The following is a 121,896-nucleotide window of genomic DNA, read 5'->3' as shown; positions in this document are numbered from 1 at the left end:
ATATTTGATTTTTTTCTCCTACATACATATTCTTGATTTGTAATTTAAGTGATATTTTGGATAATATTGGATTAAGTCTACTATTATCTGACCCTGGCAAAATCATAGCATCTCCAGAATACAATCACACACACAATGTCCTTGTTGGTAAAACAAAGCAGGCAGAGAATGAGAATAATAGTTATTAAAAAAATCACCTTCTAGCAGGATTTCTCCATTGAAACAAAGGCCTTCTGCGGATAGATCAAACATTTCCACTTACTGGCAGCAAAATACAGATCACACCTACAATTAATGTAACTGCATTTATGAACTTGAAAAAGTCCAGCAGATGCCCTTTTAGGCAATTCTGCTGCATGAAAGCTTTCTAACTTTTGCCCACATTAGCCCAGCTGCACAAAATCCACTTTAAGACAATTTCATACCACCGATTTTACACTCCATATACTGTAATCCATGTTTGCCGCACAGTTAGTGGGGCACAATGTTTTGAAGTCTTACGAACCTTTGTTGTGTGTGGAAAAAGTCTTATTCTTCTGCACAAAACTAACATTTTATGCTATATTAAAAAAAAAATAATACAATTCACTGCCATTAAGATACATTTGGAAGCAAACCTGGCTTGAATTATAGAGAAGACAAATACTTCAAACTTTAGTAAAAGTAAAATGTCTGCATTTCAGCCAGCAGTGAATGTTGTATAGCACTGCAATATATTTTTTTACCAGTTTAAAATAAAGTCCTACAGAACTGGATTTCAATATTTAGTTTTAACGTGAAATTCTTTTCTGAAGAAAATCCACATCTCATATTATGAATTTCTTCTTTGCTTTATGTTTAGGTCGATTGAAAAAGGAATATATGAATAGCAAAAAAAAAAAAAAAAAAAAAAAACCTGATGCAAAGTTTTTAAATGCTGGCACTAGGGTTGCCAATACAATGCCAGCAGGAGCAGGCTTTTTCTGAGGCCTGTCATGCCCCTGCCTCACTTTATTTCTTTCATTTAAAACAATCTTTTTTATTTTAAACTAAATAAAATAAAAAAGGGAATTGGTGAATGTGAGAGATTGGGAGCCACAAAAGCATAACTTAAACTATTTCTATTGACTAGATTTATGGCTTAATTCCTAGCATAACAGAAACAGAGGTTGCAATTGCCTTAATGTAATAATTTTTTAAAAAAAACATGTTTTATTTCCATGGTTGCTTTTATTAAAAAGAATATTTTAACATTTGAATATATATTCAAAACTTGATCATGCCTCTAGAGATTTTTAAAATATTCTTATTTTGAACAGAATTATTTTTAACCAAGTTAAACTTACATACAGAAATGTCATCCTAAATCTCCGTATGATCTAATATGCTCCCAGGTTTTCTAAGTTTTATATTAATAATAAAAATTAGTCACTAATTTTTATCAAATCTTCTATTCATATGTATTAGATCATGCTGTTTGATCTAATTTAAATAGCAAAAGGAACTAATGAAAGTATAAACGTTTCCCATTTCTATGTTGTAAATTTCCAGTAGAGTTATGAGAGGAAAAAACCCTTAAGCACAAGAGAGGGAAAGATGAGAGATAATTTATATAAAGACCAATAAATTATATCCCTTTTAGTATTGAATTAAAGTTATGTGTAGGAATAAAAGGCGCTTTGTAATGATACATCACTGAAAGATGGCAAGGAAAGTATGAAAAGGAGAAGAACATAGAATATAGAATCATGGACCTGGAAGGACCTTAGAGCTCTTCTAGTCCAATCTCCTGCTCAAGGCAGGAGCCTTATATCATCCCATTCAAACAGATGTCCTGTCTATTCTTCCAAACCTGAGGAAGCAAGCTATTCCATTGATTAATTGCTCTTGCTGTCAGAAAATACCTTATTTCTCCTAGGTTGGTTTTCTCTTTAACAAGTTTCCACCCATTAGTTCTTATCCTGACCTCTAGAAATGAGAAAGTCTTACAGTTATTTTGGGGGGAGGGCACAGGAACATCAAAAGCTGTCATCAACTGTTAGGGTTTGGGTAGGGAAGCACAAGGGATGTGGTGGCTCAGTGGCTAAGTCACTGAGCTTGTCAATTGAAAGGTCGGCAGTTCAGCGGTTCGAATCCTTAGTGCCGTGTAACCGGGTGAGCTCTCGTTTCTTGTCCCAGCTTCTGCCAACCTAGCAGTTTGAAAGCACATAAAAAATGCAAGAAGAAAAATAGGGACCACCTTTGGTGGTAAGGTAACAGTGTTCCGTGCGCCTTTGGCGTTTAGTTATGCCGGAGATGTCTTCAGACAGGGCTGGCTGTTTGGCTTTGAAATGGAGATGAGCACCTCCCCCTAGAGTTGGGAACGACTAGTACATATATGTGAGGGGAACCTTTAGAGTCTCTAGTTCAGAAACAGCACCCCTCACCATCATGACATGGAATGTTCCACTGAATATTTGGGTCAGACATTCATTTCCCATCAATCAAAAAGGAATATGAACACTGGAGTTTTAGGAACTATAGCACAGTATGCAGAAGCAATTATAGTGTGGACACAATCACAGAAGAAATTGTAGAGCCAATTGAAACACACTACCAAATTTCTTAGAGAACATACATCTCTTCCTCACAATACTGCAACATGAGTTTACACAGATCTGATACAATTGTGTTCCTCCTCTTTACACATCAAGAGGTGAGCGCTATCCCTTGTGCAATCAAAATAGTATTACAGAGAGGGATGATAAAAATTGGAGGAACGTCATGATGTGCACAAGCAGAAAAAGCTGTAGAAACAAAGTCAAACCATGGTTGAATCCTGCCCTCCCCACTCAATAACCCACTGAAGCTGATGTTCAGTAGTTATAGAATGTGCACTGTTGGTAAAACAAGAAACTTATATCCAGCAGAAATAGAATAATTCATGAAGATGTCTGGCTGATTAGAACAAAAACTGGACATAGTTCACATTCTTATATTTTCTTGAAGATCTATTTGTTTTCCTATAGTTGCTTTAGCCTATGACCAAGAAGCAATGTGAAGAGTTTTGTAACATATATTTATTCATAAATATTACTGACAAATTTAGACAGTAAATGGAAGTATATACATTATTTTTTTCTTACGTTTCCCTGATAATTAACCTTTCTACACATTTTAAAAAGCTCAATTATCACACCATTCGCTGTAAAGTACCTGTAAATGGTTTACTTAAGGCAGAAAATTATTGGCACCAACATTAGTATTTGATTTTCTCCTTATATTGCATTAATCTTTACATTTTGGCAGAACTCTGAAAATTGTATCTGTGGGGCTCCCTGTACCACTGGCACCTCTTCTAATGTAGAACAGGCTTCCTGTACACACTGGACTTCTGACAGGTTTAAGTTGGTTACTTCTTACATGCTAGTGAATATGGTAGGAAATATTATTCAGCCCGTGTAACTGGTTGGAATTAGAACAGCATTTACGTATATTTGAATGAAGGAAGCTCAGAGAATCCATTTGATGTTCTTTTTACTAGATTTTACCAACTGGTTGCTCAGTTGATGCAGAGCCCAAGTACGCACTCAGTGCGTGGATACAATGCAGAAAAAGTGCCACTGGTTTATTTATTTACTCTCTATGGACTCTTCATTATTAGAACAGCCATGTCCTGGTTCCTATGGCAACGGCTACTCAGTGGCAGATTCCATCAAAATACAAGAGCAGGCTAAGAAAAGGGAAACAAAAGAATGTTAAGAGTTTGAATACAAAAAAAAGAGGGTCTCTTTTTTTCTTTCATTCTCTCTCTTTCATTTCTTTAAAAAAAACTTTCATTTTTAAAAAAAAATGATGAATTTTTATGAATTTTAAGAGAGAAATAATGCAGAACCCTGACAATAATTTCATTAGCCCAAAGTTCTGTTGGCTTCCAGCTCAAGTATGTAATTTTGTTTATCTTATTGGTTGTACTGGCACTTTAGTCTCTCTGAGCCTGGCTCAGAGTGCAAATATACAGTTTGGGGGAGTAATGTGGCCACATAGCCTTTCTTTTAATAGATGTGTAAGATATGGAACTAAATATATAGGCCAATTTAGAGTGTTTGGACTTTTTTGTTATGATGGAAAAGGGGAAGAGACAGTTTGGTCTAGTGGTTAAGGTACCAGCCTAAAAACTGGGTGACCATGAGTTAAAATCCCACCTTAGCCTAGAATTACCTTGGGCCAGTCACTCTCTCTTGACCCAACCCAACTCACAAGATTTTTGTGAAGAAAATAGGAGGAGGAGGAAGAATATTACCTCGAGCTATTTGTAAAAATAATAGAAGTGGGATGTAAGTCAATAAATAAAACATATACTTTGCCTGGACCTCCTGAAATAAAGGTGGAATATAAATCCAACAAACTAATAGTTGTGTATTATCTCAATGATTCAAATTGTGGGCTTAGTGTTTACATTCTGAATTACAATTGATGTTTTAGTTCATGTACGGTATCTACTTTTGTCACATAGGATCTGAAAATGGGAAATTAAGTTTGCATTGAAGCTGTTAACTTGTTGTGGCCCGCCAGCAGCCTGCGCGGATCATGGCTGATCCCGACGAGAAGGAGGCTGGTGTGGGGTTGCGCCAGCAGCCTGCGCAGCCAGCGCTTGCATCGGACAGCGAGGAGGCTGAAGAGGATGTGGTGCCAGAGGCAGAGACTCAGCCAGGGCCTTCAGAATCTCCTTCAAGTGGAGAGAGCTAAGTGGAGGAGCCTCTCCTCAATGCTCGAGCATGCAAGGCTGCCAAAAGGCAGGAGTGGCTACTCAGGAGGAGGAGGTCTCCTTGAGAGTAAGGTTTGAGGATAATTGGCCACTACCTTAGCCTATTTAAGTCGCATGCAGTTAGTAATTTCTTGCTGGAAACAATGTGTAATTATTAAAGAGCAGTTTGGATAGTGAGTGTCTTATCATATCTTGTTTTCTGGGCTGGTTGCCAACCTTTGCTGGACTTTGTTTATTCTTGGTACATTATAACTTTGATAAGGACTATTGGCGTGTGTCACAATCCTTGGGAATCAGGAGCTGGGGCAGAACATAACTGTGGAAGAAAGAATGGCAGAACCTGGGGGTGGAGTGAAAAGAAGGACCAGCCTGGAATCCCTAGGTAGCTACAAATGAATTAATTCCATGTTGAGAGCTGTTGACCCTTACTTAACTCTAACCTGGGGATGTCCATTATCTGAGAAGATTCCTCTGCATAGACTTTTAGCAATAAATCAGCTTCACATGTGGACTTGGTGCGTCACACCTGACATTAACTTTCCTGTTTTTCTTTTTAAAAAGGAGAGAGGAGAAGCTAAAAATCCCAGTCCTGCTTCCTCTAGAACAGGGATGGTTAACCTTTTTGTTGTTGTGTGCCAAAAGTGCACACACGCATGACAGCACATGTGTGTGCCTGCACCCATAATGCAATGCGTTGTCGATCCCCGTGTGTAGCCCACCTCCCTGTGCATGTCCATGTGAGCCCTCTGTGCTCCTCCTGCATCCTGTTTTGGGCCTAGTAGGCCTCCTTGCAGCCTCCTGGGAGCAAAAACGGGCCACGGGGGGGGGCGCACCCTGTTTTGGGCCTAGTAGGCCTCCCTGCGCTTATAACCCATAATGCAATGCATGCATGACCCCCCTGCACCCCCCACCCATGCACACATGTGTGTGCGACCCCCCACACTGCCCCTGCCCCCCACTCATGCACGTGCATCTCACACATGCGCCTCTCCCATGCACAGCAGAGACCCGAAAATCAGCTGACTGGTGGGAGACGCACACGCATGTGCGGTGGAGCTGAGCTGGGGCTTACATGCCCGCAGAGAGGGCTCTGCGTGCCACTTGTGGCATGCATACCATAGGTTCGCCATCACGGCTCTAGAACTTATATACTAAGTTCATTGCTTAGTGGCCAAAAGATTGCTCACTTCTGGAGACATAGTTCTATGGCAGTTTGTCTCTATAAAGGCAAGGTTGGATCTGTACATTAGCATGAGGGTGGATCTGCAGGGCAGGATAAAGAAAAGTCCAAATGGCATATATGCGATCGAAACACCATCTGTTTGGGGTGTGTATGTGTGAGAGAGAGAGAGAGAGATATGTGTGACACATAAGAAATAACAGCACTTTGATCCCAGCATTACAGCTGTCATCTTAACTTTTTTTTTATGTAGCCCCCTCCTCATTAGTTTCTATCAAAAAGAGATCCAGGCAGATTTTTCTATCAAGAGAAACGAGGATAATTCTTCAGCTCTCCTTTGTGTTGTCCATATTTAACAGATACTGTTTCTGCTTTCAGGCAATATATTACTTACATACTGTAATAAGTAGCAGCTTCTTAAAACATTCCCCGATGCACAATTAAAATCCAGCCAGAAGTCTTTGAAAGAGAGAGGTGTATTTTTTTTTAAAAAACAAAAAACACCATTGCATCACACTGCTTTTCAAAATAATGGTGTTCTACTCATTTCCCCACCCTTCTCCAGCAGAGCTTTACATTATGGTAAATAATTTTGAAGTTCAGAGAATTGGATGTTTAATATCTTTGAGACAAAATGTGTACAGCTTCCTCTTTTCCCCACCACTCAAAGTTATGCATCAAAATCAGTGTTGTGCTTTCCTGATGCTCTGTGTGGAACTGCACAGGTCAATGTGACCTTGTGTGTTATCCAGAGTTGTCTCCCTCGATTGTCATGGACACAACATTACTTGGCTGGCTGAGCAATAGATTTTTTTTCAGCTTAGTTCACCAAAACAGAACACGAGCAAATCTTCCTTGCTCAGGATTTCCAGCAACTGAATCCATCACATTCAGCAAGTTCCTTACATATTTCTGGAACATCTGTCACCAGCCTAGAGGTTGCTCTTTTTCCACAAACAATTTTTTTAGCAATAAGAATCAGCTGGCCTGCTGTGCCTTTAGTTGTATAACCAACTCCTTGGACTTTGTAGTAAGTACAACCCTTAATTCATAGATAGATTGGCAGATGACTAAGATGGCAGGGATCAAACCCACTTTATTTTCTATGTAAAAACAAACTAGACAAAAGTCAGGATTGGGTAGGTCAGTTCCATCCAACTTGAGGTGGTGGTGATATAAGTAAATTCATTTTCAAACTTTGTAAACTGGTAACCTAAGTTAATATTTCAAATATTTGAAGAATATGATGCAGGTTTTCCTTTACGGGAAAGCCACTTTACATAACATATTTTTTGGAGTATAAGACGCATTTCCCCCCCCCCAAAAGAGGGTGAAAATTTGGGTGGGTCTTATACACCGAAAGTAGCCCCGCCCACCCGCCGGCCCCCACCCTTTGGCTTCTGCCTCCCAGCAATTTGCCTCCTTGCAGCAAACAGCAAACAGCCCATTTCAGTTTCAGCTTCAGCACAGCCTTATTAGCACAAACAGCTGATTGTTGGTTGGATCAGCCTCCCAACCATCAGCTGTTTCAGGCTGCAGGGATTGTCATTGCCTATTGCCGCCTTAGCGCATTTTCGGCCCTCCACTGTTTGCTGCAAGGAGGCAAATTGCTGGGAGGCAGAGGCAGATTTTTTTTCTTGTTTTCCTCCCCAAAAAAGGTAGGTGCGTCTTATAGTCTGGAGCATCTTATACTCCGAAAAATACAGTAAGTCACATAAAGTACCCAGAAACTATTTGTGTACATCAACATGAGTTCCAAACTTTGTGACATCCCATCACAGAGTAGCTGCCCAACATCTGACCAGCATGCTGCAAGACCAGTCTTTTGCTAAGATGGCGGGGACAGTAGAAAAGTGAGTTTGTCAGACTGTTATATCATTGAGAGCGAATGGGTGGGTGTGCTAGCTGTGCAGTGTCTTTTGCTGTTGTCATGCAAAATCCATCATTCTATTGTTTCCACTGTCCTCTCCTTAGTTTCCAAAATTTAATATGCAACTGAAAAGGACATTAGCATCAATAAAGCCAATTCATGTTCTGAAACAAAATTGATATATGAAATCCCAAAAGGAGCTATTATACCAATAAAGGAGAATATTTGCAGCTTCAGGGTTGAAATGAGGGGCCCTTGGCGCTCTCTGAGCTTGCTTGTTTTCTTGTAGATGTTTCATTACCCTAACTAGGTAACATTCATCAGAACTAGCACTGAGAAAACAAGCAAGCTCAGAGAGCACCAAGGAGCTATTATAGCACATCATATGAAACATCTTGACATTATGTTTTCCATTAAACCTCAACTACCATGATCATTTTTGCTTCATTGTCCAATAGATGTAAAACAACAACAAAAATAATAAGTAGCTGCAAAAGGCAGCTTTACTTGGAACATCTTACATCTTGTGACAATGCCTTTAACACTATCAAACAACAATATTTGCCTGTTCCAGATCCTTGGGAAGGACTCAATAGATGAAAGTGACAAATCCAGTCTAAATATCTGGCCAACCATCATCACTTGAAATCATCAAAATAGGACAAAGGCATCCATTGTCAAACTGGGCATCCGTTAATAGTTCTATGCTTAGTTTATAGTTCTATTTCTTAGTTTATGCCTTCCAACATTTGGAATACATTTACTCTGGATTTTAAACTGTTGTGTTTTCCTTGGTCATCTAGGGATTCTTCTATGTCAGGGTAGTCAAACTCAAGGCCGGGGGGCCAGATGCGGCCCGTGGGGTGCTTAGATGTGGCCAACAGGGCCACCCTGGAAACAGCAAAGGACTGGCCCGCAGTGCCTCTGCCAGTGAAAACGGAGCTCCGTTTTCGCTAGCAGAGGATTGCAGAAGGCTGTTGCAACCAAAAACAGAGCTCACGAAGGCTGCAGGAGGTCCTCCCGAGCTCCGTTTTCACTGGCAGAGGGTTGCAGGAAGCTGTCGCAGTCAAAAACAGAGCTTGGGAGCCCATTTTTGTTGGCAGAGCGCTCAGGCCGCCATAGGCACCCCTGACATGAGTGATGTTGAGGTAGCCATGCCTACCCTGGACACACCCATCCTGCCCCCCCAAGGTCAAGCACAACCCTGATGCGGCCCTCAATGAAATCGAGTTTACCCCTCTTCTATGTGATTCATTCTTTTCTTCCAAGATTATGTGACAATTCAATACAGTACCCATTTCTTAAACCCAAACTGCAACAAGTGGTTTATCCCTACGTTTCTTATCTTCCGAATAACTATATGAAAACCAAATTTGAGCTTAACTTTTAAATATGCAAAAATTGGGGACATGGTGCAGTTCAACATTAGTACCATCTAGGACCGTAATGGCGAACCTATGACACGTGTGCCAGAAGTGGCATGCAGAGCCATGTCTCCGGGCATGCCAGCCGTCGTTTGTTGCTATTCCGGCTTCTGGGCTGGTCTTCGCATGCACAGGCACTCTAGAAACTGGAAGACCAGGTGACAGGCACACATGCACAGGCCGGAAACTGGAAGCTCAGCTCCTCAGCTCATGCATGCATGCCGGGGAATTGCTCTTCCGGTTTCTGGTGCTCCCACTCATGCATGTGTGTGCTCCCGTTTTGGCACTTAATGCCGAAATGGTTCGCCAACACTGATCTAGGATATTTCACACTGGAAATGCTGGTACTGTTATGGGAAAATCTGAGTTTATACTACTTTCTTTTGATTCAGAGTACAGGCTGGAAGTACAGATGCTACCCACACCCACATCAAACAGCACCAGTTCAATTGGAGCAACCCAAAAATAATCAGCCATGCTACCACCCAGCATGCTTGTGAGTTCATCGAAGCCTGGCATTCCAAAAGCAATTCCATCAACAGACACCTGGACCTCCAACCAGCCTACGAAACCCTCAGAATCCAAATCAACCGCACAGCTAACCAAAGACAGTACCAACCCTCAACCAAACCATGCACACACCACTAGCTGTTCACCTCCCAATGACCATGACCTGATGTAATTTCCTTATCACAAGACCTATCAGAAGACTCACTGATGACTCACACCTGACCATCACAAGAACTTCACTTGACACACCCACTCCTGAAGGCCTTATAAACAAAAGAACACTGACAATGGCATCCCCTAAACTCTGCTGAAGGTATTATCTAGCCTGGTAATGAAATGTTCAGAAACCAGCCGACAAGCTCGGAGAACAAACCCTCATGCATCATTTTTTCTGGTTATCCCATTTCCTCCCTTGCTCAATTCTCCAGCCATCTGCTGTGACCTGCTGTCCTCCTAGCAAATGTTAATCAAGTTTAGGATGGAAGCTCATAAACAGAAGCCCATAAGAAACTTTATCTTCCCTTCATGAAGACGTATCATTTTGCCCAAGAGAATACAAGTTCTAATCACTCTCAATTATTCTTCTTTCCTTGACTTGTGTTATATTAAACATTCAAAAGTTGGTAAAATGCCGACTAAGGAACCATTTCTTAATCTTTGAGCCTCAGTAGACGAGAGAGAGAGAGAGAGAGAGAGAGAGAGAGAGAGAGAGAGAGAGAGAGAGAGAGAGAGAGAGAGAGAGAGATCCAAAATGTGATTCCCTCCCCCAGAAAATAATTTCTTTCAGCTGCAACAAAAAGTGAGAACCATATTTTTAATCCTACATATTAACCTCCCATTTCCCAAGCTGACACCTGCCATATGTATAGGACTACAATACCTGTACATGGAGGCTATGGAAACCTTATCCTGGCCATGGAGGATGGCAGGATAGGAAACATCATCTTAGAATGAAATTTGTCCAGTAAATGTTTACTCCCAAACTGGAAGCGTTGGAAGATCTGTCTTGTCCCCTCTCCTCATCTCTGCTATGAATGAATGAATTTGTTTGAATCTGCTGGAATCCAAGACAATGTTTTTTGGTAGTACCAGTGGCCAAGAATAGCTTGATTGTAGCCTGTTATATTTTCAAACTGATGCAGGTAATCCTTGATATACAATCATTTTTAATGACCATTCGAAATTACAATGGTACTGAAAAAAGAGCCTTATGACCATCAGAATTCAGATGCTTGGCAGCTGTCTTATATGATCATGTGATCAGGGATGGGTTCTAAATTTTTTTACTATCAGTTCTGTGAGTGTGGCTTATTTTGTGGGCATGGCTTGGTGTGGGGGGTTAATGTGACTGGGTGGACGTGGCCAACTTTTTTTTTTTTTTTTTTTTTACTTTTAAAAGCATTTTTTTCTACAACCTTGCAGAAAAAAATGCTTTTAGAAGCCTCTGACGATCAGGCAACTCAGCTGGGATCACCAGAGGCTTTTGAAGGCATTTTTTTCTACAACCTCTTTGGCCAAAGAGGTTGAAGAAAAAAAATGCTTTAAAAAGCCTCTGATGATCAGGCAACTCAGCTGGGATCGTCAGAGGCTTTTTTTTTTTTTTTTTTACTTTTAAAAGCATTTTTTCGGCTGAAGAGGTTGTAGAAAAAATGCTTTTAAAAGTTAAAAAAAGCCTCTTATGAGGTGGGCGGGGTAAGTGAGCTGTGATTGGGCTGGGGACCAGTTCGGGGGCGTGGCCAGCCAATGTTATTACCGGTTCTCTGAACTACTACAAATTTTTACTACCGGTTCTTGTGAACCGGTGCGAACCGGGAGCAACCCACCACTGCATGTGATTACCTTTTATAACCTTCTGATCAGCAAAGTCAATGTGGACAAGCCAGATTCACTTAACAACTGTGCTACTAATTTAGCAACTGCAGTGATTCACTTAACAGCTGTGGCAATAAAGATTGTAAAATGGGGCAAAACTCACTTAATTGTCTTGCTTAGCAACAGAAATTTTAGGCTCAATTGTGGTTGCGGTTGCAGATTGCAACCATACCTGAACATAAAAAAGAAGAGGCAGATTGCATTTGACTTCACAATTTGTACTTAGTGCAGATTAGGTTAAACCTGGCTCAATAGTAGTAATTGTGAGAGGGATCTTGGAGTCCTAGTGGACAATCACTTAAATATAAGTCAGCAGTGTGCTGCAGCTGCCAAAAAAGTCGATGCAATCCTAAATTGCATTAACAGAGGGATAGAATCAAAATCATATGAAGTGTTAGTATCACTTTATAATGCCTTAGTAAGACCACATTTGAATACTACATCTATTTTTGGTTACCATATCATAATAAAGATGTAGAGACTCTGGAAAGAATGGGGAAATTAGGGGGCTGGAGGCTAAAACATATGAAAAACAGTTGCAGGAGTTGACTTATCTAGTGAAAAGAAGGACTAGGGGTGACACAATAGAAATCTTCCAACATTTGACCTATTTTCCAAAGCACCTGAAGGCAAGACAAGAAGCAATGGATGGAAACTAATCAAGCAATCTAAAACTAAGGAAAAATGACTGAGAGCATTTGACCATGGAAAGGGTTGTCTTCAAAAGTTGTGGGTGCTCCATCGCTGGAGGCTTTTAAGAAGAGACTGGACAGCCACTTGTCTGCAATGGTATAGGGCAGTGGTCGGCAAACCACGGCTCGCGAGCCACATGCGGCTCTTTGGCCCCTTGAGTGTGGCTCTTCCACACTCGTGATGCCCTGGCCAGCTGTGGCTGAGCCGGGAGCGTGCGCACTTGCAGGGAGACCCTCCTCAAGCGAGCGCCGAAGCTCAGGAAAGGTGCGCGCAGGGTGGGCAGCGGCTTGCTTAAGGAGGGTCTCCCCACATGTGCGCATGCTCCCGGCTCAGCCACAGCTGGCCAGGGCATCACGAGTGCAGGAGAGAAGCTGCCCTGTACCTACCTTCGCGCCACATTTGCACGTAAGGCAGCCTTTGCTTCCTGCCGCTTCAGGCTGGAGTTCGCACTCACCCGAAAAGCTGCTGGGGGTGGGGGATGAAACAGCAAGGCGATGGCCAGAGCATTAGTGCAGGAAAGAAGCCCCATCCTGTTAAGACCCTCCCAATCGAGCAGCTGCTCCCCCACGGGTGCCTTTGCTGTGCTTTGGTGCTCATGTGGGGAGGGTCCTCCCCACCCATGCACACGCTCCTGGCTCAGCCACAGCCGTCCAGGACATCACAAGAGGAGGGGGAGGAGGAGGACGGTCACCCAAAGGGAGAGGGAGAGATACACAGAGAGAGAGATGGGGGAGAGAGAGAGAGAGACATAGAGACACATACAGAGTGATACATAGAGAGGGGTGAGAGAGGGGAAGAGAGGGAGAGATACAGAGGGAGAGAGACATGGGGGGGAAGAGAGGGGGAGATAGGAAGAGGGGGAGAGAGACAGAATGGTTTTGTGGCTGGGTAGGCATGGCTAGGGGGGGGGTCATGTGACTGGGTGAGTGAGTGACATCGAGTTGGCCACGCCCACCCAGGTTTTGTGGCTCCGGTGTGTTTTTTTTTCTGTGGGAAACGGGTCCAAGTGGCTCTTTGAATGTTTAAGTTTGCCGACCCCTGGTATAGGGTCTCCTGCTTGAGCAGGGGGTTGGATTAGAAGACCTTCGAGGCCCCTTCTAAGTCTGCTAGGGTTCGGTTATACTCTTCTGCACTGAATAAAACATAAAGGAGTAATGTGCATATATAACGTAGCTGTGCATTTCTTCAGTTTCAAAAGGAAAATGGTGCTTTGGATTCCATGGGGGTATTGATGTAGCTGTCAGAAACTCTTTAGAGCAGCTGGGATCATGCAGCTGTCCTCTGCAGCTGCCGTACATTTTCCAATCCAGGAAAAAAGACAGAATTGAAGGATGGCCTTACATGCCCAACCCCATGTGTTCCATTGCAACTTTTTGCCTTGGAACTCAAAATACTGCACAATGCTAATGCATAGCTAAAAGGCACACTTTATGTATCCATGATCAGGGGGTCTCCTTACTGCAGGAATTTCAATTATATTGAAAGACGACGTGTCTCTTTAAGTGTAGAATTGTAGATCTCCGTTTACACAACTTCTACCGAATGAAGGGAAATGGAGTTGCCATTTTAGCTGCTATTCCATTTCATCTGTGAAATATTCTGTTCGCCTGTTGCTTTTAATAAATGAAAACCCCAGAGAATTCTCCATTTAACTAGGCAATAAGGGCTGGCTTCAATAAGAAAGGAAAGTACAACAACAGTACAACTTATGACAGTAATTGGGACTGGAATTTCAGTTGTGAGTGAAGCAGTTGTTAAGCGAGGCACCCGCATGACTGCTTTGCTCAATGATCGCAATCCCAGCTCTCCTAGTTGTAGGTCATTAAGCAATCACATGACTCATGAACACCAGAAGCTGAGGGAAGCCCTGGGAGATGTATCTTCATCTACTTCTCCTCTGGATCCTTCCAGGGGTGCTATTCAGCAGGTTCTAACAGGTTCCGGAGAACCGGTGGCGGAAATTTTGAGTAGTTCGGACCAACCGGCAAATACTACCTTTGGCTGGTACCAGAGTGTGGTGGGAATGGAGATTTTGCAATATCCTTCCCCCAGGAGTGGGGAGGGAATGGGGATTTTGCAGTATCCTTCCCCTGCCACACCCACCAAGCCACACCACGCCCACCAAGCCACACCATGCCCACCAAGCCACGCCCACAGAACCAGTAGTAAAAAAAATTTGAATTTCACCACTGGATCCTTCCCTTTTACTCCAACAGCAACGTCAGATCATATTTATTTTCCCAACTCCTTCTCCCTTTTATTATTTATTGATTGATTTTTATGCCATCCATCTCAGTAATATAGCACCTCTGGGCAGCTTACAATATAATGAAAGTTAAAATGAAACAAAAAGTTAAAAATAAAAATTAAAAACCAAGTTGATGGATAGCCTGGAGTAAGAATCTTCTCTATCTTGTCAGCCAACCCCAATGTCGGGTGTCTCTGTCAGGGCCCCAGGCCAAGGGGCAGAAACAAATTTTTGGACTCTTCCTGAAGGCCAGGTGGATCTCACCTCTGGTGGGAGAATATTCCAGAAGATGGAGGCCACAGCAGGAAAGATTCATCTTGTAGATCCCACCAGCCTAAATTCTTTGGCCAATGGGATTTGTAGAAGGTTTCTTTCTGTTGGAATGGATGGGGCGGGTTAGTCTCATTAGTGTAAGGCAGTTCCTTAAATACCTTCCTTTTATTTAAGGAGTAAGTTTATTACAAAACTAAAGAGCAGCTATGTAGATGTTGTATTGATTTGTACACAGCCTACAGAAATATTCTAACATTTGGCAAAAATGTAATTTCCACTTAAGACGGTAACACCAAAGAGAACATGCATCACCCAAAAAGTGGGGTGGGGGAAGAAAACCTATTGTAGCAGCTAACAGTAGGAAGCAATATTTCCTTGAAGAGTAAAAAAAAAATATGTATGTGTTCTGCCCCTGCTACGGACCCCAAAGAACGCAGCACACACAAAGTCTGTACAAACCTTACTTTACTAAATTAAATCAGTCTTTTTCAAACAAAGGCTGTTAATTAACTTTCTTAACAGCCTACAAGAATCCAAAGAATAAATAATCGTAATCTTACTATGGTTGGCAGAAAGCCCAGAAGCAATTTGCAGAGAACTAAGTTCCAGACGCGAAGGAGAGTGAACGAAGTTGTTCCCTGCAAATTGCCTCAGGCATTGTCCTTCCTTAAATAGGCTAAGGGAGTGGCCAATTAGCCTCAAGCCTTACTCTCAAGGAGACGTCCTCCTGAGGAGCCACTCCTGCCTTTTGGCATGTCTGCGCACCCGTGCATCGAGAAGAGGCTCCTCCTCTTCTTCCTCTTCACTTAAGGGAGCTTCTGGAGGTTCTGAAGGCCTTGGCTGAATCCCCGCCTCTGGCACCACATCTTCTCCAGCCTCCTCATTGTCTGACTCGAGTGCCAGCTGCACAGGCTGCTGGTGCAGCACCACACCAGCCTCCTCGCTGTTGGAATCAGCTACTAGCTGCACAGGCCGCTGACGGGCCACAACACTATGAAATAGATAGATAGATAGATAGATAGATAGATAGATAGATAGATGGATGGATGGATGGATGGATGGATGGATGGATAGATAGATAGATAGATAGATAGATAGATAGATAGATAGATAGATAGATAGATGAAAGATACATAGATAGACAGACAGAGATAGAGAGATAGATGATAGATGATAGAGATGATAGAGATGATAGATGATAGGTGATAGATGATATATATAGAGCTCTCTCTCTCTCTCTCTCTCTCTCTCTCTCTCTCTATATATATATATATATATATATATATATATATATATATAGAGAGAGAGAGAGAGAGAGAGAGAGAGAGAGAGAGAGAGAGAGAGAGATGCAAATATAGAAATTTAATTGCCAATTGAGAACTGCCCTCTGTAAACCAGAAGACATGGTTACCCAATGTTTTCTAACTACTCGGAACCATTAATCTCCATTTACTCCTTTGCTGGTCGGGTGGAATTCCATAACCGAGTATAAAGGAAAAGCAGGAAAAGGAAGTCAACATCCTCCTGGTGTTTTTCTTTACGGACAGGAACATGCAAGTGTGCACACTGTAGGAATTATTTGGCAACCCTAGATGGAAAATACGTTCATTACAGGCAGCTGTGCATGTAACTCAGTTCCTGTAGGGAGCCAATGATTCATACTCCAGAAAGGGCTTTTGCTGATACAGTTTTGTTTTCAGAGGAAACATACGCTGTGAGGTGACAGTGGTGATAATGGCAATGTCTCTGCTTCCATACTAAGGCCATTTCGATGAAGCAAAAGCAGATCATTTGTATCCAGGAAACTATGGCTTCACACTGTCTTCCAGTACCAAATTAACAGAATAACAGAACAGAATAGCAGAGTTGAAAGGGGCCTTGGAGGTCTTCTAGTCCAGCCCCCTGCTGAAGCAGGAAACCCTGTAACATTTCAGACAAATGGTTATCCAAACTTTTCTTTTAAACCTCCAGTGTTGGAGAACCCATAACTTCTGGAGACAAGTAGTTCCACTGACTAATTGTTCTGTCAAGAAATTTCTCCTTAGTTCTAGGTTGCTTCTCTCCTTGATTTGTTTCCATCCATTGCTTCTTGTCCTGTCTTCAGGGACTTTGGAGAATAGCTTGACCGCCCTCTTCTTTGTGGCAACCCCTGAGATATTGGAAGACTGCTATCATGTCACCCCATGTCCTTCTTTTTATACAACTAGACATACCCAATTTCTGCCACCATTCTTCGTATGTTTTAACCTCCAGTCCCCTAATCATCTTTGCTGTTCTTCTCTGCAGTCTTTCTAGAATCTCACATCAAATACAATCACATCGTCCACCTTAGCTTGTTTCATCTTTTAAGACATTTCTTGGAAACAGTAGGCAAAGGCATCAATTTAAAAATATGACGTCAAGGAGTTATGTGCATCCACCTGCAAGTTATGTCAAGCTGCCAAGTGCAAGGGGTTATATTGATTTATGTACAATGCAAAGGAAATGCATTTCGCTTTTCAAAATGGAAAATGACCAGGGAGGTGGGGATAGCGGTGGTACTTAAAGGTCTTGCATGAAATATAGGAGAGATTAAAGAAATATAGAATTTTAAAATAAATAAGAGTTGGAAATCAAGTATAGTGGCCAATTTTATAGGGTGATTTGAGTATAACTTTTCTGGCTTCATCTACAGAAAACCTTTTAAAATAAACTCGGCAGCCAATGTATTTGGCTGATCTTGAGCACAAAGGTAGGATAGAGAAAGAATTATTTTGCTGAAACAAAAAAAGACACACATATGCCAGATGTTGTATTTCTAATAGAAGATCAGCCACAAAGGAACTTGAAAGGTAACTCCCCTCCCATTTTTTATTACCAAGATTAATACTCCAGGATCTGAAAAGGTATTTAATAATGCAATAGACTCAGTTCGGAGTTTTGAATGGAAGGTGATTCAATCTCTGAACTGAATGTCTAAATCAGATTTTCGGTTCAGATCAAATTATTCAATATTTCCAAATCAGTCTGTCAATTTAATGGCCTTTTTCCTATGCACCATAAGTCTTTTTTTTAAAACTGGAGTTACTTTCTGATCGAATTCCAGTCAAATGGCAATCTGAATCAAATTAATATGGAGATCCAAACTTAATTAAGCAATATGAATTGGATCACTCTGCCAATTCAAATCAATCTATACAATCATATTATTTAGGGATAAACAGATGTTAAACATCCTTCTAACTTCATTTTTAGTTTCAAAGGCTATTAAATCTTCTTGCCATTCTATTATGAAGCTTTCCATTTCTTGTTTATTTGCTGTGTGAAGAACATTTCCTTTTGTTTCAAAAATATTATTCGAATATTCTATTGGAGGAAATCCCATTTTAATAAATATGAGAAGAAAATTCATTCTCCACCAAGTCTTCTTCCAACTGCATTTTGATTAATTATATCCAAATTGCTGTCCAAAAGAAATAAAGTAAATCTGGCATTCTGTATAAAATTAATAAATATTAATAAAATGATAAAATGACTGAAGTAGATTAATGAGACATTTTTCTTCTAAAAATGGCAAATCTTGGGAACTTTTAGTACCTAATTTCAGAATCCAGCAAGTCACAAAATATTCAGCTAAAACATAGTTGAAAGAAATATGCTAATTATCCATATATTTAAGTTTTAACGCCAGAAGAGATAGGATGCAGGGAAAGCAAGAGGCACTGAATGCAGGAATGAGCAACAGAGAACCATTTTTTTAAAAAGAAATAAAAATAAGATATTGGTATCAAATTTATTTCTGTCATATACATTGAGAAATAGATTTCATGTAGTCCTCGACTTACAACAGTTCATTTAGTGACCGTTTGAAGTTACAACAGCACTGAAAAAAGTGATTTATGACCATTTTTCACACTTATGACCATTCCCATGGTCACATGATTTACATTTGGATGCTTGACAACTGGTTCATACTTATGACAGTTGCAGTGTCCCAAGGTCATGTGACCTTGCTACTAATTTAACAACTGCAGCGGTTCGCTTAACAAATGTGGCAAGAAAAGTCGCAAAATGGGGCAAAACTCACTTAACAAATTGCTCACTTAGCAACATAAATTCTGGACTTGAGGACTACCTGTACTTTTTCAGAGGCAGTTGTTATTTATTTGTCTTATTTATTAATCAAGTGTATACGGCTACCCATCTCACCAAAAGCGACTCTTAGCGGTGCACGATGAGATAAAATAACAATTTGCTACCATTCTCATGAAAAGCACACTTTTAGCATTCTTCTTTGCTGAAATTCATTGAACCATTTGCCTTTTGATCGTTTGCTCAAGAAGAACTGAGCTACAAAATGCGTTGGGCAGCAATAAATTGTAATGTATATAAATGACTGGTTAACAGAAGGTTCTTATCAGCTACTTCTCTATAGAAAGAGATTTTTTTAATCTCCCAAGAACTCCGCAATTCTCAGGCTGTTTCACTGAATGTAGAATTATTCAGCATTAGGACCAGGCATTACTATTTCTCTTGGGAATTAATTTACTTTTACTGTACCATTGATTAAGCAAATTAAGTGGGGAAGAGGGAAGCACACATGCACGACAACTGTAGTATGTACTGAGTATTGTAGTACTCAGACAAGGTATTGGAATGCCTTTGTGGATCTCAGCACAAGAAGCACTTTATAGAAAAGAATCAGTCAAGAGAAACGGTTGACTTATCGGAAGTTGTCTGAACAAGAACATGGAGAATATAAGATGGAAGTCTAAATATCAATTGATTGCAGAGGGATTTAGTTTCCAATGGTTTTCCTATATACAGCTAAGAAAAAGATTTTAATTAGGCAAAAGAACTGAACAATACAAGACGAAATTTGAAATGGAATTATGTGCAAATGGTGAACATATAATTGTTTAAATATATAAGCTTTTACTGAAATTTGAAACAGAAGAAGAATTTAAAGAGTGCATGAAAAAAATGGGCTAAGAACTTTGGTTACAATATACAGATGGATCAATAGGAAAATATAGCAATAGCACTTAGATTTATATACCGTTTCATAGTGTTTTACAGAACTCTCCAAGCGGTTTAGAGAGTCAGCATATTGACCCCAACAATCTGGGTCCTCACTTTACCGACCTCAGAAAGATGTAAGGCTGAGTCAACCTTGAGCCGGTGAGAATCGAACTGCTGGAAGTTGGCAGAATTAGCCTGCAATACTGCATAATAACCACTGCGCCATTATGGCTCCTATGGGGCTAAAAGGACTGAAATTCACATTATGTTATAATTTAAAAGAGAATTTTTATAAAATGATATACTTTTGCTGTATGTGATACCAGAAAAACTTCATAGAATCTATAAAGGTATTTCAAATTTATGTTGGAAATGTGGATAACATGTGAAGGGTCATTTTATCATGCGTATTAAAAACAGTAGAAAATTTTGGATTCAAATATATACAGTGATAAAAAGAATTTTATAGATTAATGTCTATGGAGATTCTCAGTCATTCAGGTCATGGTTGTCCCAAAGGTGCTTTTTCAAGAGGCAACTGGACATTCTGGTTTTTCTTTGAAGATGTTTCGCTTCTCATCCAAGGAGCTTCTTCTGCTAAAGATGCTTCTTGGATGAGAAGCAAAATGTCTTCAAAGAAAAACCAGAAAGTCCAATTGCTTCTTTAAAATTTAATACTCAACTGAAACCAAAACTTTTCTTGCTCGGATTAATGGAACAGCAACTAGAAAAGACTTAAGGACAATTGGTCTTTTTACATTGTAACTGGGGCAAAATTATTATATGCACAAAAGTGGAAAATTCTAAAATACCCATAGTGGAAAAATTATTAGAAAGTATAGACCAGGAGTGTCAAACTCGCGGCCCGTGGACCAGATGCATCATGCGCTGGCCACGCCCACCCCTGGTTTAGCGAAGGGGGGAAAAGTCACGATATATCATGTGACAACAACGCGACGTTGCAAGTTTGACACCCCTGGTATAGACCATAAAGAAGAAAATTACACAGTAAACTTAGAGAGGAAGAGTAAAATATAAATGTTTTTAACTGCTGTAAAGAAGATCAGAACAGCCTTATATATAACTTTTCTTTTCCTGTCTTTCTCTTCTCTGGTTCTTTCTTTATATCTTTCTCTCTCTTTACTTTCATTCCTGTTCTACTTATTACTTTTCTTTTTTGTTTGCTCTTTACATTTGTATTGTTTTTACTTTGCAAATAGCTTCTTTAATCTAAATTAATTTAAAAGAAAAAGTGTTGGATTCTGAAGAATAATATTTTACACTTTTTCTCCCAAATCTCATTTTAAAAAAAGTCTCCTTCCAGTCAATCCCATCTTCAAGACATCCTTATTAGTGGTGAGTTTCTACCGGTTCGTCCCAGTTCTGGCGAATCAGTAGTGGCAGCGGCGAGAGGCTCCGCCCACCCACTGAGACATCATCACGGACGTTCTGCGCATGCACAGAAGTTTCTGCGTACATGCGCACTCCCAATTCCGAACCGGTAGCGAAGGTAAGTGGAACCCACTACTGATCCTTATGTTGTTTTCTTGATAGTAAAACAGAGGTGATTGGTCATTAAATTATTCTAATATAGAGCACAAATATTCCCTGGAGGCATTCTATTAGAGTAGCAACCAGAGCTAGGCTCTTCTTAGCTTCTGGACAAGGCCTCTTATGTCTTGTCTAAGTTCCATCATAGGTAGAGTAGAAAGAAATAAGCAATAGTTCTTAATCAACTAAAAGGGTTTATGACATGATTTTAAGTTCTTAGCTGCATATGTAGAAGTATTTATCTTGACTTTTGAAAGGAAGGCTAATATAAATATGCCCTGAATTCATTTTAGGGTTCATAACTCAGTTCCATTTTCCACATTTCTACTGAAATGCGTAAGTTAAAGGACTGAGAAAAAGTCTACATCCTGTGACAATCACAATAGAAGAATACTAGAATACCTGTGTCAATTTTGTGCTCCCAGGTGGAATTGGATTACAATCCCAACAATCCCAGACCTCTAGAGAAGATGAGATTTACAGACAACAGTATCCAAAACTGAAACTGTATTTAAAAAAGGCCAACTGGCGAGCTTCTTTTGTGCAATTTTTCAAAAAAACGATATTCAATTGCAAATGTGACATTGAAGATGAGTAATACTTTTATTTCATTAAAATATAATGGAAACATATTTTGTAAAAGAGTTAGGGTTTTCAATAACTTATTAATATTTACAATTGCAAATGTTGCTTTACAGTTATTATACAAAAGATTCTGAAAAGCTTTAGCGATGGGGAAGATGTACCATATCCTTCCCAGCCAAGAGGGGGGGCAACAGAATTAATTTATAGAATGTACTGATTTCCATTACATTATGGACAATAATCTACATTACAAGCATGTGTTGGTTTAATACTGCCTTCATTGTCATTTCTCAATCCTTGTGAACTACAGTTTGGCATCAATAATTCACCGTGCCGTAACTCTAAAATACAGAACAATGGTTCCAGAACATCTTGACAAAGGAAGCAATGACTGAAACACCTGCACATGGGCCTCTTGTAAATAATTCAGTCACTATATGGTTGACTGCTACCCTGTGGGCTCTATCTCAAATCAATGTTAAGGCAACAACACTCAGCAGTTTAAGCCCTGTTTTGGCTGTTGTGTTTTCATGGGAGAATCAGTTCTCTTTCTCCATCCATGTCTCATTCGTGGCCTTAGCTCTATGGATTTTACTTCTGCCATACCTCTTTCATGGAAAGCAAGAGTTGTGTATTTTTTTTCTTCTGGCTTATGGCCACCGGAAAGGAAGGTCTAAGAACTACAAGGATCACTCTTTGCGGGAGTGATTGTATTCTTAACAAATGAGTACAGAAGTTCAATAAAGGCTGCGTGTCAATGTGTTGGTGCGCTAGGCCCTCAATCTCCTATGCTATTATTAAAGGAAAAGGAGTTCTTGTTCAGTTATCACACAAGATTATGTTACTTTCCCATTGAGGTGATACCTATTTATCTACTCACATTTGCATGCTTTCAAACTGCTAGGCTGGCAAGAACTGGGGTAAGAATGGGAGCTCACCCCGTCATGCAGCACTTGGGTCTTTCCAGTCAACAAGCCCAATGTCTTGACTGCTCAGCAATACATGATGTCGTGCTGGCCACATGACCACGGATACATCTTTGGACAGCGCTGACTCAATGGCCTCGGAACAGAGATGAGCACCACTCCCTATCGTCGGCAACAACTAGCAAAGTAAAAAGGGGCTCCTTTACTTTTACCACATCACACAAGATAAGCTGGGGAGGAAGGTTGATGCTTAAACAGAGCAGTGGGGTAACTTTCAAATAACGATAGCTGTAATAAGCTTATTGCTGAGTGAGTGGTATGCTAACAGGTAACAGTAACAGAGTTGGAAGGGACCTTGGAGGTCATCTAATCCAACCCCCTGCTCACGCAGGAGACCTATACTAGGGATTCGAACCGCTGAACCGCCGACCTTTCTGATTGACAAGCTCCGTGTCTTAGCCATGGAGCCACCTAGCCAGGTGTATGAACCACAGCTTGCATTCCTATTATTAATGGAAGAAGATATTCTCTCCTTTCACAAATATTAAAGTTTTGCCACTATAAAATCACCTAATGCAAGGTCAGATTTTTCTCTGGGTTGAAGCTCATATAGCACACGCCAGTGATGTGCCACAGAAAGCAGGGTTTTTTTGTGGCACATAATTCATAACGTCAAAGCGATTTGATAACATGAATCCACCCCACCAAACTGTGAACTTCACTCCATATTCCTTTGTTGTTATTTATATTTAAGGGAGCAGTGCTGAAGATTACTCACCACGGATATCATACTTTTGGCAAGTTACTTGTTCTAGTCCTTGGAAAGTTAAGTGACAGGAAGAAATGTACCCCACCTGTGTAAACATTAATACTGAGAATTGCAAAGTGTTCCTATTGTGGAAGAAAAAAAATCATGGAGAATTCCTGGGGGAAAAAGGTTTGGATGGACCATTTAAAACTCATCAGCATTTCCCTTTCTCTTAGAGTTTGTTCGTTTCACTATTATTATTTATTTCAGGAGAAAATGATAGTTGCTCAAAAGATTAAAATCCTTGGTTTCAACTTAAGTTAAACTAAACAATCAATTCATGAGCTTATTTCTTGTAGGCACACATTGCATAAGGCATCACTTACTCTGGAATACTTCCCTGTAAACGAACTACTAGACATTTCTTGCAAGCCGTCATGAGAAATAATAATTTAAAAAATCCTCTAGTGTCTGATCATAATGAATCTTTCAATTAAAAAGAGGTTCAAAATGTTGGGTGGGATTAGAGACCACTTGACAGAGGAGGAACATGAAGTTTATTTTCAAATGTCACTGTAGCTGTCGGTACCGCTGATGCCTTGTTTCCATTTTGGTATTATCAAAGTTTTATCAGTACATCACTTATTCTTTGAATCAATGTAGCTTTTGACGTCCTTGTTTCATTCTTATTGGCCATATAAAAACTTCTTTGTCCATTAGAGGAGAAAAGCATCCTTGCAAGTTGACCCAGGCTCAGTGAAGACTCCAACAATGATATCAGCTTCAAGGTTTACCTTTTGTAGGAATCCTTTTCTGTCTTGCATCATATACTTGTAGCAGGCATGATCAGTGCAAAGCTAGGGAGGGCACTGAATGCCCCAAGAAAAGACAATTGCCTGATGTCAGCCGTGAAGTCTGTTTGACAGTCTTAGTCCAAAATATCCGTTTCAAATGGAACCAGATGATAGTATGACAAGTTGGTGACATAAGCTGTTGGGTCATCAGTGTCCTGCAACTCAGAGGTAAATTCACTAACATTTTCAAACCTAAAAATGGACAAAGCAAAGAACTGTCATTCATACTACATACATACAATAAAGGAGATACTGACACAAAAGGAGATACTGGTTTATGTTTTCTATGTTGTAACACCACCAAGATAATACCGTGTTTCCCTGAAAATATAATTATATTAATTTTTGCTCCAAAAGATGCATTAGGGCTTATTTTCTGGTTAGCTCTTGTTTTGGGGGAAATATGGTCCTAAATGCAACCATCTGGCTAACAATCTTAACTGGGGCTTATTTTTTGGGGGGGGTGGTAGGGCTTATATTACAAGAATCCTGAAAAACCATGCTAGGACTTATTTTCCGGTTGGGTCTTATTTTCAGGGAAACAGGGTAGCCAGAGGTGGATACTATATAAGTCATTAGCCCAGCTAGAATTTGGGGAATCCACATGACTGGTCAAATTTAAATGTCTTTTCAAAAAGATTCTCCCGTCTGAACAATCTACAAGAAAGCCTGTATAGATACCGCTGGCCTGTGGAATTTGAACACCTTAACCTTGAAAGCAAATAAACCTCCCTGACCTTTGCTGTCTGCTCTGGATCTTGTTTCCTGCCTGATTGGAATGATGCCATTCTTTCTGTCTCTTTCAAAAGATTTATGTGTAAGGATTCCAAGTGGCAGAGTGGGCTCTTCCTTAAAGGAGACTAACTGGATCTATGAAATGATCATAGATCCGTGATGGCGAACATATGGCACGTGTGCCAGAGGTGGCATGCAGAGCCCTCTCTGCTGGCACGCGCGCCGTCGCCCCAGGTCAAATCTCCATGGCGTTTCTTTCGTGAGCTTCTGTTTCCCTGCAAACGATGAAAGAAGCTCATGAAAGAAAAAGATCTTACCTCATGCCGCACTGCCGGTGTTGGGATGCCCCGCCTCCCGCCAGCCAGCTGGTCTTCAGGTCTCTGCAGCGCATGCGCGCATGTCCACGCATGCACACATTCATGCATGTTCATGCATGCGTGTGGGCGTGCGGGCGCAGGCACCTTTCAGTTTGGGCATGTGCACGCATGTAGTTTGGGCACTCCGTGTCTAAAACGTTCACCATCACTGACATAGATCCAATCAACAAACAGCTACAAGAACATAACTAAATCTATGGCATGACTGAGGTCCATTTAATCAGAGATTCCTTAAACGTGTTCTTCCAAATCAAGATTTGGCACCTGTAATTACCATTCCAGAAAAAAACATAAAACCCTGATTCCCCTTCCCATGGCACGAACACCAAACCCCCTGTCAACTGGCAAAATCCTAGAATAAATAATTGAAAAGCAATAAGAGTGATACGTTTGAAACCAAAAGGCTTCCTCTTTAAAACTCCATTCTTCAAGGAAGAGATGCAGCCCAATAAAGGACTCTCATCAAAGCCGTTGCTATATGCTTACCATTCATCATTGGTCATTTGCAGCCATCATCCTCTGAAAACTGTGTTTATGTATCAACTGCCTTGGAATGTTGCTCATATTTTTTCATCATGGTAACTCACTATTTTTAAGTCGCTCACAAATGGGCGGGCACAAGCCATAATTTTGCAATCTGCAAGGGCTTTTTCAAATGATGCAATGGATGAATCACAAAGATTCATCTTCTACCCTGATTACATGCATTTTAATTTACAGATCATTATGACAAAGGGCTTTATCTATACATCAGGAGGCTCCCATTTTATTTTATTATGAACTTGAGTGAAGAATGAAGGAAAGAAGTTAGCTAGAAAGCACTTGAGCAATGAGTGATAGATCTGAAGCCCAGATGTTCCCATTTCACTCTAAAAAGCTTTTGGCAGCTGCTTTGAAAACCTTTATGCTTGGCAAAATGCAATGAAATTTGTAATTTTTTTTTACCTCTGAAAGTAAAGATGGCATTTCTTTGATCATTGACTTTTTCAGCACTGAAATATAAATACTGCACTAACGATGAGATTTTATTCCAGGGTAAATTTATCCAAATACAGAGCTTCTTGACAATGGTACATCAGCCATACTAACATCTTGGTTAACTTGTTCTGAATGGATCAAGTTTTGCAAATGGCCAGATTGGTATCACAAACTGGTTACAAAATAGCCTGTTGACCTGGACCTGTGGCAGAAGCCCTCCACAACCAGTTTCTCAGGAAACTTGGATATTTTTGAACATGGGTTGTTGCATTTTTATAGAATGGTATTTAAAATATTTTCCAAATAAAAACATGTCAGAGAGAACATGGGGAACAGTAAACTGGTCTCCATTTCAGTCATGGACGACTGAGGTTTAGACCGTAGATAAAAAGGATATAAATTTGTCCCAATCTGCCCCAAATCTCTTTTTTGAACGCTTTCCATAAGATTCATGATTCACGTATTTTAGAGTAGGTTGTTTACTGGATAATGGTTCATCTGCACATTTTCTGACTCACGATGTTTACTATGGGCTGATCATAACCTGAATTTTTTATGTACAAGTGGATCATTTCGAACGGTCATAACTGCAGCAACAATACTCTGTACAGATAAAGACACAAAGGGGAGAGACTGCCACCTGCTGAATTAAAATAATCTCTTTTGGAAGGACTCGTGCTGAGTTTATCTGCTTCTTCTTTAATCCAAATCCAAATCACTATCCTTTCACAAGACTGAAAGTTCATCCGTGTGGAGAAATATAGTCAGTATCCTGTCTTTAGATTAAATGCACAGAAGTAGAAACGGCACTATTATAGTTTGGGATATGTAAAATGATTGAACAAATTGACACAGGATCTATTAAAATAACCACACACACACACACTCAGACAGACAGACAGACAGATAGATATAAACACACACACACCCACACACCCACCCACACACACACACACACACAGGTACACAGATTTGTGAGCCTAGTACATACAACATATCTAACATAATAACATACCTTAGTAACGTTGTTTTGTGATTAGTATTTTTTCTTATTCTGCCATCCTGTTCAAGACTCACTTTTTTACACTCCAGATGTCTGTAGAGATTCTCAGCCATCCTGGTCATGGCTGTCCCAAAGGTGCTTTTTTCAGGAGGCCACTGGACTTTCTTGTTTTTTTTCTTTTGAAGACGTTTTGCTTCTCATCCAAGAAGCTTTTTCAGCTCTGACATGATGGTGGGGAATGGAAGGATTTATATTCCTTGCAGACAGCTGGTCATTTGCATCCTTTTAGAGGATCCTTAAGTCACTTGGAGGTTTATCTGTGTCCTCAGGATCACCTGAGTAATAGAAGGAATGGATTTCCAGAGGAAAAATTGCAGACTACAGGAACCCGGAGGACTACTCAGGTGACCCTGAGGACACAGATAAACTCCAAGTGCTTCAACGACCCCCTAAAAGGATGCATATGACCAGCTGTTTGCAAGGAATATAAATCCTTCCATTCCCCACCATCATGTCAGAGCTGAAGAAGCTTGTTGGATGAGAAGCGAAACGTCTTCAAAAGAAAAAATAAGAAAGTCCAGTGGCCTCCTGAAAAAAGCACCTTTGGTGCACTCCAAATATTTAAACTCTTGTAAAATTCTGGCAGGGATACATTCATCACCTGCCACAATAGAATTACCCAGGACTCTTCTGTGAAACAACTCAGACTGCCATCATGTTATCCATAAAGATTTGTATCTAGCTAATCTAGCTACTAACCTATAAAACCAGCTCTAGGCATGATAAAGACAATCTAGAAACAGAAAAGAACATAACTGCAGGCAACTGCAGCCCAATTCTGCATTGGTAACACGGTCTCTAATTCCCCTGTACAGGAATCTGGTGGGGAAGGAAGAGCCAAATCATCTTTGCTTTTAAAACTAGTGCAATATTTAATGCAGAGCAACTAAGGAAAAATGCGTAATTTAGAAATTTTTTTTGGAGAAAAAGGAAACAAGTCTTGAAATGGAGGCCTGTAAGGGTGGAAGGAGGATTCACTGATACAGGTAGCCCTCGACTTACGACCACAATGGAGCCCAACGTTTATGTTGTTAAGCAAGACATTTATGTTTTGCTTAAATGAGTTTTGCCCCATTTTATGGCTTTTCTTGCCACAGTTGCAAAGTGAATCGCTGCAACTGTTCAGTTAGTGACACTGCTGTTAAGTGAATCTGGCTTCCCCATTAACTTTGCTTGTCAGAAAGTCACAAAAGGTGGATCCCAGGACTGTTATAAATACGAATCAATGGCCAAGCCTCTGCATTTTGATCATGGGACCATGGGGATACTGCAATGGCCGTAAGTGAGAAAAACGGCCATAAGTCTCCTTTTCCAGTGCTGTCGTAACTTTGAGTGGTTGCTAAGTGAACTGTTGTAAGTCGAGGACTACCTGTGTTCACCAGGTTTATAAAGACTACTTTGAGCTGCAATGGATGAGCCCCCTGACTGGAAAAGGACGGGAGACTTAGAATGTATCTGAGCTGCAAGAAATGCATTGGCCTCTGATCCTATCTGGACTACAATACAAGGAAGTGGCAATATGCTATCTTCCTCCTCCCTAACAGGAGTTCAATATTTTGTTTTTCGATTACACTCAATGTGGAGGAGAAAAAAGAGGAGGTGGTGAAGGTGCATATCCAGGGATCAGGATTACTTACAAGTGTTCTGCTGAATCGGTGTCCAAGTGTCTTTCTTTGCCGTTCGGTATACTGTGATCGATCACTATCGTTTCAGTATTCGCTAAACAAAACCCATTCGAACGCATGATTTCTGAAGAAAAAGAAAAGCGAAAGATTACAAACCTGAACCATATTTCTAAAAGGTACATGCTTAAAGGTAAGTAGAATATCATATTTCAGGATGTACGGTCTGGGGAATTTACAGGATCGCTTTAAAAACGATCAGGAAATCCCAATTTCCTGATGCTTACTCAGAAGTTAAATTCCATTGATATAGAACTGCAGCTCAACTTCTAAGGAAGACAACAATAATGTGGCTTTTCTTTACAATTTAAAAAAACAACACACATAATCCTTGAAAATACAATCATAATACAGACATTCTTTAATGAAGGATGACAGAGAGAGAGAGAGAAAAGGAGGAGGAGGAGGGGGAGGAGGAGGAGAAGGAGGAAGAAGAAGAAGAAACTACTGTATTTCTAAACCCTGTTTATACAGTTTGATGGCAAGCAGCAATGGAGCTGGCAGTGTTCCTGAAGCCTGGAAGCTACTCAATAGTATGTCCCTTGGGTTGGCAGGCGCTTTTCTTACTATTTGCAAGAAGATATTAAATTGATCTCTTCTGGCAGTGGTAAGATTTCACGACAATGGAAAACAATAGCAGGGATGCATAAGGCTGCTTGGAAGGCCCCACGTAGCCTACAAGACAAATATTGTGCAGATCTGTTCTGCAGTAACTTGTACCACTCTTTGGGAGTGAGATAATGTCTGAAACACTGAGGGGAGTTGGCCAGAGTTTCTTTTAACAGGAGCTGGATTATCAAGGTTGAGAGCAAAAAAATATTCGTACCTCCAAGAGTCAAGAGATCGCCCTCTGCAATTTCGATATGCGTTTGAATTATTCATTAAATAAATTTTAAAACAACACTTTATTTTATTAGAGTTTGGGGCATACACAGAACAGCGGGTTATTTTCCCATGATCAGTCTGAAATGTTATAGAGCAGGGGGTCTCCAACCTTGGCAACTTTAAGACTTGTGGACTTCAACTCCCAGAATTCCACAGCCAGCAAAGCTGGTTGTGGAATTCTGGGAGTTGAAGTCCACAAGTCTTAAAGTTGCCAAGGTTGGAGGCCTCTGTTATAGAGTATTAATCTCCATCTTGAATTCGTTTTTGTATTCCTTAATAATTTCCCAATCCCATTATACACACAACACAGTTCACATGCGTACGTGAGCACAAACACACACTCATGGTCTTTTTTGGGGGGGAAATTGGAGCCAGGTGCCCCACCAAACCTTTTCCATTCTATAGCTTTTTCTGTGGTTCTCTAGGATCTCTATGACTTTTTAATTTTAATGGTTTCGTCTTGGGCAGCAACGATTGGGGCATGAACAGTTTCAGCCTTCAATTGGTGTGAGAGGCTGAAGTTCTCTTGAACTGAACAAAATTTTGCCAAGTAATCTCTGCCTTTAGGAACTGTTTTCCAATGGGAAAAGAACACAAGAAAGGGCTCTTGTATCTTACATGTAAGGGTTTTGTACTAAAACAATAGAGATTTTTCTCTAAGCATAGAAAAACTTTCATAATCAGAAATGCTTATCTGTGAATCCCGAAGTTTTTGCTCACTGTTTTTAGGGGATGTGAATATGTAAGGCATAACTAAACTTTCTTTACGTATTCTTCCTATCTAATGCTTAAACATATAGATGATTCTTGTATCAATTCCAACTTTGTTTCCTCTATTCCCCGCACTAGGAAATGCAGTTAAACATGATTTATTGCAAGAAGGAAAGAAAAGCAAAGTCTTAGCCTTGTTCTTCTCCTTCCTTTTCAGGCTGGAGAGGGACTGTTTGTTTATGTTCTGTTTTTAACAGAACATAAAATTATGTCCTTTTCACTCTTTTGATGATGCAAGCAAACAAGCTAAACAGACGCAAAGTGAATTGTGACCGGAAGGCCTTTTTCTCCGGTTCTCCCAAACCCTTCTTTTGTCAAATTAAATATTATCTTGTTGCATACCATCTGTTCTGGCAAACCTACCAGATACGTTTGCTCTGCGAGATTCTGAATTTAACAGCATATCAAGAGAGGCCAAAGGAATTTGTTTGATTTCTCCATTCATTTCCAAAAAATAAATAAATAAATAGGAAAAATCTTACTTGTGTGTATGCCTTAAATAGTACACAAAGCGTGCCGTGAATAGTTATAATGAATATATTTATATTTTATCCTTTCTGTTCTGCCATAACCAAGGACACATTCTTTTCCTTTATGCCCAGACCTAAAAAACACCATACAATATTATGTTTCAGCTCAGAGTGCTTCATATTAAGCCAGCCTTCCCAACCTAGTAATCCTTCAAATAGGAGGAATTTATTTCTCAGAAGTCTCGACAATGTTCACAACTGCTAAGAATTCTAGATGTTGAATTCAACCAGGAGTGGGCTGCTGGGGGTTCGCAGGGGTTCGGGAGAACCTCTAGCTAAGATTCTGTGCAGTTTGGAGAACCCCCAAATCCCATTCCTGGCTGGCCCCACTCACCCCGCCCCACCCCTCTCCGGAGTCCCCATGCGGCCTGTTTTGGATGCAGGTAAGTGCAGGGCACGTGTGGAGGCTTGGAGAGGTCAAAAAATGGGCCTACCGGAAGTTCGGGAACGCTGGAAACAGGCCCATTTCTGGCCTCCAGTGGGTTCCGGAGCCTGGGGAGGCTGTTTTCATCCTCCCGGAGGCTCAAGAAAAGCCTCTGGAGCCCAGGGAGGGCAAAAACACCCCCCCACTGTGATGCAGGAGGCCGACTAGGCCACGCCCACCATGGCCACGCCCACCCAGCAACTGGACAGAAAACCCCTTGCTAAAATTTTTGAAGCCCACCCCTGAACTCAACATACAACTGGAGGCTGCCCAAGTCAGGAATGTTGCATTAGGCTGGTGACTCTTGTGGTGATGGTAATCAAGTATTCAGTCACTTCCAACTTTTCATAACTTCAAAAGATTGTCAGGAACTGCTTGCGTTTTCTTACTTTTTATTTATTTTATAGATATTTGAAAGAAAGTGTAACAAGGGGGGGGAAGAATCAAGAAGAATAAAATAGCAGGCAAGTAATAGAAAAGAGATTTGCAAGCTGTATAAAACTGAGTAAGAGTTAACATTAGACTGGTACTGTATATAAAGGTGACTTTTAAAATCAATTTAGCACTTTAAAAACCATTCTGAAAATCAAATCGATATTCAGTAGTAAAATAAGGCCATCAATAGGATAAATATCATTGCCCGAATAAATAATTAATGGGAATTAATGTGTAATCTGAAAAAGCCTGCCCGTATTATAATGAATAAAGCTTTATGTTAAGAGAAATCCAGCCTTAGGATGTGGTAGAAGTGTATATGCACAATTATACTCTATAAATAGTTTCCAGTTTAACTTAAATCCAATACCCTGGATTATTAACTGCTTTTATGAGTTCTTGCAAAACTCATGCTTGTGTCATTAGTGATAGAATCTAACCATCTTATCTTCTATCAACCATTTCTTCATTTGTCTTTGATTTTCCAAACATTGGTGTCTTGCAAGATTTTATATTGTTTGGCTGGCATTTCAGAAACTCCTGCAGCTTTGCTATTAACATCATTTTTGAGAGCGCATTGGTCTTTACTTTCACAAACATCTAGCTATAGTTCTGCGAACAAACCTTTGTGTCGATACATAGATGCATCTCCTTGTCTCTTCTTTCTCTTTTCTGGAACTTAGCAATTAGGTAGGCATATTTTTCTGTGTTTGAATTGCCTTATGGGTGCAACCATACAGATAATGAATTCTATGGGCATTTATTCCTAAGAACACAAGTGTAAAACTGCAGCCTAAGTGTGATATGATTGATTCGACCTCACTCAGGGAAGGGTTTACCTAAGCAAAAATCTGAATCAGGTTTCACCTGTACAAAACTGTCAATTTCTTCAAACTGGAAGACCAACAATAACAAAATGTAACATCATTTCGGCTTCCAAGATGTTGATATGTGTAGTTTAGTTTCTTACATTTTAACAACCGGTATCTATAATTAAGGCTGTAGTGGTAAAAAAAACTGTTCAGAGAGGGAACAAGTCTAAAGTGAATAACTGTAGTTGGTTCTCCTAATGAATAATCCAAAGTCTATTCTGGGCATTCTCATCCTTCTTTTTTATGCAGATCACTTGCCATCAAAACCTTTTGCAGACAAAAATGTAATCCAGCAGTTACCATTGCAGTGGTACCTGCTGCACAAATAACATCCCACTAATAATGTCCATAGGACTCCAAAATGAAATACAAATTGATTTTTTTTTTGGGTGGGGGGCAATGTAAGCATGAAAACAGTTAAATTTTCTGAGATCATTAAATCTCATGAGATTGAACATAAAAAACACCATGAAGTATTCTATACTCCACCAGTTCATACTGAGTTTGTATTGAGATGAATCACAATTCCTAATATTATCTAATGCAGCTTAAAGCATACCACTTAAACCTTACCAGATATTTTAACTGGACTCTGGAAACTTGGTTGGATTTTATGAACGTTGTCGTTTTTTAACACTTGATCTAAAGGAGACCTTTCGAAAAAGGTGAGGACAACTTCAGATCTGGAATACTGAAATAAAATTAACAGAGACAATTATAATCATGGGAGAAGGTAAAATAACATTTGAGGCATATTTTATGCGCCAAACTAGATGTTCAATTCTTAGCACTTGCAGATAGGACCAAGAAAGATTTCTGCCTGAAATTCTAGAGGTTGCAGACCTGGGAATGCTGCAAGTTGTAGTTCCAACAAATATAAAGATTGTGGAAATTCGAAGTGGGTAATGAGCTTGACAGAAAGTAGACCATCTATAGATCTTCATACTGTACTATACCTAACAGTTATACTGTTCTGCTAAAATTCAGCAGTAAGCTATTAATAAGTGGCTTTTTGTTTATTTTTAGTTTCGGCAGAAAACAAACAAAAAAGTCCCTTAAGTGTTTATTTAGGTTTTACTTACTTAGAATATCTACATTCATAAATCACAAACAGCCAAGAATATTAAAATTCTCAACCAACCCATATCAGCGACATCTGTTCCTGATTACCCTAATACAGGCCTTGGAAATTCCCTTAAAACCGTGATGACGAACCTATGGCACACATGCCAGAGGTGGCACGCATACCCCTCTCTGTGGGAACATGTGCTGTTGCCAGCTACTCTTCCGGGTTCCGTTGCACGCATATGCAATGGCCAGCTGCTTTCTTCCGGGTTCCAGCCCACGCTCCACTTTTGGCACTCAATGCCAAAAAAGTTAACCATCACTGCCTTAAAAAGTACAATCCTTGGTCTCTCCCAAAGGAAGGCTACCTGCTTCTCAGCTATACAACCTAATGGTCTAGTTCAGTGATGGCTAACCTTTTTGCCATCGCGTGCCAAAAGCGGGGGGAGCGGGGGTGGGTCGCACACATACATGCCCACACCCATAATTCTATGTGCCCCGTCCCCACACCTGCGCGCATGCCCCTCCCTGCTTTTGGCACGCAATGGCATGGTGGGCCCGGTAGGCCTGATTTTTGCTCTCCCCAGGGTCCAGAGCCTCTCTGGGAGCCTGGGGAGGGCAAAAACGGCCTTCCCCAACCCCCATGGAGGCCCTCCGGAGGCAGGAAACAGCCAGTTTCCCTACTTCTGGGTGGCCCAGAAGGCCCGAAAATCAGCTGGCCGGCACACACATGTGTGCCACAGCTGAGCTCGCGTGCACACCAATATGGCTCCGTGTGCCACTTGTGGCACGCGTGCCATAGGTTCGCCATCACAGGTCTAGATTTTGTATCAGGAGGACTTTCACCTACAACAAATTTACTCTACAGTTTATCCTTGTTTAATTATCATTAATTCAGCAATTGTTTGAAGTTGTAACAGCACTGAATGAGTGGTAATTACAACCAGTCTCCAAACTTACAACCCGCTGTAGCATCCTCACAGTCATGTGATTGCAATTCGGATGCTTGGCAACCGGCATGCATTTACAATGTTTGCAGCATCCTAAAGTCACACGACTCTGATCTGCAACCTTCTTTGCCAGTTTCCCACCAGCAAAGTCAATGGGAAAATTGGCAAGAAATTGGCAGTCACAGTCACAAGAAGTCCTTGCTTAATGTTTGCAACTGGCACCGTGGGACTGTTGTTGCTGAATGGCCCAGTCACATGGTTTTCAACTTACGACCATATCACTTAACAACAGGTTTCTGGTCCCAATTAGCATTGCTATGTGACCTGTATTGAATTATGCCTTGCATGTGAAGCAGCCCCAATTCTTGAAAATAATATGAGAAATATAAACCCTGAAAAACACATGCAGGGTTTCTGTAATTGGCTCATAATAGAGTTTCTTTGGTTTCTTCTTTCTAGTAGTTCATGTACTAAAAAGGTGTCATAGTCCAAGAAGTTATTCCTTTTAGTCTACAGCTATATGGAAGATTCATTCCCAGGGGTATTGCCTAGCCCACTTGTGCTTTTAAAAAAAAACACAAAATGGCAGTGGCAAAATAGTTAGATTGATAACATTCAATAGCCAAGGCAGGGGAAATAAGTTGGGAAAGACAGGCCTTAGGGCACACCGATTCCGAAGAAGAAGAGTAACATTTGCATTTCCCCAAATCAACCACAACACCTTGGGAAGTGCTCAGTTCTAAAGCCCTTAAAGATACAACAAGGGAGTGGTTTCCCTTTCCCTCAAGGCTAGGGTGTTAGCTGGCCTTCAGATGGGAAGCTGGAAACATCTTGTGATGTTCCCTTGCCCTACCTCTTTGCTCTGAGGAACAGGGGCATGTTCGTTGGAACTGGTCCTCTGTGGACCTTCTGGGTTGGGAGAGAATGAGAATTGCAGGTATAGCTGTGAGGTGGGAGAAGGTAAAGTCAGTCCTGTAGGGATAATGCAGAAAAGAGAAAAAAAAGGAGGAGGGGAGAGAAGGGCTGGATACTAAAATATCCAGTTGAGGAAGAATTGGGCAACTGTTGCCCTCTAGAATGGACGATGATCCTATCTATCTTTTCCTAAGAGTAAATCCCATGAAACCACTTGTTTTCTAATTTAGACAACAAATCTGTGCCTGCCACAGATATTAATCATTTAGCAGTAATTAACTACGGTACTCTTTTCCTCATTCAGGATGAAAAAAAATCCTCAAATGTTACCCTAAACAGAAATGTTTCTGCTATAAGCTTCTCTACATCCCTCATAGGAAAAATGTTATACATGGGATGTTCAAGGCTATGATCTAATCAAAGCTTCCTTGGAGAAACTTCATTAAACTCAAGGACACTCAATGCCCAACGCTTACATTGAATGAATTGCTCACAGCCTCACTATCTGATATTTTTTATAGGTGCAGAGTGGGTTTTTTGGAGGTGGGATGACATAATATGCAGGAAGGGAAGTTTATCTCTCTCAGCCAGGCCCCCACACTAATAAACTATCTCACTAACGCAGCTAGAAACATTATTTTAAAATGGAATGAATGGGATTTTCTCTGTAATTATCCTTGTTTAGGGGGAAATTCTGGTTCCTTCCAAAATTACCCATTGAATTCAAAGAATAAGTAAGTGAAAAGTAGAACTGGGATGTGCAGCTTAGTCCTTACTTCAACATAGATGTTTTGTACAACACAAACTAGGATCTCCTGTGTACCTTCAACTCAAAGGGATGGAGTGAAGTGATATTGCTCATGAAAAATAAAGCACCTTATTTCAATACCTGCAACTAAAGCTTTACCTCAACCACTTCATTTTGATGGAAATGGCTTCTCTGAAAGTGTAAAAGAATGCTGATGGAAGGTAGCTGTTCTCCTATTACACAGGTGTCAAACTCAGTCACGTCACGTGATGTATCGTGACTTACCACAATGTTTTTTGCCTTTGCAGAGCTGGGGTGGGCGTGGCCTTCGTGTGACGCATCTGGTCCGTGGGCCACATAGGACTCCTATTACATCTAGAAATGGGACATCTATCTGCTTTACAGGGCTGTATCAAGAGCCGTTTGTCTCTCACGTGGAAAGGAATTAGAGCTGAATCCTCTAGCCACACAACTTGACACTATAGGTCATGAAGTAGTGCTAGAGAAATCATTTCACTTTCCTTTGTGATATTTTCATCCCTGGAAAGGCACAACAGAGGGAAGATGCCAAGTGAGGCTCCTTTAGGAAGACAGAGAGGAAGATCAAGATGTAAAAATCTTCTGAGAGAAAAGGTTTGAGATCTCCATCCTTGTACCACAAGGTCTCAGCAGGTTTCCTATAACCCATAAGGCCCACTTTAAGGTTTAAACTATGGTTTTAGTGCTAGCTTGTAATCTAGGCCAAAATTCAGCCATTTGTCGTTTTCTTCCAACCGTAATTCTTAAGACTAACTTAGTGGACATTTTAAAATTTCACTGGTTTTTCATGTCTCCCAGGTAATAAAAATCGAACAATTGAAAAATCAACATTGCCTAAACTTTCACTGAAGTTTATCATTCCTCTTACTTACCTTCCAAGGCATATTTATAATATTCTTTAGGAGCTTCTCTACCTCGTTCAGCCTGGCTTCTATTTCATGAGACTCTTTAATTGTAATTAAGCCTAGAAAAAAAGGAGAAGAAAATCTTTAAGGAAGTATTCTGAGGGAAAGCTACATTTTTATTCTTGATTATACACATTTCAACCTGTATTTTATGTTCTCAATATATGAGAATATAACTTCAGTATGTAAGAATGAATAAAACAAAATAATCCCCACTTACACATATAAAAGATGTATGAATAACAAAACTTATTCATATGCTTTAACCCTTTTCACCATTGCTCCTAACAATAACAGTTTAAAGAGAAAACACCTTCAGGTTTTTAATGCCTTCTTATCTCATACCTTGTAATGTGAATATAAGGCACATCATTGGCCAGAATATTCGTCTATGTTTTAAAAAGCAGCAAGAAGGAGAATTTAAAACTATCTGAAGCCTGAGCTTTATAGACCAAAATACCAGAAATAACACACAATTGATCCTGAAGGTTAACCTTTTCCAGATGTTCATCTGGATCTCCCTGGATTACACCTTCACCTTGAACGAAAAGACCTCCTTCTGTAAATCCCCAGTGCTGATCTACCAGAAGAAAAGAATAATTTAAGACTTTCCATCAGCATGGATCCCCAGAATATGCATGCCTGTATTTCATGCTTTTATTAATGAATGATTGTGTGGAAAGCACATTGCCTCCCCCTTGTTAATGAGGAAGCAAATGAATCAGATGCCTTGTCCTTTACTGCAACTGATTACAAAACTGTTATATCCTGACAAACTCAATCTTAATAACTGATTTTTGTTTGTTTGTTCTTAATTTGTTAATTTCCTTGTGTCTGACATCTCAGCAGAAGGTGGCACCGGATGACCTTGAATTATCTCAGAGGGTAAGTTGGTTGGGCCTGGTTGGTACTTGGACAGAAGCCTACCAAGAAATATCAGAATTGTAGGCCAGAATGGGAAGTTGAAAAAAAAAGAGAGTGGCATGTCCAATTCATATTCTCGCCCAAAAAGCAACACAAATGTGTTGTGTCAAGGAGTCAAGGCTGACTTTATAAAAACTTTGCACATATGTTTGTCAGTTCAAATCGTTTACATTCCTTCCCCAGAAGTAAGAGGACTGGTTGTACAACAAGTAATTAGTTTTGGTTTTCTGGTTCTACAGGATCTATCTAACAGGGTACACAATCATGGTAACGTCTGTCTTCTCAATTCTGATTCTACCTCTGCCTTTGGTATCTCCCTACATATTTCTTGCTTTTACATCATTTTAATTTGGGAATGCCAAAATGGAGTATGAGAGAGGACAAACAAACTAGTCTAGAAAAACCTCAGGTAAAGCCTGGAATTCAATCTCCTAGATTCATGCTACATTGCCCAGGAGTGAAATCTACTTATCTTCCCTACCGGTTCAGAAATGCGTGTGCCCTGCTTGCTTTGCGCACACGCCAACGTCACATCCAATTTTTGACCCTCTACGCATGTGCAAAGCCTTCTACGTGTGCACAGTGGGTCAAAAATGGGTTACAAGGAGTAACTCTGATGTACTCTATTGCAGGGGTTACCAACCTTTTGGACCTCAGGGACCACTAAATTCATAATTTTAAATCCTGCGGACCATTAATATGATCTGCCTAATGACAGGCTGCATGGCGTGGCTAGGTGGTCATGTGACGGGGTGGGTGTGGCCAACTCTGTCACTCACATCGAGGGGTGCCTCGCTGACCTCCACTCACCCCTTCCCTCCGAGCCACTCCTCGCCTGCCCACCCAGGTTCCTTAGGGCCCCAACAGGAAGCAGTTGCTGAAGCTAAGCAGCCACCATGAGAAAGAGTTGGCAAAACAGCTCAGTTCAAATTTGATCTGACCATGAAGGAGGCTCAGCAGAAGCACCTCATTGAGGACTACAAGCATAGGCTTTCCGAGCAGAGGGAAGACCTGTGGGAGTGCAAGGCTAGGTATCAGTGCCTGGAGGCTCAGTGGGCTGAGATGGTCAGCCAGTTCCAAGCCATGAGGCAGTCCCACTGGAAAAAGGTCCTCTGGCTCTTCACCACCAGCGGCACTTCCCTCCAGCCTTCGCCCAAACCCCAGCACCAGGAGGCCAAAGCAGACCTCCAGTCAGAATTTCTGCCCCCCTCTGACCCACAAAAAAAGACCCCAAAGGGGGAGACTCTGCAGCAACACAAACATTCATTGCACATTCATCCGGCCAAGGGGCCATAGTTTGAGGACCCCTGATTTAGTGCAATATAAAAAATGCAAATAATTTTTCTGCAGACCACCAAAATTTTCTCGCGGACCACCAGTGCTCCAAGGACCACCAGTTGGTGACCACTGTATAAAGTTAGTATAACTTTCTAACTTTAGAAAATCTCTCAACATGAGGTCTTTCCACTGCAATTTGGACAGTATCCAATAGAGGGAGCCATACCTCCACACATTGCTACTTCTAAAATCTATGGAACCTATCTGAACACACTTCTGTTAAATTCAGCTATTTTGTCCAATTGCATGTCCTCACATGTCTGGATAAATTACACAGATGGAGGTTTATACCTAAACTAGTAGACCATCTCTTAGTTAAATGCCTCTCCACTTAACTGAAGTGCATTCAGCAGAGAATCAACCATCTAGCAATGCAAGATACTTTTTTTTTAATAGTAAGTTTATTTCCATTTTTAAAAAACCAATTCTTTACATATATACATACAAAGTTATTGCAACGAACGTACACAAATATGCGCCTATACAATTTAGATCACTGATAAGATCCATTTCATTTCCCTCTCTTTTCTTTCACCCAAATATACCATAGGTTCCAACATTCATAATAATCAGAATCTTTTTGGTTCCTAAGTAATTTCGTTAACCGATCTGCCGCTGCGCATTCTGAAATTTTCCTAATCAATTTATTCTCTGTGGGTATTAATTCATTTTTCCACTCTTGCGCGTATAATATCCTAGCTGCAGTAGTGATGTGGAGGATCAAGTACCATTTTTCCTTAGTTATTTTATCTTTCATTCTTATTTCATTCCCAATAAGAAAACCTCTGGTTTCAGCTCTATATTATAACTTGTAATTTCCACTATCCAGTTCTGGACCTTGAACCAATATTTGCCTGCTTTAGGGCAGGTCCACCATTGGTGGTTGTATGTCCCATTACTGTTCCCACACTTCCAACATGCCAGAGAAGCTCCCGGGAACATTCTTGCAATTCTTGTCGGGGGGATATGCCAACGATAGACCATTTTATAAATATTTTCCTTGTAGGGGGTTGTCAAAGTAAGTTTCATATTCCTGTTCCATATCGCCTCCCATTTATCCAGATCTAGGGAAGATCCGAGGTTCCTCCCCCAGGCAATCATGGTGTCTTTAATCACCTCCTCACCAATCCATTGTGATACCAAGAATTGGTAGCATCTTGAAAGTAATTTCTTTTCGATTCCGAGTAAAATTTTATCTAACTCCTGTAATGACCTATAGATTCCCTCCTTTCCTTTGTCTCTACTGACTCTCGACTGTATTTGGGCATAAGCCCACCAATCTACCTTCTTGCCCTGGTTCATAAGCTCCTCACGGGCCTTCAGCTCCCCTTGGGGATCGAGCAAGTCCTGATATGTCAATGATATTTCCTTATTATACAGTGTGGAGTGTGTTACTTCCTCTAGTGGGGCAAACCAAACTGGGATCATTGAATAATACCTATTCCTAACCCCTTCCCAGGATTCTAATAAGATTCTCCGAAGGTAGTGTCTCTTAAAGAATCCACATTTCTTACCCCTCTCTCTCCATAGAAAATGGTGCCAACCTTGACACAAATCATAACCCTCCAGTGTAAGAATCCTCTTCCTATTTAAAAGCATCCAATCTCTAATCCAAGTTAAATTAGCCGCTTGGTAGTAGAACTCCCATTTTGGTAAACCAAATCTCCCTCTACATGGTGCCTCTTGAAGCATTTTAAGTTTTATCCGGGGCTTCTTCTTCTGCAAAACAAATTTCCTCACATAGCTATCTAACCGTTTAAAAAAAAATGCTATCCAATCTCGCAGGAGCAGTCTGGAATAAATAGTTCCGTTTCGGGAGCACATGGGTTTTAATCGTAGCTATCCTACCGAGTAAGGAGAGTTGCAGGTGTTCCCACTTCTCTAAGTCTGTCTTTGTTTGGGCTAGCAGGGAGATATGAGGAGAGGATGATCCTGCACAGAGTAACCTAATTGTTCAGCAAATATTAGGTAGTATTTTATCTCTTTTCACAGTGCAAGCAAAAGTGTAGGGGACTTTATGCTAGTTAGGGGCTGCACTTAATACTGAGGGGAGGCAGAAATGCCTTGATGACACTCTCTGTATTAACCACTCTCTCTTTATTAACCTGAATCACTCTTTCTCTGCTCTTTCTTTTCTATAAAAGAAAACAAGCGTTGAGCTTGTTGGTTTGACACTTGGCTGAAGTTTTTTGTCCCTTTAGCGCAGGGATGTCGAAGTCGCGTCATCATGGCATCCTCATGTGATTTTTCCCCCTTCGCCAAACTGGACATGCGCTTGGCCAGTGCGCGACACATCCGGCCCGCGGGCCGCAAGTTTAACAGCCCTGCTTTTCCGTGTATGCAAGTATAGTGTATACAGGTAGTCCTCAACTTACAACCCCAACTGAGCTCCAAGTTGCTAAGGGAAACATTTGTTAAGTGAATTTTGCCCCATTTTACGACTTTTCATGCCATAGTTATTAAGTGAATCACAGCAGTTCTGAAATTAGTAATATGATTGTTAAATGAATCTGGCTTCTCCATTAACCTTGCTTGTAATAAGGTCACAAAAAGTGATCATATGACCCCGGAACATTGCAACCGTCATAAATATGAACCAGTTGCCAAGCATCCAAATTCTGATCATGTGGCCATGGGGAGGCTGCAACGGTCATAAGTGTGAAAAACAGTTGTAAGTCACTTTTTTCAGTCCGGTTGTAACTTTGAATGGTCATTAAACGAACTGTTGTAAGTTGAGGACTACCTGTAATTAAGTACTGTGTTGCTGAGCAAGTATGTCCATATGATTTAGAATTATTCTTTTCTAAATGCTAGCAGTCAAGCAAGATCTGTTTGCATGTGCTTATTTAGTTCCTTCCTAATCATTCAACAAGGAAAAAAAAACTATAGTTCCTATTTTTTTTTTTATTTATTTATTTTGACATCCAGCCAGGAAAAGACCAAATTTGCAGATGAAGCTTTAAATATTGGGATGGATGCTGATAGTTTAATATTCCTGCCTGCAAGATTGGCTTTAAGCATGGACAGCACAGACTTAGAAGGTGGTTATTTTTAAAAAAGAAATCTCCTTAATGACTTGTCTGGAATTAATGTAATGGTTTCAGCCAGAATGCTCTCCTGCCCTGGAGGAGGTAATTGGTCAAAAGAATTCTACTGTGGGGAAAAATTGAAAACGCAGAGCCTGTTTTATTTTTCCTACATTCTGCTTAATTAAAATGTCTCTACATCCAAGCAAATTGCTGCTCAATGTCCAAGAAAGACTAGGGCTGGGTGCAAAAATCTAATCTAAAATGTGGTTAATTCCTCCCCCTCCCTCCGAAAATAGTAATTTCGTTTAGGTGCAACAAAAAGTGAGAACTATATTTTAATACTGTGGCATATTAACCCATTTCCCAAGCTGGCACATGTATAGGACTACAATACCTCCTGTAGATGGAGGTTATGAAAAACTTATCCCTTTCTCCCTCCCTCCCCCCTCCCGCCCTCCCTTCCCCCTGATCACATAGTCAACTGCTTCCAAACTGACTTTTTCAATCACTCCCTGTCCCCATCTGTGATAAGCATGAGGACAGCCTACGGACAGCATAGCTTTAAAAAACATAAAAAAACAGAAATTCCCCAAAATGGCTTTGTTGAAATTTGGCAGCAAAACCCCAAAAATAGGTGTCATGATTGCTCATGAATTTTCCCTATTTTACTTTAAAATCTCACTCTCCAATTGCCTCCAAATTCCCTTTTTTTCCCCCTTGGAAAGAAATAGAACCAAGCAACTAGGGACACAGACTGTGAAAAAACTGTATTAATTTTTCAAGATGCTGTTGGATTTGATGTTTCCTAAAATTGGGTTTTATTTTTATCTTTAGAAATATTTATTAAATTCGACTTTGGAACTTCGTTTACTAAAGCTTACAAGCACACACACACACACACACACACACACACACACAAAAACCTCATTGGGATTTATGCCATGACCTTTGGACCAAACAGCCATGGATGCATTCTGAAACTAACCACAAGTTATTCTGAAATACATTAGTATGATCGTTGACACACAATATGGAAATGAGGGCTATTTCCTCTCTCTTTAAACACCATCTGAAAAATCAGTGCATCCTGCCACTTACTCATAGTTTGACAAACATCTGTTCCTCTACACACTGAGTATGCTTATTCTTAAAAGTGCTTTCAACAAAATTCCATTTATCTCCCTGCTATGAAAAAACAGATGAATTTTCTGGAATTGTGATGATTGCATCTGTGTTCAGTCTTTTGAGCAGAATTTTATATAATGTTGTCCTGAGTAGCTGACTTGAGAAACAGCAAACTAGCAAGAGCAGTAGCATTTAGACTTATATATCGCTTCACAGTGCTTTACAGCCCTAAGCAGTATACAGAGTCAGCATGTTGCCCCCAACAAACTGGGTCCTCATTTTACCGAGCTCGGAAGGTTGGAAGGCTGAATCAACCTTGAGCCGGTCAGAATCGAACTGCTGAATTGCTGGCAGCCGACAGTCAGCAGAATTAGGCGGCAATACTGCATTCTAACCACTGCACCACCACGGCTCATATGAAGCCAATAGAAAAAATATGTGGCATTAATTGTAATAATTAAATTACTCATACATATGCACAATGTGTCGGATCGTCTTCATGGGTTATGGAAAACACCTCTCTTGCTTTACATTACAATTACTATGGTAACCAGAAACATTTTTGGATACTTTGCCCAGTGATTGAAATAGGCTGCATTCCCAAAATATATTTTAACCTTTAGAAACATTTTTCTGTGCAGATACAACAAAGTTGGTTTTGTTGATTTCTTCAAGGGTTGCCACCAGATATCATTTTAGAGTGGTAACTGTACATTGTATCCATACCAGCAATATACTGTGCTATCTCATACAAGCTCACCTTACATGAACAAGGAAAATGATTGTATCTAATGTGAAGAACACCAAGAGTCCTCTGGTTAAATTTGATTATAGGTAGCCAGTGGTGGGTTGCCCCCAGTTCGGACCGGTTCTATAGAACTGGTAGTAAAACCGGTGGGAGGCTCCGCCCACTGACCCTGACGTCATCAGAAGCGATATGCGCATGCGCAGAAGCCGTTCCCATTGCGAACCAGTAGTAAAGGTAAGTAGAACCCACCCCTGTAGATAGCCCTTGACTTATGACCATTTGTTCAGCAACTATTTGCAGCACTGAATAAATGATGGTTAGGACTGGTCCTTGGATTTCTGGCTGACCTAACACCTCCGCAGTCATGTGATTGTGATCTGAGCACTTGGCAACAGATTTGCACTTGTGGCCAGTTACAATGCTCTGTGGTCACATGATTATCATTTGCAACCTTCTCTGCCAGCCTCCCCAGTCAGTGACTGGGGAAGACAGCAGGGAAGATTGCCGGTCTCTTGGGTATGTCTCCACCCATCCATGCAACCCCTAGATTCTGTGTTTGCACCATGCCAGCCGCTGGCATATGCACACTCCCCAACCCATGCTACACCTCTCACAAACTCCCTTGCACACCCTCACTGACACCCACACCCTCCTCAACCCTCCTCACACCTCTAAGCACCCCCATACCTCCTCTCCTAACTTGCAGGTTCCATTTAGCTGCCTACCACTCTGGAGTTTGCAATTTCCTGCCAGCTTCCCCACTGACTTTGGTCCCTTAACAACTGTGGGATTTGGTTAACAGCAATTGGGATAGCAGGGATTTCCATTACTAAGCAATGTGACCAGGCTTTATGACTGCATCACTTAGCAATAGCAATTTCAGTCCCAACTGCCATTGTAAATCAAGGACTACGTACTTATAAAGAGCTGTCTAGTGTAGCTTTTGCTGCTATCTAGTAGTAATCTGGATGTTTGCATGCTATGTATGGTAACACTGTCTTAAGATTCACTTTTCAGTCAGATGCCTCTAAGTCTAAGGAATTGCATAATTGGGCAACAATCTTTTGTTGTTTGGGGAATAACAATATAAAATCTATGTATTTACTTTATATAACATTAACCATCCAAAAGAATTTTTTAAAAAAGCCTTTCCTCTCCATTCAAGCAACATCTGGTTATACAGCATATAATCAATTGAATCCAGTCTTAGTAATACGTGTGAATTAATTGAAACCTACGGGGCTTAAATTGGTTCTGATTGCCTTAAGTACCACAAATGGCCATAGATTTATTCTAGATACTGCTATGTTTGCAGAGGTAAGTACAGTAAAGTTATTACTGATGGAGAGCAGTATTTGCACTGATATTTTACGATGTAGAAGTAAATTAGCTATTTCCACAGACAGTAGCTGCTGTTGCTATGCTGCAGCGATAAAGATTAGTTTCACAACAGATAAATCGCATCAACTGTGACACATTTTATTGTGCCAATGTCAAGAGTCCATTAAAAGAAAGCCCTGCCTGGTAAACAAGGGATCGGACTCTTTAATTATCTGACTGAAAGTAAGTTTTTAGCTGTATTATTCTCCTGTAATTGCTGTTGTTTTTAATGGTGGTGGTGGTGGGTGTTGAACATCGTGAGGCGCAGTACACAGAATCAGAAGCTTGTTTGCATTTTTTGGTAAGAATCACCAATGCTGCATATATTTTAGCCATTCCTAGGATCGTTTTTAAGGAATACAGGTAGCCATGATTTAGTAACTACAATTGGGACCAGCAATTCAGTCATTAAGAAAAGCGGTCGCTTATCTTATAAATCTTATAAGATTATGGCATTCTTCTCTTTTAGATCTCACAAAAACATCGAACAAAATAAATAAAATTTGACAAGTCTAGGAGGATTGTTGGATGTCATCCTTATTTTATACGAATTTGTTATCATCTGAACTTTGGCTTAGCGTCCTATAGTCTTTTGCAACTGTTGATTTCATCAATAATATTTAACTGAAGGGGAGGGGATACAATACAGAGGAAAATATACCATGTTTCCCCGAAAATAAGACCCTGTCTTATATTTTGTTGAACCCTGAAATAAGCGCTTGGCCTTACTGCCATGCGCTCAAAAGCCCGATTGGGCTTATTATCAGGGGATGTCTTATTTTGGGGAAAACAGGGTATATTTTATAAGGCTATTATAAAGGGCTCTGCCAAATGGATGAAAGTTTTATGCTTGTAAAACAAGCCTTTGCTATTCAAATTCCTACAGATTCCTACATATACAAACAGCCATGATGGTGCAGTGGTTTGCAGGCTAATTCTGCCAACTGCCAGGAGTTCGATTCTCACCGGCTTAAGGTTGACTCAGCCTTCCATCCTTCCGAAGTTGGTAAAATGAGGACCCAGACTGTTGAGGGCAATATGCTGACTCTGTAGACAGCTTAGAGAGGGCTGTCAAGCACTGTGAATCAGAATATAAGTCTGAGTGCTATTACTATTGCTGTATTGTCTTTTCAAAGGAACTAAATTATCTTTTCACCTATCCTGCAACTTCCATCTCAAATCCTGCAAAGTAATACACAAGATTCACCAGGTGCCTGGCACAAGCAACTTTGTCAAAATATTTCCATTAAGCTATCTTTAAATCTACTGTAAAGTATTAATATTGAGTGTCTATGGAGATTCTCCATCATCCAAGTTGTCCCCAAGGCACTTTTTCAAGAGGCAACTTGCCTCTTGAAAAACCACCTTTGGGATATTTTAATATCGAGACTGAAGAATTGCATTTTTGTTGGTTGGTAGGTTTCCATAGCAGTATCGCAGATTTGACTGCAGATGGCATCTTAGGACGGTGAGTCTCTCCAAAATTCTTTCAGCTTCTTGCTTCCAACTGAGGAGAAACAAATTTGGGAATAACTTCACATTCCCAAGATCAGAGAAATGGAAGAAGAGCCCAAACAATATAATGAAGATTACGTGGCAGAAGTAGAGGAAAGTGAAACTATCTGAATCCCCGAGAAACAAACTGCAATACTGCAGGTTACCAGAAACACCTGAAATTTAATTGAAGATAACAGGCCTAATACTGCTAAAACAGGTAACTCTTTCTCTGTCTAACAAATATAAGAACCTCAAGGGAACTAATCCTCTGGCTGGGAACTTTCTCAGTAAACTAATTTTCTCTCTGTCATCAAGTAGTCCTATGTAAATGCAGAAATGCTTGTTGCCCAACTCATTCACCAGAGTCCACTGGTGTCTGCAAGAATACAGGTAGTCTTCGATTTACAACAGTTCGCTTAGTGACCATTCAAAGTTACACTGAAAAAAGTGACTTATGACCATTTTTCACACTTACGACTGTTGCAGCATCCCCAGGGTCACATGATTTACATTTGGAGGCTTGGCAACTGACTCACATTTATGACGGTTGCAGGTCCTGGGGTCATATGAACCAGTGGTGAAATCCAAATTTTTTTTACTACCAGTTCTGTGGGCGTGGCTTGGTGGGTGTGGCAGGGGAAGGATACTGTATAATCTCCATTCCCACCTCACTCCAGGGGAAGGATATTGCAAAATCCCCATTCCCACCCCATTCTGGGGCCAGCCAGAGGTGGTATTTGCCGGTTCTCTGAACTACTCAAAATTTCCGCTACCGGTTCTCCAGAACCTGACAGAACCTGCTGGATTTCACCCCTGATATGAACCCCTTTTTCAACCTTCTGACGAGCCAAGTCAATGGAGAAACCAGAGTCACTTAACAATTGAGTCACCTATTTAACAGCTGCCGTGATTCATTTAACAAATGTGGCAAGAAAAAAGTCGTAAAATAGGGCAAAACTTGCTGAACAAATTTCCCACATAACAACATGTAGTTTGGGCTCAATTTTGGTCCTAAGTCGAAGAATACCTGTACTGTAAGAAGTTCATGATGTAGAATTATTTTTTCTTCCTAGTGCTTTCCTCCAAGTGTAAGGTATTTTGTGGGGGGGAGGGAGATCAACTGAGTATCGATTGATTGCTTGTGTCAGGAATTGACTGACCAGGTTATCACCTATGCTTGATTTCATGGGCTGTGAGGCACCCAGACAGCTTTCATCCCTAAGGTGGAACTAGAACTCACAGGTTTCCTGCCTAATCTCGTGCCTTAACCACTAGACAAAAGTGGTTCGCAAAAAATGAAATAAAAGCTAAATCTTGCAAAATTTCCCCCGTTCATTTGAAATCTTGTGTTCTTGGTCAATCCTATGCGTCATTGCCAACTCAGATTCTGACAAGGAAATCAAAAAAGAGAAGCCAGTTCCTGAATTGCTGGACAAAACCCTGCCTGAGGAGGAGAAGATTGGACAGAGGAGATTGTGCCAAAGTGGCCGCAGTAACCAAGAGACCCAGCTGTCCCCAATCTATAATGATGAGTTGAAGCTGCCACTCCCTCTCAGCACAAGGGATCATTGTGAGGTGAGCAGAGCAAAGGTGCTCTCCAAGGCTCTTTGCTAGAAAGAAACCTCAATCTTCCAAATGACCAACATGGGGTTGCTTCTATTTAAGAAGAGCAGGGAGCTCAAGCCTTTCTCAATGGTGACAACCATTTCTTGACCTACAACTTCAACGTTCATGTTTATGACTGGCTGATGACCCTATCTGGTTCTTGTGCCTGCTGTTTTTGATTTGGACCCTTTCTCAAGGCAAGCTTCCTGGACTTTGGGGGACTTGATTTTTCTTGTCTGTGCATGCTTGGCTGCTTGTTTATTTACTTAAAAACTTTCTAGTAAAATTTGCAAACCTCTCTAGGGGTTGCATGTGTGTGGCCTGAGACATAATACTTCTATCTTTTTTTTTTTTTGGTTACATAAGCTTAAAAATGAAACAATGCATTTTGGGGATACCGTCTGGAAAGAGTCATGATGCCAGGAAGTGTCACATAATTATCATTATGTGATAATGCTGATTTATGCGCTGGTCTTTAAAAGCCTTTGATGATGCTATAAGGGCATGCACAAAGAAAAATGATGGGAAATGCTATTGCATACCCGGCTGATTTCTGATAAATACTTAGTACATAAGGCTAGCTCATTCTCCCAGTGGCCTCATTGGAAAATCAAATGTTCTTGGAAATCTTCTGATGAGGCCACCAAAAGCATGATCTTCTAGCCTTATGTACTTAATCTTCTATTGAGAAGAACTGTAGTTCCGAACAGTGCAATTCAGAACCTCAATCTGACAATGATGACATAAATGAGTATCCGGATGATATGAATTAGTTCCTTACCTATACAATATCTCCCTTTCCCCTCCCTTCATCCCAAAAGTCCCAAAAGTCAGGAGCTTATGCATAGTATGCTAAGCTTGATTAGCTTTAACCCTGGTTTATTTATGATCATAACATTATGAAGTTCACCCATTTGCTTAGTAACTGTACTCTATAGATTGCGTGATTAAAGGAATTCTGAGGGAAGATCAATTTCTAAATTGTTACCATACATAATAAGCTTGACAGTGACACCATTCAAATATATTGTGGTCAACTGGTTTCTAATTTTACTGACCAAAGGAAGCTCAAAGGGTGTTCTATTGACCAAAGGAAGTACAGTGTGTGAATTCTGCCCTTAGCTAATTTAATCCTTTAATAAACTGTGATCATCAACCAACTAGAGAAGATGTGATATACTTGTAAGTTATATCTTCTGGCCATCATATAGTTGCCAACTCAAAAGGCTTTGCAACATTCAGCAAGCTATTATTTGGGCTGCTATCCAGACTTCCAAATCTGAGACCACTTCTCCAACCAGAAAAAGAAAAACGTATGAATCCAGTCACATCACAAGTGCTTTACTTAGTGGCCTGAGAAATATTACTTTAACTATCTATATCAGTATGAAATCAGTGTTGTAAAGATGCTTTATTCCTTATGAGGATTACGATGCATTTACAGCTTGACCACAAATGCTCAAATTTCACTAAGGATGGTAGCCCAGAGCAGAGAACTAGCTACGAGGCTCTCAGCTGTGATTTTATGCTACCTAGCCAGGAGATCAGTCCACAGAGTTGCTGAAACAGAAGACTTCATCCATTTTTCTCCCTCTGTATCTATCTATTCAGCGGTTTCAGCAGCAACTATGTACTGTCTGTGTACATAGAGCCTGAGTACCCCGTTCAGTTTCCCAGCAATCAGAGCCAAAGTACAACCACAGAATTAACAACAAAACTGCCTGCCAAGGATTTTAACGTGACTTGACTGCACTGCTTGTTCTTACGGCCATCCACTTGCCATCTTATACATGACCCCATGCAAAGCTACACAAGGAAAAAGCAAGGCCTTCCACAACGTAGCATTTCATTCTTCTTCTTAAAAACAAGTATCATAAAACACAAGTGTAACTGAGGCTACAATTTGGGAGGAACAATGAAATGGAGAGAAAACGTTGCAAAAAGGGGTCTATATTTAAGTTTAATTTTACATCAACAATGCATATTATACATGTTTTCTCTATTTTTTGTCAGTTAGCCTTTTTTCTTCTTTTTGTCACATTTAGATAAATATAGGATTTTTTTCTTTACTGTATACCACTATCATTTTTCTTTTCTTGAGTTTCTTTGCATTTCATTATTAAAAGCAAACTACATCTTTTGGAAAAATCCTTAATCCTTTTTTCTTTAATTATGTTTCTTTTATTTCAGTTAAAATCAACTCCAAAATGAATAAAAAAGAGTTTTTTAAAATATACCTTGGGCTGGGAATATCATCCAATGAAGAGAAGTGTTATGATAACAGGAATAAATACATATATATATATATATATATATATATATAATATAGGATGCTTACATTTTCAAAGTGTTTTAAATGCATTTAAACATTTGACTCTTACAAATGTTACCAAATAGCTGGGAATCAAAAGCTCTTTGTTAGAACATATTTTACACATCAAATTAAATGTGAGAAACACATATTTGACTTGAATAGATGCATACATGGTGGATGGAGAAATGGATGAATCATATGAATATCAAATGTAAAACTTGCCAATGTGGTGATTACATCTGTATTACAGAGTCAGGAATACAAAACTGTAGCCCTTAATTGCCCTTTGTGACAAGTGTTTTTCGGGGATTATCTTTGATAATTACCTAGATGATTATTCGATTTCGAACAGAGAATCAGTTTATCACAAGGATAAGTTGGTTCTGAGGATCTGCTCTGTCATTCCACCTGAGTCATTTTTGTTTCAAGTTTTGTTTCTTATAATGAATGAAGGGTATTCCTGGGAGCTGCATTATAATTATAGGATTCCCTTTGCAGACCCAGGTAAATTCAGTCCCTGCAACACTTATAATCTTGAAACAGCATGGAAAATCTGGGTGGTAACAGCAAATTTCTTACAAACTGTACTATTTTAAAGCATCTACCGTGTTTTCCCCAAAATAAGACCCTTTCTTATATTTTTTTGAACCCTGAAATAAGTACTTGGCCTTATTGCCATGCGCTCAAAAGCCCGATTGGCTAATTATCAGGGGATGTCTTGTTTTGGAGGAAACAGTGTATTTTAATGTATGTTTCAAGGTGTCCAATAAGTGATTTGAGTCAATGTAGTAATTTAAAAATCTGAAGGAGCAGACTAAGGCTGGAAGGGATAAAAAGTTCATTTTCTATATTTATTAAATTTATATGCTGCCCAGCTCACTGTTCAAGCAACCTGGCTGGTTCAGGGCAACTCTGGGAGGCTGAGAAGGATCATCTGTCCTTTCACTTTGCTATCATGGATTCCTGGATTAATATCACTTAATTTGAGTATCATAGTTTGCTTCACTTATTCTGCTGCAATAACTATTTATCTACTTGTATAGGTAAACATTTGACCTATTAGGATGTCCAGCACTCATACCAGCTACACACAGAGGTTATTACTGAGAGTCCAAAGAACAAACACAACTCACTTGTATCAACAACCAGTAATTGGTATCCATAAAACAAAATGTGTTATGAGGCTATTTCTTTGCTGTTTTCCTGTTATCAGCATCCCTACCAGTTATGAGGTTGAAATTTAAGGTGCATTGATAAAAGGTGGGAACCCCATGCCAAAAGTCAGAAAATCCAAATAAATGCACATTACATCACAACTCCCCATACAACAGCAACCATAACTATAGTAAAGTTTCATTTTAGGAATGTATCTGTACAATCCTCAGAATTAAAGGGCAGTGCAACAGGCCAACCATTTTCAACACCCACAGAAGCCTCCATTCAGAAAGACCCACACAAGACTTCTCTGTCTCAAGAGCTGAACTCAAGGAGGTCTCGGGTGGAGCTGACCAGCCACGTGGCTCTCTGCCCCCCTCTATTCCTACAGTCCTCCTTCACGGCTAAGGAAAAAAAATATTATGGCCCCATTCATTCCCATCCTCTCTCTTCTCACTCCCGGTCATTAGCAGGAAAAGAATTATCATAAGTATTTCAAATTCCCATTTTTGTGGCAAAGCCTTGGGGGGAGGCGCTTTTAGTATGCCCAGAGACATTCTTTTCATCATGAAGGTCAAGGACTGACTGAGACCAGGACCAGTTCTGAGTGTATGTTTGAAATGGTATAGTATAGGGCTTCCTGCCTGAGCAGGGGGTTGGTCTAGATGACCTCCTAGGTCCTTTCCAAATCTTCTGTTCTGTTCTGTCTGTTCTGTTAGAAACCTGCTTATAGACACTCTGCCCTATCCTGGTTGCCTTCCTCTACTACAAGGAAGGATTCAGAGAAAACGTCGGGTCTATTTAGGCTTCGGCAGCAAACAGGTTTAATAGGAGGCGAAAAGTTCCCCCACACCCCACCCCAATCCTTCAACTGTGGCGGGAAGGAAGCGCAGCTCCTTCTCAGGAAACTTCCTCTCGCCTTAGCGACGATTCGCCAAGTGGGCAGAGGATGGAGGGGGGCAGGGGGGGAAAGAAAGTCAGAAAACGAGGCGGCCGGCAAACCTTGGAGGAAGGGGGACTGTGACAGCTCTGGGCGATCCTCCGGGAAAGAGTCCAGCAGGCGCTTGAAGAGGCGGCCCAAGTCCGAGTAGCTGCGGTGCAAGTAAAGGACGTTCCGGTCCGACCACTCGGTTCGGATCTCAAAGAACTCCTCCTCGTCCCCGCGTCGGTTGACGATCAGCCTCCGGATGCCGTTCACCCAGCAGCCCCGCACGTACATGTTCACCAGCGAGGTGCCCTCAAACACAGCCGAGGCCATCCCGCCGCTGCCCGCGCATACCAGCCCGCTGCGAGGGGGACGGCGGAAAGCCTCCTCCGTCCTTCGCCAAAAAGCCGCTCGGCGTCAGGAAAAGGGAGCCACCATGGTCGAAGCTGGGCGTCGACGGCACAAGGCGCTGCCTTCAAGCTCCGCGCAGGGCGGCCACAGGCGCCTCCGGCATTTTTCGCCCAGGCAAAAAACGGGGAGGGGAGGGCTCAGCCGTCTTCCTCCTCCTCCTCCGCCGCCGCCGCCTCCTCTCCCTGACTACAGTCGCTTTTTTTGCCGCCACCGCTTACTAGTCACAAGCGCGGGCTGGGGCAGAGGAGCTGTCGGGCAAACCAGACGGGCTTCTGCTTTTCAGGCCGAAGGGGACAGGCTTTTTGCTCGCAGGGTGGCGTTGCGTTGCATCTTGTGGCTTTGACGCTTCTTCCTCTCTCTCTCTCTCTCTCTCTCTCTCTCTCTTTTCTTTTGGGATCTTCCTGAATGTTTGGGAGGCAGAGCGAAGAATTGGCGCTGAATTTATATATATTATATATAATATATATATTTTATATACATACATACATACATACATACATACATACATACATCTCACAAGAAAAGGGGCGGGGGGTTTGGACTCCAAGCTTCTTTCTTTTTTCGCCCCCTATCCGAGGTTTTCAACACGTGGAAAAAATAAGAAAAGTGAGGGGGAATGTGGGGGGCAGAGAAGCGAACGCGTCCCGCTCCCTGGACTCTGTAGTCCGTCCGATTCTCGTGGCAGGGGAGGTGCTAGACGGGGAGTTTTCTCGATCAGATGTTGGCAGGCTATCGATTTTGGCAGAGGCAGGCTTTAAAAATAAAAAAAAAGGCCGTGACGCAACCGGCCGAGAAAAAAATAATAGATTAGTTTGCTCGCTTTACTGGAGAAAGAGGGTGTGGGCGGAAAAGACCGCCGGGATGCTGGCTTTTTTCTCCCCTCAGTCGTAGGTTTCCCGCGAAACTGGGGGAGCTTAAAGTTAACTTCTCCCAGTTTCTTTGCAAGAAAACTCAACGAAGTGGTTTTCCGGAGGAAACCAGGCGATCTTTCCCGCTTCGGAGACACCCAGTCCCGTCTCCTAGTCGAGCAACTGGCGCGTCTCCCAATTCGCTCGCCTTTTTTCTTTCCGCCGAGAGCGGGTCAAACCGAAGCGTAGCGTGGCGCGGATACGACGCGCGACTCCCACCCCTTGCGAGGGTTATTATTCGGAAACGGGAGTCCTAAGCTCTGCGTGCAACAGCTGGAAGGGGGCAGATCGGATCTGCCTCTTAATCGATCCAGACTCAAAAGCCACAGCTGAAAAGACCAAGTAGTAGACTTACAACGGTTCCTTTAGTGAACCATTCAAAGTTACAACAGCGGTAAAAAAAAAGTGACTTTTGTGACCGTTTTTCACAGTAAAACAACTTTTGCCGCATCCCAGTGGTCACATGATCAAAATTCAGACGCTCGGCAGCTGGTTCATGTTTACGACGATTGCTGTGTCCCCGGGGTCATGTGATCACCTTTTGCGACCTTCTGACAAGCAAAGTCAATGAGAAACCCATATTCACTCAACAGCCAGGTTACTAACTTCACAATGGCAGAGATTCACTTAATAACAACTGTGGCAAGAAATGTCATAAAATGGGGCAAAATTTAAATGTCTCACTTAATAACAGAAATTTGGAGCTCAATTGTGATCGTAGGTCAAAGACTACCGGTACCAATTATAAGAACCGGCTTCTGCTAAACCACGTATGCCATGGTTAGCTTCAGGTTGGCTAGACTTGGGGCCAGTAGATCCCCATGGTGACCTTACTTAAGATTGGAAGATGGCACAGTGTACAGTACAACATGTGTCTTCAAGTCATGGATAACTCCTGGCCACTGCCTAGTCCGTCTAGTTTTCTGACAAGATTTTCAGAAACTTTGCCATTGCCTGCTTCCTAGGGTTGAGAAGCAGCGACTGGCCCAAGATTATTTAGCTGGCTTCGTGAGGGACTAGAATTCTTGGTCTCCTGGTTTTTAATCTGGTGCCTTAACCACAACACTAAACTGACTGTCTACGCTTAGGACTACCCCCAAAACACTGGTTGCCTGAGTTGAAACAGTGTCCTCCCTGCTGGCCTGGCATAACATCCAACACAGTTATTTTGGGGCCCTGAGACCTAATCCCACAGCAGTTCTCCTACCAGTTAAAAAGCAGTAACAATAATTACCAATTAGCTGCTCTTTCAGGACATCCAACATCTGCTGACTGCTACAGATACCACACTGTCTAATGGTAGGGTCGGTGTTGTGCCTTGCTACCACTTTAAATTCCTATTGTGGCCTGATTAAATAGAAGCTATGCCTAGTCATCCAGCAGTGTTTGGAAGAGAGGATGGAAAAATGGTATCAAAGCCTATTCTTAGGTCCAAACACTGGGCTTTTCAGTGCCTGGTGATGAGGCAACTCCTACCATCTTCACATCATTGTAGAATTTGCCTTCAGTTTACACAGATGCCTGTGCTGGACAATCTTTTTTCTTCTTTCCCTCAACAGAAGGTCATGTCCAGAAAAAGGGTAGTTGATAACCACTAGTCTGGAACCATTGGTCCATCCTGAAAATGAGTCCTAAAAAGCAGTGGATGATGTAGCTATATCGTTCAAAGCAATACTTAAATAACTCTTTAAGTAGCCTAAAGTACAACAAGTGCCAGAATCAGTGGCGGAATTCAAATTTTTTTACTACCGGTTCTATGGACGTGGCTTGGTGGGCGTGGCAGGGGAAGGATACTGCAAAATCTCCATTCCCACCCCACTCGGGGGCCAGCCAGAGGTATTTTCCAGTTCTCCGAACTACTAAAAATTTCCGCTACTGGTTCTACAGAACCTGTCAGAACCTGCTGAATTTCATCCCTGGCCAGAATCCCATTTGGGATTATCCATTCTAAGGTTCCACTAATATTAGCTGGCGTGGGACTACTTCCTGGTGGATTTCAGCCAATATTATTATTGGAAAAGCTTATCAACAGGATTTTCTTATTTAGGTATTAAGCTATAAGTCAGCTCTAATGAAGCCACTTTTTCATCCTTCTGTTCTTTATGGTTCCTTACATATCAAGAGGAAACACCATAAAAACTCTTAGAGAAGTTTACCAATTGTTTTTTAAACACATGTTCTCCTTGAAATTAAAATATGTGAACAGGAAAAGTTTCAAAGCTGGGAAAGACTTTTGCCTTTGCTCTTGCTTAGTGCCACTGACCCACCACAGACATAATTAATGGAGGAAGTAAAGTTTTTCCCTCCTCCGCCTCAGGCTGGATTGAAGGAGATGCCTCATCAAACACAAGCACAGATGTCTGGTCTTGGCTCTGGCTTTCAGGAGAGAGACAGATTTTACTTTTTTAAAGATTATGTGGAGGAAAATCTGACGTGGGAAGCCGGGGCTGCAGAGCAAAACCTCTTGAGGGAAGACTAGGCTGACAATGAGGACACGGTGAATAGAGGCCTTGCATCAGCTTCTCCAGAAAGCAGCCTTGGACCAAAGCCCAGGGTGATGCAATGTTGCTGGAGCGACAAAAGTTTTGGCTGCGAATGCCAGTGTTTGACAACACTGGTAACGAGGGAGAAGAGGAAGTCAAAGAGTTTTACTTTTGAGAAAAGAAAGCCACATTGGAGAGTGGAATGGGGATGTGGCGGGGGAGAGGGGGAAGGCTTGGTTACCTTTCTTAGAATTGAGTGGGATGGTTTTAGGTCTGCCTGGAAAGAGTGGGGTGGCATTTCAAGGGGTTTGGATTGTTCCCAGTTGATTTTAAATCTGATGCCGAGAAGGCACTTCCTTTCTACAAGCAGATTGTTCCAGCAGGGTGCAATTATATTACATTCCATAAAAGATAAAGGATGGCAGCCATTACATTGTTGTTCAGTTTCATGAATAAACTTAAAGTTACAGTAATTATGGATATTTGTCAATTATGTAAAGTTGAAAAATAAGCCAGGAATATTCAGACTGGCCAAAGATATTTCTAAAAATTGACTGTTGTGAAGCAGATGAGTCGTGGAAAATCATAATCCTCTTTCACACATTTCATTTTTTAAAATACACTTTTACTGCAGCTGCCGGGAACTCATTTTAATGTGCACTACAGTGTTTGAAAAGCGATTAAAACCCTTCTGAACTCTATTTTTCTCTGCAGAAATTCAGTTTAAAAACCTACCCCTGTGTGCACTTAATCAGGGTATAAAGATGGCTTATTAGCCAAAATAGCCTCCCCCCCAACCTCTGTAAAATCGTTTCATATCTTGTCCTCATCCCATAAATGAGGAATACTTAAATCATCATTAACTGTACTTGGTATCGAAGTAACATTTGCCTCTTTATTCCAGTTCTAACAATGATGTAAAAAGATGTAAAAAAATCTGCCAACTGTTGTTTTGGAGACAAAATCAGGTGACCAGTAATAAATTTGGCTTCTTTGACCTCTGTGAGGGGTCAAAGCACACTGTTGTAAGCACACTCTGTCCTTTGGTCACTGCTCCTTTTCCAAATTTTGCTTGTTTCCCAAGTTCCTTTCTTGTCTGTCATTTCCACTCTGTTCTCTTTTTTGTATCAGCTTCTCCACAGGTTTCCCTTGGGATAAAATAGCTTAATGTAAAGAAAAAGAGGACATGTATTTGTGATTCTCACTATTCATCGGTTTTGATCATTCCCTTCACCCATTGTATGAGAGATGGTTGCCTACCAGCTAGAAAAAACTTTTTTTCTCTTATTTTGTTGGACACAGCTAGTTGCAGACTATGGTCTCGTCTCGCATGTTTCTGCACTTCACATTTATTATAATTTGGGCGATGCCCAGATCGGGTGTGGAAGTCCAAGCAGCCTGGAGAAACTGGGAGAAACCTTGAAGTCAGACCTTCCCATTCATTCTGACTGGTAGATGTTATCTCTGCTGACTGGTAACATGTTGGCAGGGGAGGCAGCATAATCAAGGGAAAATCAATCATTTTTTCAACAGCAAGTGGAGAATACCATTCATCAATGACTCAGAAGAGATAAATAAAGGCACAAAATGAGTTAGCAACTGGCAGCATAGCTCATGTTGGCACTGGGGGCCAGCAAACTTTATGCCTTGTGCTGAGCTTAGTTTGGGTGCCTAGCAAGGGAGAACGATCCTTTGCACTGCACTATTTGTGTGAATGTAACATGGGAGCTGTGAATTTTCCTGGTGAATTGCTATGGATAGGGAGACCACAATAGTGCTTGAGAGGGCTACTCCCTCAACCTCTCTTGCTAAGATGGTGCAGGGATGCTTCTTGGTTTACTGAAGCACTCCAAGAAATCAAGTGCATGAGGAAATACTTGGAGTGGTGGAAGATCAGAAATGAAAATGGTCCAATATGTAGGTGGACTGAAATGTAAATGTACAAGCAGAGAAACACCAGTGTGTCTGCACATTTATTGAGTCTTTGGGATGCCAATCAGCTTTGGGATGCCAATCAGCTCTGTTATTAGGATGACTCAGTTCCTCTTAAGAATTCTGGTCTAAATGTCTTCCTGTTGTTCACTGTGGGCAGTTTACAGGCACAATCACTCCCAGCCACTTTGAGGTAGACACCATATTGGTGGGTTCTCATGATATGACAAGGCAACAATTTATGACATTGTTTGGAATTCTTATGAGCTTGTGATATCTGAGGAAGTGAATAGGATCTCCAGTGGAATGAATTCAACCACTTGCAAATTAGATCTGCACACTTCCTGATTCCCAGACAGGAAGTGGACTTGAAAGAGGAAGAAGCTTTCCTCTTTTTTAAAACAACTTTATTTTACCAAAATGCCCTAGACATTTAGTTGCCAGTTTCCCATCTGCTTTTTTTAGATAAGTTTGTAGAGATGGCGATAATGCTGTAAGTACAGACAGCCATATAGATTAACTGATCTATATGGTTTCTACCCCCTGCTTGGTCCAGTAGATGTCTCTTTCCTTTGGGATACTGGACCAAGCAGGGGGTAGAAACCACCTTGGCAACTTCTGTGGATGACCTGCAACAGGAATCCAATAAGTGTGATGTAAGATCTCCTAGTCCACTAGATCTGTAAATAGCATTCAGTGGCATTGACAATGGTATCCTTTCAGATTGGCTGCAAGAATTATGGGTTAAGGACAGTGGTTTGGTTCCTTTGGAGTTAAGGGAGGAGAAATGGAGCCTGCAGAGAATTCATATAGAGTGTTCCAAAGCTTGACCCTTTCCACCAGGAGTGAAATCAGGGGTGAAATGCTCCTGGTTCGGACCGGATCACCCGATCCAGTAGCGATGGAGGCGGGTGGTTCGGAGAACCTGTAGCAAAAATCCCTGCTCCCCCCCCCATGCCCAGCTGAGCCACACAATCATCAGAGGCTTTTTTTTTACTTTTAAAATCATTTTTTCTACAACCTCTTCGGCCGAAAAAATGTTTTTAAAAGTAAAAAAAAAAAGCCTCTGATGATCGCGCGGCTCAGCTGGGATCATCAGAGGCTTTTAAAAGAAAAAAAACCCTTTTTTTCTTTTAAATGCCTCTGACGATCCAAGCTGAGTTGCCTGATCGGCAGAGACTTTTTTTCTTTTAAATGGCTCTAACGATCAGGCAACTCATCTTGGATCGTCAGAGGCATTTAAAAGAAAAAATCCAAGCTGAGTTGCCTGATCGTCAGAGGCATTTAAAAGAAAAAAAAGTCTCTGCCGATCAGGCAACTCAGCTGGGATCGTCAGAGCCTTTTGAAAGCATTTTTTTACAACCTCTTCGCCGAAGAGATTGTAGAAAAAATGGTTTTAAAAGAAAAAAAAATTGGCCATGCCCACCCAGTCACATTACCCCCCCCACCACCAAGCCATGCCCACAGAACCTGTAGTAACATATTTTTGATTTCACCACTGGGTGAAATCCAGCAGGTTCTGACAGGTTCTGGAGAACTGGTAGCAGAAATTTTGAGTAGTTCAGAGAACCGGCAAATACCACCTCTGGCTGGCCCTAGAATGGGGTGGGAATGGGGATTTTGCAGTATCCACCCCCTGGAGTGGGGTGGGAATGGAGATTTTGCAGTATCCTTCCCCTGCCACACCCACCAAGCCACGCCCACCAAGCCACACCCACAGAACAGGTAGTAAAAAAAATTGGACTGCTTTCCACTATACTTTTTATATTACAAGAAGCCTCGGGATGAAGTCATCTGTGGCAGGATCCCCAACTCCTGGGCCATGGACTGGTATCGGGCCAGGGCCTGTTAGGAACCCGGCCATACAGCTGGAGGTGAGCAGCAGGCAAGCAAAACTGCACATATGTAGGACCTAGGTTGCGCGATACTCTCCCCCCCCCCTCCAGTCCATGGAAAAATTGTCTGGAAAAAGGAAAATGGTTTTTGTGCCAATTCAAGGTTAACAGTAACAGAGTTGGAAGGGACCTTGGAGGTCATCTAGTCCAACCCCCTGTGTGATAGTGGTTATCTAGGAAGCTCTATATGTGTGACTTGAATCCTTGTCCTCTTTAGGAATACTTGTTCTAGAATGGAATCTGTTCCCACAACAAGGATTAATTATGGAGGGAGAGTAGACCAGTTGCTTTTTGCTGAGAGATCAAGGTGACAGGTGCGATAAAATGGCCTTCTCAGTAAGAGCCACCTGATTGTGGAAGAGCTTGTCACCCAAGATCAAGATAAACCCTATCCTTCTATGAACCATCTATGAACCACATATATATATATATATATATAGGTCTCCTGCATGAGCAGGGGGTTGGACTAGATGACCTTCAAAGTCCCTTCCAACTCTGTTACTGTTACTTCTGTCATTTAGAAAGGCATTGAAAACAATCCTTTTTTTCTAAGGCGGATTTTATTGATAATACGTTATTAATTTTGTTGTTATGTTTTAGGCACATAAACTGTCTAGAGTCTGGTTTGTGGACAGCATACAAATTGATGTAATAAATAAAGTATATGGCAGATTGTGGTTTGTACATTATATTTACTTACCTCAGTGGAACAGTCACACAAACAACTGCTAATGCTGGCTATTAATATTGTTTCATAATTTTCATCTTGGAAGATATATACTTTTTTTAAAGATTAGGTTTGATAAATTAAGACTGCCTCAATCTATATAATTGAACTACATCTCATTCAGTTTAGCACCAATTATTTCTAAATAATCTGTATAACATCTGGCTGGATCCCACTTGATTATTGCACAGAGGGTGGATCAATTTGTAGGGAAAGGTTGTAAACTATCATGACATAAGGAAGGCCCTAAAACCCGCAGCCATTCAGTCTTGTCAGGATTGAACCAAAGCCTCATCCAGACCTGAAGTAACTCCAGGCACTGAGAATGCATCGTGATGACATCATTTAGACAACCCAGGACAGAATTGATATTTTATGTCCATGCTGATGGATCACCTAACTCAACAGTTTCATGACAATGTTAAGTGGAACAAGAATAGAGCTGTTAATCCTGTGAGGTAGTTGAGACAAGAAACACAAGTAGAAATATTGGCTTTTACACACCAGTTGTCCAATCTGCGGCTCTCCCTCCTGTCTGCCAAGTTCATTCCCACAGAGCATTACGAGAATCAAGCCCTGGACTTCCTTCCCCTCCACCAGACTGACTAAACCATGGGTGTCAAACTCACGGAGTCACGTTGCTGTCACATGACATATTGCAATGTTTCCCCCCAGTTTGACACCCCTGATTTAAACTGATCTTGAAAGAAGGACAACAATGCACAAGTATGTTTCCTGCTCCTAATCTAACCCCTCAACTGGCTCAAAAGGGAACCATGATTGACAGTATTGAAAATTGCCAAGAGATCGAGGAGGGCCAAAATGGATATACTATCCTCAACCCAAGCCCACCAAAGCAGTGATGAAATTTAATTTTTTTTTTTACTACCGGTTCTGTGAGCGTGGTGTGGTTTGGTGGGCGTGGCTTGGTAGGCGTGGCAGGGGAAGGATACTGCAAAATCTCCATTTCCACCCCACTCCAGGGGAAGGATACTGCAAAATCTCCATTCCCTCCCCACTCTGGGGCCAGCCAGAGGTGGTATTTGCAGGTTCTCTGAACTACTCAAAATTTCTGCTACCGGTTCTGCAGAACCTGTCAGAACCTCCTGGATTTCACCCCTGCACCAAAGGTCAATCAATGCATAAGTACTATAGCCCATTTTGAAACTCAACTGTTACATGTCCAGATAACCCACTTTTTCCATAGTTCTTCTGAACAACCTTTCTTAAAAAGGGGATGGTTGGAAACTGGACAAAGATGTATGTACAGACATTATATAGATAGCTAGTCCATCTTTCCATCCTTGGTAGATGTTTTTCTGATGCAGCAAGACAGAAAAAAACACAGTAATGAAACACAGAGTGTCTGAAACCTTGTAAAATGTTGTGCATGATGCAATGTGTATGATCAATAAAAGACTCCATTTTATGAATTATTTAGAATTATTTGACATCTATTTTTAAAGATAAAAAAGAAATATCACCATACATTTGACCAGTCAGAATATACAGTATCAGGGATGTCCAACCTTGGCAACTTTAAGATCTGTGGACTTCAACGCCTGGAATTCCCCAGCCAGCCATTAGTTGAAATCCATAAGTCCTAAAGTTGCAGAGGTTGGACACTCCTGCAATATATTATGCTGTGCTACATCAGTTATCTGAGACTAAAATATCAAGAAATTGAAACCAAGACATAGTATTCCAAGCCATCTTTCTTTCCACAATACTTTATGGTGGCATGATTTGGTTTAGGACTATATAATTCTTGAGGAAATCTGTTGACGTACCTACCGTAGATGCAGCAAATGACAGCTTGCCTAGAAGAAATACAAGTTTTAAAAAATGATCAATCTCACAAGGAAAAAAATAGTGAATTTTTATCATGGTATTATGTTGAAGATGAAAATATCTAACTTCGTTTTTCTGCTATGTCACCCCAGTGCTTGACTATTTGTTTCCTGAGGCAATTCATTTTACACTTTTTCTAAAGAGAGGGTGATCATTTATATTCAACTATCTCTGCAGAGAATTGAGAAAAGAAAAGAAAATCTATCTGCTTCCCCAAGGATAATTGGAAATATTATCCACATCCCAAGGGACAGGCTTCTTAATAAATACAATTTTCTTTCATCTCTCAATTTCTTCATGCCTTTTATTTATACTGAGAATAGAAATGCTAACCATCTTTGAGCGATCTAGAGGCACAACTTCTGATATTATTTCTGTCTTAAGAACTATAATCATCAGAATGTGTTAGCTACTTCTGTGGCTATTTCTAAAATTTATCTCTCTTATTAAAGGAATAAGCTGTTGCTTGAACAATATATTGATATTCCAGCACATTTAAGACTTTCAATGTTTAGTCTCCAAGTACATTTCTTCATATCATGTGATATTGAAGAAATGACTGTCTCAAAAGATGATCACTTTAAAAGATAAGCCAGTTCTCTGAAAACAAATGTTTTGAACATTTTTATTGAAAAGATTGATAGAAATGTTTGGTAGAAATTGGTAGAAACCAAGTTTGACATGGTTCTTTTAATGTACTCATTTATGCATTCGTTTTTTTCAATAGATAGGTAGTCCTCAACTTACAACTGTTTGCTTAGTGACCATTTGAAGTTACAATGGCACTGAAAAAAGTGACTCATGACCATTATGACCATTCTTCACACCTATGACCATTGCAGCCTCTCCATGGGCATGTGATCAAAATTCAAATGCTTGGCAACTGCTTCATATTTATGATGGTTGCAGTGTCCCAGGGTCATGTGGTCAACTTTTGTGACCTTCTGACAAGCAAAGTCAATGGGGAAGCCAGATTCATTTAACAACTGTGTTACTAACTTAACCACTGCAGTGATTCACTTAGCAAGAAAGGTCATAAAACTCACTTAACAACAGGAATGTTGGGCTCAATCGTGGTCATATGTCAAGGACTTCCTGTATTAATTTCCCATCTTTCCTTTAACCAGGAGTTCAAGGCAAGATACATGTTTCTTTCTCCAATTTTTCCTGGCAAGAATGACTGGTCCAAAAGTCACCTCCATGACAGAAGATGGACTTGAACTGGAATTTCTCCAGTCCTACTTCAACAACTTAATTACTGGTTCCTCAAACCACCTGTAATTTGAGATGTAAGCCTTGCACTATAATCACTTAAGAATAGAATTGTTAGAGACTGCTGCCCCACTTGTATAAACCCTGTGAAAATTGAATAATAGAGAGTTGTCTGATCATCACCACTGATGATCAGACATGCATATTTCATGTACAAAAACTTGCTAAGACAAGAATAAAGACTATGTCGATTCCAGTTATTGTTAGGCTGAAATTTTCTCACTAGTAGCCATGATCCTTTGGAATGATGGAAATACAAAGGTGATGTCCATTCCCATATTAGCATGCCATGATGTTTGTCATCCTGGAATCTCACTGTCTGCAATTGAGACAACATACCTAACAGAGTTAATAAAAGTTCAGGTAACAAGTTTAGGATTACTTTACAGTTCAACGTATTGCCGCATTATGCAAATGCAGACAATTCAGTAATCAGGTTTAGTGCACTGTATAAGGCTAGCATTTGGTGTGCTTGGGCCAATTGATGTTGTACCTACCTCATCTCCTCCATTCCTCTGAACTGTGTTATTATGATGGAGGGTGCAGCCAAAACAAAAACAGGGAGGATTGTCAGCAGTAGCATTGCAGTTTCCCAGTGAGGAGGCAGTACATTCCAGAAAGAGGCACAAGAGGCAAGAGACTGCATGTAGGGTAGGGTAGGCCCGCCCGCCTCTGCACTATACTGATCTTTATTTCCTTTGTTTGAAGCCCAGCTGATCGGTGCGGCAGAGCAGATTGCCACGTCTCAGCTGTTTTACCCACTGGGGCTGCAGTAGAAAGTAAGTTTTAGAGCTGATTTCAAATGCACTGCGTGGGTATGGAGTGAACCGGTTGTTACACCAGTTGAATCCCATCACTGCCTACAGTGGATATCTCCAGATAGTTCCTATAGCTCCTACAACCAGTATAATCAAGGGCAGGTATTATGGGATTGTAGTCCAACTATGTCTGTGGCAATTTATTTTATTTCTAATATACAGTTTTACAGAGAAGCAATGCATTCTTCATGCGGTCTACCATTAAGCATCCTGGAATGAAACTCCTCTGAAATCATTTTTGAGAGGAAGCTACAGGTTCAAAAACTATGGTAGTAAGGGCAGAAGTCTTGGTAGGAAATAAAGCAATGCTTCTGAATGGAAGTTGAATGCAGGGGATGAACTGTTTTGCTGGGCTCTTTCACTTTCATTCATTCATGCGAGATGGATAGCCTCAGGCCTGAAACGGGATGCATTTAACGACTTCTTCGTTTTTTTTTCAAATAGGGGAAAGGACACTTAGTAACTTACAAAGCCAGTGGGCTTATCTCATCACCTTTTTTGTTAATAATGTACACACACATACAGAGAGAGAGATTTTCCGATTTCCAGTAGCATATACCATGTCTGAAAGTAGTTTGAAACTTTCTCACTTCCATCCTTTTACTAGTAATGCTGAATTTCATATAATGGATGAGACAAAGATTCATGCCATTAAAACATCTCTCATAAAAGTTCAAGGATGCATGAATAGCCTGTAAAGCCGGCTGTATCAATGCCATAGGGTGATTGTGTTCCATCTAAAAGATAGTGCTTTCTCAGAGAAAAAAACAATGTTGTCTTGTATAAACTTCAGATAACAAGGAAATTATCTATGAATATTTTTTTTAAAAAATTTGATTTATATGCTGCCCTTCTCCGGAGACTCAGGGTGGCTTACAATGTGCTCAGCAATAGTCTTCATCCTTTTGTATATTTATACAAAGTCAGCTTATTGCCCCCACAACTGGGTCCTCAATTTACCTATTGCAAGAGTTTCATTGTCAGATTTTTGTGAACAGGGTTATGAACTTATATTTCTTAACGACAGTGTTCTCTATCCTACAACCTTCCAGATTTTGGGGGGGGGATATATATCCCATTATCATCAGTCAACACAGAGAAGCATGTTATTAGAAAGATGCAGAATAAATTACATTAAACATTACAGAGAGAAAAGAGGAACTGGACATCGTTTTGTAGGGATGGTCTGCCTATTGGCTGATGGGACATCACTGATGTAGGAAGGAAAGCTTCTGTAAAACCCAATATTGTACTGCTTTATTTAAAACCATATCCATTCAACTTACTGCTGCCTGATTTTCTGGTCAGGTGTGTACTTTTCTAAGTAAAGCACTGAATTGTAGTCCTTTACTTGTAAGAATGCCTCTGGAGTATACAGTAGATTCCAAACCAGCAAGTAATGCTTGAGGTTAGTGCTTTGATAGCTTACCATTTCTTATTTTTAATTTTAAAAAAATCTAAACTAAATAAAATCAAATAAGGCATGGTGCCAAGTGGGTTTCAAAGGAGGCACATTGATCTCCATTGGGCCTGCATTGACTTCCGTACAAAGGGATCCCGCATATTTCAGCATTCCCTGCTTTAGTCATGTCTCTATCCATAGATTATTCTTCCTGAAGTCACAGCACATATATAGAGCTGTTCCATTTCATCTTTATAGCAACCTTTGGATTTAAAGCAGTGGTGAAATGTAAAATTTGTTACTACCGGTTCTGTGGGCGTGGCGTGGTGGTGGGGGAAATGTGACTGGGTGGGCCTGGCCAACTTTTTTTTTTTAAACTTTTAAAACCATTTTTTCTACAACCTCTTCGGCCAAAGAGGTTGTTAAAAAAGCTTTTAAAAGCCTCTGACGATCCCAGCTGAGTTGCCTGATCATCAGAGGTTTTTTTTTTACTTTTAAAAACATTTTTTCTACAACCTCTTCGGCTGAAGATGTTGTTAAAAAAAATGCTTTTAAAAGCCTGTGATGATCAGGCAACTCAGTTGGGATCGTCAGAGGCTTTTAAAGCATTTTTTCTACAACCTCTTCAGCCGAAGAGGTTGTAGAAAAAATGCCTTTAAAAGCCTCTGACGATCCCACCTGAGCCACGCAATCATCAGAGGCTTTTTAAAAAACTTTTAAAAGCATTTTTTCGGTCAAAGGGGTTGTAGAAAAAATGCTTTTAAAAATTAAAAAAAAGAGCCTTGATTGCGCGGCTCAGCTGGGAATCTGGGGGGAGGGGCAGGGATTTTTGCTACCGGTTCTCCGAACCACCCATCGCCATCGCTACAGGATCAGGTGATCCAATCCGAACGAGGAGCATTTCACCACTGATTTAAAATAGGCTAAGCGATGGTGGTGGTGGTGGTGGTGATGATGATGATGATGATGATGATGATGATGATGATGAAATCCATTCAATCATGTCCATACTTCTTTGAGTTTTTCTATGCTGTGGCTGGGTCAGCTTTGATGGTGTCCAGCCCTTGTGTTCTTTGGTGGCTTGGTTTACTTTTACCTCTAACTCTTCCTAACGTAATTGATTTCTCCAGTGAATTCCCCCACATGACATGACCAAAATAAATGTGATACAGTTTTGTAATTTTTCGTTCCTGGTGTTATGCACTCCAGTACTTGCTCACTTTTGCTGTCCAAGGAATATGCAGGAGCCTTCTCCAGTGCCACAGTTTAAATGAGTTGATTTTCTTCATATCTTGCTTTTTAAAGTCCAACTTTCACAACCGTAGGTAGCTACAGGGAACACAATAGAACAAACCAACCTACATTTGATGTCCTTGATTTTCCTTATTTGGCTCATATTCATCATTGCTGTGCAACCCACCCAGCGCAATATGATGTTTTATTTTTGGGTTGCATTCACTGTTTTGAGCGATCTGCGACCCTAGGAATGTGAATTTTCCCATGCATTCTCTCTCTTCACCATCAATTTCTATTTTGATTTTTCCATTCCTTGCAGTGGTCATGAGCTTGGTCTTTTTGTTGTTTGGAAAGAGACCAAAATTCTCACTTTCTTCTTTGATTTTCTTAACCAGACGTTCCAAGCCTTCTTTGGTTTCTGAGAGGAGAGTTTATAAGGACGAACCATCTCATAAACCTCAAGGCTGAGCAATTATTTCAGGCATAATTCTAGCTTTTGAGGAAAAATCAGAACTCTGCCATTCTGTTTGAAGGCAAGCACTTTCCGTTTTGCTTTATGTATTCAGCATATTGGAAAACTTTTCTAAAATCTTGAATGGACATTTAGAAAAGCTAAAATCACAGGCTTTTTTTGATATATGGGTAATAGCTCAAATGAACTTATTTCTGTTCCCAAGAAGACACTATATGACTAATACATAGTGTTATGTAAATAGGTTTGTTTTGGCGGGAAGTTTGAACTAACTGACCCTCAGCTGATTGGCTGACCACCACAGCTGCAAGGTATATAAAGGGAGCTGGCTCCCCTGGTCAGTTGCTGGATTCTCACCATATAATAAAGAGCTGTTGTCACTAACTACTCTGGCTTGCTGCGTCCTCATTCACCCAACTTAACATTGGCGACGAGGATGGGATTTTGAGGCCAGAAGCAGAGGAGAGCTGAAGCCACACTCGAGAGAAAGAGCTGAAGCCACGTTCAGAGAAGGGACCAGAGACCGCAACCGAATCCAGCCAGGCGAGCGAGCGGAGCACAGGAGAATCCCCGAAACGATGTCTGCCTACACCCCGCCAGCGCCTTTCGACCCCAAGGAAGAGAAGTGGGGATCCTACATGTCTCGGTTCGAGTGCTTCATGGTGGCAAACGACATGCAAGGGCTACCGGACGTTCGGAAGAAAGCCCTGTTCCTGAGCCACTGCGGGCCAAGGGTCTTCGACACAGCCGAAGCATTGTCGGAGCCGAATTCGGTCCACAACATTTCCTGGTCGACGCTACAGACCCTGCTGAAAGACCACTATGCACCAACGCCATCGAAGTACGTCCAACGCTATGAATTCCGGCAACGGCTACAGCAGGAGGGCGAATCGATCAGCGAGTACGTCGCTGCCCTGCGTAAGGCCGCAACCCAATGTGAGTACCGAGACCTCGATGAGATGCTCCTAGAGCAACTAATTTGCGGAGTGAGAGATGGCCGGCTCCAGAGAAGGCTGCTTGCGAGGTCAAACCTGACGCTACTCATCGCGCTAGACGAAGCCAGAGCGCAAGAGTCGTCAGTAAAGGCCGCCGAGAGATTAAAGAGCTCCCACCTCACCAAGACAACGCAGAAAACGGCGCCAGTGCATCGGGAGGCCGTGAGCACCGCGAGCGAGGGGGAGTCTGAGGAAGAGGTCTACCGCACCGAGCAGTCCCGCACAGCCCGGAGGGAGCCCAGAGACGGATGCGCCAGCTGCGGAGGGTCCCACTCACGACAAAACTGCAAGTTCAGGGACGCCGTTTGCCGTGCCTGCGAAAAGAGGGGCCACATCGCGAGGGTCTGCAGATCGAAGGCACACCAGAGCTACAGACCACGTGGCCAACCTGCCCAATCCGAGACGGCGCCACACCGAAGGCCCAACAGGGATGGCGGAAACCGGAAGGGCGCGAAATTCGAAGACGCTGGGGCCTACACCATACGCATCGCACAGACCTGCACCTCGCCCGGAGAAAAGACCTACACCACGGTCGAGATCGAGGGACGGGAGTGCCAGATGGAGATAGACACGGGATCACCAATATCCATCATGTCTTGGGAGAACCTGAAGAAAGTCATCCCCAGCGTACACAAGCGACAGCTCCAGCCGCAGCGACGCAGACTGAAGGACTACCAAGGGAACCGCATACCCGTCGAAGGCAGAGGCGAGTTCCAAGTCCAGTACGGGGAGTTTACCGAGAAACTGCCCCTCACCATCGTCAGCGACAACCTCCCCAGCCTCCTGGGCATGGACTGGTTCAGGGCCCTAGGCATGGGATTCACCGGAGTAAGGAACGTTCGAAGCACCCTGAAGGAAGACCTGATGCAGGAATTCCAGGACGTGTTCGACGAAAGGCTTGGCAAGTATGTGGGGACCCCGATTTCGTTTAATCTAGACCCCAATATTGCACCTATCCGTTTAAAGCCTAGGCGGGTACCATTTGCCCTGAAGCCCAAAATAGACATTGAACTGGACAAATTAATCAAACAAGGGGTGCTCGTTCCAGTCGACCACGCCAAATGGGAGACCCCAATTGTGACACCGGTCAAGCCGGACGGGTCAGTGCGCATATGCGCTGACTATAAATGCACGATAAATAAGGCCCTGCAGCAGAGCGCCTATCCAGTGCCCGTCGTTCACCACTTATTGCATTCCCTGGGCCCCGGCAAGATCTTCGCAAAACTCGATCTTGCGCAGGCGTACCAGCAGCTGCCAGTAGATGGCGCTACCGCGGAAGCACAGACTATCGTAACCCACAGAGGGGCCTTCAAGTGCACCCGCCTGCAATTCGGAGTAAGCGTGGCCCCCGGACTATTCCAAAGTACCATGGAGCGGCTACTACAGGGGATCCCTGGGGTGGTACCCTATTTCGATGACGTGCTCATTACCGCCGACAATGAGCACCAGCTAAGAGAACGGCTGAGGGAGGTGTTAAGGAAATTCAGGGACGCAGGACTCAGAGTAAAACGCAACAAATGCATGATCGCAGTCCCCTCAGTCGAATTCCTGGGGTACAGGGTTGATGGCACCGGCATCCACCCCACAGAAAGCAAGATCAGGGCAATCCGAGAAGCACCCACCCCCAAAGACAAGGCAGAGCTACAGGCCTTCCTAGGGCTATTAAACTTTTACGCCATCTTCCTAAAAGACAAGGCAACAGTGGCAGAACCCCTACATAGACTGTTAACCAAAAAAGCCATTTGGAAATGGGGGAAGGCTGAAGACAGGGCATTCGCCGGCATTAAAAAACTGCTGTCAGCCGAGAGTTTTCTGATACAGTACAACGCAACGCTTCCCCTTGTGCTAGCATGTGACGCGTCCCCGTTCGGGGTGGGAGCCGTCCTGAGCCACAGACTCCCGAATGGCCTAGAGGCGCCCATCGCATACTACTCCCGAACTCTATCAAGTGCCGAGCGAAATTATAGCCAGCTCGACAAAGAGGCCCTAGCCGCCGTTTCGGGAGTAAAGAAATTCCACGAGTACTTGTTCGGGAGAGACTTTGAATTGATCACAGATCATCGACCGCTCCTGGGTCTCCTCGCGGGAGATCGACCAACCCCGGCAGCACTTTCGCCCAGGATGACACGCTGGGCCATCTTCCTCGCAGCATACTCCTATCGCCTGGTACACCGACCAGGGGCGAACATGGGCAACGCGGACGCACTCAGCCGATGCCCACTACCCGACAGTTTAGAAGACCCCACACCCGGCATCCCCATCCTGCTGATAGACGTTTTGGACTCTGGGCCCATCACATCAGCCGAGGTTGCGAGAGCCTCAACCAAAGACCACGTGATCCGGACAGTCGCAAGTTGGGTTATGAGGGGGTGGCCGGAAAGGATTGGGAGCGGGGAACTTAAGCCATTCGCGGGAAAACGGGACGAGTTGACAATGCAAGGGGGTTGTTTACTATGGGGCGATCGGGTTGTTATTCCTTCACGCTTAAGGGAAAAGGTTCTAACGTTGTTGCATGAGGGGCACCCCGGGATTGTAAGAATGAAGGGGCTAGCCAGGAGCTACGTCTGGTGGCCCAGCATGGATGCAGACATCACCGAGTGGGTGGGGAAATGCCAGCCCTGCCAAGAGTCCAGATCAGACCCGCCAACGGCACCAGTGAGAGAGTGGGAAAGACCCCAGGGACCCTGGTCCAGAATACATATTGACTTTGCAGGCCCCTTCCATGGACAGACCTTCATGGTCGTCGTAGACGCATTCTCCAAATGGTTGGAGATCAAGCTAATGAAGGCCACTACCACCGACGCAACCATTAGAGAGCTAAGGCAATTATTCGCCACACATGGGTTACCGGACATCCTAGTGTCAGATAACGGGCCACAGTTCACCGCAACACAGTTCGAGGGCTACTTAGCGGGACTTGGGATCAGACACGTCCTTTCTGCCCCGTTTCACCCGGCTAGTAACGGACAGGCGGAGAGATTTGTTAGATCAGCAAAGGAGGCCCTTTCACGCTTAAGCCCCGGGGACTGGCAGGAAAGGGTAGACAAGTTCCTACTAGCCCAGCACTCCACACCCTGTACAGCCACAGGCCGAAGCCCGGCCGAACTATTAATGGGGCGGAAACTCCGGGGAATACTAGATAGACTCAACCCCAATTACTCCCCAGTGGTATTCAAGGGGGGGGAGAGGAAACTTAGAGAGTTCACCATAGGAACACCGGTACACGCCAGAAACTATGGACAGGGCCCACTCTGGGAGGCAGGAACAATCACAGAAATCACAGGCCCCAAGTCATACCGGGTAGACATGGGGGACGGAAGAGTTTGGCGCAGACACATTGACCAATTAAGAAAACGGGTAACCACAAACACAGACGAGGCATTAGACGACCCCATCTCCGACCACGACTACCAACCAGAGGCGCAAACCACTAGCCCGAATAGAGCGGAGGACTTAGCTGAGGATTCCGGTATCCAGCGCCGCCCCATCGAGGTAGTCCCAGCAGCCGAAGAAGTCGCCGCCTACGAGGAGGTTCCGGAGGCCTCATTGGCGGAGCAGGGAGGAACAGAAACTCCCTCCGACCTGCTCGACGCCGCCCCTCCGACTGAACTGCGCAGGTCAACTAGGCATCGTACACGCCCTAGTCACCTGAGAGACTTTGTATGCAAATGACACCCCAAGTGACTTCTGGGAGGGGAGGAGTGTTATGTAAATAGGTTTGTTTTGGCGGGAAGTTTGAACTAACTGACCCTCAGCTGATTGGCTGACCACCACAGCTGCAAGGTATATAAAGGGAGCTGGCTCCCCTGGTCAGTTGCTGGATTCTCACCATATAATAAAGAGCTGTTGTCACTAACTACTCTGGCTTGCTGCGTCCTCATTCACCCAACTTAACACATAGCCCTTCTGGATTTATCACTTTAAACGTTTCATGTCAAAACAAGTATAAATGATTGGAAGTGTCTGACTAGCATAATTAGAGATGTAAATGATTTCTTGTCAGAAACTGGAGCATTAGACTATATAATTACTGTACATGAATTACACATGGAATTATTTCAGTTTAAATATACTGTAATACACAGCATTATTATGATTTGAAAATCTTAACTTCAGGCCAACATTTTTAAATTATTTTATCTGTCAAAATTTGAAACTGCCCAATTCCCTCACAGAGATTGACTATTTTTGTTGAACATTTCTGTTTAAAACAGTTCTTTATTGATACTTTTTAATAACACCTGGAGGGATGAGTCAATTGCCAATCTTTATTCAGCTACCTTTCCTTTATGAGGGTTATTTCTAATTATCTTAACTCCCAAATTATTCTAACTATACATTATCTGAATTTTGGAACTGGAACTGTTAATTTAGCCAATCCTCGAAACCGTCCCAAATTCTGTTACTCTAATGAGTACTCTGCCCTGTTTCTCCCCAAATAAACCCAATTGGGCTTTTGAGCGCATGGCAATAAGGCCAAGCGCTTATTTCAGGGTTCAAAAAAATATAAGGCAGGGTCTTATTTTCAGGAAAACATGGTATATACGCATTAATAAAAATATTGAGGAATGTTTCGGTTTTTGCAGTTCTGGTTACAAACAGGTTTTCAAGTTAAAAATCCTTGTTGGCTTCTTGGTAAAGAAATAACTAGAACATGAATATCTTGAATATATCTATATTCTTGTGGAAAAAGTAATTCCTCATTTTTTACATTCTTCTTTATTGCAAAAATGAAACAATCTTTTTCCTATTTCTAAATGTTCATTATTGTCTCTTTAGGTATTTTAGGTAATTGACTTTGGACAATTCTACATGGCACAATAAAATGCTGTGATTCAGCTTGCAGAAAGTGTGCCAGCTTAAAGAAACACTTCAGAAAAAAGAAGACGGGGTGCGGAAATCATTCCCCTGGAGCCAGCAGATCATTCTTTGGGATCAGAGAATGGGCAGCAAAGTAGCCATTCTGCACTATTTCTCTCCTTCTCCCATGGGAGAAATGGGGCCTAGCTTCCCCATCTCTCTCTGCTTCTTTTGCTATGGATAGCAGATCAAGTGGGAATGGAGAAGGAAGGAAACAGGTCTTTTGCTATCAGCTCTCCTGTCTGATGGAGTGATCAGTATTTCTCAACCTTGGTAATTTTAAGATGTGTGGACCTCAAGTCCCAGAATTCCCCAGCCAGCATGCCAAATATTCTAAACATACTGCAGTAGTTACTCAGCTCATCAATGCAAGAATGTCTGTGCCACACTTAATAACTATTATGTTGTTGCTCTCTGCCATTAGATGAATTATCACAGTGTTGTCATTTCCATTTACATGCAATACTCATTTAGCAACCACAAATGAGACTGGTAACTCAGTTGCTAAGTGATGCAATCACTAAGTGGAAAAAATCACATGACCATGACTGTGGTCACAATTTTACTTCAGCTTTCCTCCCCCCCCCTCATCCGCCCTTTTGAATGCTCACCCAGGCACTGGGATGAATAGCAAGAAGGGAATTAATGTTTGTATTTACATTCATTGAGGAGGAAAGAATTACAAGAGAGTCAACAGGCATACAATGGGGATACACATAGAAAGGAATGCTGCGCCAGCTGTTTGTCTAGCATGGGGCTGGGAGCTGCAAACATACTAGGCAAACAGCTGCTATATTCTCCATTGGGTGCCTACTTACTCTCTTACAATCCCTTCCTCTCCAGTATCTCCACTCTGCAAGTGGGAAGGGAGAAATAGTATCTCCACTCTTCAAGTGGGGAGGGAGAAGTAGTATCTCCATTCTGCAAGTGGGGAGGGGAAAACAATCTCTTAGGAGAGATTGTCTAAATCAAACTCCCGGCCCGTGGTCCGGATGGGTCATGTGCTGGCCACACACACACCCAGTTTAGCGAAGGGGGAAAAAAGTCCCAATATGTCACGTGACAACGTTGTGACATGAGTTTGACACTCCTTGCCTAAATAGATTGCTTGTTTAAGCTATCTCTCCATCTGCAACATGAGCAAAAATAAAGGGGGGGGAGAGAGAGAACAGGTCAGGCACAGAAGAGCTTGTTTATAGAGATCACTTGTTTAAGCAATCTCTCCACTCTGCAAAGAGAGAAAAAAATGGGTCAGGCACAGGACAATGCATACTGACTGACTAATGGTCAACATGTGATTGAAAGGAAGATATGTGAAGGTCATAAATGCATACCTTAGTTGCAAAGTAGTTTTTTTCAGCAGTGTCATAATGAGACTGTCAATAAGCGAGGTCTACCTGTATTATGATGGTTTATTACTCTTCACATCCACTCAATAATGGTGTACATGTATTCTGTTTTCAAAGTAATGTTCTTTATATTTGATGAAGTAGACTATGGTCCACATGATCTTGTGTCATAATAAACATGGCATAATTAAGAAGCCACAAGATTGCTTTTAGAAAAATGGAAAACCCAGAACATCTCATGCAGGTCCTCATGTGAAACTATAGTCAAATTAGGAAACCACAATACAGACAGAATATGGTGAACCAGACTGGCTCCAGGATGACAAAGCAATGAAACAGGGCCATATATTCTCCCCTTATTTATGCAACTTACGAACTGAATATGCATTAAGGGAAACTGTTCTGGAAGAAGATGTGCATGGTTTTAAAGTTGGATAAAGAAAAATCAAGTACCAATGCTATGATGATGGCATTGCTCTGATAGCTGAAAATGCAAAGAATTTACATACTCCAGTAATGACAGTTTAGGCAGGAGCACAGTTAACAGAAGAATGGGACTAAAATGAAACATAAAGCAAACCAAACTAATGGCAACAGGTACAACAACATTGTTAGAATTGATAATTAAGATACTGTATTGAACTGGTAGACAGCTTCTGCCCTTTTGAGTCAACCATCAACAGTAAAGGAACAAGTACTCAAGGAATGTGGCACAGACAGGCAACTTAGGAAGGCCTTGGAGAAGGTATTCAGGTGCTTTGATGACCTACAAAGGTTGAATAATGCAAGCAATGGTATTCCCTGTGACATTCTCTGGAAGGGACAGTTGAAAATGCCTGGTAGAAATTGACACTTTTGAATTTTTGTGTTAGAGAAGGCTACAAAAAAATACCACAGACAGCCAAGAAAACAAACAAATGGATCTTCAGACAAATCAGCTGAGAGTTCTCACTTAAGGTAAAAATGATCAGGCTCAAATGATCATACTTTGGACACTTTTAGGCAAAGAACAAGCTCTCTGGAGAAGGTGCTAAGGTTAGGAAAGAGAAGATGACCAGCAGCAATGTGGATGGACTCAGTTACAGTGGTGGTAGGTGCACTGTTGGAAGACTTGAAGGACAAGGTTAGGGATAGATGGAGAGCATTTATGTGATTGCTAACTCTACACCAACTTGATAGCATATAACAATGAATAAAAAATTAAGCTAGCATTCTATTTAAAGGGCCTGCTTCATCTGCTGGAGCTCAGGAGTGAGAAAGAAACAGAGACAGAGGCTTCTTTTAATGGGGAAATGGATAGTTTACAGCCTCTCCAGATCCCCTGCAACTTCTGATGGAGGACTTTGATTACATCTTAACTGAGGTGGAAATAAACTGTGGGACTACAGATTCCTGGAACTGCTTATGAACCGCCTCAGATGTGTGGATGTGTAGGAAGTTAGCACCCACCCCTTTCCTGGAAGAGTGAAATATTTTAGGAAATATGAAAAAGGCAGAATATTATATTTCCCTGGATGAGAAATGGAGAAGCATATTTTACAGACAAAGCAGCTCCCACCTTCCTGTCCCCCCCACCCTTTGTCAATGGGCCATTAAGGTCTGGGCCAGTCTATTCTACATAACAAAGATCTGCCTCCTTCAGACAGAGCCATAGTAGGAATTGCCAAAGATCCAACAAAGATAGGATTAGCCCTCTACACAATAGCAGCAGAAACTCACCACATGTGACCTGGGAAGCACATGTGAGCTTCCAAGACCCCCACCCCCTGGGAGTCTGACAACCAATCAGAGTACTCTTTCTGGGCCCCAGGAAGTTCAAAGCCAGAGAGAGCATAAAACCTGAAAAACTCGCTGTATCTGCCCCTTTTCTGTTCAGGAACTCAAGCCATGTGATCCTGTCCACCATTAAACCATCTTTCCAAGCAGTCTCCATGTCTCCAGTGTCTTTTTCCCCACTTGGAGCAGAACCTAGAAGGATGTTTCTTCCAACAGATGTTTCTGGAAGGCTAAAATAGAGTACATAATGGAGTACATAATATTTTCCTTTCAAGGCAAAAGCAAAATTAAAGTCAGAATTCATTTCTGGAACTTATAACTTAATATCACTGCATATATTTTATTTCCTATCTCTTCATCTATTCAATTCCCCATCAGCAACCAATAATGTGCAATTGAAATGTCAATGTAATGGATTTTATTTCAGGGCTAGAAGTAAGAGAAGAAGCTACACAGAAAGACTGGCTTTATCACCTTCATTGATGGGTGGGTGATGCTAGTAAATTACTAGTGAAGAAATGGCAATCTTAAATTCAGGACAACAACCTAGGGAGGGAAAACTTAAGGCAACATGATCAATAAAAACTGTCCTTCTGTATTGTTGCTATCCATCTTTATTCCTATGGAAAGCATACCCAGAGAAAGGCTTTCATGAAAAATATAAATCTATGTGTAGATTCAAATAAGATTCCTCCTGAAATAAGGGTAATGAAATAACCTAGAATTAATTGCAAGGATACAAAGGAAAAAAGTCTTGAATGCTGATCGAGCTTAAATGCAAGTCAGTCCCCAGGCTTTGCCCAAATGGCATAATCTAAAAGAGAGAGGTCAAAGAAAGATTAGCGAACCGAAAGGCAAGTACGAGTTAAGCTGAAGGTTTAGCAAAATAAGATCCATTACAAATTCTATTCCCAAGGAAACATTTACAATTATTTATACATGCAATGAATGTATTGATGTGGAAATTGTATTAGTTGAATAAACAAGTAATAAATATTGCAAAGAACTTTTGTGTACCAAGTGTGTTAGACATCAATTCCCATACTTTCAATGGAACACAAAGTAGGAAACCAAAAGTAGGAAAATTTTAGATGAAGAACAAATATTAATAGCCAAGCATAAATCCTACAAATTGTATCATTTTTTATATAGACTCAATCTGAATAATTCAATAGAGCTGGTTGAATAAAATCACCTTATAGAAAACCCTATGTTGCTATTTTGTCAAGCTGAAATAGATTTGATTATCATAAACAAATGTAACATAATAATCTTGAATAAGCTTTTAAGAATTCAGTGCACACCCATTGGTAACCAAGGCACTAAAGGAAGGACATTCTTCTCCTGCTAAGTCAGCCAATTGAATTATCTGCATTCATCATTTCTGCTTTGAAAGAGTATTTTGATTCATTAGATCGACTGTCATTCTAGTTAGTTCAGTTAACTTGCCTTCCAGGTATGTTCACTGGGACCTGCCCAGGATATAATTTCATTGCTTTAAAGGGTGTAACATCAGAGGGGGACTAATAGAAAAAATAGAATCCATTTCAAGTGGGTGTGCCTATTCCCAGTTTGTCTTCTGACCCACACTTGTGTCCATTAGAATGTATTTTGAAAGTCTAAACACTGAAACTTTTCAAACCACAATGATAAGCCAGAATTTCTGGTCTGATGGGAAAGTGAAAAAGTTTTTATAATAGATCCATATATCGCTAAAGGGTTGATTCAGCTATTACCCTGTTGTGCAGAAAGTGCGGAAAGATTTTTCCTCAGGTTTCATTTCACACAGGAGCTGTCACTGGTTTTTGTTTTGTTATGAGCAAATATTATAGATCTAACAAGATAAAAATTCCCCTTTGGGATTCAACTCATTGCAAGTGTTGAACCAGTGGTCTGAAAGATCTTAGATAGAAATCCCGTCTATGAGCCATCATTTGCCTAAGATGGAAATTATATCTTAGATAGCTATTTGGCACCAACAACCCAAAATACTGTTTATTCTTTCAGATTAGCTCTGTTCTTTAGCATGACCAACTGGGAGATCTGCTCTTTCTATGTATGCTCAGCCATTGTCTCTGAATCTACATTCCAGATAATAACCAGTGCAGTGGTGGGTTGTCCCCAGTTCGGACCGGTTCGCAAGAACCAGTAGTAAAACCAGTAGGAGGCCCCGCCCACTGCCCCGGATGTCATCATCAGTGATCTGCGCATGCGCAGAAGCAAGGCACGTGCACAAGTGAAGTGAGCGTGTGTGATCCTGTTGCGAACTGGTAGTAAAGGTAAGTAGAACCCACCCCTGAACCAGTGATGCCAATATATGACTATAATTTAGTGTGAATGGAGCCATTTGAACGGTGCTGCTGAATGGATGCTTCATTCTGGAAGTTATCCTTGTTGATGTAATGATGTGGATACTCAGCATGATTCAAAAAAAGAACTACAGGATCTTTTCCAATCATAGCAGCAAGGGTGAAATCCAGCAGGTTCTGGAGAACTGGTAGCGGAAATTTTGAGTAGTTTGGAGAACCAGCAAATACCACTTCTGGCTGGCCGCAGATTGGGGTGGGAATGGAGATTTTGCAGTATCCTTTGCCTGGAGTGGGGAGGGAATGGAGATTTTTCAGTATCCTTCCCCTGCCACACCCACCAAGCCATGCCACACCCACAGAACCGGTAGTAAAAAAAAATGGATTTCACCACTGCATAGGAGCTACATGGGTTGGACAATTACTCCATGGGAAAATGCACTCAGCCCATCTGCTTCAATGTCCTTTGATACTTACAGACTCCATAACTACTACTAAGGCGACCTCTCTTTTTTCTCACTATGCTCAAATGTGAAACCCCATAATTTCATATGATTTCATAATTAAAACAGTTAATTTTAGCAGCAATTCCTCTCCATCCCTAGTGTAACTAGTAATTAGATTCTTGGCAGGGAAATCACCTGAGTAAAAACAAAACAGAAATTGTAGTGCCGTATTCATAGATATCCCGTGGGGACACCAATTGAGAAATTGCTCAGTATGACCCACACAGGGTTGAATACATAGAAAATGAGAATAGTTCTGTTTGAGAAATAGGGCTACAAGTTACACAAATTACTCATCTGAAAGCTCAGAAAGAAAATGTTACCGTAGCAGAAACAAATCCTTATATTATACTGTCATGCATAGAATAATTCTCTTGGCTGAGAATTTGTAACCAAGGTGGTCTCCTTCTTCTCCTTCTCCTTCTCCTTCTCCTTCTCCTTCTCCTTCTCCTTCTCCTTCTCCTTCTCCTTCTCCTTCACCTCCACCTCCACCTCCACCTCCACCTCCTCTACATATTTGCAGTTCAGAGGATCTCTCCAAGCAGGCTGATGTTTCTTTCTTGTTATAGGTAGCTACTCAAGAAAATGGAGTTGCCATCATTACATGGCTCAAAAATTGATTGAATGAAATTATTTTCTTAGATGCTGAGGCAATAATGGTAGGATATTGTTCATGGGTCTAAAATAAAAAGGGGATTATGTATTTTTTGAAAATTCGGATTTAAAATTTATTTTTCAATATTCATAAAATAAAATGTATCTTTTTGAAAATGGGGGCTAGAATCTTCCTCTTAGTAATAAATAAATAATAATAATAAATAGACAATGGGCTAAAAATAAAACCATATAAGAACAGATGTGGCTTCCTAAGAACATTATCCTATGTATAATACAGATCTATTACTGAGGTCGGTGATCTAGAAATAGCATAAATGAATACCACCCAGTTTATGCCTGAATGGCAAATTCCACAGACAGAAGAATCATACAATTCCACAACTTTATGTTGCAACCAGTGAAACAGACTAAAATTAAATGGTACAATTGCTGTCATATCTCAACAGTAGAACCATTGAGTCTTTTGTTATGTCTAGAGAAATAACTGAAGAAATGTATTGCAGTATAAAACCACTTATTGTTATTTCCAAGACAACAAGATTTACAGGAATCCTGTAAAAGGAACATCAGGTGGAGAGATACTATTTAGGCTTTCTGCATTACTAAACTCAAATAATGCCTCACAAATATATTAAAGGTTTGTCTGACACAAGTCTGCAATCTCTCAAAATATCCATCTAAACGCTATTCCATATGTTCCTACTTTCTGCAGCATGAAGATGCTCCACAGGCTTCTTATACAGAACCTCTCCTAATGTTGCCTCCATCTCACTCCATCTCCAGCCCCCAGCTAAGACAACCTAGTTAGCTTAGATGTTGCAATGTAGAAGAGATGTCTTCCCACTTAACCTGGTGCAACACTTCCTATGAGGATAATTTTGGTGCCCAAAGAACATGACACTCTAGGTCTGTGATGGCGAACCTATGGCATGTGTGCCACAGGTGGCACACAGAGCCCTCTCTGCAGGCACGCCAGCCGTTGCCCCAGTCCAGCTGCACCGTGCATGTGCATGTGCCTCCCACCAGCCAGTTGGTCTTCGGGTCTCTACTGCACATGCGTGGGGGGTGGGGGACATGTGTGCGCATGCGCAGGGGGGTGGGGCGCAGGGGGTGCAGGTTGGTGTAGGAGGCTTTCCAGGCTCAAAATGGGATGCGGGGGGGGGGCTCATGTGGCCCCCCTGTGCCCTGTTTTTGTCCTGTTAAGCCTTCTGCACCAACCTGAAAGCAAAACACGGCACAGGGGGGTGGGGTACATGTGCGGGGGGGTGGGGCGCATGCGCAGGGATGCACATGCATTTGCGGGGCAGGGTGCATGCTCAGGGAGTGCTTGCATTGCATTTTGGGGGTTCAGACATTCACGTGCATTTGTGAGCATGTGTGCGTGCTTTGGGCACTTGGCACCAAAAAAGTTAACCATCACTGGTCCAGGTCAACCATCTGCTTGGGTCCAGTTGGCCAGCATGTGGCCAAAAGAGACAGAACATATTCATTCTTTGCTACCAATTAGTGACTGATAGTGTGAAAGTTGGACCATAAGAAAGGCTGAGCGACAAAGTATTGAGGCCTTAGAACTATGGTGCTGGAGAAGACTCCTGCGAGTCCCTTGGACTGCAAGGTGATCAAACCGGTCAGTCCTAGAGAGGAGATCAACTCTGACTGCTCTTTAGAAGGCCAGATCCTGAAGATGAAATTCAAATACTTTGGCCACCTAATGAGAAGGAAGGATTCACTGGAGAAGAACCTAATGCTGGGAAAGATTGAGAGCAAAAGAAGAATGGGATGACAGAGAACCAGGTGGCTGGATGGAGTCACTGAAGCAATTGGTATGAGTTTAAATGGAGTCCAGAGGATGGTAGAGGACAGGAAGGCCTGGAGGAACATTGTCCATGGGGTTGCGATGGGTCGGACACGACTTCACAACTAACAACACTAACATGATTAGCAATGTAATGAAATGTGCGGATGTCCTTGAGGAAGAGATGCTGCCTAGGACACAATAGGACAAGAAAGACAGAGGCCCTCAGCGGCTTAACAGTCAGAAACTTAGGAAGAAACTGCCGTTATAGTTCAAGCCGTTAAAAGTGGCAGCAGGAAGTTTGTACTTTCAGACCTGCAAGATTCTGTTAATGTATCCTTAAAATAAAGTTGAGTTAGAGTAGTTCATCTAATTATATTTCCTGTCTGATTTATCTGGGACAGCTGACAGGTACTGATAAGCCTTTTCTTAATTGAAAGATTAAAAAAAAAATCTGAATGGTCAGATTGCTTGGAACACACAAGCATCAACCAGTATATATTCATATGTAATCGATTTTCAGCCAAAGAAATCACAGTCACTGCCTTTATTGTCTTGCACAGTAGAATTGTAGGATCAGAAGTACAACAGAGACCCATTTTGGATGTACATTAAGGATATGCATTAATGATTCTGACTGGCTGAAGGTTGACTCAGGCTTCCATCCCTCTGAGGTTGGTAAAATTGTTCGGGGCAATATGCGAACTCTGTAAACTGTTTAGAGAGGGCTGCAAAGCACTGTGAAGCAATATATAAGTGTAAGTGCTGTTACTATTGATATATGCAATGCGAGCAAAATGATTTATGCCAACATGATTTTCCAGTGGTTCACATGGCAAAACAGTTATATGGATGAGACATTTCTGTAAGTCTTTTGCCCCATCTTTTTTCACCTCCATTTTTAAAAATATCAGATATTAGAAACAGCACATCTCTAAAGACATGGCTATGCAAAAGTACTGCACTTCCAAATGCCTATGAGAGGTAGGGCTTCGTGTTTCTAATGGAACTCTTTGCTTCTCTTCCCCCCACACCTTCCCTATTCACTTTCTCTGAACACACTTTTTAGAGTGAATATGTAGGTGTCTTAGATATCTGCTAATCATTCCAGGACAGGTAGTCCTTGACTTATGACCATAACTGAGCTCAAAATTTCTGTTGCTAAGTGAGACACTTGTTAAGTGAATTTTGCTCCATCTATGATCTTTCTTGCCACAGCTGTTAAGTAAATCACTGCAGTTGTTTAGTAAGACAGTTGTTAAGTGAGTCTGGCTTCCCCGGTAACTTTACTCGCCAGAAAATCACAAAAGGTTGGGACGCTGACATCGGGACACTGCAAGTGTCATAAATATGAGTCAATTTGATCATGTGACCATGGGGATGTTGCAATGGTCAGAAGTATGAAAAACGGTTATAAATTACTTTTTTCAGTGCCATTGTAACTTCAGACAGTCACTAAATGAACTGTTAAAAGTCAAGGACTACCTGCATTTTAAAACGTTACAAGGACCAGCCCTTTGAGATAGACTAGAATCTAGATCAAGAAACAGATTCCAACAATACTACTACATTGTTGTAGGGTATATTAACCAAATCTTGAAAGTTCATTCAAAATCTTCTCTGGCCCTTTTTAAGGACAATAAGGTTACAGCAGAGCTGTTCTGAGTTTCTTTATTATACTCTCTAATTCTCAAAGACTGTGTAACCCTCTTACCTTCTTGTCAAGGCCAGAACTCAATTTGTCTCTATAAGATGACAGGCATTTTGACATTTGCTCAGAACTTATCTTTCCATATTTTCTTTCCAGAATGCAAGAAATATGTACCTGTTTGTATACAGAGATAGACAATTTATCTGCAACAATGCATTGAAAACAAAACCCAGCTTTTTCGTAGCCAGCCTTAAGGCAATCTTGATTCTATACAGGCGAAAGAGAAGAAGTATCCTCTTCTATCAAATAAAATCTAGAGTTATTTCTTTTACACGATATGAGTGATTGTGGGGAGGCAATGGAAACAGTGGAAGAAAACAGAGACATAAACAATCAAGAGACTGCAGTGGCCAAGTCAGCTGACAGCTTATCTCAAAAATAACACTTCAGCTCAGGTGATGAGAAATTTGGGAAGAAGCATTTTAAGATATTCAAAAAGACTCTGCCTTATTAACTCACAATAAACAAGGCTGGAAAAATTCTTATTACAATTTTATTTGAGTATAGATAGGCCTCAACTTACAACCAGTTGCTTAGCAACCGTTCACAGTTATGAGAGACCTCAAAAAGCTACTTATGACCCAGACTCAAAGTTCCAATGCCTGGCCCTCTCCAAAGTCATGCGACTGAATTTTGAGTGCTTGGCAAACGACGCACATTTATGGCCATTTTTGGCATCCCATAATCACATGACCGTGATTAACAATGTTTTTGCCTGAAACCAGTGCTTGCTTGGTATATCGGAAAAATATACCTCATGGCAAACAAGGGGTTTGCTTAATGGCAACAGCATTTGCTTAACAACCACAGCGTTCACATAACAAGCACTGCAAAAATGTTTATAAAATTGGGTATGGTCACAGGGTGATCTGCTTTACATCCATAGCAACTTTTGACTAAAATTGCAGGCTCAGTAATGGTTGTAAGCAGGGGTGGATTCTACTTACCTGTTCTACCTTTTCTACCAGTTCGCAACGGATCATCCATTATGATGTCCAGGCAAGTGGGTGGAGCCTTCTGCCACTTTTACTACCGGTTCACAAGAACCGGGCAGAACCAGGAGCAACCCACCACTGGTTGTAAATCGAGGTCTACCAGTAACGCATTCAAGATACCTTACAGGTACTCCTCGACTTACGACCACAATGGAGCCCAAACTTTCTGTTATTAAGTGAGACATTTGTCAAGTGACTTTTGTGCCATTTTACGACCTTTCTTGCTACAGTTGTTAAGTGAATCACGGCAGTTGATTAGTTAGTAACCCGACTGTTAAGTGAATCTGGCTTCCCCATTGACTTTGCTTGTCAGAAGGTCGCAAAAGATAATCACATGACCCCGGGACACAGCAACAGTCATAAATATGAGCCTGTTGCCAAGCATCTGAATTTTGATCACATGATCATGGAGATGCTGCAGAGGTCGTAACTGTGAAAAACGGTCATAAGTCACTTTTTTTCAGCCACTAAACTGAACTTTTGTAAATAGGAGACATATCTGTATTTCAAAAACATCTTCATCTGTTGTCACCATCTATACAGGAATGTCAGCTGGATGATTATTCAGAAAAGGATATTGAATGGCTCGTGATCCTGGAATTCCAGTTAATATTTTAAAAAAAGAGGTGCCCACTTGTAAGTATGAAAATTACCCTTAAGTGCTAAGTGCAGCTGCATACAAGGGAAGTGAAGAGGAGTAGGCAGTGTGGGAGCGAAGAAAAGCTGAGATGATCAGGAAAGAGCAAAGGAAGGGATTATATTTTAAAAACAAAATTAGCAAGGGGGAGAGGGAGGCTGCAGCAGGAGCTGGGGAAGCCAGCTAGAAGTGCATAAAATAGGCTTCTGAGGGAGCCCAGCTCTTCAAACACAAGGGAGACCATTTTGGTTTCCCTCAGCCTCAGGGAAAAGGTGTCAAACTAATAAGGTGTTACGCTGATCAAATTAAGTATTCTTGAGAGTTAGAGGGCAAAAGAAGAAGTCAGACAGTTGAGACTCCCTCCTCCAGAAAGATTAAATAACTTTCTATGTGTCTTTCTTTTTCTTTGATAATGTATTTTTAATCTTTGTGTTTTTTCCTGGGATTTTTTTTTGGTCTTTATTTTAAAAAGCAATAAAATAAAAAATAATATAAATAATTAAACTGTTCTGACAAAAAGTCTCAGATAATTTTCTCCTTGAGTCCATAATCCAAGTCTAGCCAAAGTAATTTAGCAGCCAGCCAGCAGGCTGCAGGTCTGTTTGGGGCTGTTGTCCTGGGTCTCGGGTAACTGGCTTCCTAGGGCGAAAGGCATATACTACTTCAAGGAGCTTCCTTGGAGTAGTTGTAGAAAGTCAGCACCCACCCACCCTCCTAGAGAATGAAATATTTTGGGGAATATTAAAAAGGCAGGATAGAATATTTCCCCTAAAGGAAAAACGGAGGAAAATATTAAGGGAGGCAGAAACCAGCACCAGTTTCCCTGCCCCAAGCAGAAACTGAGGAGGCCAGCTTTTAGAAATGCAGATGTGGTAATCCATTCAGAAAGACTGGGTCAGACAGAAACTCTGGATAAGCAATTAGGCAAGACAAGATTAGCTCAGACAAACACCTAGGATCTGCATTTCCCCTTTTGTCTATAGAGCCAGCCATGACCCCTACGTGACCCCATAGAAATCAAAAAGGTATAAAATCCCACCCTACTCTCAATTCCATTCTGTCAGCTGTCCCAGAACTGCATGTTGTGTGTGTATTGGTTCTGTTCACCAATAAACAGAATCTTTCTTTCCAATCAGCCTCCATTTTATTCCTGGCTTGGAATGGAGCTGGATTTTTCTCCCAACATAGTATACGCTAAGCGGTCAAGGGGTCAGAAAAGAGAGTATTTCCTGGAGACCATTGAAGGAGGACAAGAGTTTTGCAGCTATTTAATTGTCAGTAAGGACTAGCAACATAGGCGTGGCAAATCACTTTGCTGATGGATTATAGTAACCAAATATGGTACAGAATGCCGGCAATAAAAGACACAGCTCAGAGGGATGATGGCTGAGCTCATCACAATAATGACATAATAAATAGGGTGGTGTAAGTCCTTTAAAAAGTTTTTGAGAAGGCGCAGAAGCACATGCAAAGACAGCAGAGAGATGTTTTCAAAATGGCTTCAGAAGTTCTGGAAAAGGAAGCTGCTGTTTCAGCAGTGTGAAAAAAGGTGCTATGTATATGTATTTGCATACTTTGCTAAGCACTTCTTTCAAAGGATTTTGCACAGCCACAACAACAAACAAATATTGATGTACCAAATTCCAAGAGGGATTTGATCACTGATGCTTAGCCTATGGATTGTATCCTTAAATATTTTTAAATAAAGTGTTTCTAGAAACCAGTGGTTCGGACCGGTTCGCAAGAATGGTAGTAAGACCAGCGGGAAGCTCCGCCCACTGACCCCAACATCATCAGGATGCTTCTGTGCATGCATAGAAGTTTCTGCGCATGCGCAGAAGCGCAAGTGCACGCGTGAGTGAAGTGAGCGTGCGCGTGCTGCCCTGTTGCAAACCGGTAGTAAAGGTAAGTAGAACCCACCCCTGCTAGAAACATGAATTAGTTTCCTAACTTGGGAAAAGTTGTTTGGACTGAAGAAAACATTTGACTGTCTTCTGGTTCTCATTCCTCTCCAAACAATGTCAGTGGGAGTTCAGCAGATACTTTTAATGGAAGCATGACCAAGCCATTTGAACTTCTTTTCTTTGCAATCCAAAATTAAATGAATTGGCTTAAGGTTAAAAGTTAACCGGATGAATATCTAGAGGGAAGATATGGAGAATGTTTCAGACACTGAGCATAATACTGAAAGCCAAGCAGTGTTAAAGGAGGTTGATGGAATGTTCTGATGGAATGCATACCACTTCTAACCCATGAAATTTATACCAGCAGTTATTTTCATGAAGAAAACTCTGAGGAATATTACTTTCTTTATTTGGAAGGGAGTTTTACGTCATCTGCATTTCAATCTCGCTAAATTGGATCCAAACATAAATGACTACATAAAGAAACTGTCTTCCATGAAGGCTATGTTATACCTTCTCCTGAGAATACTGTATCCCAAAATTGAAACCAGATCAGGGGTGAAATCCAGAAGGTTCTGACAGGTTCTGGAGAACCGGTAGTGGAAATTTTGAGCAGTTTGGAGAACTGGTAGCAGAATTTTTTTTTTATTTTTAATTTTTCAAAAACACGAACAAAACAAAACATGAAAACAAAACAAAACATTATCATTCCCTACAATTATAGACAGTGTATCAGTCGGTGGCATTTTTGTGCTCCTCCTCTCATCGATTTATCACTAAACATGCTAGCTTATTTCCAAAAATTTCAACATCCATTTATATCATAATTATTTCCAATTCTTATTCTCTATCCATTGGTAAAATAAATCCCATATCAAATAGTATTGTCTATCTTCCTGCTCTCTTATTTATTCATTTCAGCACATTCCATCATTTTCTTAATACTTTCTTCATCATTAGGTAACTTTAGGTAGCAGAAATTTTGAGTAGTTCAGAGAACCACCCCAGAGTGGGGTGGGAATGGAGATTTTGCAGTATCCTTCCCCTGCCACACCGACCAAGCCACGCCCACCACACCACCAAGCCACACACCACGCCCACCAAGCCACGCCCACAGAACCAGTAGTAAAAAAAACTGAATTCTACCACTGAGCAAGTTGCCATATACCCGGTCAGTAACCTTTATAAACGTGTCCTGCTTCAACTCCAAGGATTAATTATTTCAAGGTGGAAGCTCACTGTGAAGACTTTACATAAGTAGAAATGTCATTCTACTTCAAATTCATTCACGTGCAGGAGAACCTGATGGCTAGTGAAGTGGCTTATTCATAGGGAAGAAGAGCTCTGATGTAACACCTAAAGCGGGCACCACTTTTCCACAGAGATACATTATAAAGGGAAGCTACTGTAGAGAGTAAAGAAAATGACCTTTATTTAGGCAAAAGGGGCTGAAACTTTTTTTTAAGTCCAGAGAAACAAGGCAACGTTCAGAAATGACCCAGGCAAATGTTGCCCTGATTCACTGCAATATAAGAAGGAGAAGCACAATCAAACTTGCAAGATTCTGTTATTACAGCTAATATCAATAAAAGCAGTTGTAGCCTTCCTGTGGAATTGGATTCTTAGTCTGGTCTATTTAATGGGGCTGAGAGCAACATTAAAACTTGATCAGAATAAAGTGTCTTTTTGTATAATCTCACTGTTATGAACATGGAGCCAAGCGGCCTAACTAGCAGTTGCTAACTAATGTTTTGTTCTGCATCTCACCTGCTGCCCAGGTGTCGTGGACTGTCTTTATCTGTGCTGCATTACTGACTTATTGGCTTTTACGAACCTTGGGGTATTCTTCATGGCTGAGTAAAAGTGCTATCTACCAATTCTTGAGCCAAAACAAAAGCATATATAGTGCCATCGTCATTGGGAAACTGTACCTTCTGCAGTGGCTCTAGAACAACTCACTGCGGCCAACTTGCCATGGCCAACTCACTGTAAGACAATTCCCTGCGGATATACACTACACTAATATCAAAGAAATGGTGGAATAGAATCATTCAAGAAAGGATGCCAACGGAGAGACAAAATGAAATGTGAGTGACAAAAATATTTTCTAATTATTTAAAATAATTAAATTGAATTATTGAATTGTCCCACGGTCAGCTGTCCCACAGCGAATAGGCTGTGGTGAATTGTCTTGTGGTAAATTGGCTGTGGCGAGTTATCCCATTCTGTTTTGCAGCACAGGACTAATGCTCTTCCAAAAAAGCCTTAAACTAGGGGTGGGTTCTACTTACCTTTACTACTGGTTTGCATCACGTGTGCGCGTGCTCTTCTGTGCATGTGCAGAAGCTTCTGCGCATGCACAGATCTCCTATGATGATGTCCAGGTCAGTGGGCAGAGTCTCCCACCAGTTTTACTACCGGTTGTTGTGATCCGGTCCAAACCGGGGGCAACCCACCACTGCCTTAAACCGATATGTAAAAAAAACCCCTAAATCTAGCACTCTTTTGAAAATTCATATTGATAAGGAGCCCATGAAAGACTTGAAAAATACTAGGGAAGAAGCTGAGGACGTATTACATAGACAAATGCCTCTGCATAAACCATGTGTCAGGTCTCTCTCTCTCTCTCTCCTTCAGCCCAAGCCCAAAAGACAATGGAGAGTAGTGATTAGTGAATAGGTTGAATGTCTAGCAGCCCAAGGTGAACAATAGGAGCTGGTGAGATTTCAAGATTCCAACTCCTACAGGAGCAACCATAGAGTCAATGAAGTATAGCAGATTGCATCCATAGAGAGAAAAAAGTGGTTACAGGTCATGTTTGTGCCATAAAGGTAACGGTTCCCCTCGCACATATGTGCTAGTCGTTCCCAACTCTAGGGGGCGGTGCTCATCTCCATTTCAAAGCCAAAGAGCCAGTGCTGTCCAAAGACATCTCCGTGGTCATGTGGCTGGCATGACTAAATGCCAAAGGCACACAGAACACTACCTTCCTACCAAAGATGGTCCCTATTTTTTATACTTGCATTTTTCACGTGCTTTCGAACTTCTAGTTTGGCAGAAGCTGGGACAAGTAACAGGAGCTTACCCCGCACTAGGGATTCGAATTGCTGAACTGCCAATCTTTTGAGCGACAAGCTCAGCGTCTTAGCCACTGAACCACCACATCCCTATTTGTGCCATAGTTAGGGCAAATAATGAAGACTCTTTAGAGGCAATTAAGTAAACACTCAACATTCTGTATAGGTATAGCATTCCGGAGAAGATGGACAGAATATCCAAGCAGCTGCTCATATTCTGACTTTTCATGCCAGCCCTGTGCTTAACCATGCTGAGAAAAATACAGGTATCCTTCCAAATCTGATATTCTAGGCATCTGTTGAAATTACAGCTTCCAGAATTGTAGTGAGTCCAATTACCCTGATTTGGTCATGAAGTTGAATTTTATTGAAGGAGGTTTCCCTATTCCAATATTTAGTATCTGATTCTGGTTTGAGAAAAAAATAGTTTGGATGGGAAAGTTCCTACATATGATATAATTCAATTAACTTAATCTGGTTCCCCAGTATTATTAGACAATCCTCTTCCAATATAGAAAGAACATTATTATTTTTGGGTGGGGGGAAACACTGATAACTTTTAAGAGCAGTTGTAAACCTCTCATTGCACTGAAAGAACAAAATGAAACTATTAATAAATAAAAAAAGAAACTTGTAAATGTTACTGTGAATGCTTTTTCAAATTAATTATATACAAGATATGCCTAATATTTAGAGTCTTGGATTCAAGGCTATCAATCACACAGTTGCTGAGATACGTTAACTGTAATTAAAGCATTGAGGTGGGAGGAAATTTTCCTCCTTTACTTGGCTAATTAAAAATAGCACCGAGGTTGCGGGGGCATAGGCTCTGTAGAGAAGCTTTGTATTCTATTTGCAATTATAACTGATTTTCTGCTTCAGCCCTTTCAGCTTTACTAGGAGAGAAATTCATGTGCTGGACCTTGGGGTTAGGGCTGAAAAATATATGTTCAAGTTACCATCCATAGGTAACTGTTTTCATGAATTTTAAAGAACATACATACTCACTAACATGAAATCAAATATCAGGGATGGTTAAAGCAAAGTGCTGCAGGATTTTTTTTAAGACTGCAGAGGAACTATGTCAAATATATTCTTCAAGCCCACAATGCATTTTGGTGAGTGGGAAGGAGGAACATCTAGCTATAGTTTTGCATTAGAAGTGAAAATATTTTTAAATGCCACTGAAAGGTATTTATTTATTAGTTCGATTTATATGCCGTCCTTTTCCGGAGACTCAGGGAGGCTTACAATGCGTTAAGCAATAGCCTTCATACTTTTGTATATACCTGCTTAGTAGGGCTTTCTCCCCCCACCCCAAGCGGTGTTCTTTTTTTATTACTGTTCTACAAGGTTATGCAAGTATGGCATAAGCCTGATTTTCATGGCCTGCTCTTTAACCCTAACATAACATGGACCCTAGGAACATATGGATAAATAAATAAATAAATTGTTATAGAATATGACTCTCTGGTTTTAATAACTCCCTGGGTATGGTGCAGGGGTGGGTTCTAAATTTTTTTACTACCGGTTCTGTGGGCGTGGCTTATTTTGTGGGTGTGGCTTGGAGGTCATGTGACTAGGTGGGCATGGCTAGCTGGTCAGTCATTTCTGGAAGGTCCTCGCACTTACGACCAGTCCTCGCACTTACGACCCGACTCATTTGTTTGCTTTTAACACTGATCAGCTGTAGGACGGCCCTTTGAAGCCCCGCGGCAAGAGTTTAAACAGTTTTTTTCCCTCTAGTCATCAGCTGGGACTCAGGAGGCAGCAATAGATTGGGGGTGGGACCAAATAAAAGGTAAGAATAATGTGGGGGGGGGTGGGAGGGCGGGGGGGGCAGGAGAACCGGTTCAGTGATGTCATATCGTCACCGCTACCGGCTCGGCCGAACCGGACCGAACCGGGAGGAACCCACCACTGGTATGGTGCCTTTATTTCTTACAGGTCTATTATCTGAAATATGAACATTTAGAGATTGTACTTTGTAATATAATTCCGATTAATTAAAGCCTCATTTTTATTGCATGAGTACATATAACTTTCTCTCACTCTTGTCTGGTCTGCACTTCTATTCTCTGTTATATTTTCATCATTGGGTCTTTCAAGATATTTTACAACTTGAAGCAGAGTAGAAAACGAGTAGGCTCTTTCCCACTCCAATCAACATACGTAGAAGCTGAGCCAGGCAAATGGCTTAGGTATAATGATTTGCTTTTAAATAAAATTTGTATTTTAAAATGTCAGCGATCAGGTCTGGCAATTGTCAAGGGTGAGGCCCTCAGGAACCTTGGTGCTTCCAGGTGAAAAATTCAGGATTCTGGACATAGTTCATCGGAACTGTATACTGGAAGAGAAATTAAAAGGAACTATACACGAAAGAGAGTTTCTTGCCTTAATAATCCATCTTGCTATGAAATGCTTATCAAACCTGTTTCTGTTGAATTGTAACCCATATTTTCAAGTTCTACAAAGCTGCAAATGTTGACTTTTTAAAAAAGTAAAAAATAAAATGTGATTACAATTTCACCGAAAGGATGTTATTACGTGCGTAGTAATAGCAAGGAAAAGTTGTTTTGCCATTTTAAACATGAAAAATGGTGCATTTGTTACCTTTAAGTTCTTTTTTCTTCTTCTTCTTTTCTACCCCTCTCCAAACTTCTGAATCATATGAAAAATCCATGGCAACATTTTGACATTCCAGCCATTCTCTTACAATACCGTCACAACAGAAAAAAGAATTGTCAGAAGTTCTTCATAATTGAGGAATAGAAAAAGAAGAATCTCCTCATCCATACTTAAAATCAGTTTTCCTCTTTATTTTTAATGGCGGGTCGGAAGAAAACATATAGGTTTTAACAAGCAACCACATTGCATTAAAAAAGGAAAGCTTATTACAACAAGAACAAAGGAGGAAGAGAGAAAACAGCAGAGTTCTCAAGGAACCACAAAAACTAAAGAACAGTTTTGATGTAAAATGAAAACAAATATATGCATATACACAAGCATATATAAAAGTTGTATACCATGTCTTTATTTTCATCTCATTAGATAATTATAGCTTCATATTTAAAATGGAAGGACAACTATTTCAATTTGAATTAAGGCCAAAGTCCCATTCCTGCAGGCCCTATTCTAAGGTGCGATACACTGTCAGTTCAGACTCTTGGCATCCACCTGTCAACTATTTATATTTACCTAAGAGATGTCTTTTTCATTCAGGAGATGTCAGCTCATTCTCTGGCACTGAATTTAAAGGATACAGAAGAAAGGAAAAGCTTCTTTGGCTGAAACCCCCAGAGTAGCAAGTGATCGCAGCAGACAATGCTTCTGAGATGGACAAACGCAATGACCTGATATGAAATAGCTTCCATTGAATGTTCTCTCCAAATCCAGTGGCAGGTTGCTTTAAAAACTATGACATTCATTTATTTTGAACTCAAAATGCAAGTTAATAGAGCAGAAAATCTTGTTTTGTGTATATGGAATACTTCAGGGAATGTTTTTTCAAGAGTTAGCTGCTGCAGCCTTCGGAGATGCAGTTCAGAAATTGAAATATTAATCTTATGGTTATGGCTTTTCCTCTTACTGCCATATTTCGTGCAAAAATTCCAAGGATTGTCAATAGGACTTTATAGTGCATATCTGTATCCTATGGGTCTACGACAACTCGCCACGGCCAACTCGCCACAGCCAACTCACCATGGGTCAACTCGCTGCAGGACAAGAGTTGCACTAATATCAAAGACATAGCGGAATAGAATCATCAAAGAAAGGATGCCAAAGGAGAAACAAAATGAAATGTGAATGACAAAAATTAAAATATATATTTTTAATTATTTTAAACAATTAAATTTAATTGTTGAATTGTCTCACAGTGAGTTGTCCCATTACCCGAATTAGCTCAAATATGGACTCAAAGCAATTGATAGACAGGCCTTCTGGATGTTAGAAGAAATGTCCTTTTAGGTTCAGTTCCAAGTGAGGAAAAAGACACTGGAAACCTGGTGGCTGTTTGGAAAGATGGTTTTAATGGATCACATGCCTTGAAAATGTTGGATGAAGAAAAAAAGGGGAGAGATGCTGAGAGTCTCTGGGTTTTATACCCTCTCTGGCTTTGAACTTCCTGGGGCACAGGAAGAGCTGTGACCCTCGGAGCCTTTTTTTTACATTTTAAAAGCGTTTTTTTACTACTGTCTCAGGTGATTAGGTAGTAAAAAAATGCTTTAAAAGAGAAAAAAAGGCGCCAATAATCGTACGGCACAGCTGTGATCGTCAGAGCCTTGTTTTTACTTTTTTAAAGCATTTTTTTACTACCTATTTGCCCAAACTAGTAGTAAAAAACTGCCTAAAAAGTAAAAAAAAAAAAAATTCCGACAATCAGCTGAGGGATGTCGGAACTTTTTTTTTTTCTTTTTAAAGCATTTTTAACTACCAGTTCTGACATGTACCCCTGCATGTGCAGAGGGTACAAAACAAATTACTTCCTGGTTCAAACCAGGAAATAATGACAACCGGGAGTGTGGGCGGAGCCTCACACCAGGATCGCTACCAGTTCTCCGAACCACGCGCCACACTCGCTACCGGATCGGGTGTTCCGGTCCGAACCAGGAGCATTTCACCCCTGGGCCCAGGCCTTAATGGCCCATTAACAAAGGTGGGGGGCTGAGTTTCTACTTCTCTGAGTTTCTACTTCTCTTTTAGGGGAAATATTCTGCCTTTTTAGTATATCCTAAAATATTTCATTTTTCTAGGAGAGGGGTGGGTTTTAACTTCCAACATGGGAGAGCGCTAATCTTGTGTTCCAAAAAACACTAAACAACAGTTGTGGGGAGAGTTGCATCATGAAACAGCAAAGAGGGATCTGTCTGTTTGGGTCAATTCCTTTCCACATTCTGGTTTGAAAGAACCAGATCCTTCTGCTACTCCGACATGAATGACCTTGGTGGAGAGTGGCCAGAGATGAGGAGAAGGGCATGTTCACTAGTAGGAGCTAGACTGATCCCAATTCCCTAGAAGTCTCTGTGTGAATGAGATATGCCAGATTGTATCAACAACAAAAGTGATGTCAGGTTAAGAATGGAAACCCCTAATTTGAAACCAAAAGAATGTTGACTTTAAGCCTGAATGATTTAAGGTTGCCTCCGGGATGGGATGGGGATCAAATGGAAGTTACTGCATGTCATGAGGATAGTGCACAAAAAAGAGGTTGCTGAGGCATGTCTGTGCCATGGTTAGATACAAGCAAGGACAGGCAGTAAGAATTTTGCTGCCTGGAGCATAGTGTTGTCTCTGCTCCGTTCTTATTGCAGAAAGCGACTGGACTTATAATAGAGATTTCACCACTGTTGATGTGACGGAATTTGCCAGCTCATCTAAGACCAGGAGGGTAGGTTAAGCAGTGTTTTCAAGGAACACATAGTTCTGTCCATCAGTTGAGAGGAACAACCAGACTCTCCTATGCCAGTTGCTGGAAAGAGAAAGGATGTCCAACTGAGGAACAAGTAGTCAATAAAGTATTGGATTGTGCAGAAATGTGCAGATTAGCGTATGTGTTAAACGGAAAGGAAGACTCAGAATTCTGCACAATTTGGGATCTGTGGTATAGGTGGTTGAAAAATAAATGCAAAAGTTAACTTTTATTAGGACAATGTATAATTACTAATTAAATCTATATATTATTGTTGTATTTAATCTTACAAATTCACATATAAATTGTATAATACTTAGATAATTGATTAGATTCCATATTTGTAAATATACAAGATGACTACACGTTGCCGAACTGTAGAGTTTGAAATGTAATACATTCTTTATTCAATAAAACTTCATTAAAAAAAAAAAAAAGAGAGAGAGAGAGAGGAACAACCAGGGATCTGCTATAGCTGTGACTTTGATGCCAGGTGTCTGAGGTCATTACCACATTCTGCCTAATAGTAGGGCTGGACTTGGTCAAAAGATGAGATGTGGTTCTAAGTAAATTGATAGCAGGTTACAGCAAGACAAGTCTGACCCTCCTGTGGTACATTATTGTCAAATGGTGCACATTACTCCCTTCTCTTTTTTTCTTGTCTGACTTGAATGCCTGATTCTCCCCCCTCCTTTCCTTGTTTTATTTATTGGTATTTCATTCATTTTAATTGGATCTCCTGTTAGCCTTTTGTGCTTGTTCTCTCTGAAACCATTACCTATCTCTAGAAACATCTGAAGGCTAATTTGAGGCATGAAATGTTTCTGCCTGTTGTAACTTGTATCATTTAAGAGAAACTGCTAAACTTTGGGTTCGTCTTTTCCTTCTTCAAGATCTACTACTGATATTTAGTACTTAACTGGAGGACATCCATAGGAAGACAAAAAACTGGAAAATAATTTATGCCTCCAAATACAGCTCCTAAAAGAAATGGATACTGTTCTGAAGATCCTGTACATTTTCAATCTTGATGCTGTTCAAATCAAATCAAGTATAGATTTGGATTTGATAACCAGCTCTTAAGTTTCACATTAAGAAAATGATGAAGGATACTCAGCTAAGAAATGAGGATTTTCTGGAAGTACTTTAATGTTAACATATAATTGTTCATATTTTATTTTATTTACAGTATATCCCAGATCTATTATTTTATGTTGGCTCAGCAAGTTTGTAATGTGTGTTTAATATTCTGTATATGCCAGATCCTAAAATACGTCCATTTAGTGAAATATGACAGATTTGGAAAATATTTCAATTCTTCCGAGTTGAAAAAAGAACTCCTATCACTGATCCAACATAATTTAGAAACCTAATGCAATATGTCCAGTAAATTATGGTCTCTTACTATCAGACATCAGAGTATTTTTTTCCTGGTATATGAAGAATCAGAAACTAAAATATAGGATATAGTCAGAGACCTGTGGATGGAAAAATTATAAGATATGAAAGCTCATTTATTTACAATTTTATGTAAGTGGTAACCGCCAAAAGTTTCTGGAAGTCAGTGTCATATAAATTTAATTTATTTTATTATGGTTGGTTACCCAGTCAGACAGATATTTGGGCTGGATTTCATCTTTTTATCCATCTATCAAATCTTTCCCCAAGGATCTAGGATAGGGAGCTATTTTTGTTTGATGGTGTTAAAGGTATCTTCACAAGATGCAAGCTGTTCAGAGTAAAGCTGCCTTTTGCAATTGACTGGTGGTGATTTTGTCAATGATGATGCTATTTACAATAATATTCCAGTTGTTTTGAGATTGCACGCAAAGCTCCTATCACTATTGGTGCTACCTTTGCTTTCTTTTGTCACAGTCATTCTACTTCTGTTTGCAGGTCTTTAAAAGGCATTAAGAATTGTTAACCTAAACTTGCGAAGCTTCTTCTCCGGTAACATTGTATTGCTAACAAGGGCATACAAAACCTTTGCCAGACCAATTCTTGAGCACAGTTCATCCTCCTGGAATCCACACTGTTTATCAGACATTAACACGATTGAGTGGGTCCAGGGGTATTTCACGAGAAGAGTATTCCTCTCCTCTCAATAGAATCCCTTATGCCACCAGACTTGAAATTCTGGGCTTGGACAATCTGGAACTGTGCCGCCTGTGGTCCGATCTAAGCATAGTTCACAAAATTGTCTGCTACAACGTCTTCATTTGTCAACGACTTCTTCAGCTTCAACCATAATAATACATGGGCAAACAATCAATACAAACTCAAAGTAAACCACTCCAAACTCGATTGCAAAAAACACGACTTCAGCAACAGAGTGGTCAATGCCTGGAATGCTCTACCCAACTCCATTGTTACAGCCTCAAACCCTCAAAGCTTCAACATCAAACTGTCTACCGTGGACCTCACCTAAGAAGTCCGTAAAGGGGGCGTGCATAAGCACACCAGAGTGCCTACCATCTCTGTCTTACTGTCCCCATTTATCTGTACTTACTTCTTTTGTTTATGTTTATACCTATACTTGCTACCTTGTACATGTTTGACAGAATAAATGAATGAATGAATAAATTAATAAATAAATATTTTGTGATTTTCTCCAGTGTTTTTTCTATTCTGTAGAATTCTATTCTATTTCCATGTTGACTATCCCCCCCAAAAATTCTCTTTCTTATTGACAATTGTTAAGTTTGGGGTGTTATGTGGCAGCTGGTTGTCTGTTTAAATTCTAAAGCCCCGGAGCACTTTAGCTTCCTCATTTTCTTTTCTTTTGTCTATTTTGTGGTGCTACCTATTCTTCCTTGCAGGCAAATGGTATTTCCAATGCACCATTGTTACTACTTTATCATGCCATTGTTTGTAATCAGTCTCTGCAAACTTCTTGCAGCAGCTAACTAAGATCCACTGTTTCTTCAGCTGCTTCCAGAGGTGGGCATCACATAAAGTAACAACCGGTTCGCCCAGCACCGAAAATGTCGGCCCACGCGCATGCGTGCAGCTTCAAAAACATGGTGATATAGGATAGATTAGCGGCGGGGCGGGTGGACGGCAGGCTCACCCGCTGGTCATAACTACCAGTTCACCCGAACTGATCCGAACCGGCAGCAGCCCACCTCTGGCTGCTTTGCATTTGCTGTCTGTTGCTACCACCTCAATTCTGGATTTGTATCCATTTGTTCTTCAGGCTTGGTCTTGTTCAGCCAGAATTAGACCCTTTGACTCTTTGTTCAAGTTTTCTGTACTTACCCATTGCCATGCTAAGTTGTTCTCTGTTATCTTGCCTGCTATTTTTTTTAATATACTGGTTGTGTACTATTATTGCTATTCATTTGTTTATGTAATAATTGTTGAAACAATTGATAAATGACCATTTGCAGTTTGATGCCTGAGTTTGGATATAGATCAGGAACTGAATTTCCATCTAGAAGGGCTTTTTTTCTTTAAATAATTGTCCGTTAGAATAGAATAGAATAGAATAGAATAGAATAGAATAGAATAGAATAGAATAGAATAGAATAGAATTCTTTATTGGCCAAGTGTGATTGGATACACAAGGAATTTGTCTTGGTGCATATGCTCTCAGTGTACATAAAAAGAAAAGATACATTCGTCAAGAATCATAAGGTACACCACTTAATGATAGTCACAGGAAACAAATAAGCAATCAAATCATATTAGGAAACAGTCAATAAAAATCGTAAGGATACCAGCAATAAGGTTACAGTCATACAGTCATAAGTGGGAGGAGATGGGTGATAGGAACGATGAGAAGATTAATAGTAATGCAGACCTTGTAACTAGTTTGACAGTGTTGAGGGAATTATTTCTTTAGCAGAGTGATGGCATTCGGGAAAAAACTGTTCTTGTGTCTAGTTGTTCTGGTGTGCAGTGCTCTATAGTGTTGTTTTCAGGATAGGAGTTGAAACAGTTTATATCCAGGATGTGAGGGGTCTGTAAATATTTTCACAGCCCTCTTTTTGACTCGTGCAGTATACAAGTCCTCAATGGAAGGCAGGTTGGTAGTAATTGTTTTTTCTGCAGTTCTAATTATCCTCTGACATCTGTGTCTATCTTGTTGGGTTGTAGAACCAAACCAGACAGTTATAGAGGTGCAGATGACAGACTCAATAAAGTTTGGAGCTAGTAGGCCTCAGTGTTCGAAAACTGGGCAGTATGAATTGGCAAATGGTTTAATGATATAGATGTAAGAAAAAATTGGATGCAACACAAGTAGTGTTTGGATAGGATAAAATTGCACTCAATTTGAAATACTAGGTGATCCAGATCAGGCTATAATGATAACAATCGATTTGGGTTTTTGAATATTTTCCTCCACTTTTCAAAAATATTATATTTTTTTGTTGAATAACCATTTGTCTGAAGTGATGTAGGGTTTCCTGCCTGGGCAGGGGGTTAAACTAGAAGACCTCCAAGGTCCCTTCCAACTCTGTTATTCTTTTCTTTTCTTTTCTTTTCTTTTCTTTTCTTTTCTTTTCTTTTCTTTTCTTTTCTTTTCTATTCTATTCTATTCTATTCTATTCTATTCTATTCTATTCTATTCTATTCTGTATGTGATATGGTATCCTTTCATTGGCTCTTGGGACCACTTTACAGTCAAGGATATGGCTTCTTTCTTAGTCTGTATGAGGATACCAAGACAATGATGTAATAATGATCCTATTTATAGCTAGCCCTTTCTTTCTTCACTGGAATCATTCCAGGTTAATCACATGATCCACAGTTCCTTCCACAAATCTTTGGAACAAAGCAAAAATCTTGAAATTAATATAAGTCAGCTTTTCAAGAGAAAAGTCAACAGAATATTGCTATAAAAAGAGCAGGGGGAAAATGTATTCATAGGAATGTACCAAAGCATCTGGTCCTTGGGACCAAATAGAACCAGCTCATCTCAGCCATAATTGCTAAACCAGGTTTAGAGCCTATTGCTCGTTTCCCAGCAGAAAAGTATTGGAAACTCACGGAACAACTTTGTACCATTTGCCCTTTCAGTCTAACTTAACCCACTTTGCAAGTTTGTTTTGCAAAAACTAAGAAATGCTACCTAGATAATATGAACATAAAAAAATAGTAAAAAGAAATGATGCTAATTTAAAAATAAATATGCTGTGCATCTACTTATTAATCATTGTGTAAGATTCTCAACTATTTTGATATTCTTAATCAAGGAAGAAAATAAACTAATATACAGGTAGTTCTCAATTTACAACAGTTTGCTTAGTGACCGTTTGAAGTTACAATGGCACTGAAAAAGGTGACTTATGACCATTTTTCACACTTATGACCATTGCAGCATCCCCATGGTCATGTGATTTACATTCAGATGCTTCACAACTGATTCACATTTACGATGGTTGCAGTGTCCTGGGGTCATGTCATCATCACCTTTTGTGACTTTCTGACAAGCAAAGTCAATGGGGAAACCAGATTCACTTAACAGTATTACTAATTAGCAGTATTACTAATTTAACAACTGCAGGGATTCACTTAACAAACATGGCAAGAAAAGTCGTAAAATGGGAAAACTCACTTAGCAAATGTCTCACTTAACAACATAAATTTTGGGTTCAATTTTGGTCATAACTCAAGGTCTACCTGTACTAGCAAGAACTAAGGAACAGGATGCTAGTGGGCATCCCTGGTGCATCCTACTCTGCCTGCCACATCTAACTTTAATTTTTAGGGCAGGTTTATACAGTATGTTTCTTTGTTTTAAAGAGGGAGGTCTCCAAGCACACAAGGACACAAACCAGGTTCTAGCTTCCTCTTCATTTACAGATGTGCCCTCTGCCCCCACATGCCCATTCCTGGAGTATAAAAAGAGTGGATGGCTGTCACCCAGGGCTTTGTGTGGAAATGTACCAGCTTCCCCAAAAAGGGAGGACCAGAACCAACTTGTCAAGCTGACGAGAATCCAAGAACTTCAGAGAAGTACCGTGTTTCCCCGAAAATAAGACCCTGTCTTATACTTTTTGAACCCTGAAATAAGCGCTTGGCTTTATTGCCATGCACTCAAAAACCCCGATTGGGCTTATTACCAGGGGATGTCTTATTTTGGGGAAAACAGGGTAGTTCTTATTGAAGAAAATTTAGGAAGGCACAACGGCAGAATTCTAACAATCACTCTGTTTCAAGAGCAAATCCTATATATAGAAAGAATATTAAAACTGTGTTTGCCTCTTTTTCTTTCCCGCCTTTTTAATCAACTACAGCCCCTCTTTTGGACAAAAGGGCCATTTTTCATTTTTCTCATGCTTTTGTGCAATGATCAGACTTGTGGTTGCCTTGTTTTCAATGACCCATAGAAACTAACTCCCAACACTACTGCATCGGCTTCAGTGGTGGGTTGCCCCCGGTTTGCACTGGTTCTATAGAACCGGTAGTAAAATCGGCGGGAGGCTCCACCCACTGACCCCGACGTCATCAAAATGCTTCTGCACATGCGGCCCCATTGCAAACCGGTAGTAAAGGTAAGTAGAACCCACCCCTGGTTGGCTTGTCTTCTGGTATATAAGTGTCTTGTAACTGGTTGTGCCCATCATGGCAATCATTTTGTGAGTGAAGTCCATTCCATAAGATGTTATCAGCATTTCAGAGGTGTTTACCAAACTACAGTTAAGCTTATCCTTTTGCCAAAGGGAATCAGAATACAGAATAACAGAGTAGGAAGGAATCTTGAAGATCTTCCAGTCCAACTTGAGCAGGAGACCCTCTACTATTCTGGACAAATAATTATCCAATTTCTTCTGAAATACCCCCAGAGATAGAGCACCCACAACTTCTGGAGGCAAGCCATTCCACTGATTAATTGTTCTCACTGACAGAAAATTTCTCCTTAGTTCTAGGGTGGTTCTCTCTTTGATAAGCTGCCCTCAGGGGTTTTGGTGAATAGGTTGATTAGTATAGTCTTCCTCTCATCTCCCATTTTTAAGGGAGGAGAGAGAAAAAACCCAGCACACTCTCATGCTGTTATGTGTGCTGTATGTTAGAAAAAGAAAAAGCAATTCAGCATTAACTGTTCAGAGATGTCTCAGACTGGACTCTGTAACTTGTTGTGTTTTGCTTGGTGCTTTATTTCATCAGCCTTAGATTCTTGTTTAAATAAGCATTCTCTTATCTGGGGCAGGGGAGGGGAGAGTATTTACCTTTGATAACATCATTTGTTTTGTAGATGCCTTGTGTGCATTGGGCCTGGCTCATCATTAAAACATCCACCAATTAGAATGTAGTATTTTGATTTAACTTTCAAACCTTCAAAAAGTCAACGGGTGCCTCATCTGTCTAGCTCAGGGGAGCTTAAATCCGGCCCATGAGGCCAGCCTGGAAATATCAAAGGACCAGCCTGCCGTGCCTCAGCTGGCAAAATGGGCTGCGTGCGCCCCCACCACCATAGCCCATTTTCAGCCTCCCTGGCCTCCTGCAGCACTCTGCCGGCCGAAAACGGGCTGCATGGGGCAGTGGTGGGTTCCAACAGTGTTACGACTGGTTCTCTTCGCGCACGTGTTTTGCATGCAATCACCGCGCAAGCACATTAGATTTCTGCCCAGCTGAGGCGCAGCAATCCACTCTGCTGCATCTATCAGCTGGGCTAAAAAATGACAAATAAAGGTAGGTATAACACGGCAGCGGGTGGGAGGTCCCAGCTCACAGTCATAGAGAACTGGTTGGCTGATGTCACATCATCACCACTACCAGCTCACCTGAACCGGGCTGAACCGGGAGCAACCCACCACTGGTGTAGGGGGCCTCAGAAGGTCTCCACGCAGCCCATTTTCAGCCAGGAGAGTGCTGCTGGAGGCCATGGAGGCTGAAAACGGGCTGCATGGGGGCCTCAGAAGGCCTCCACACAACCTGTTTTTGGCCGGCAGAGTGCTGCTGGAGGCCATGGAGGACAAAAACAAGGCACAGGGGAGCCGCACGCGCCCCCCTGCACTCCGTTTTGGCCAGTAAAGTGCTGCAGAAGGCCGTCAGGCCGAAAATGGGGCTCCGTTTTGGCTGGCAGACTTGCTTTGTACTACATTCTTCTCAGCAATAGCTTTTGCTAAAGAATTTTTAAACATTTAATGCACTTTTTTTTTTAAAAAAAAACTATTTTATCTGAATAAACAGATTTATGGCAATTGCCCACCCTTCTCTGAAGACAAAGTGTCTTTCTGTAACTGTGAATTGGCTGCTGCTTTAATTGGGCTACATGGCAACATATGACAGCCAAGTTCTAAATTATGACCTCTGGGTTCTCTCTGCAGTATGCCTATCATAACAAGGCATTTTGTAACTAGTTATGACTCACATGAATGCTAAATATGCTTCATTTCCTGGCTGTGATCCCATGATCTTGTGCCATCAGCAGAGAAGGGTCAATCCTTCTGTTCATTGGGCAAACAACAATAACACTGAAACCATTCTATAGGAATGCAGGTAGTTAGCTACAAGACTCTGATTTTGTAATCTGTTGCTAAATTTGACAGATGCATAAACATTGTTCTCTCTAAAAGTTTCCAAATGAAGGCAAAGGTTAAAAAATTTAATGCTTGATGGACTATTTAAGACCTAATAAATACATCAGCTGGACTTTATTATGCTTTCTGTAAAATTCGATTATCTTTCTTTTGGAACATTATATTGAAAAGATGTGAACTGTGCATATGGAGGATTTATGAACTCTCTGTTCAAGAGAGGAAATTCCAATTAACTTGTGTTTTCCTAGCACCTGGAAACAATAATATATAACTTTCACAAGCTCATTCATTCATTCATATTAGCACGAGGGAATAGAATATATTCAGGAGTTATGAATTTATTTGCTTTCCATTCACCAATCAATCCTTGGGTAGAAGTTCAGTTGAAATTCAGTGTGAATGTATCTAATCTATGAGGGAATTAACATCATACCTGTTATTCATTCACACTCCCATTGAGAAGTATGGAAAATACCTGTAAACATCAGCAAAATTCTTGCAAACAAAGAGGTGATGTAACTTATATTATGGAATGTTCGCTTCTGATAGATTGTTTTCCTAATGTGGGAAGCCCACCCGCCCCCCGAAAGAATGAAATATTTTGAGGAATATTTAAAAAGGCAGAATATTATTTTTCCGTAAATGAGAAATGGAGAAACATGTTTTTAGAGGCAGGAAGCAGATTCAGTCTTTCTTAATAGCCCCAGCAGATATTTTGTGCCCATTAAGAAAGAGTGGGCCAGCCTATTCAAAAACCAGTCCCAGTTTCCCTGCCCCAAGCAGAAACTGAGGAAGCCAATATTTAGAAATGCAGATTTGGTAATCCATTCAAGACAGGATATTTTGAAACTCCCTGCAGCAAAGTCTGAACAAAGGCAGAATGGTAGGATTAGAAGCAGCCGCTCACCCAAGATACAACACAGGTCATTAGCCACAATAGGAATTGCCCAACACCCCTTCAGAACACAAGCCCCTTCATTGCATCATCCCAGAGCAATCCAAACTTCACCTGGGAGCTCAGATAAACAATAAGCCAAAGATTGACCAGATGAGCTCAGACAAACATCTAGGATTTCCATTTTCTCTTTTGTCTATAGAGCCGTGATGGCGAACCTATGGCATGTGTGCGACAGGTGGCACACATAGCCATATCAGTGGGCACGCGAGCTCAGCTCCGACGCGGCCTTCTGGGCCCACCAGAAGTAGAAAAACAGGCTGTTTCCTGCCTCCAGAGGGCTTTGGTGGGTGGTGGGGAAGGCCTGTTTTTTGCTGTCCCCAGCCTCCAGAGCCTTTCTAGGAGTCTGGGGAGGGCGAAAATGGCCTTCCCCACCCCCTGGAGGCCAGAAATGGCCATTTGCCAACTTCCGGTAGGACAGGAAGTTGGCAAATGGGCCTTTTTCGGCCTCCAGAGGGCCTTTGGGGGTGGGGAAGACTGTTTTCGCCCTCCCCGGACTCCTAGAAAGGCTCTGGAGCCAAGTGAGAGAGAAAAATGGGCCTACTGGGCCATTGTGTACTGGGAGTGGGGGGGGTTTCGCACACACATGCACGGGCACATAGAATTATGGGTGTGGGCACGCGCACACATGACACCACCCCACCCCCCCTCCTGGCACGCGATGGCAAAAAGGTTAGCCATCACTGCTATAGAGCATGGGTGACAAACTTGCTATGTTCCATTGCCATCACGTGATGTTTCATGAGGTTTTCCCCCTTCACTGAGCTGGAGTGGGCATGGCCTGCATCAGAGGTAGGTTTCAGCAGGTTCTGACCAGTTCTGGAGAACTGGTAGCAGAAATTTTGAGTAGTTCGGAGAACCAGTAGTAAAAATTCTGACTGGCCCAGTCCCCATCTATTCTCTGCCTCCCAAGTCCCAGCTGATCGGGAGGAAATGGGGATTTTGCAGTAACCTTCCTCTGCCATGGCCACCAAGCCACGGCCACCAAGCCATGCCATGCCCACCAAGCCACAACCACAGAACCAGTAGTAAAAAAAAAATTGAAACCCACCACTGGCCTGCACGTGACGCATCCTGCCCGTGGACAACCAGTTTGGCACCCCTGCTATAGAGCCAACTATGACCCGTACATAACCCTTACATGACCCCCCATAGGAATCTGACAACAGCGAATAGAATATTAAAGGACATGTTCTTGTATAGGAACAGTAAGTTCAAATACAAAACCTAAAGAAGGTATAATCCCCCACTCTTGACTCCATTTTGTCAGCTGCACCAGAACCATAAACACAGGTGGTTCTGTTCATCATTAAACCATCTTTCCAATCAGCCTCCATGTTTCCAGTGTCTTTTTCTCAGCTTGGAACTGAACCAGATGGATTTTCCTTCCAACACTAACATGTCTTCAGGAAACCAGGTCAGGAATATCTGATTTAAGAAGTCTTGCAAAAGCACTTTTATAGGTTGAAATTGAATATAGTTCCTATTTCAGCTGCTTCCAACCAATTCAAAATATAGTGGAATCTAAATCTGAACACATGATCAAAGCATACAGGCTTCAAAGGGGAAATTAAACTATGGAAAAGTCACCATAATATATTGTTTTGATTCAGAAAACTGGTAAAATAAAACATACAGAAAGCGCTGGCAATCTCTTTATAGACACCTTTTATTGTTAAAATATTTCTTATTGTTTCTACATCATCCAAGTGCCCTAAGGAAAACATGTAAAATTCACACCGATATTCATTTTATTGCTATAGTTGCATTATAATATATAGCAAAATCTTGCCCCATCAACATGCAATGTAGTTTTGGCAAAAGATGAATCTTTAGACGGAAGGAATGAAAATAACTTCAAAAACGGTTAATTAAAATATTATTATATACTGTTTTGAATTAGCCCAAATTTCTCATCTTTGCTTTATATAACAAGTATTTTGAAAAACCAGCAACTGATTTTCTCTGCATTTGCTTGTAGCCAGACGGCATGCTTGAAATCACAGGCTAAAATTAACAGAATCGGTTTCTATTGCTTTTCTTAAAACAAATAATTGCTTGTTAAATTTCAGCAGAGTATAATTCCACCCACCCCCCACCCCCAAATATCACAGGAACACATGTAATGTTTTCCTGATGTTTGAGGGCTGGCATGTATATCACTGCTATTAAAGTGGCCCTTGTGGAATATTTATCAGTGCTATTGAACAGTTATTATTACTCCCTATTCCATATGGCGAAGGTTGTGATCTGTTGACTCAGTTATCTGCAGCAAACAACCATTTAACATTTCAATAAGCCACCACAAATGGATATGTAGGAAAGCCAAAAACAATTGGGTACAAAGAACAGTACAGAAAGTCCATTTGCACCTTTGGGACAACCATGACCTGGATGACTGAGAATCTCCATAGACAATTGGACACAAATACATATAGCAATAGCACTTAGATTTATATACCGCTTCATAGTGCCCTTTCTAAGAGCTTTACAGAGTCAGCATATTGCCCCCAACAATCTGGGTCCTCATTTTACCAACCTTGGAAGAATGGAAGGCTGAGTCAACCTTGAGCCGGTGAGAATTGAACTGCTGGCAATTGGCAGAATTAGCCTGCAACATTGCATTCTAACCATGTTGGTTCAACATATTTTAAAGATTAAGGTACAATTGAAACCAGAGGCTTTTATTTTTAGACTAATGGGCAGGAAACTAGAAAAGGGTCATGGAAATTTATTTTTATATTTGGCAAGTGAAGCAAGACTATTATCTGTTAAAAAACGGAAAGCTGCAACATTATCCACAATGGAGGAATGGTTAGCAAAGATGATGAAACTTGAGGAGATGAATTAGAAAAAAGGTAATATTTACTGTCTCCCACTTGGTTATGCCATCTCTACACAATCAAGACACGGTTTAGGGTAGTCTAATCTGTAGATAAAGGGAGGCCATAAGAAAGTAAGCAGCAGATGCACCACTAAGATCTGTGCCCCATGTTGATCTTCAACCCATTTCATCATACCCTCCTGTTGTTTTTCTGAAGAATACAAGTCTGACTCTAGTGGCAGCCGAAAAGCTGTCATTTGTTTTATGGCGTGACTTAACCTGAGTCTTTTATGTTTTGCAAAGTCATGGCAAAAACCAATTGGGCTGAAGACAGATGTTCTTTATTCTGAGACAGATGCATCTTTCCTTTGTCTACTTTCTTTATAGCCCCCTGGCAGAACTGTGATGGCATCTTTTTCCCTGAGTAGCAGCAGTCTGACATCTGCTGGAGTTGGGAGTTGGGCCTCACCAAAGCTTTAAAGGGCCTCAGATAAGGGAGCGCCACAATCCTTCTGAACAGAATCCAAGAATCACCTGCAGGGTTTTTGTTTGCTGTGCTGGCTGATGTCTTTTTGCGTGTAATAAATCTGCTACTTGAGATAGCTGGGGGGAAGGGAGGGGAAGTGCGGGGAGGAAGAACCCAAGTTATTCACAAACGTTGCAGTTTTGCTGGGAGACGCCCAGATTTAAATATTGCTATGGCTATATCAGATTTTATTCACTCACATGCTTTACCTATGTTCTTTAAGTAGGATTTTATTCACTCACATGCTTTACCTATGTTCTTTAAGTAGGATAAATAGGATTACCTGAAATGTTAACCTAAGTAATGCATGAAAGTTTAAACAGCTCGTCACTCATGTAAGCATCCCAAATCACACATGGTTTAAAATCCTATGGCTTCTTATTCCATTATCACCACCAAAAAATGGTGAGGAAAGCCCTCCATCTCTTGGCTTTCCATAACGGGATCGAACCTTGGCTCTGCAGCCTTGGATGTGGTCCGCACAGGAGACCTTGGAAACATAGGATTGGTTAGTCTCTTGAGAGCCCCCCCCAGTCATAATCCAACACTAAATAGCCATTTTAGGATCCCCTTTTGATATTTAATTGTTATTATTCTATAATTTTAAAAATTTAACCTTAATTTAACCACTTTTTGAGGGAGATGAGTGGTTTAGAAATATAAAATATATGTAAATATAAATACATAAATACAAACAAAAACAAAACATCATCAACCTTCTGATGCAACCAAAAAGGGAAGAAATTGCACCGAAAATGGGAAATGTTCAATAGTAACATGTTTTAAATTACAACATTCAATTAGAATATTCAAATAGAAGCTGTTGAACTGAACTTAATACTAGGATGAATTAAGTTTAGACATGTAACTAGAATTCAATTATAAACAGAAGAAAGCTGGTCTCATTGGCACTCGGAAATCTGCTTTTAATGGGCTTTTTGTAGGAGAGGGCATTCATTATTATCCAAAGTCCAGGAAATCAAGCAGTTTGTCATCCCACTGATGTGAATAATGCAAATGAGGCCTTTTGTTATTATGAAGATGATGTACTTTGTGCCATTTACATCATTAGAAATATGAAATAAATTATAACAAAATGTGATCCATTGCATGGGGAGCCATTACAATGAGGTTCTGAGACCTGAAGTTTCATTGTAGTATCATCAGGTTATTATAGTTAGAGTTGGCTTACTTATTTCTGTATATAATGCTTCAGTAGAGAAATGAAATATAATCATCTTGTCTGTCCACTTAAGAAATCATTATAAGCAAATCAGATACAGAAGGGCACATTTTGATTTTAAAAAATTGGGACTCCAGAAGCAAATGAATGTTGGATAGAAACACACAATTCCAGAAATTGTGTAAAACATATGTAAAACAAATGAACAGAATCACATAGAAAATACAGATCAGCGGTGGGTTGCCTCCAGTTCGGACCGGTTCACAAGAACTGGTAGTAAAACCGTCAGGAGGCCCCACCCACCACCCCGGATGTCGTCATCGGCAATCTGCGCATGCGCAGAAACAAGGCGTGTGCGCGAGCAAAGAGAGCCCGCATGCATGATCCCATTGCGAACCGGTAGTAAAGGTAAGTAGAATCCACCCCTGATACAGATGTGCATTTTTAGGAATACAATAAGAACATTGGCTACACAAATGCAAGTGAGAAAGCTCGAATTCTGGCATTTTGAAAGATAAAGTAGCTTCCCAAGGCTGTGGTTTTAAGCAGCAGATGACAAGTGGGATGGATGGTTTTACAAAATGCTCTAACATACTTCACCTCATGTTCTTTGTTGCATTCGAGGTGCCTGTTTACTTCTACAAACTTGTGCTGGGTTTATAATGGGAGGTGAGACCGTTCTGAGTGGGGGGAAAAAACCAGACAGCAGAAAAATAATTAACTTTCCCTGATGCTTTCTTCATTGCCTGCTGTTCTTCCACTCAAAATGTCAGGTGTTCATTTCATTTTAGTGTTTGATTTAATAGGAAAAAATTAAATATGAAATTGCAGCCGGAAAACTTGGCATGGGGGGGGGGTTTCCACTGGAATTTTGGACTACAAGTTCATTTACCCCTGTTATAAATAACCAGTATAAACAGATTGTACGGAGAGAGTAGCTTCACCCCTTGCGCGACAGTGTTCCCCACAGCTGCTGAAAATTGGACAAATCCAATTGCACAAGATCTCCAAGGTCTCCAATCCATTTGTACAATTCCTCCCAGAGTTCTAGATCTGATTATTCCAGTGACATACGTATCTGTATGAAAAAAGTTGGAAAGTTTGCCATCTGTTGCTCCTTTTCCTGCACTTCAGTCCAAACCTATATACCAGGGATGTCAAACTCTATTTCATTGAAGGCTGCATCAGGGTTGGGTTTGACCTTGGGGGGTCGAGGTGGGTGTGGTCAGGGTGGGCATGGTCAGCTCGACGTCACTTGTGTCAGGGGCGTCTGTGATGGTCCAAGTACTGCCAGCGACAATAGGCTCCCAAGCTCTGTTTTCAGCTGTGACGGCCTCCTGCAATCCTCTGCCAGTGAAAACAGAGCTTGGGAGTGCTGCCCGCAGTCCTCACAAATTTCATTTTCGGCTGCGACAGCCTCCTGCAACCCTCTGCCAGTAAAAACGGAGCTCAGAAGGCCACATGTAGCCCTCCCAAGCTCCATTTTCGCTGGCAGAGGCACCGTGGGCCGATCCTTCTCTGTTTCCAGGGTGGCCCCATGGGCCAGATATAAGTACCTCGCAGGCCAGATTTGGCCCCTGGGCCTTGAGTTTGACACCCCTGCTATATACAGAGGTTGTAATGTTCCATGTTCTATATTCATAATCTGTATATAAAAAGAAGAAAAAAATGCTAGGCTACTGATCAGGAAGAGATGATCCCTGGACATTTGTACAATGAAACGTAAGAAAGTGCATTGTTCCAGGTGAACCTAATCCTTAAACTCTGTCTTAGAGACTGACAACATGTTCCTAATATCTCATGCAATTAAGAATCTTCCTGATTATTTTTTTAATTAGAGACATAGCAGAAACTGAACCTGCACCTTGTCATGCCCAACATATGTTACATCAATTTAGGGAGGTTGCATTAAGAGGTCGGGGATATCTTCACTACAGACAATTGGCATACTTAATTCCCAGAATTTTTTTTTTTTTAATTAAGTAGATGTTGCAAAAAAACAGGCCAACTGCAGCAGACTGCAGTCAGAACTTTGTTCAGATACTAACAAGTCTGGGGGTTTTTTGCTGGCAAGCGGTAAGATGTGTTTGTGCAGTATCTGAACATGTCCCATGATGTAGGCACATAAAGGAAGGGCTTGTGCAGTGGCAATGCTATGGGACAGAACTTGCAATAGTTTGTTCTGCTTTGCTGCAAACACTGCTAGATACAATCCTGTATTAAATAGAATGGGAAGAGATGTGTTTGAAACACTAAACAATTGGTTTAGTGACAGAGGTGGGTTTCAGCAGGTCACTGAACCGGTAGTGGAAATTTTGAGTAGTTCGGAGAGCTGGTAGTAAAAATTCTGACTGGCCCTGCCCCCATCTATTCTCTGCCTTCCAAGTCCCAGCTGATCAGGATGAAATGAGGATTTTGCAGTAACCTTCTCCTGGATTGGGGAGGGAATGGATATTTTACAATATCCTTCCCCTGGAGTGGGGTGGGAATGGAGATTTTTACAGTATCCTTCCCTTGCCACGGCCACCAAGCCACGCCACGGCCACCAAGCCACGGCCACAGAATCGGTAGTAAAAAAATTTGAAACCCACCACTGTTTAGTGACCTATGTATGAAAATGCAGGATAGAAATCAAAATAATACACAAACAAAAAGCAGCATTTGTATTTTTTTTACATTAACATGCTGGTTGCAATATGGTCACTTGTTCTTCCAGTTTCATAGTTCTTGGAATTATATGGGGTAAATTTTGGTAGTTTAGAAATTGCATATTGGACATTTGTGAAAGTTCATGACTTCCGCTGAAGCAGGACATCCCTTTTCCCCACCATCACACAGTCTTGTATGACCCCTAACCCCCCTGGGTAGACTTGGGAAGTTCAGGGAGGAAGTGAGAATCAGTTTGGTTGACATATATTGTTTCTTCGGTAGAATGACTCCACCAGGTCTCATCCCTCATATGTGTTAGAGGAAATGGGGTGTATGTGTATGTCATTTAATGAGTAAACAGATTCAGAAACTGGACAGAATGAATTTGCAATTAAATATATCTACATCTGATCATAATTAAATAAAGATTGAACTGAAAATTCCTCAAGCTGAGTATATACCCTTCTCTGACCAAAATATAGTGGGAGAGCAGAAATGTAGACATCACCCGTTACTCGGGAATTGTATTCAATATTTGAAGTGCCCAAATATATCTGAAAGGGGTGCGTGTGTGTGTGTGTGTATAAAGAGAACAATAAATTATATTTCCAGGTTGTGGCTAGGGCAATTCTATATTTGAAAATTCCTATGTAAGGGAGAAACAAAGAAAGATTGTTTTTTCTCCTGATATGCTAGCTTTCTACTTATGGAGATTCCCCTTCCACACAAGACCATTCCAACAGTTTATTTCCTCCAGAAAACCTAGGATAATTTATCCGATGATCACAATAACTTAGTCCCAAATTCTGACTGATCTTTTTTTCTTCTACAGAACACAGAATCATAGGTAGGTGTTCCAGTTGCTTTCTTGTCACCCAGCTTGGCAAGATAACTTTAGACACACACACACATACCATACACACACGTACAGACACACACAACTTTCCGGAAAGGAAACAAATAAGCTTCTGTATTCATACTAGGTAAACAACCCATGGGAAATAAAGGCAGAACTGAAAGTAGATCTTTGTTCCATTTTGGACACATTCAGGCAGGCATTCCAAAGCACAGCAGCTTTCAGTTATATTATGTAGCCCAACTCCTAAGTTAAAGCCACATCGTTCTTTGCTCTGTAGCTCAGTTGCCATATGACCTGTGTTTCCTTTTGCTCTGATGCACTCTTGGCACTTTGACTCTATGATCCAAATGGAACATGTAAGTCCAGAGGAGGGAGATGCTGCACCATGTGCTATCAGCTAGGATGTAGGGCCTAATGAGATGAATGCATATGTTTAACTAGAGACAGTGTGGCAGCCCAGAGTTTTAGGATGGTGGACGTTTAATTCTTTCTCCTCAATTCTGACCACACAGTCTAGACCTGTGATGGCGAACCTATGGCACGCATGCCACAGGTGGCACGCAGAACCATATCTGTGGGCACACGAGCGTTGCCCTAGCTCAGCTCCAGAATGCATGTGCGCACTGGCCACCTGATTTTCAGCCCTTCTGGGCCCACTGAAAGTCAGGAAATGGGCCATTTCCGGCCCATGGAGGGTCTCTGGGGGGTGGGGAAGGCTGTTTTCACCCTCCCCAGGCTCCAGAGGCTTTCTTGGAGCCTGGGGAGGGTGAAAAACAGGCCTACCGGGCCCACTGTGTCATCATGTGCCAAAAGTGGGGGGGAGCATGGGGGGGTCACACACGCATGCGTGGGGGGCGGGGCTATTGAATTATAGGTGTGGGCATGTATGTGCGCAAACCCCCCGCACTCCCCCCGCTTTTGGCACGCGACGGCAAAAAGGTTAGCCATCACTAGTCTAGACAAATTTGCTTGTCTGGTCATATCATTTTCCTTTTTCGTATAAAGCCCCTATTGGTGTGGATGGATTCCCCTTGAAATGCAAATAGCAGCTTCAGAGAAGCCATTTTTTTTTACATGGTTACATGAAAAAGAGCTTCCAGGGTCATGAGGCAGCTCAGGCTCTGTTATTTTTAGAACAACTGTTGTTTTTAGAACAACAACAACAAAAACCTCCACATTATATTTACGCAATTAAGGATTCCTCTAGTTTAGCCATGGGAAGGCTTTGCAACCATCTGGATGCACACTGCCACCTTGTGTTAAATTTTTAATGTGCAGCTTTTGAGCGCGTGGGAATTGCTAGGAAAAGAGCATTTTTAAAATCTGCGCTGGAAATAACTTGTGAATGTATCAGTGGCTGCACATAATCTGTTCTCTGTAGGTTGGTAGCAAGATATGTTTTTATTTTGCAGTCATAAAAAAACAAATGGTGATATAGTCAAAGCTGTATATGAGGAGGCTTTTGCAATTAATTTACATTTTGTTTTTGTTTTTTAAAGAATGCCTAAAGAAAGGTACATAACAAAGTGTACATTTTTAGAATACCTTCCCACACTAACATACATATGGTCCTAGAATATACAATTTTAAAAATGTATCTTTGTTTGCTAAACTGCACCTCAATGTTCTTAAATGCAACTATTAAAGGACTACTGAAATTCATTCAGGGGTATTGATAGCAATATCTAAGTGATATTGCTTATATTCCGCTTCATAGTGCTTTACAGCCCTCTCTATGTGGTTTACAGAATCAGCATATTGCCCCCAAAAATCTGGGTCCCCTTTTTACCAACCTTGGAAAGATGGAAGACTGAGTCAACTGTCAGCCAGTGAAGGTCGAACTGCTGGCAGTCGGCCGAATTAGCCTAACCACTTTGGTGCCACAGCTCTTCATGATACTGATCAGGTGTATACGTCAGAAAGTCAAGACAGCCCCTGTACCCACATGATCAAAGACTCAGCCCTTTTTGTACATGATAGTGCACATAAAGAGGCATGATTTTGACTGTTTTGTGCACACATGCTAGTAACACCCCTTGCACCTTTAAATATATTGAATCAGCAAATCATATTTATTTTAGAAGTGGGGAACTCCTTATCCTACATTTCATTTGTTCTAAAAATCAGATTTCCTTCTTGTTTTACACATAAATGACTGTGCAAAAAAGGCTTTCATGTTTCAATTTCTATGAACTTTTAGTAGTTTACATTCTGCCAAATTGATCTGGCTGGGCCCTATCACTAGACCAAGCTGAGCATTTACTTCAGCTAGTTGAAACTGGGACACTGGTGGGATTCAGCCAGTTCAGGCAAATCGGTAGTTAAATTGCTGGCTGGCCCTTCCCCTCCCTGCCCCTTCCATGTCCCCATGCACCCCATTTTGGCTCCCAGGTAAGTGCAGGGAGACCTCCTAGGCCCAACATGGAGTGCAGGGGGGTGCAGTGCCCCCCCCAAACCTATTTTCGCTCTCAGGAGGCTTCAGGGAAGCCTCCTAGGCCCAAAATGGGGCACGGGGGTCGTGCGCCCCCCCCCCGCAGCCCATTTTTGCTCCCAGAGGGTTGCAGGAGACCAATTGCTGCCTGTCACCCCCCCTGGCCACGCCCAACATAGCCACGCCCACCCAGCCAGTCATTAGGTTGTTAAATTATTTGAATCCCACCACTGAACTGGGAGATAGTAGAAGAGAGAGTGGTGTGTCATTTGACCTGCTCAGCACTCTTGAACCAGGTTAAATATGGAAGAAATATGACAAGGTCAGTTTTAAAGAAAGATTCTATCAGGAGTTCCTAATTTTGTTTGGCAAAGGAGGAGAGATACCGTCTTCTTTCTCACTTAGCAAAAGATTTGGAGATTTGGTGGTTTCTGCTGATTTTGAATTTGGCATTCAACGCATTTTGACATAAAAATTATGAGCAGATTTGGGGAGAACTTGAATCTTATCGTATTTTTTTTTTCATTGAAAAGTTTGGCAACAGAGTGACTGTGTATTCTAATGTAGGAAGTTAGCACCCACCCCTCTCCTAGAAGAATGAAATGTTTTAGGAAATATTAAAAAGGCAGAATATTTCCCTGAATGAGAAATGGAGAAACATGTTTTAAAGGCAAAGCAGCTCTCACCTTCCTGCCTCCTCCCCCTCACCTTTGTCAATGGGCCAGAGGCAGAAACCCAATTCCCCTCCACCTTTGTCAATGGAACATCATCTGCAACACAATAGGACCCATCTAGCAATAGAAACTCACCACATGGCACCTGGGAAGATTACATCAGCCAGCAAGGCTAGCTAAGACCCCCACCCCCTGGGAGTCTGACAACCAATCAGAATACTTTTCCTGTGCCCCAGGAAGTTCAAAGCTCAGAGAGGGCATAAACCCATGGCACGCTCAGCATCTCAGCCTTTTCAGTTCAGGAACTCAAACCATATGATCCTGTCCACCATTAAACTATCTTTCCAAGCAGTCTCCATGTTTCCAGTGTCTTTTTCCCCACTTGGAGCTGAACCCAGACGGATATTTCTTCCAACACTAATTTACAGCTGATATTTCTTTGTAAGCTCGCTGATCAAGGTTGGACTTAAACACCCTTCATAAGGAAGAAAAGGACTTTGAACTCGTTTGTTGAGGCAGGCAAAACCTGGACACAGGTTACCTGGTCATTAGAATATGGATTTCTATTTAAATTGGGGGATTTATTGTATTATGCTTATATCTAGTCATTTGTATTCTTGTTGAGTTATGTAACATATATCCCTGTTTTGCTGTCCTTTTGCTGTCTTGTATTTCTTCTCCTTTTTTTGTTTTTGATAGAATTTTCAGTCACCATTCAAACTAAGGAAAGATTTAAACACTCTCAGTATCTTACGTTTTAACAGTTTTATTTATTTAATTGAGGAATATGCTGCACCTCATTTTCAACTATGAGCATAGTTTAAAATCTCACTTATTACATTTGTAATCATCTTGAAGTATAGAACCACATATGGAAATGTTCTCTCTCTGTGTCTCTGTCTCTCTGTCTCTCTCTCTCTGTCTCTCCCCCCTCACCCTCGGCAAACAATGGTTAGGTTTGTCCTCTCTTTCCCCAGAATCAGCTTTTTATGCTAACTAAAGGCTGGTTTTCTGGTTCCTATATTACTAAACAAAGATCATTTTTCTTTGAGGCACTGTACACCTAATGATATACAGTGCTACTTTGGTACTCAACTGCTTTGAAACTCATGGAATTTGGCATTCAATGCATTTTGACATGAAAAGGTTGTCCTGGTACTCATTGTTTGTTGGACACACATTGCACAAGCTAGAACTTGTCGGTGTCAGCTGCCTTGTGACTACATTATTCCTCATGGAAAAAAATTGTTTGGTATTCAATGTTTTTGGTACTCATTGTGCCTCCCGGAACCAGTTAATGATGAGTACTGAGGTACCACTGTAAGAGACTGCCAACAGAAAAGAAGATAATTTTTTAAAATCAATGTGGTATTAGTGGCTAAAGCATTCAAATAGGACCTTTAAGTTCAAGTCAGTGGTGACATTCAAATTTTTTCCCTACCGGTTCTGTGGGCGTGGCTTGGTGGGGGGGGTGTCCTGTGACTGAGTGGGCGTGGCCAACTGAATGTCACTCATGGCCCCGGCCACTTAGTCACAAGACCCCACCACCAAGCCATGCCCACAGAACCCGGTAGGAAAAAATGTGTGTATGAGCACCAGAAGGGCTCGTAGTGAATGCTGTGACAGAGAGAAGCTGAACTTTTCTCCCTCCATTCACAGCGGAGCTGCTGCTCCCTTTATGGTCCCCCCCAGGCCCCCTCCATCCCAGGGACTACCTTAAAGGGACAGGCTGCAGCAGTTCCGCTGTAATGGAGGGAGAAAAGTTCGGATACTCTCTGCTGCAGCATTTAACGTTGAATGGGTCGAGTGGCCAGAAGGGGCGGGCGAGCGGCCAGAAGGGGTGAGTGGCGAGGGGGCGGGCATGGGCAGGGCCAACCAGGGGTGGTTTTTACTGGTTCAACAAACCAATTCAAATCATTCCTACTGGTTCGCCCGAGCCGGTCTGAGCCGGTGAAATTTCACCCCTCAGTGTTCAGTATGTTCTCAGAGTATTCAGTAAGAGTGTTCACTCTGAACCTCCAGAGTGTTCAGTAAGAGACTTTGGATAAATCACCCTCTCTCAGTCCAGCCAATTTACTGGGTTATTGTTTGAAGGAATTTGAAAAGGGACTGTTGTATTAGTCACCTTTTCCTCTAAGAGGAAAGGTAGGATGTAAATCTAACCTCCAAATATTAACTATATAAATTAAAAAATTATGTATTTGAGCACCATCAAATTGATAGTATTAATACTGAGATTTTAAATAAGGATTTCATTTATGATCATAATTTTTTTCTTATGGAATCAAAATCTATTGATTTATTTACTCAGGCTTATAGCGCCACCCTGCCCCCATCAAATAAAGGCCGAAAGCAACCTTAAGGAACTTCCCTAAAGTTTTTTCCCCCCATTAAACATAGAGGAGCCTGCTTCTGAGTAAACTGCCTAGGGCTGAATGGAAAGCCACAGGTAATAAGGCAATGCAAAGTTTTCAGTTCAGTTTGGAAGAGGTGACTTGGAATGTATGGGATGATGCACCTGGTATTATGAACTTCTGAGGATGGATCTAACAAGGTGCCAACCTCAGGAACTAAGAGGCAATCAACCACCTGAGGCTGACTCAGCAGGTGCAGGAGAAATTGGGTCACAAAGAACCCGATACTGGCAAAGTACCATGCCCCAGGACATGTTGGCAGCATCTGACAGCTGAGCAGAGACATCAGCAACCAGAACTGAGACGCACTTGCATCTGGGCTAATTTAAGAAGAAACCACCAGTGACAGGCCCTTTATTAGAAAGGACTCGCCAATCTTAAATCTATATCCCTGTATCCATGTTTCCTACTCTGCTCCTTGACTATTCTCCAAATCACCTGAAGGCAGGACAAGAAGCAACAGATGGAAACTAATTAATGAGAGAAGCCACCTAGAACTGAGGAGAAATTTCCTGACAGTGAGAATAATTAGCCAGTGGAACAGAAGTTGCCTCCAGAAGTTGTGGGTGCTCCATCATTGGAGGTTTTCAAGAAGAGACTGCACAGCCATTTGTCCAGAATGGTATTGGGAGTCCTGCTTGAGCAGGGGGTTGGACCAAGGTCCTTCCCAACTCTGTTATTCTGTTACTCTTCTGTTCTGATTCTCGACTCTTCAACGTGGAGCAACTAACTAGTCTCTCTGGTATTTGACTCCTAGGTTATCATTTATTTTTATTTATTTTATATCAAATTTATATACCGCCCTTCTCCCTGAGGACTCAGGGCGGTGTACAGCCAAATAAAAACATAAACTACAAACATTAAAATACTATTAAAAAGATATATATAAATTTGGCCCTGTAATTAAAAAACAATGACAAACCAGTTAAAAACATTTAAAAGTGTTAAGACAGCCCAGCTTGCTGAAAAAAGAAAGTTTTAAGGGCACGGCGGAAGACACCGAGGTCTTGGATTCTCCTTATCTCTGGGGGCAGTTGGTTCCAGAGGGTGGGTGCCCCCACAGAGAAGGCCCTCCCCCTGGGGGTCACCAGCCTACATTGTTTGGAGGATGGCACCCCGAGGAGGCCCTCTCTGTGGGAGCGCACAGGTCGATGGGAGGCCGTCTGTAGCAGCAAGCGGTCTCGAAGATATCTAGGTCCTATGCCATGGAGCGCTTTAAAGGTGATAACCAACACCTTGAAGCACACCTGGAAGACCACTTGAAGCGCACCCGGAAGACCGGAAGATCATGGACCTTGTTCCCTTTCTGCTGCTGCTGTGACCCATTTTCCTCAACCTGAGCTCTATTTGTCTCTTATAGCTAGACTCTGAAAGCAGATTTTACAGCAGTAAAGTCAAGCTGACTCACCTTTAATGTCTTAAACAGATATATCACTCTTCGTAATGACAAATAATGTTCTAATCTGGCAAATCCAATCTAGCAAATCCAAATTAAATTATTGCATGAGATGCCAGGCATTGGAACTCTCCTCCATGCTGCATTTTCCTTGTCCCAAAGCCTGACGGATTATATTCTTATTTAAGGGGATTATTCCTGTCTTCAGTTTATTTGTATTATTGCCTTGTTGGATCAAGTTTAAAAATATATAAATACTGAAACAACCATAGTTG

General features: G+C 41.4%; 1 protein-coding gene across 1 annotated transcript; it reads right to left on the bottom strand.

Moving 5' to 3' along the window:
- Nucleotides 1–21,938: 21,938 nt before the first annotated feature.
- PXDC1 (PX domain containing 1) lies at nucleotides 21,939–54,492 on the bottom strand. Its single transcript, XM_070942536.1, has 5 exons — nucleotides 53,953–54,492; nucleotides 37,803–37,894; nucleotides 33,787–33,904; nucleotides 29,252–29,363; nucleotides 21,939–24,653 (listed from the first exon to the last, which is right to left on the bottom strand). Exons 1-5 carry the CDS (start codon nucleotides 54,206–54,208, stop codon nucleotides 24,536–24,538), a joined length of 696 nt encoding a protein of 231 aa, XP_070798637.1. The 5' UTR covers nucleotides 54,209–54,492; the 3' UTR covers nucleotides 21,939–24,535.
- Between the last annotated feature and the right edge of the window lie 67,404 nt (nucleotides 54,493–121,896).

The sequence above is a fragment of the Pituophis catenifer genome, unplaced genomic scaffold, assembly GCF_029215685.1.
Source record: "Pituophis catenifer annectens isolate HBS135680 unplaced genomic scaffold, rPitCat1.0.hap2 SCAF_3, whole genome shotgun sequence".
In the NCBI taxonomy this organism is placed as follows: domain Eukaryota; kingdom Metazoa; phylum Chordata; class Lepidosauria; order Squamata; family Colubridae; genus Pituophis; species Pituophis catenifer.
The sequence above is the reverse complement of the archived record's forward strand: the minus strand, read 5'-3'. Positions and strand labels throughout refer to the sequence as shown.

What these genes read in the sequence shown, in the direction of transcription:
- PXDC1 (XM_070942536.1), bottom strand. Translation starts at nt 54,208, where the DNA reads ATGGCCTCGGCTGTGTTTGAGGGCACCTCGCTGGTGAACATGTACGTG. An exon ending in ACAGTCCCCCTTCCTCCAAG is followed by an intron (nt 37,895 to 53,952) that starts GTTTGCCGGCCG and finishes CTTTTTTTCTAG; the next exon opens with GCTTAATTACAATTAAAGAG. An exon ending in TTATAAATATGCCTTGGAAG is followed by an intron (nt 33,905 to 37,802) that starts GTAAGTAAGAGG and finishes ATTTTATTTCAG; the next exon opens with TATTCCAGATCTGAAGTTGT.